The sequence below is a fragment of the Xiphophorus hellerii genome, chromosome 15 (assembly GCF_003331165.1).
Source record: "Xiphophorus hellerii strain 12219 chromosome 15, Xiphophorus_hellerii-4.1, whole genome shotgun sequence".
In the NCBI taxonomy this organism is placed as follows: Eukaryota; Metazoa; Chordata; class Actinopteri; order Cyprinodontiformes; family Poeciliidae; genus Xiphophorus; species Xiphophorus hellerii.
Window position 1 is genome coordinate 1,153,650 of NC_045686.1, and position 135,303 is coordinate 1,288,952.

General features: G+C 37.0%; 5 protein-coding genes and 1 long non-coding RNA gene across 12 annotated transcripts; 5 read left to right on the top strand and 1 right to left on the bottom strand.

The window, feature by feature from the left end:
* Window positions 1–20,738: 20,738 nt before the first annotated feature.
* Window positions 20,739–92,946, top strand: map3k5 (mitogen-activated protein kinase kinase kinase 5). 2 transcript variants are annotated; one of them, XM_032585073.1, is made up of 30 exons: window positions 20,740–21,674; window positions 39,730–39,869; window positions 42,290–42,313; window positions 48,076–48,269; window positions 49,800–49,968; window positions 51,888–51,994; window positions 58,028–58,198; window positions 60,175–60,287; window positions 61,547–61,706; window positions 62,936–63,089; window positions 63,183–63,290; window positions 64,866–64,918; window positions 66,172–66,267; window positions 69,020–69,101; window positions 71,240–71,373; window positions 73,727–73,854; window positions 73,981–74,117; window positions 75,670–75,775; window positions 78,565–78,722; window positions 80,705–80,882; window positions 82,516–82,533; window positions 83,722–83,899; window positions 84,844–85,012; window positions 85,083–85,268; window positions 87,180–87,285; window positions 88,552–88,795; window positions 88,884–88,996; window positions 89,972–90,093; window positions 90,178–90,254; window positions 91,859–92,946. In XM_032585073.1, exons 1-30 carry the CDS (start codon window positions 21,251–21,253, stop codon window positions 91,917–91,919), a joined length of 4,110 nt encoding a protein of 1,369 aa, XP_032440964.1. In that variant the 5' UTR covers window positions 20,740–21,250; the 3' UTR covers window positions 91,920–92,946. The 2 variants fall into 2 exon arrangements, with proteins under 2 accessions (XP_032440965.1, XP_032440964.1); XM_032585074.1 differs by lacking the exon at window positions 42,290–42,313 and having other exon boundaries at window positions 20,739–21,674.
* Window positions 92,947–93,925: 979 nt separating this feature from the next.
* Window positions 93,926–103,871, top strand: lrp11 (low density lipoprotein receptor-related protein 11). The gene is made up of 9 exons (XM_032585029.1): window positions 93,926–94,757; window positions 97,778–97,935; window positions 99,629–99,770; window positions 99,853–99,978; window positions 100,944–101,141; window positions 102,334–102,501; window positions 102,580–102,636; window positions 102,957–103,049; window positions 103,130–103,871. The coding sequence occupies exons 1-9, from the start codon at window positions 94,142–94,144 to the stop codon at window positions 103,282–103,284; spliced, it is 1,713 nt and encodes a 570-aa protein (XP_032440920.1). The 5' UTR covers window positions 93,926–94,141; the 3' UTR covers window positions 103,285–103,871.
* Window positions 103,872–104,440: 569 nt separating this feature from the next.
* On the bottom strand, window positions 104,441–113,489 carry pcmt (protein-L-isoaspartate (D-aspartate) O-methyltransferase). 3 transcript variants are annotated; one of them, XM_032585033.1, is made up of 8 exons: window positions 113,170–113,489; window positions 110,190–110,294; window positions 110,073–110,104; window positions 109,037–109,141; window positions 108,753–108,873; window positions 107,453–107,538; window positions 105,847–105,972; window positions 104,441–105,332 (listed from the first exon to the last, which is right to left on the bottom strand). In XM_032585033.1, the coding sequence occupies exons 1-8, from the start codon at window positions 113,348–113,350 to the stop codon at window positions 105,327–105,329; spliced, it is 762 nt and encodes a 253-aa protein (XP_032440924.1). In that variant the 5' UTR covers window positions 113,351–113,489; the 3' UTR covers window positions 104,441–105,326. The 3 variants fall into 3 exon arrangements, with proteins under 3 accessions (XP_032440924.1, XP_032440923.1, XP_032440922.1); XM_032585032.1 differs by having other exon boundaries at window positions 105,746–105,972; XM_032585031.1 differs by having other exon boundaries at window positions 105,803–105,972; window positions 113,170–113,488.
* LOC116733985 (uncharacterized) lies at window positions 107,478–111,000 on the top strand. Its single transcript, XR_004342150.1, has 2 exons — window positions 107,478–107,591; window positions 110,821–111,000. It is a non-coding gene; the product is annotated as an uncharacterized LOC116733985 (long non-coding RNA).
* Window positions 113,490–113,507: 18 nt separating the features above from the next.
* Window positions 113,508–117,536, top strand: nup43 (nucleoporin 43). Its single transcript, XM_032585030.1, has 8 exons — window positions 113,508–113,810; window positions 114,073–114,195; window positions 114,297–114,374; window positions 114,547–114,709; window positions 115,580–115,715; window positions 115,795–115,946; window positions 116,335–116,451; window positions 117,182–117,536. Exons 1-8 carry the CDS (start codon window positions 113,697–113,699, stop codon window positions 117,409–117,411), a joined length of 1,113 nt encoding a protein of 370 aa, XP_032440921.1. The 5' UTR covers window positions 113,508–113,696; the 3' UTR covers window positions 117,412–117,536.
* A 3,001-nt stretch (window positions 117,537–120,537) lies between these two features.
* Window positions 120,538–131,577, top strand: lats1 (large tumor suppressor kinase 1). 4 transcript variants are annotated; one of them, XM_032585499.1, is made up of 8 exons: window positions 120,538–120,746; window positions 121,285–121,755; window positions 122,156–122,270; window positions 123,436–124,730; window positions 127,067–127,649; window positions 129,153–129,335; window positions 130,698–130,804; window positions 130,880–131,577. In XM_032585499.1, exons 2-8 carry the CDS (start codon window positions 121,396–121,398, stop codon window positions 131,366–131,368), a joined length of 3,132 nt encoding a protein of 1,043 aa, XP_032441390.1. In that variant the 5' UTR covers window positions 120,538–120,746; window positions 121,285–121,395; the 3' UTR covers window positions 131,369–131,577. The 4 variants fall into 4 exon arrangements, with proteins under 4 accessions (XP_032441390.1, XP_032441391.1, XP_032441392.1 ...); XM_032585500.1 differs by having other exon boundaries at window positions 121,288–121,755; XM_032585501.1 differs by having other exon boundaries at window positions 120,538–120,718.
* Window positions 131,578–135,303: the final 3,726 nt, after the last annotated feature.

Consider the following 135,303-nt stretch of genomic DNA (forward strand, 5'->3'; position numbering starts at 1 on the left):
TTGTGTGGTTTGCTTTCTAATTGTGCTGTGTTTTTGTTTTTGACTTCAGTTGAACTTATTAGTGGTTCTGAGAGCTTCTTTCTTTCTGTCCAAACAATAATCCAGCAGAGTTTATGAATAAACAGTCTGTACCAACACAGTAGTTTAATTGTTGGGCTCTCAATTTGAATCCTACAGACAAAACAGGCATTTTCTTTCCATGTATATATATGTTTAATATGTATGTAATAAACATGACAATAAAAACTATTTATTACTACTTTTTAGGCAATTCTAGGGCTATGACTGCTCTTGAAAAACACAATGAAACTAATATGTATATATATATATTTTATACATTAATTACATTGATAGTTAATCATGTATATTTAAAAAAATATTTAAAAATCTGTAATGGAGAAGGCTTTAATATTGACTTGATGGAATGTTTAAATTAATATTTTTTTGCTGTACTTATCTTTCAGCTTAACTTCTGATTTGGTTTAAATACTTTGTGTATTAAGGTTTTTTCTTATGTCTTTTCAGATGTTTTTAAGTTGTTGAAGGAGCTGATTTGAATTTTGTGCTTAATTTAATCTTGTTTGTGTCTTAAGACATACCTTTATGTCTTTTTAGGAATGTTTGTAACGGATTATTGTAGTAATGTCTGACGCAGAATCCAAATAAACAATTAAAGAAAGTAATTGGAATTTATTGTAACAACAAAATAAAAAGTTATCACGGTAAATGATAAACAATACGATAAATGCCTACCCGTACTTCCTACATATTATTTGCTGAAAAGCCTCTTCAATAAAAAAAAAAATCTCCTAGTGAAAAGATTAATTTTCAAACAATTTTTTCCACAAATATTTGTCAGATGATGAAATGTTAAAAAAGTCTGAATCTTTCTGCATCAACAATCCAGAGATTCCCAGTAAAATGCTACGAGTCTTCTTTGCACGCAGAGCTCAAAGTAGACAAATTGAAACCATAAGTGGGGTAAAGAGAATGCTTGAAAACAAAACAAGCTAATAAAGAGTATCTCTAATAAAGAGATGGTAATATCTACCATCCTTTTATTTTGCTAGATTTCGAAACATATCAAACTAAATGGAAAAAATGTGCATCTGATTAAACGTTAATATCTGAGAAGAGCTCCAGACTTCCTGCACTATTGTGTCGCCGCTCACAGAGGGATCTTTTTCTGATTTTCGAGGAAAAAACAGCAGTTATTACTAGGATAGGGGAAGTATTCCAGCACAAATCCCACTAAATCCTGATGTCAGAAGTTTTATTATTAAAACTGGCTCCACTCTTTGCAGTTCTCAGAGTCTCAAAGCATGAGAGGAAAAGATGGGACAGGTTGGAGTTTTTCATAAACGACTAAGAATGAAACGACCTATATAAGAATGGACATTTTAACTCAGTGAAATGGTTGGTTTCTTACAGATTTTAATGTTTTTGCTTCTGTATGAAACAACGAAATGGAAAAAGAAGGTACCTCGTTGACTCTTAAGACAATCCTACAAAGTGTGACCTCAAGATTGCAAAATATAAAGCAGCAAGAATTCAAGTGATTTATCATCTTTGCTCTAGAAAATCATTGTATATTCTTTAGTGCTCTGGGGATATTTTTTATTAGCACCAAAAAAAATCTAAATATAGATTTTAAAAATATTTTTTTTGCTTCCATTAATTAGTGTATGCTGATTGTGTTCTAGCTTTGCACCACGGTTGCCTGGCAACCAACAGGCTTCTCATTTGGGACCAACATGAGTTGACTAAACACAAACCCATAAAAAAGTTGGGCTCCCAATGCAGGCCTAAGCTTTTCTTTAAAATCAAATGAAATGGTTTAGAGAGGCATTTTTTTAACCAATAGTTGTTCTGTATGAAACCTATATTATAATGAGGCATCATGCTGTATGTTGCTGTTCAGCTGAAGTCATGTCTATAAAGTCTTTCTTGCTGGACTGGTTTACTTCAGATTTAAGAACTGTGGGATTTTTTTAAACTTTATTTTCTGATCTACAAATCAGTACAAAGACGCCTCTGTTCTCCAACAAGGACTTTAACTAGCTTCTCCAGACATGAAGCTCGACATCAGGCAGACTATTATTGACGTTCGCACTCCAGTCCAGTAGGTGGCAGTAAATGAACCTTGAGTTGGTTTTCCATCCGCCAATAAAATTCTCCAAAGAGTCCTACATCAGGTCTGTAAGGTAATTTGCGGGAAACAACGGAGAAATCAGCATCTTTCACAACCAGAGGAAGAATGAGGGGCGCAAAGTCTCATTGGAGGTGAGAGTGATCACTGTGTAGGAAGCATTTTGCACGTACAAAACTGGTAAGTAATGACTTAAATAACACCGACTTGTAAAAATCTCCCTTCAGGAAAATGCCTAAAAATAAACATTGGCATAAAAAGGTGCTTAAATGTAAATATCGCGATATACCTGCTGCCATAGAGCTAACATTGTGATTTACACACACAAACTCAAACATAACTACCTTCACTTATTGATCAATAAGTGTGAGTGTAACAAAAATTGGATGTTTACAACCAGTTACCTTGAACACATGGTAGCTGCCGTCGATCACGGTTTCATTCAACCGGACATGACGTCACCTGCAGGCCTTAATGCAGTTCTTGCTTTATTACAGATTCTGTTTGAGTTTTGAAATGTAAAAAAATGCTTTCCACCTCTAAGCATTCTGGGTAACGGCTGTTCGGATTGTATGTTTCCCCATTGACAACGTTTACTTGAGTATTTCAGCAATGATGAACTCGCAATGTTTTCGGAAGTTCAGTTCCTCCAGCTAAGGGGCGTGTACTTCGGGACAAATCGCGATCGCTGATTGGTCAGTTGATCCTAGAATGATTGACATGCGGCGTCACGTGATTCATTGACTTGACAGAAATGTTTGAAATGTATGTAAACTTCTGAATTTAAAGAAAGTTACCAAAAAATATCTTTAAAAAATATTTTCTCTAAGTTTTCTCACATTTAGCAAATAGAATAAATATTGGTTAATCTAACTAATCTAAAACAACAGTTTGGTCGGATTTATACGATGAAGTAATAAGAAATACTAAGAAAGAATAAAGAAAATGCAAAACAAAATTATGAGAATAAAGTAATAATATAAAGTCATAATATTATGACAAAGTTGCAGTATTATGACTTCATTATTATTATTACGACTATTCATGGTTGTAAACAGTTTTTAAGAAATTATATGGTGTTTATTTTCTGAAAATGGCAGAAGTTTGTGGCAAAGTTCATTGAGTGTTTGACAAGGGTTAGATACCGCGACTCGCAGTCACAGATCAACTTTTCATCAGTTAGAGAGGAGCAAGGCAAGTTTAAGCAGTCTCACTAAAATCTTTTTCAGAAAAAAGAAGATGTTAGGTCTTCAAAGTCTAAGATACGCAAAGTTTCTTGTTCCTCCTTTGGTTAAATAAGAAATAAACAGACAGGAAACGGAAAAATCAATGTAGTTTGAAGCAAAAGGATCAAAAGTATTTCGGTCTTAGAGAAAAGCAGATTGGACTACAGTTGATAAAGTGTGTGTGTGTGTGTGTGTGTGTGTGTGTGGGTGTGTGTGTGTGTGTGTGTGTGTTGTCAGTGTCTGCTTTACTTTGTACAGTAGTTGTGTTTTTTTGGAAGCCTAATGTTTCCTGACATCCCACAGTTAAAGTATCATAGAGGCAGAGTGATTGCCTCTGGCTAGCAGGAAAGAGACTGCCTGGGGCCTTTCGCTTTGGGCAAGAGTGTGTGACTGTGTGTGTTGTGAGCCCGTGTGTGTTTAAGTGTGGTGCAAACGGCCTTTCAACTTGCAATATTCTCTGTGTCATCAGCTTAAGCGGCTAAACAGAGTGTTCAGGAGAGGAAGGAGGAAAGGAAAGGAACGGAGACAGATAGAGGAAGAAAAGCTCTCACGCGGCATTACCGCCTGGCTCTGCGCCGAACTCCCTTTAATGAAGGAGGAAATGAAGACGGAGGACGAGGGATGAAGAAAAAGGAGGAGGAAAATTCTTTTTTATCTCTTCTTGCTTCCGTCTCACACTCTGAGCATATGTATGCCCACAAAGCATGGCGCAATCTCCATTAGAGAAAGAGCTGTAATTTCAGAACTCTTTTGTCGTCGCCGCTTTAAAAAAGTCGGGCAGATTGGTAATAGTTGCTGTTAAATTATTCAAGTGTTTGAGCCTTAGAAGTTTGGAAAAACTGCAGCTTTTTTCTTCTTCGTTTTTTTAAGATTAGGATTAATGATGAGCACCTCCAAGCATAGTACGTCCTCACTCTAGGCCTGAGCTTCAAGTTTTTACTTTTACTCATGAGCATTGCCTGTTTTATTCACATTTTGCACATTTTTGGTTTTCCATTTGTGTCTGATCTGCTTCTAAAAACAACCCAAGTGTTAAAGAAATCACCCAGATTGTTTTTTGTTCTTGGTGTCTGGAAAATTAGCAGTTTCAAAACCCTGCACATTCAATGCGCCGTTGCCTAGCAACCCCAGTCAAGTCCAGCCTGACACCTAGCAACCCAAGTGGAAGTCCAGCACATTTGGTCAGCTGATTTTTCACTTCAGGCTGCTGAAAAAGACAAGTGTTTTGTTGTTGACTAACCATCAAGAAACCAGAAAAAACTCACAACACCGGCCAGGAATGATCCTTTTTGCATAGATCTATTGATTTATACCTCAGTTTTATTGTTCAGAAATGACAAAAAACAAAAGAACAAAGCCAGTTCTATATCAAATCCTCATGAGTCACATTCAAAGTGTCTTAAAGTCACTATTATTAATGATAAGCCTCACGGCGTTAATGTGGACATGAAGGATAATCTTGAAAAAGCCCTACTTTCATTTTAGTCTTTAAAAAACTCAACTTGTACTTGCTTTTTGGTGTCTGGTGCTTCTAAAAACAACCCAAGAGATTAAATGAATCACCCAACCACATTTTGGCAACAAGTTAATGGTTTTTGTTGTCTTGAAAACAAGCCACTTGAAAAGCTTCCTAGTTGGTAAGTCACTCATCGGGCAGTGCTGTTACCTAGCAACCCCAGCACGTCACCTAGCAACCTACGCTGAGTTGCAACACCTTTTGTGTTTTGTTGTTGACTTACAAGCCAGAAACCACTTCCTGCATTCTTGTTGGTTGTGCAGGAGGCTCCATGTCTGCTTTTCATAGATGTACGGTTGAATAATTGTGCATCTGTTTGCAGCCATTTTTATGTGCAAGTATAAATGGCCAGCAGTAGCTTATTTGGATTTAAAGTGACAGAGACCCTAAAGCAACTCGTTCTCTAAGAATGATTTGTGTAAAAAAGTTAAACAGACCTTTCCTAACTTGTTGAAGGAAACATAGTACCAACTGGAGAGATTCTCACAATGCATTTACTGTACTGATAAATAATTTGCTTATGTAGATAAAAGCTACCAATGTGGCTGACTGATACACAAAGCAATACCTTGGAGATATAACATTAGGACCAAAGTGCAGGAGGTTTTGACCTGTAGGTTCTAGCTTACAGGAAGGAGTGAGGAAGGAAGGGAGGGTCACTGTACAGTAGTTTATAATGGTGTCTAGTGTGAGTCCACGCAACAGATGAAGTCATTTCACACTTGTCTATGAATGAAATGAGAACCTGACGATAACATCTCCCTCCGCGCCCGCTCTATGCCAGCCGGGCTTTTGATCTTCCCGAGCGGCGCTGAAATGATCTTCTGTCCGAGTTTTTTAAAGCAAATCAGTGCCGGACAATTCTCTCCCTCTGCTCCCATTTTGCCGTCTTGTACCGAAAAGCTGTCAAGCCGAGAGTTCAAAGCGGAGGTCCGTGATGAGATGAGAAGCCACTTGGGAGGAATCACATTAGCGCCTGGCTTTCCCATGTGCCGGCGTGTAAAACATCAGAAAGAGGAGGAAATAATTTCATGACTTGACGACGGCCTTATATTGTTGAGGAGCCAGCAACGCTGCTCCTGCAGACTGTAAATTCCTGTGGCACAGATCTGCATCCAGCTCAGCTAGCATTTCATTCTGTGTGGTGCAGCAGGAAACAAATACAAAACGCGCCAAGCATTCAAGTAATCCTTGTACAGAAAGTGACATATCAAAGCTTTCAGGAAACCTGAATCCACTTATTTTCTAAACCAATCAGCTGGCTGCAGATTCTTCATGAAATACACTGCAAAAACATAAAATCTTACCAAGTATTTTTGTGTAATTTCTACTGAAAATATCTTAGTACACTTGAAATAAGACCAAACTAACTTACAAGTACCTTTCCAGCAAAATATAGGAGTTTCTTTTAAATCTATAATTCCTTAATATTGATTATAAACAATACAGCCTTGACATTTTAATGTGAAATATTTTGTCAAGATGACAAACTGAGAAAATTAGTTACTTTCCTGAATAATTTAAACATTTTAAAACAAGAAGAAGCCCACCATATGCAAAGGAGTCAAAGCTCAAGTTTATTTATTTATTTTTAACCTTTTCATACACAAATGATAACAAACTTAAGGCTAAAAAATAGAAAACAAGACAAAACTAATACAGAAATAGATACACAATATTTAAATTCCTGTCAACCACAGTGTTGGCTAGAAAAGTGTAGATGTCATACACAGATACACAGATCAAAAAATCAAAAGAGCAGAATCTTCCCTGTAATTCCAGCTGCATATACAAGAAAATAAACAGTCATGATTAAACCTTATTGTATCTGTTTAGCAAATTATTTTAATGCATTTTTTACCTAAAGAGTGAAATATGCAGTTTTAACTATTATTCAATTATTCAGTACCTGAATCCCTTTAACTGTGTAACAATTGGTTTTAATATTTGTCCTGAACTTGAATTTTTTAAACAAATCCTTCTTTCTTAATTCAGTTTGTGTTTTGTAGTTTATTGAATGTTATAAATTACAAATAAAATGACAATAATACGATAAATAATAAATGTAGTATAAACTTATTGAAATTCACCCCATCCTCCAATTATAACCTCATCATATTTATAGGTGTTGTAGAGACATACCTTTATTTTACTCTCTGATTCTTGATTAATGCAATAGATTCAATTAAGTACTTGCACTATTCCCATAAGTAAAAGTATATAGTGTTATTCACAACAATAAGTTTGTTTCTTTGTGTCCAAACCACTTCTGTTTACACTTTGAAATTAGTTTATTATAACATTTCTACATAGTTAATGTTGTTCTGAGCTCTACTAAGTTCTACATTCTTAAAGTTTGCAGTGTAAAAAAATAGTTTATGTCAACTTGTAAAGTGAAAAAATACTAATTAAAGACATTTTTTGGTATCTTTCTCACACACACACACACACACACACACGCACACACAAATCCAGTGTTCACGTGGAGGGAAGCAACATGCAGGGAGGGAGAGGTGAGCCATGAATCATGACTATTATCATTAGGTTAAGCACCAACCAACCCCAAAGGCAGAGGAAGCCTCTGTGGAGAATCGACACTCTAAATGAGCCTGATTATTATTATTGTCCTCCAAATGAGAGTGATTAGTATTGATGTCTAAATGAGCACTGAGGTTATTATTGCCATGATTATCAGTATTATTATTATTATTGTGGCGGCGTTATGAGCAGCCCTGCTCATTTTTGCTTCATTCACTTTTAATTCCACATGCTGCCTTTTTAACTGACAGCAGCACGGCGGCGCAGCTGTGACGTCCGTGCACACACACACACACACACACACACACACACACACACAAACGATTATTCATTCACACTAATCTTATCAAACATTAAGACAGCAGTTGTAAATGCGAATTCATATCCAGATGTGTGTGCATAACGGTGTCAAAACCCAAACCAACCCTGACAGGCTAACATGTATAAATGTAAATTCTGCAGATTTCTGCAGTCACCTGGAGGAAAGCCCTGATGAACCAGATGGCGGCAATTCCCTCAAACAAATAAATAAATAATCTTCACATCTGGATAGATTCTGAATGCTAACACATATGCTAACAGAATAAGCATGACGTGACGTCACGCTCTCCAGAACTCCGCCATGACGGACGTAAAAAAACCCAATGGTTCCTGCAAAACTAGGCTAAAAACATCTGTAGCCTAATATCTCTTGTGTTTAGTTGATTTCACTTTAAAAACGCTCACAGGATGTAAACCAAACATGGCGTTTTATTGTGTAACTTTTAATAAGGAAAAATATGGCGGCGATGGATAGCAGCTGTTAATCATGATGACGGTCAGCCCTCAACGTAACCGCGGATTTGCAGCGAGCACTTTTTAAAGGGTAAGAGACTAATGTTCATCTACTTTATCAGTAATTATGATTAGAAAGATATCAAATATTGCATTATGGAGAATGTACGTGTCTAACCGTTATGTAGCCTAGCATGTATGGAAACAGCTGGTTAGCATCTGGTCTTCAGTAGTTTCCAGTGCTGCTCGGGCTTAAGGGGGAAATGCTGTTTCTACTGGTCTGCGTGGATATTCAAAGCCGGTCATTTGATCAACATGCCAGGAGGGAGGAGGTGCGGGGCGGTTTCTAAGCTAGCTGCTTCCAACTTTTGTAAATCTGTGAGCCCCAACCAGGTGTGTTACGTTCACAGACAAACTAGCTTGACTCCAACAAGTAGAAGCCATGAATAAACTGGCAAAAGCGACTATGGAAACAATACTCCCGTCTCTCACTTCCTACATCCGTCATGGCGCCTCAATGATTTAGTGACGTAGTTGAATAAGATCAATACCGAAAGCTACTGGTGTCAAACTCGAGGCCCTGGGGCCAAATCTGATCCGCTGTAGCTTTTTATGTGGGCCACATAAATGGAAGCTTCAAGATAACAGTTGTGTGATTAAATATTGTTTTATCAATCAAATCACAGCAGTTTTTATCTGTATAATGCCAAATTACTTATTTTACTTAATTCCTGTAGTTTTTTGCGATTCTTTTAAATTTACGCAAAATCAACAGATCTTTGCGCTAATGCATAATTGTGAGTTTATTGCAAATTTTCTGCAAAATTGGTCAGACTCACGGGCTTACGTGATGCTAACTATCACCTGAAGGCGTCAGTATTTCTTTCTACTACAATTATCCCTCAACCTCACTTGATTTAAAGGTTTGTGTATGGGATTAATATGGCGAGTAACAAAAAGTAACATTTAATGCCATTCGTAAATGCAAATCTCTTGCAAAATATTTCTAAATTAGCACCACTAAATCTTTTATTTTTTTCTGCAAAAACAAACAAACAATTGCAAAATCCAGGAGGAACTGATTAATGTGAAAAGAAGTTCAGTATTATTTATTTCAACAAGTACTTCTCGAATGCAGAAACAGCTATCTATTAATATTTTAAAAATTTAATCGGATTTATTAATGTATTCTGGCGTAACCGACCTTTGATAACATTTATGATCTTGGTATGGCCCAAAATGAAAATGAGCTCGACACTCCTGCTGTAAACAATTGAATATCTCTGTTACCGTCTGATTTAAACATTTAATATTGTTGAAATGTGAATATTTCCTCTGTTATTTGTTGTTAAACTGTGAGTCAGAGCTCACAGCTGGGTTAGGATTAAAATTCAATCTGTGCAAGTCCCCCAGAACTCTGTGAATTTGAGTGGTTGTTGTGTGCATCAGGACAGCTGTCAGATCACCTCACTGATTGGTCAATGTGACAGGCATCAAAAAGCGCCGTGGGAGGCGAAGGGAGGAGGCGGGCTGCCTGGCTGTCAGTCACTTTCCTTCTCTACTAGGAAAGCATCACCTGGGCACGCGCACACACACACACACACACAGATTTATATAATCCATAAATCTCCATGCTTACAACCCCAAACACACAAATGCACATTCCCATAAACAGCTTGCATTACTCTGCATGCATGCAGTCTGATTCCAGCTGTTTCCCTTGATCACACACTTGCGCAATTTGACATTTCAGAAATAATTTTGCTTAATGGAAACACGCAGATTTAAAAAACAAATTCTCATTTTTCCAGGTTTTGTTTGTAGAATGAGGTGGGGTTTTTTGCCCGTATTGTAATTGGTTTATTTTGCGAAACTGCATCACACAAGCCACATGATCAACAATCGGAAATTTCCACTGGCGCAAACCACGAAGAAGACGACAGGAAGTCGGATCATGGCGTGAAATTATCGTGTGAACAAACATATTCACGTGATTTTAATTACGTTTTTTTATTTAATGGAAACAAAGCAATGGTGAAATTATGTTTTTTGACATAAGTGGAATATCGACAAAGTTTTGAATGGAAACACAGCTTCTGTAGCGTATATAATTTGCATATGCTGGAACACAAAATCTTACCAAGTATTTTTATCTAGTTTCTCGTGGAAATATCTTAGTACATTTGAAACAAGACAAAACCAACTTACAAGTAACTTTTCAGCAAGATATAGGAACTTGTTTTAATAAATAATTCCTTAATATTGATGACAAAGAACAAGTTACACAGACAGATTATTTCACTTATTACATGACACTTTCTCCATTTTGTAAATCAAATAATCTGCCAATGGGACTTATACTTATCAATATTAAGGAATTATTTACTTAGAACAAACTCCTAAATCTTGCTCAATCTTGTAAGTTTTGTCATATTTCAAGTGCACTAAAAAATTTGCAGTAGAAACTAGACAAAAATACTTGGTAAGATTTAGTTTTTTTGCAGTGTAGTGTATCATTCAACCAAACACACGAACACACACTCAGTCGTCAGTCTTAACACAGACAGGCATTCACTTTGACAGAGTAATTATGACGTCCTGCTCTGAAGGGGCCGTCGGCTGAAAGGTGAGAGTTATCGATCGCACACAGGAGGAAATTTATCAATGTCCAGCCGCTCGGCTCTGACAGGAACCCGATCCACTTAGAGCTCGATGTTCAAACTGTTCAGGTCTGCTCCGAAAACACATTTTAATGCAGGAGCATCCAGCTGGGGGAAGAAAACTCACAGAAAGGTCACAAAGGTCACACTGTAGCAGTACACTAGACGTTCCTTCTATAAAGCTGCTTCTTCTTCTTCTTCTTCTTTTAAAGTGAGTTTATGTTGTTACTGAATCGACTCGAATTGACTCTTGGGCTGCATGTTGGCTGCTGTTTCAAACTAAAGACATGTGTTCTGGTTGTAGTGCATTCCAGCTATTATTACTGTTTGGGTTTTTTTTGTTCAAAAGGAAATTGTCATGTTTTTGATGTTTCTCTTTGCGTCTGATTATTCAATGAAAGAATCTTCATCTGAAAAATACAACTTTATTTTTTAAAGGGACAGTATTGCGTATTTTCTAGGTACATAGTGCCATTTTAATTTAATGTCTCTCTCTTTAAAAAACTCCTGCTAATTCCGAAGCTTCGCCTTCATCACAACAGCTCTCCTCTATTAACCCTTTCACAATGTTTTTACCAGCATTGCACTGAGAAGTTACACCAGGTGTTTGCTAATTGCAGCTAGCAGCTTAGGACCAAAGTGCACCAGCAGCTTATTTAAGGCTGTTTTTTTTTAAGATGCAATTACACAGATAATTCAGTTCCTTTTTTACATAAGAAAATAAACATTTTATTGTCTTGTATGTGAATGCTTCATCATTTGCAGCAAAGGATGCATCTGCTGTGGAAAAAACAACCTAATCAACCTTTCTGGTTGATTAATAAAAGTTTTTTTTAATCTTTAATGCAAAATGTATGAATGTTTTTAACAGTTTTAGTTTAATTACTGCTGTAACTGTGTTGTTCTTCCAATAAATTACTTTTTTTTAGTCATTATCTTCTTGTTAATGATTAATCGATTATTAAATTAACTGACGATTCATTCAATAATCAATTAATCGCGATGAATCCAATTAATTGTTCCACTCTTTGGCATCTTTCATGTCAGACGTTGGACTGTTGAAAACTTTTACAAACCCAGCTTTGTTTTGTTAAATCATCCAGTTCTGTTAATATCTTGATTTACAACAATTTCTAAAAATTATTTTAGATATTCAAACTACTCAAAAAAAAATACAATATAAAAAATAGATATTTGACGTAGAAGCCTTCCTCGTTATAAAGCAACAACAGAAAAGCACCAAGATGCGCTGTTTATTTCCTCGAAACCATTTTCTGGGTCATTAAATCATTTCTCCCTTCATTTATTGTAGTTTAGTCAATAATTCTGTCAGACTCTGATTGTCATGAGAATGGCCTGTTGACTGAATGTGGAAAAAAAAGGGGTGAAAAATACATCCATTAGGGACATGCATGCCAACGCCGTGGGAAAACAAATGGCGAGTGTTGCGTTTGTCGGGGTGTGTTTGTGCGTGTGTCATTCGTCCGTCCAGTCATCGAGCACCTGTGGACATCCTCCTGCTGCCGGAGGTGAGGTCCACACCTCTATTTTTTACTCAGACAATGAGTGGAATCATTTCTCCTCCTGCAGACCTCTCCATCATTATTGACACGGAGTTATTGATCAAAACCTCGGCCGGTAAATTACAACCTATTAGTCAAACTTTTTCCCTCAGATTTTCAGAGCGTAGCAGGAAGACGGAGCGAGATTACGGATAAGTTTGACAGTCCGTAAAAGGGTTTACAGAGTGAACTCTTTGTTTCTTTTTACCTGAGATTTATTATTAGGATGCAGATTAAGCCGCAGACAGAAACAAACACTGCTGGTCTGTTCCTCAAGGTGCTTTTGATGGTGAATCAACATTAGTTTAAGGAAGCCGAGGTTCCAGGTGAAATCCGTAACACAGAAGTTAGAGAGCAACCCAGCCACACTTAATTTTTTTTCCACTCTCGTTTTTTTGATGTTTTGCCAGAGGCCTATTCTACTAAAGAGAAGTAATTTGGCTTATCTTATCCCAGAGACCTAGCAGCTGCTTTTTATTCTTTTTTTTGTGAGGTCTTTTTTCTCATTTAGTCCAACAAAGATTGTCCTCATAGATTGACCTTCTCTGTGCCTGCGGGCCGTTGCCCTCATGCCAGTAACTAGATAACACACTCTATCAGAGATTTGAGAAAATCATTGGGAAAGCAGTGGGGCTGATAGTGGCATCAATCCTAACCTGACACCAGGCTGGGTCAACCATTTATCTCTCTACACCGCCTCTGGTCACAACAGCGGCCATCTTGCTCTGCTACATCCTTCTTTAATAACCTTGGCCATGTCTCTTTGCAGACTGAGAGGATAAGGCGGCGTGGCGCTCGTTCGCCGCTGTTTTGTTTGCATTTCGCCCGTGAAAAATCACATTTGAGCACATTTACGGCGTGCAGCTCAAATTGAAAAGAGCAAAAGCACTCAGAGGACCAAAGCTCGCAAACTCGTTAGCATAGGATTTAATGGTGGCTTCACCGTCATTAATTCCCCACGGTGGTTGACTTAAATGCTTCTATATTGGTGGAGTGAGATCTTCCCAGAGGCCTCCTGGTGCTGAGATCATTGTTTTTCACTTACTAACAATGAACTTATGATCGGAGCGCCGCGAGGCTCTTAAAAAATGCCCCACAGGATCATTACAGACCCGGTGTGTATCTGTGGGATTGTGTGTGTTTGATGCCAATGAGGCCGGCGGAGCAGCAGTGTGTCCGAGGCTCATCTCGGTGCTCTGCAGCGCAGTCAGGATGAGTGGGGAGGTTAAATGGGGCGTCATCAATCTCAATGAAGTGCAATTATTTTCTCACTTATTAATCATTGCCGGCTAATAGCTGGTGGCAAAGCTGGGTCCGCCATTTGTCAAACTTAGCAGATTTCTGTAATTTTGTTTCCCCATTTCCACTCTAATGTTTGTGTAGACTTTGGCAGATATCTATGGAGGGCTGCAATAAGTCTGTGCCTCCAAGTATCTATCGCCTACCTGCACTGCAGAACTAACTGAACTTCTCGCCGTTTCTCTCTGTGAGTGATTCCCTCCATTTCAAACACGAGTGGCTATTTTATGGTCTGTGGCAGAGCAGAATGGGAAGCTTTATTTGGAGAGTGCACCATATAAAAGCCTTTAGATGCTTAACTTTTGTTAGTCCATACATTACTTCATCGTGCAAGTTGTTGGTTTCTACTTCTGCATAAAGAAACTAACACTGGCACACTGCGCAACGGTAATGTCCCAGATGACATTACTAGAAAGGTCATCTGGTGCATTTTTAGAATAAGGTCATGATTAAGAAGTAACGCTTCGTTTTAATTGGCATCAGCTCAAACTGACTTCGAAACACTGAAGCGCATACTGAAAAAAAAACCAAAACTGGAAGTCTGCAGTTTGATTTCTCCTGTAAAATATCAAACTAATTTAGAATACAGTTGAGCTGCATGATATATTGAATCCCAGTCGTCTTGAAAAATCTGTACAATATCACAATTGCAGAGTAATGCTTAAATACAGTATTTTGCCGAATGCTACAGCAGCGTCAGGGATGTCAAACTGATTTTCATTTTGGGCCGTATCAAAAATCTGAATGTTCTTAAACAGCCGGTTGTGCCAGAATACATTGATAAAACCAATTAAATTGTTAAAATATTAATAACCAGCTGTTCCTCCAGGATTCTGTGATTGTTTTTGTGTTGTTGTTTTTTTGCATTCAAAATTACAGATTTGGTGGTGCCAGTTTATAAATGTTTGTAAGAAATTTTTACAATATTTGGATGATGTTAAATGTGAATTTTTATTACTCACTGTAATTACCGACTATAACTTGACATCCATTAAGGCTAAGGCAGCAGTCACTTAAACTCAATGGTTTTGACCAATTTTGAGAAAATCTGCAGTAAAATCTGAAAGAAATTTGGAGATTTGCTGATTTTGTGTGAATTTAGAAGATTTGTGAAAAACTGGAGGGACTTATTGATGTAATTTGGAGTTTAAAGGGCCACATAAAAAGTTACAGCGGGCCAGATGTGGCCCCCAGGCCTTGTGTTTGACACATGTGCTATAGCTCAACTCTCATGCATCTCCACCCTGCATATTAATAATATATTTGGATGGAAGCTAATTTCCCTAATGCTCTCTCACCTCTGAATATGTTTAGACACTAAACTTACAACAATAGGAACTTTATGTAATTTAAGATAAAGATAAGTTTTCAGCCACAGTATGACTCCTAAAAGGGATCTGTTATACAAAATTCCCATTTTCCATGTTTTTGTACCTCCAACTGCTTCTAAAAATAGTGCTTAAAAAAGTCACTGGCCATTTTTTGGCAGCAAGTAAATGTCTTTTAGTATCTGCGAAATAAACTGTTTTAAAAACTTCTCAAATAAGCAGGCACTGCCTCGTTACCTAGCAACCTGAGTGAAGCTCAGCCCTGTTTCCTAGCAACTTGAGCTGAGGTCATGCTAGGTAAAGTGTTCTGTACAATGGATGCTGTAAAAGATAAGTGTTTTGTTGTTGACTTACCATCCAGAAACCACTTTCTGCTTTCTTGTTGGTTGTGCAGGAGGCTCCACTTCTGCTTTTCAAAGATGTACAGTTCTATAACTGTACTTCTGTTTGCAGCAATTTTAATGAGCGAATGTAAACGTTGAGTTGTGTGAGGCCAGCAGCTGCTTATTTGGATTTAAAGTGACAAGACGCCCTAAACCAACTCATTTTTAAAGGAGCTCCAAATAGGAAGAACTGAGCAGACTAAAATCTCATTATCTAAGAATTATTTTGCACATAACAAATCCATAAACATGTTTTGTATGGCCCTTAGACTCATCTTAATCTGTTCAAGGAAACATAATAGTTCACGTACATCTTGTAGCGTCTTAATAGCTCTTTCTGAATAATCCCTCTGAGCAAAGTTGTGTTTTAAAAATAAAATAACACAAATTTGGAGCCTCTTAATGCATCTGTCCAAGCTAAATACAAACATTGACTGGGCACATTGAAAAAGTCATGAAAACAAAGATCCATAAAGGTATTTAGTTGTAGTATTACTGAAAAACGTATACCTAATTGATCAAAATTGCCCTGTAAAATTTTTTTTGTCAAGTTAGATTGTACTCTCCATGGTAATAGAAGAAGTTACATTTAACCATTACCATAAAAATGCAAAACTGACAGACAAAACCAGAGTGTCTTGTTAGACAGCCATCACCATGTCTTCTGCTTGTATCTTTACGTCCTAGAGGACTTTTGTCCTGCCATTTTCCACGACTCTGTCATCCATCCTAAGTTGACTTTTGGAGTTTCTCTGGACTCTGAATGTTCCTGTGCACCAGAAGTCTCAAACTTTGGTCTTTGGTGTTTCTGTTTCAGCAAATCCGAATCAAATAATTAATTAGCACTCTGCATAGTCAGGAGGTAATTGAACCATTTGATTCAGGAGTTCTGGACCAGAGACAAATCTAAAAGTTGCTGAATATTGAAGACAGAAGGAGACCTGTTCATCTGGAAATAAACAAATTACTAACAAATTTAACAACAAAGTCAAATTATACGTACAAATTATTAAAGGATAAATATGATTAAGTGAAAATTTGTCTCACCCTAGTGTTCACTTTGGTTAGAGATGAACTATTCTCTGTTTCAATGTCAGCTATTGAACTGGCCTTCTTTATTTTATATTTAATTCATGTCTAATCTAAAGAGAAATAATTTTTTACCAAATACTATTTTACTCTTAGAAGTTGTTTTATTGGACGATTGCTTTATTTCTACTTGAATGGTGCTTACTCTACCCATATCCACAAACCTTCCTCCAAGAATTATGAATAAAAACATGATTATCATCTTACTACACAAACACATCATTCTTAATTTATAATGTTACTTTAAAGTTGAGAACTTTGGGGCAAACAACCTGCCTTCAACCTCTCTGCAGTGTCCAAAACAAGACATATCCAGCAGGCAAACATTTATGTTTGCTTTCTTTTATCTGTAACTCTGTATTCAAGGTTAGTGTTCTTTTACTTTTAAATGAAATGCTACAACTCATCTACTGACAGCTTTTGCTGTAATTATATTTTATTGTGTACATTAACTTATATTTGGATGTACTTTAAGCTGCTTTTATTAGACATTATTGACAAAAAAACGCATGTTCATCTTATTAATTGCTCATTTTTAACTTCATTGTAAATGTAGATGGTGTTGTGAAGGATTTGCAGAATTTGCACTCATGTTAATAAATAAAAAATGATTTATTTTAGGAAATAACGAACCCATGTGGTGGCGTGTATTTTCGCACTGCTGAAGTCGGCTAAATGAAAATTCAACAATGGTCACTGTGGGACACCTAGTGGCAAAACAACGGAACAACACCCAGATAGACTGTTTTGTTTTTAATTGTCTTAAAATGTTTATTGGAGAAAGTAGTTCTTAGGACACACAGCTGATATATTTGCACATACATGTTGCCATTAAGTAAACCTTTTATTAATTAATGCTGTGTGCTTTTCGGTGTTTTTGTTGCTGTTGGTCGTTGAGGTTTCTCTGTTTTTGGGGGTTTTTCTCTTTCTGCAGGTGTAGGAGGAGGCTTCTAGTGGGGTTTCTTGTTTTCTCCCTCTTTTCCTTTTAACCCTTTGCCCTGCTTTTCTTACTTTCTTTGTAAGGCCTCCTCTTGATGTCAGTCATGAGGTTTTCACTCCAGTGAACAAGCTCTTCCATTTCTCGCAATACCATGACTTGTCACTCTTACCAAAGTTGTCATCATCTTCAAACTGTTGTGTACAACTTTGTACATTTTTTTTTTTAGCATTAAAGGTTTTGGTTTTTGCCAGTAGGTGGAAATAGTGTTGCTGTCGATTTTGTGAAACAAAACCAGGCAGACATTTTGTTGAAACTCGTTCAAACTTGTGGACATAAACATGCAGTGTATTTTCCATTTGTTATTTTTGCCTTTTCATTAAAGCTGTTTTCAAATTATTTCATTTAAAAAGGAAACAAGGCTTTCTAAACTGTGATAGAGTAGGGCCATGCTAAGAAAATAAAATTACAAGAATAAAGTCATAATATTATAACTTTATACCCATGCAACGGTATTAAAAGTAATTACCCACCTTTTTAAACCATGTATCAACTGTGATTAATCACATTATGTTTTGATTCCACCCTTAACCCTGATTACAGTCTGACCTGTAGAAATGAGATTATTTATAAACTGACAACACAGAGTAAGACAAAATATCTCAAAACATAGTAACCATAACTACACAAGAAGCAAATACTGCAAAAACACAAAGTCTTACCAAGTAATTTTGGATAGTTTTAAATAAGACAAAACTAACTTATAAGTAACTTTTCAGCAACTTTTTCAAGTTTTCAGCAACAAAGCTTGTTTTAAGTAAATAATTCCATAATATTGATGAAAAAGTTCTTCCATAGTTTCATTGGCAGATTTTTTTCACTTTTTCATACCGTGTGTTTTGGATAGATTATTTCCCCATAATAAATTAAATTATCAATTGAAAATAGGGGTGCACCGATTGCAGTTTTCTGATTACCAAAAACTGCAATCGGTAATCGGACCTGCCAATCGGATCGGCAGGCTAAGCTTTCCAAAAGCCTGACCTGCCGATTCGGATTTATTTATTTTTTGTGCCTGAAATGTTGCTCAATGTAGTAACAAAGTTGCTGAATTAGCAACAGTACAGCGGCTATTAATTGTAAACATGCAGACCTGACCTGGTGGGCCGGTCTATCCGTCAAACCTTTCTCACGGGAGAGCAGAGGACACTGGTGGAATTTTAGACCTTTGCTGAGGTAGATGAGATCGGTGGATAAGTTCGGCTTCACATGTAAAACTCAGCCAATCGCAAATCTCTGAAAATGAAGGAAATCGACACCAATAAATCGGCTGGCCAATAAATTGAACCCCTAATTGAAAACAGCTTTTATGTAGCTGCTCAGATTATTTTTGTCGTTGAAACGTTTACGTGTAACCCAAAAAAGCAAAAACAGAAGGAAATTGTATGGGAACAAATAATTGTTTATTTCCCTTTCATTATATCCATCTGCAATAAATATTCGTCCATAAAAATCACGGTTTGTGTTTATGGTTCTTCCTTTTTCTCATTTGAAGCAACATTGATTTCTTTGTTTTGTGCTGTAATGTTTCTCAGTAAAAGTTGCCCTGGATGCTTGCAGACGTTTCCCTGCTTTCATCCAGCTGATCATCAAGTTCTGCAGGAACCAGATCCAGTTTAAATCCGTTGCTCTGAAACGGAAGAATCCAAAACATGCGGAACAGATTTTACGTGAGAAGTATTTTCAAACTTCCCTCAAGCCTCAAATGCTACAAGGCTTTGTGAACCTTTGCCAACACAGTGCAGAACATCTGCACCTTGTAGGACTGCCGCTTCCTTGAACAGATTAGGATAGGATTTTCCACAAAATCATTCTTCAATAATGAGATTTTAGTGTGGTCAGGTCAAAAGGACCTCAAGCTCAAAGTGAGGTCCTTTTGAGCTTGTTTTAGGAGTTGTTGTAGGGCTCTGTCACTTTAAATCCAAGTAACACGCTGCTGGCCACGCCCCCCAAACTTCAACATTTACACACGTGACAATGGCTGAAAACAGATACGCAATTACAAAACGGTACATTTTGAAAAAGATTAGCAGAGCCTGCTGCACAACCAACAAGAATGCAGCAAGTGGTTTCTGAATAAGTAAACAACAAAACACATGTCTTTTCCAGCAGCCATTGTACAGCGCATACAGCGGTAAAACAAGCTGAACAAAGTGCTGGAGCTCTGCTTGGGTTGATAGGTAAAAGGGCTAAATGGCTTATTATCCAGACACCAAAAAACATTAATTTATTGCCAAATAACAGCTGAAAGGGTTTTAAGTTGTTTATAGAGGGAGTAGAAACCCACATGGAAGTATAAAAACATGCAAAATGTGATTTATTTTGCATAATAGGTCACATTTAAGGTAGCATCACCAGATATCTTGCAACTAATCTGGTGGTACTTCTTATTAGAGGACATGCAGATATCCACAGATCAATGAGATTATCAACATATGACAACAACAAATTTGAACATCTCTGTTCACAGATTTGATTAAAAAAACACTACATCAACAAAATGTGATAAGGCTCAAGAGGTAGGGATTTTTTTATAGGGTGCTGTATATTTTTGATGAAGTTTTGTAAAAATATAGACACTTTCAGGGGCTGCAGTGGTGCCGCTAGTAGCACTGGCACTTTGTAGCAAAAATTCCTGGGTTTAAAACTGTGCATGTGTGTTTACTCCCACAGTCCATAAACATAACTGCTATTTAGTCTCTATAAATTGTGCTTGTTTTTTTGTTGTTGATTGTTGTTTTAACTTCCTGTAATATTTACTTTTGACCACCAGAGGTCCGCCTTTCACAGGAAAAGCTTAGAGATAGCGCCAAGCAGTATCTGTTTGAATCAATTACATCATTCCCAAATACTAATCCCAAGCAAAGTGAGGTCCTAAATTTGTTTAGCCGAATTTATAACCCCGTTGTTGCTCTGGTTGCATATCAATGGAAGCTATTTCTTCATATGTTTTATAACATTGGTTTAGCATTAAAGATGATCTACGTGGTGTCATCTTCTCTCTTTCTGAAAAGAAAAGAAACTTGGTGCGTATCAGATAAACTTAGGGAAACAGTTTCTTATTTCGATTAATCGATCTGAGGACTAGCGTCACTATTTACTCTGCTGCTCCTGTCCTGGAGTGCACAATGTTTTGCCTCCACCCAGTTACTCCAAGCTGGCCCAGTCGTCTCTCCGCCCAGTCGGCGGGGCTGTGCGGGGAGATAAGAGTTCAGGGTGTGCCTGCCTGCTCTTGAAGTCGGCCTCTCTCCGTCTGCGCGGCGCAGTTTCTCTTTTGAAAGATGACGAGCCGCTGCGCAGAAGCGAAGCCGCGCTGCGCCTAACGTCCACTCAGAGTGACATTTGTAATTCCTGTGGGCGTTGCTGCTGCCGCTGCACTGGCACACAGGGCATTGTTGCTCAACTTTGAGAAGTACAGTGGGTGGATTTCTTTTCTCGAGCTGAGACGGAATGTGCAGATTCCGCGACTGTTCCTCGCCTGTTTTTCCAGCGGAACATCGTCGTGACTCCGGTCAATCTACAGCGGCTAACAGCGTCACCAGCGACAAGCATGCAGCATGACGTGGAGTTGCACTTGTGCTTCTAACAGGCTGTTTACCTGCGTGGAGACGGGGCAAGGTTCCACGTCGTGTCCGTGCAGGAGCTTCATGAGCTGCGGCCGTGGGTAACGCTAGCTCTCCATGGAGGACCGCTGGACCGGCAAACAACACTTTAAGTGACACTTGAAAGATGATGAACCAAGACCAAGAAGGGATTTCCTTCCCGGTGCCGTCCCTCGGTGCTGGTCCCGACAGGGAGGCTGTCAGCGGGGAACATTCCAGCAGCAACAGCGGTGGAGGTGGTGGAGGAATTCCAGCAGCCGGGACTTTCTGGCAGGATCCGCTGGTTGGAGGCAGCGGACACAGCCCGACCTCCGGGGACAGTCCGGTGGAAACCGGAGGCTTGCTGTCTGCCGGCAAGTCGTGCAAAAGCAGGCCGGTGACGGTGGCTTATGTGGTGAACGGCGAGGCGAGCCAGCAGAATAACGCGGAAAGCATGGCTCTCCAGTGTCTGAAGGACGCCTGCGACAGGGTGGGCAGCAAGCTGGACACGGTGAACTTCAGTAAACTGGACTTTGGGGAGACCACCGTTCTGGACCGCTTTTACAACGCAGGTGAGTCAAATGAAACCCAATTATTCTACAGCCTGTCCCTTTAAAACTCCCCTAACTTCCTCCAACAAGTATCAGATACACTCCCAAAACAAACTCTTAAAGTCTAACGAGTATTAAATAGTGAGTGTAAGGATTATATCACGATGGGAAAACAACTCGCATACATTCTGCGGGTGGAAATGATGTAAATTTAGCAAAAACAAACAAATCAAAATATGATTTCTTGGAATATAAATTCTTATAACCATGAACTATATTTAATCCCTTTGAGTCCTATTTGCCTGAAAATTAGTAATTATTTTAAATCAACCAGTTGCTAACAAGTCCTGGAAAACAAAATGATATTCTGTGTATGTTTACATTATGAGATTGCAACCTGCACCATAACATTTAAGGTGACGGAGCAGTCAGTACTGTAATCACCAGACAATTGATAGTAACATACCTACTAAAACATAGTGAAATAAATTGGTTAAATTCAAACCAATTGGATTTATGCTACTTTGACTCGTCTTTCCATGTTAAAACAAACAACATTTCTAATCATGTTGTAATAAAGCTTTAAACATTGATGAAATAATAAACTTTTAAATTGTTTTCTACTGAGGAGGTAGGGAAACCTTTTCCCAAATAATGTAACTTAGCATACAAGCTAGTCTAATTTTTAGCATTAGCGCAGTTGCTAAACTAAGTAAAGCTGGTTGGAAACTCAAAATCTTACTCCAACTCAACTGTTTCAACCTCAAGTGTTGAAAACTACATGGAAAAACTAACATTGATGATTCAAATTTAAATCCTTTTAACCGCTAGTATTCGGAATCCATTTTTACAGTGTACTCATTCCAAATTAGTGTAAAACCTTTAATCAAGCCTCTAAAATGATTTTTGTCACATTCATCTCTGCCCTCCATTAATGTGACTAAATTCCAGTGACTGTGGATCCATAAGGAGATTTAATCCCCCTCTGAAGAGTGATTGCACCATGAGGGACACGAGGAATTTCTGGTTTTGATCTCAACTTTTCTAATTATTCAAAAGTGACGTAATGCATCAGCGCTCTTCTTAGAAATGGTTTTTGCATAAGGAAGCATTACTCCGCTCTCCTGGAACCCAACTTGGATCCCTGCATGTCAGGACTTGATGCTGCAACATGCAGCCATAGTTTCTTCCATGTTGAACTGAGTGAAACTCAAAACATCGATTTGGGTTTTTATATTTTGCACCGCAAGTGTCAGGGTTACATTTCCTCTTTCCCTCCTTTTAGCCATGATGTTGCTTTGCTCTGCCGTTACCGCTATCTGTGCAGCTATTGGTCTTCTGTATGTAGCATTACAAACCTCTTATATTGAAGCCGGTATCTTGGGTGAACTGAAAATCGCTTGTGGCTCTCGTTGACTGGAACACAGCAACCAGTGTTTGCATTTTTCACATTTCTGTGTCAGGACTCCTTCTGCAGACACAACAAAGATTAAAAAACAAAGAATGTTTGATTGTGACAGCTTCTTCAATCCACTCAAATTGTTTGTTCTTACAAAAAAAAACTACAGAAATATTCAGGAGCAACCTTGTGTGAATCAAAAAATATGCATTCCTTTTCTCTTTGTTAGAGTAACAAAAAATGTAAGCAATTTCTTCTGGTTGGTTTTTACCTGAATGGTATTTTATGGCATTTCTGGAAGCTATAACTTAATGTTATCTTACCATAAGACAGTTGTTGTTGTTTTTAACTTGTATGTAACAAAAAGAAATGAAAATGGCACTAGTGTGATGTATACAGTCAAAGGCAGGGTAACGGAGAGTTCAATTAGGTCATTTCTAAGAAATGTTGGGACACGAGCTGGAAATGTTACTGTTTCAGCCAGTAGTTTAAAGACTTTATCTCAAAACTGCGAGAAGAAGAAGTGGAAGAAAATAATCTGCATGTAGAAAAAACAATAAGTTGGAACTGGAAGTTTAGCATTTATGAGAGATAAATGAAGGACTTCTTCTCAGAGAACCATCAGTGTGAAAGATAAAGAAAACAGGTCTCATTAGAGAGGACACAAATTCATTCACTGCTTTACAATTTATATAATTTTACCAAGACATTTCGGGGTGATCATTAGTGATTCAATGTTAATGTGCGATTGAAAAGTTTTATGTTTTGAATGTGGTTTACATTCTGTTTGTCTAAATTCGACATTAGTAGACCTGTCAGGAGAACAAATTTTTCTGTATGATAAATTGTCCCAGACGTTATTGGAATAAATTATAATATTGTTGTTTTGAGGACATTAACAAGTAATATGATGGTAATAATGACATAATAATGCAAGACCACATTCTCAAAGAGAAATAAACTTTGAATTCCAATTAATTTAACACTGGAATTGGAAATAAATATAAAAAATAAATAAACAAAACAACAAATAAAATGAATTGTGAAGTCTCTGCAAACAAAATTGTTCGTCAAAAAGAGGCTAGTTGAGACTAAAGCACCAGACTGCAGACGTTTGTCATCCAGTTGTTGCCAGAAAGAGAAAAAGGATAATTTGTGCAAATGATTAATTAATTGATTAATCGATTTATTACTCATTAAACAGGCGTACAGGTTATCACTGTTACCTCTGAACAAGACGACTGTGATTTTTAAAGTCTTTTCTCTTTACCGTTTTTGTGTATTTCTCTCTGGGTACTCCAGCCTGCTCCCACCATCCAAAAACACGTCAGATTATCTACCTGCTTGTTTGTTCTGTGTCTTTGTGTTGCTCTGTGATGGACAGCTCATGAAATGCACGATTTTCTTCTAAGAGAGTTCAGTGAAATGAGAGGTTTTGCTTCCGTTTCATGTAACAGACCTGTTGCTTCTTGTACTGTTATTTGCAAAAACATAATAAGTTCCCGCTCTCATGTTTTGTCTCCCTTCTGGGAACTACAGTGGGACATTCTCACGACAGAAAACAATGAGGGCAGTGCTGTTTTCCCAGAAAAATCCTGCTGTGCTCAAACACACTTCTTCATCCTCTTTCTGCTGGTACAAGAGAGTTCAGAGGATAACAAAGAAACAAAAGAAGTTTAGAGGCAGAGCTCAGCAGATTGAACCAGAATGATTATGTGTAGTGTGTCTGTGAATGGCCTCCTCACATGATGCCGTCCAACAAGAGTTTATTTGACGGAAAGATGCCAGAGTTTTGTTGCAGGAGCTCCAGGCTTCAAAAAAGAAAAAAACAAACAAACAAAAAAACAGACTAGCAATAATCACAAAATATTAAAATCTGACCAGTTCTGGTCAAATCACCTACAACCCAACAGATGAACAGTCAGCATTCAGTTTGCTTTAAATGTAATAGTTGTATTACTGTAGGGCTGCCACTAATTTAATTATCGATTAATCTATCAGTTATTCTGACGATTAATCGATTGATCGGACAAAAATGACCACATTTAGCATATTTTTTATTAAAAAACTCAAGCCTGACTGATAATAGTTACATTATGGTAATGCTGCAACTAATGATTTTAATTGAGTAATGTATTGAATATTCTGGCGATTGGACAAAAATTGCCACATTTTGCGTGCTTTTGAACAACTTAAACCTTTTTTATGTTAGAAATGCATTAAAAGGTGCAAATAAACACGTCGGTTTCTTTTTAGATAAGAAAATAAACATTTTGTTGCCTAAAATGTAATAATACAGCATGCCTTTTGCATATGGTTGATCATTTGTAGCAAAGGATGCATCTACAGCTAAAAAGTACTTCTAACATCGACATGGACGGGAAAAGCTCTGCCCTTTCTGCTTGACTTTGTATCAGTATGGTGTTGATTAAGCTTTGGATTCAATCTTAAATAAAGATTATTGCTCTTTCAGTAAATTAGCTTTTTTTTTGAGTCTGTACTCCAGTTAACGATTAATCGATTACTAAATTAGTTGACGATTATTTCAATAATCGATTAATCGTGATTAATCATTTCAGTCTTATTCCATATCCTGTCTAATCTCCAGCTTTCCTGTTAGCTGTTGTTCCTGTTAGTATTGTGTTTCCTTTATTTGCAGTTGTGAGTCTCTAAGGTGTGGTTGAGTTGGGAGCACCCGGAGTACCTTTATTTGTATTTACTGTGACCTTTGGAAGTGGAGGATTTAATTTGCATGTTTGCTGGTGTGTGTGCTGTGAAAACGACGGCGTTAGTTTGGTATGCTTGTCTGCTTTTCCTTCATTTGGGTCTCCTTGGGCTCTCGCTGTGTTTTTAATTAATCCCCCTGTGAAAGTGAAAAGCTGCTGAGGCGGCAGCACTGCAGGAATTAGAAAGCAAAATGGTCAGAATATTAGAAAAGATATTTCTTCAAAGTGTAATTACTATCAGTCTCATTGCTATCTGAAATAAGTTTAATCAGAACTTGAAAATAACATAAAAAATTAACATTGAGGCCAAAGATTTAAGAAAACAGCCTCCTTAGAGATCAGAAGTATGTTGCTTCACTTCATCTCTTTTTCTTTTCTTAAGCTGATTTGAGTTATTCTCCCGAAGACAGGACAAACACACCCGCATTACACCACCTACTTTATCAGGAATGCTTTGGTTTATCACTCTTATTGATCATTGGAGAACAGACTGGATAATGATTACATTAATCATTTACAGGAATTATAGGAACTTGGAGAGATTTCACAGTTGTTACTGTAAGACAAACTCAAGAAACCAAATAATTTGACCTTGAATAGTCAGCAGGCTGAGAACACTGTAACTCATTGACCATCAATCTGGGCCAGTTTACGTCTTTGCTAAATTACCAAAAAGCAATAAAAAAAAATTTAAAGCTCAAATTATGAGTCCCTTTTTCAAATCTCAATTATGTGCAATATTGTTCAAGTTTGGCAGAAATTAGATATTTGTTAAAGTTGTGATTTTGATGAAAAATATTACGTGATTCTGGATATTAAAGAATATGCATCATTAATAAATTGGCTACAGATCGGGGTCAGGCAGCAGCTTGTAGTTTGGTGCTTTAATTTTGATTTGAATCGAATCAGATCAAGCTTAGGAACAGATGCTATTTTCTGCTGAGTACATTCACTGGTCAGCTGTCGATGTACTCGGTGAACCAGCTGATTCACTGGTCAGCTGGTTTCCAAGCTGACCAGTGAATCTTTAACACCCTTTAACGTTATAGCACAGAAGTTAAAAATTAAAGGTGAACAAGTTAGGAATGCACTATAAGCCAAACAAAACATATTCACCACATTTCTTTTGCTTAAAATCACTCTTGGATGATGAGATTTTATTATGATCAGTTCTGCCTATTTTGAGCAAACAGATGCGCAATTATACAACATCTTTGAAAAGCAGAAGTGGAGTCTCCTGCACAACCAGCAAGAATGCTGTGGAAGTGGTTTCTACCAACAACAAAACACTTGTTTTTTCCAGCAGCCATTGTATAGCAGATACAGCGGTAAAACCAGCTGACCAAACATGCTGGAGCTCAGTTTTGGGTTGCTAGGTAATTGTGTAATGCTCATTGAATGTGACCTAGCAACCTAAGGACATTAACTTATTACCAAAATGGGATTCTTTTTTAAGAGCTTTGACTGTTTTTAGAAGCAGTTGAGACCCAAATGGAAACACAAAACTAGCAAAATGTGAATTTTGCAAAATAGGTCCCCTTTAATCTCTCAGTGGGTGAGATCCTCGGTTGGCATTATTTCATGTCGGTAGACCACTCTTGTTGTGGGCTTACCTTGGGACTCTCCAGCAGCAGTCTGTGCACTCAGCTTCCAGACAGTGCTGCTCTGAAATCCCTTCAGCTAGCCCTCTGCTAAGTTGCTTATCCTCCCTTCTACTTGTTCGGTTTGCTTGGCTGCATTTCAGGGTTTAGAGCGGAAAGGGTCAGTAAGAATTAGCCCAGGAGCCGCTCACCGGCATCTGGGGAAATCTGCATCCATCTCAGCGGGACAGGCTGGCTGCAGGCAGGAACACCTGTGAATTTTATTCATGCTGGTTCTCAACAGGAACGGTGGTGCAGAGTCCAAATCAGAAGCTTATATTTTTGAATAGTTTTGGCTTAATTACTGCTCTGAATATGTTGTTCTTTCATCTGATTACCTTTTTTGAGTCTGCATACACTATATAACGATTAATTGTTTTACTAAGTTAGTTGACGATCATTTCAATAACCGATTAATTGTGATTAATCATTTCAGCCCTACTTCCTGAGCTTACTTTAGTATAGTCGGGTCTCAAGGTAGCATTCTTCATTTGTTATAAACATTCCCTCTTTTTTTTTTTTAAAGACTCCTAAGGAAAAAGAAAAATGACTGGTTGGTGAAGTGGTGCATTAAAACTCTCTGGACTTAGGAGGTGGGCTGTCGGCTTCTTTAGAAAAAAACAAGTGGCGAGTGAACAAGAACTGACTCATATCAAGTTTAGTATCTTGTTAGGGCTCACCCTTGTTTTGAATACCTCTAAGATCTGTAAGATTTCTCTTGTTGCACGATGTATTTGTGATTTGTTTTGGAGACCACGGTGAGGTACATCTACAGAGTAAAAGCTGTTTGCTTTTCACAGCCTCAACAACTGTCACTGCATTGTCATTTTCTAGCCTGAAAGATGTTAAGCTGCACGCAGCAGGTCCACAAAGACACAGAAATGTCCTATTGTAACTGTGTTCAGGCTCCAGTAGAGGTGTGTTGGCACATTTGTGTTTCTTTCTCACACAATGTGCAGCTTTTGTCTTCTTTGTTTGTGTGCTGGGTCACAGAAAGAGGTGACAAAAAAGAAAAATATGCTAAAAAGAGAAAAGGAGTTTTCATTTAAACCATATGTTTAATGTTTGTTAAATTCTATTATTCAAAAGTGACCACAGAGTCTGAATTATATAAGAATAGCATGTCAGTAAGATGCTATTCTGTCTTTCAGCTGCACAATTACACATTTATTTCTTTTGTCTACTTTATATTAGATTACTTACCAGGAATGTGCCACATACCATTTCTAAATCAGAATAAATTGTTAACTGGAACCACAATAGTCCTTAGTGTTAAATGCAAATGTGTTCTTGATTTATGCTTCTGCTCTGATTAGTTTGTGCAAGTTTAACATTTTGACCTTACTGAATTATGTCTCTTTATTGTTTTAAACTTGTAAAATAGTTTTTTTATTATTGAGAAAATTCTCACATGATTGAAATGACCCAGAAGAATCTCAGTGGCAGCTGTGATAATAGTCTGAATTCTTTAAATTCCTGGATAGGTGGAATAGCCGTTGGCTTTTTCTGCTGCTGCCAAAAGTGGAAAAACTGGCAGCAGCAGAAACGTCTGTTACACTTTTACAGTTTTTCTGATACACAATTGAAACATCTTGAATATAAGTATATATCCAGTTACTTTCATTTGAAACTCTAAAGATCTAAAAAAGTGGATTTTTTTTTCTAGTAAAAGTCTAAGGTGCTAAAGGGTTTTTATATCAAAATATGGATGTATCGGGCGTGCCGTGGTGGCGTAGGGGTTAGCGCGACCCGCATTTGGAGGTCTCAAGTCCTCGACGCGGCCGTCACGGGTTCGACTCCCGGACCCGACGACGTTTACCGCATGTCTTCCCCCCTCTCCTTCCCCCTTTCCTGTCAGCCTGCTTCATGAAAAAGGGACACTAGAGCCCACAAAATGACCCCCTGGAGGGGTTAAAAAATATATATATATATGGATGTATCGCAGGTGATATTGTTGTTGCAATTTTAAAAAAATATATTGCCTAATATATATCGCTGCCTAAAATTGTCTTGAATGTTATTGATGAAGCAAGGAAGGTCCAATACAATCACAATACTGATGTAAACCACGTTTCTCTGAGCTTCACATAAATTTTAACGTCAATTTAATATCATGTTTTGCCTTTTTTAGGCAAACATTTGATCCAAAAAGACTATAAAATGACACAACTAGGGTTGTTGTAATCTATTATTTTAGTAATCGAGTATTCTTTCAATTATTCTTAGTCGATTAATTGACTAAGTTCTACCATAACAGCAGTATTAATACTGGATATCAACACCCGCACAAACTTTTATATTTTTGCATCCCTACATTTACTTTTCTGTAGTTTAGAAACTTAACCTGTATCATCAGTAGCTCACTTTTTAAGTTAACCTAGACAAAAATTATACACATCAGAATTTATATTCAATTTAATAATAGAGGCAGGCTCACAGACATTTGTAAAAAGGGTTAGGTACTTCAGTTCTTAGTTTATGTATTTATTTTCAGTCAAGATGAACCCTCACATTCCCCATTCATTCATAGCTTTTATGTCTATGTGAACGACTGGATTTGGTTCCTTCGTCTCTCACACAGAAACGCATCTACCAGCTCTGTACCGCTGCTATGTGCTCCTCCACCCATTTGTTGAGACTGGGGTGATATGAAATTTATTTACTGGTTTGTCCGTAAAGCTACACTTACGTTGAGCATAAACTACAGCGCAGCCGCCCGCAGGGTTCAGTCTATCCCCTCACCTTTATGAATACACCCGCCGCGCTCTTCACTGCCACCAGGCAGCAACTCCGGGAGAGGAGAGGCTGCCGTACTCAATTTAAGGATGCTTATTGGTCCCCCAAGAAATGATAGAAACCCGACGTTATCATCAATCCGCCCGGGCTTGAAAATTGGATGTTACGCTGCTAACACTTAGCTTTCATCAACAACTCGTAGGGCGGCAGTGAGAGTGTAGCGCAACACAATCACCCAACCTGAGTATGGTACGCTAAGTAATTAAACATAATTTAACGACGCTTCGAGGCAGATAATTTCCCTCGAGGAATTTTAATAATCGAGGTACTCGAATCATTCGAGGAATCGTTACAACCCTAGACAAAACACATGAAGAAAACCCGCATCTGCATCTGCAGCAGCTGAGTCAGTGAAGTAGCTAACTATGCTAGTGCAGGTTATTTGCGGCCATTTCTTCAAGTCGCCATCCCTCCCCTCATTAGCTGTAGGTTGCGGTAAAACAATATTGCCACATGTAAGATGTGATAGCTGGAGTTCCCACATATTTTATAGCCTAAAGCCTCTGTTGAAAGCCGGTTAGCGAGTTGCTAACATGTAAACAAATGGCGGTTCCGGTTAGCGGCGGAAATCGCGCCTATAAATCACGCAAAGCCTCCTGGGGGATAGGAATAAGGTGGATAAAATTCCTCATTTTGCTTTTCATAGAACAGTTTTTTAAAATGGCTCTACTTTATTTTCTTCAAGAACTTCCACTGTGTGATTTCTTGAGTTTGTTGTTAGATCTCTCTTTTTTTTATATCTAGGTGGATTTCTGTTTTCTTTCCATTTTCAAGAAAAGTCGAGGACAAGAGTCAGATTTTTGTACTTCTGTACATTTTCCAATTTATCTCACAAATGGAGGTTAGTTCAGTTTTGAGTGCAAGCAAAGTTCAAGTTGCAGCAAATAAACACTGCTTAGAAAAAGTCAAAAAGGTCATGAAGCTAAAGTTTCGTGTTTGAATAAAACATTGGCAGAAGTGCTGAACCGAATGATCATTTACCTTTTTAACTGCAACTGTGATTTATTTATTTTATATATTTTAACTTACCAATCATCCAATTTTTTTTCTGTATTTGTGTTTTTATTTTTCTATTTTTGTATCCTTCCTTGTTTTCTTTTATGCTTTTAGTCCTCTGCCAAGTTGAAATAATTCAATTGATCAATGAAGATAATAAAATTGAATAGAACGTAATAAATTTAATTTATAAAGTTATTACCTACACTTGCAAGTCAGTGTGACTATAATATTATCTGTCTATTGCATTATCATTCTCACAAAATGCTTAATTTATTTCACAAAACATATAAAAGTCCTGGATACAAACTGTATCCATAACATACATGATATATGCTGTTATATCATGTATGACAAAAAAAATAATATATTGCACATATTGTTAAATCAAGTAAAAATAAAAAGTATGATGTGTTAAAACTACTAAAAGTATTTTTTGTTCCATCCAAAGTTGCATTAAAAGTCCAATAAAAGTGTCATTAATGGACTTTTAATGCAGCTTTGCTTTAAAAGTGCCATTATTTACCAAATGACACTTCATGATAACATTCATGAAGACTCCTTCATGTTTATAACGGATGTTGTCATGTTATGTCTTATGCACCCTTTCAAATAAAGTGCTCCTGTACGTTTTTACTCCTTGCTGTCTGCAACTGTTCCCAGTCCAAATTGCAAAAGCTTTTTTAGTCGAAGTAACCGAGACGCACTGAAACAATATTTATTACACGCTGCCACAAACGTGAATTCAGATTCCCTGAAAAGCAGGCAGGACGTGAATGAAGTAGGGATGTCAAAGCGTCTTGAACAGCAGCGCATGTTTTTCCTTTGCTGTTTGTCAGGAATGGATGAATTCACATTCTGTTCCCTGCCATTTCCCCCTGGGGGCCGAGGCATGGTACCGCTGTTTGTTGCCTCTCCACTCCTGGAGGTTTTACAAAGTGGAGCAGAGGTGAAAGGGAGCCAGGCTGGACTCACTTCCTGCAACATATTTTATCCTATTTTCTGGGTCAGTTTTTTTCCAACACACTTGTATCTAAAAATAAAGATTGCATTTAGCTCTCTGCAGGGCAGGACACTGAAACTACAGAACAGTAGTCGTCTTGAATTCCCCCACACAGTCCTGAGGGAAAAGGGATTAATTTGCCTAGACTGGAAGATCTATGAGAGCTATTTTTTTCTTTTTATGCTTTGGTTTAACTTTTTTTATGGTTTCTTTGTATAAAACATTGATTTAAAGCTCAGTGTAGACCTGGAGAAAATGTCCTCCCAACATTTTCACATAAAGCCTGCACAGTTTTCAAACAAAGCTTTCCTGATGACGAATTGGCAAACGTAAAAAGATCAATAAAAATTCCAATCCACGTGAGTTATGGTGACGCAACCGGCCTGAAACACTCTTTTGTTTCTAAAATGAACAATTAACAAAGCAAGTAAAAACTTAACACAATTAAGTTCCAAAGAAGAAGAAAAAAATCAAATAAATGTCCGTATTGCTGGATAAAAGAAGGAGCTTAAAGTTGGTTTCCTTCCAGAAAGGAAACCATCGGGTGCATAGCGTTCCTAATCTGCGCCAAATTTCCAGGAACAGCAGGCACAGGAAAAATTTGGTTGGAGTATTTCTGCATGTTTCCGCAGGTTAAAGAGATTTCACCACAGCTGTTACCAAAACACCTGCTGGATTTGAACTGCAAACACATGCTTTATAGTCAATGTTTTGCATAAAAATATACAAAAGTGGTTTTCTTTCACTCTGATTAACAACTAAGGGCATCAAACAAGAGATGAAATCCAGTATTTTTCCTGCAAAAACACCAAATCATACCAAGTATTTTTAATCTCTTTTTTAGGGCAAATATCTTGAAATGAGTCAAAACTAACTCACAAGTATCTCTTCAGCAAGATATAGAAGCTTGTTTTAAGTAAATAATTCCTTAATATTGATGAAAAAGTTCCATTGGCAGATAAATTGACTTCTAACACATCAATTTCCCCATGTTATAAGTTAATTTATCTGCGAATACAACAAGTACTTTATCAATAAAAAGAAATTATTTACTTAAAGCAAGCCTCTATATCTTGCTGATAAGTTACTTTTATATTAGTTTTGTCTTAATTCAAGTTTATTAAGCTATTTGTACTAGATAAGAAATACTTGGTAAGATTTGGTGTTCTTGCTGTGAAACTCTCCCACTTTTATAATTGGATAAGTAAAAACGATCACATTATCTTGCAGAATTTCTGCTGTATTTGCTGTTCCTGGAAGTTTTGCAGCGATCTTGAAGGTTAGGCTCTCGAAGGTTTCCTTTTTGGGTAAGAGAAACTTCCCTTCGGTGGGAAAGGATGTGAGGTGGAGCACGGGGACGTTTCTTCGTCACCATCTTTCTTCTTCTCTGTGTGGGAAAAACTCTCTCCGCTAATACAAACCTCGCTTCGCTCCCTCTCCATTAGCGATGAGGGAGAAATCACACACTGACGGCTTCACTCACTTCATTTACAGCAGTTTCCGTACTCCGTCTCCATGGTTACGACATCTTATGTAATTGATTGTAACAAGGACTTTATTTACCTATTGTACCTCGAGTCAAGCCCAGGTTTCCCCGGTTAAAAAAAAAAAGCAGGCCTACACACCTGAGTAAAATGTAAACACTGTAGAGTCTAATGTAATTGCAAGAGCTTTTAGCATCATGTATTGACATTTTGATAAACATAAAAGGTTGTTAGGGTGCGATAGGGGCACATAGCAACACATGAAATGGTTTGTAACTCCATCTCTTAGCAAATCCAGCATGTTTTATAAAAAATCACAGCATCTGCTACTCTGAATATTTTTCTTTTTCTTAAAATATTTCGCCAGCCACCAATTGTGCAAGTTAAAACGATGAGAGGCCTCAACTATGTGAGACAAAATGAGAAAGTAGACGACGCTGCAGGTCTGTGAGAGCCAGAAATGTTGCTCCCACCAAAGTTTCCAAATAAATTCTTAAATAATCAGACAATGTGATTTTTCTGGATATGTTTTCTCATTTTGTGTCTCATAGTTGAGTTCTCCCTATGACGTTAATTACAGGCCTCTCATCTTTATAAGTGGGACAACTTGCACAATTGGTGGCTGACTAAAAACTTTTGTTCCCCCACTGTATATCTATTTTAAATTCTGTTTTTACATTTGTTATATTAACACCAAAGCATTTTTCCAGTCTGTGAATCTGTTTACTGGCAAAGGGAGTAAAATGATTCTGATTGTGAACTACATGCACAGTTTAAGCAAATCCTACAAACGTTTTGAAATTGTTTGTTTGGGAAAGGCAAATTTTATTGTTTCATCTTGTAGGTTCGGCTTTCTAAATTTCAAAATTCAGCCGAGTTGCAGTGATTGGTCAGAAAGGAAGAAAATACTGAAAACATTAAGGTGATTGGCTAGAGTTTCGCAATAAGCAGCAAATCAATTAATCACAAAATTAAAATAGTTTTTCTCTTTTCTCTCTCATCCTACCAAAAACTGGATGGTAAAAATCTTGAATCTGGTTCTTTGGTCTCAACTTTTTTCGAAGGAAAGTTTCGTTTGCAGAGAGTTCATAATTAATTTTTGTGTGTTTATTCTAGATATTTAAAATGTCTTCTAGCTTCGGTGTTAAATGTTCGTTAGAATTTAAAGTTTATTGATAGATGTGTTCTTGCGTTATTATACAGTTATCATTATTTTACTTAAAAATGGTCTCAAAACAACAATATTATTGATTATCAATTCATCATCCAGCAAAATGTGTTATTGTGACAGGCCCAGTGATTGGTCAGATTTGGGAAAATTACTTGTCTAGGGAAAATGTGCAAATAATGCAACATTTCAACTTCCTACAGTGACTGATGCATCAGGCAGTTTCACAAAATATCAGATTTTATTGCTTTAAGAAAGTTTGAGCTTCTTCATAAACACCAGTCTGTGTTTGTCATTAATGCGTCTGGATAAAAATGAATCGCAGGAGGTGACCAAGCAGATATTCAATCAGTTTCCAGCTTGGTGTTGTGTGACCAGAATATGAATCACCAGCTCTGAATCTGATTTCAAATCCCTCCTTCTGTCCCAGAAAGGAATGTAATCCTCCTTTCAGGGGAAAAGAGTGAGTCACTTCTGGGTGAAAAGGTTAAGTAGCCCAGAGACTTCCTCACTAGTGCCTGGAAACTTTGTAAACGATGAAAATGTAGCTCAGCCAGAAAGTGAAATACTTCTTAATTTTCAACAATTAAGTCTATTTTTATAGCTGTGTTCAGCTGATAAGCATTAAAATTGTCAATATTACCAATTGGATTAATATTCTCACACCCCCTTTGGTCGTAACCTCAAATCAAAGCAAACTATTCGTAAAAAAAAACATTAAGGACTTTTACAGTATCTCCAGTAAATAACCGTAACAACTCCCATTAGTGGCATATTTAGCTTTTAGGCAGATTTAGCTTTTCAACAGCTGCATTTTATTAATAAATATGTACAATCTCTCTTTCCTTGAGGGACTAATAAAGCTCATTAAATTGTTTAGAAACTAGTTGGCAGAAACCTACAGGTGTGAAAATCCATTTTGAAGAGATTAAAGTCTTTTTTTATGAGGCTTAAAGCAGAACCTTTTTATTTTAATCTGTGTCCAACATATGCAGATTTAATCATTTTTGCTGATCTTTTGGGAAAAATTTTTGTTCTCAGATCTGTTTTTTTTAAATAAAAATTTTAAAATTGATTCATCGCCCTGGTAACAGGAGATGGTATTTTAATACACTCCTAAATATGTAGCTGTAAGGTAAAAGGTTGAGAATTTTACTCCAATGCTCGATTATGATCTAATTTATGCTTTAAGTTTTCTGCTGCAGAATTTAGGTCGTCAGCGGTTCAGCAGAAAGCTTTGAACGGTGACGATGAACTTTTCACCACGACATGCAAATTCAAACAGGAAGCAGGTTCTCGTTTTGGCCTCTGATGATCAGTTCCTCATCATCAGCCTCATCTTTCTCCCCAGCTCTACAAAAAACGGCCTCCATTTCCATTTTCATTAGCAGCTAAGTGGGCAGAGGACTGGATAGAAAGGACTTTTAAGGTCTGCGGTTCAGTGCAGTGATGTGTGATATCAAGAGGCTTGCGTTTTCTCTGAGTGATCAGATCTGCATATCAGGACGCCCATTCGCTGATTAAAACCAAGGTAGCTTCGACCTTAATCCTCTCTGGGAACAATTAATGATTAACATCTTCTTTTGGCTCAAAGCAATCACAATCAGAACTGGACTGGAGAGAGGATTTCATCAGAAATGCTCAAAGGTGAAACAGTTTCCCCCCATATCTTCCTCAAAACCTCGATAATCCTGAACAAACACGTAAAAAAAGGTCGTTTATCTTCACCCATAAGCCGCCTTATGCAGACAAGATGCGACTGAATGCCAACAAGCAGCACAGGTTGTCTACTGAATAAAAGATAAGCTTGTCTCACTTCTCCGCTGGCAGCTAACCCCATCAATATTGTATCTGAAGGGGAGTATTGCAAACAAGCTATTGAGACAGAAACGATGCAATAAACTGCTTTATTTTCACTCAGAAAACAAAATGCAGCATAAACTGAGGGAGGAAACTCAGCAGGAAAATGTTTCCTGTTGAGACAGAAGGAATACAAACGATGAAAATCTTAAATTTCTCAGCCAGAACTACAACAAATGTGATGCAATAACGCTGCTAATGCATTTTTAATAAGGAGAAAATCAATGGAAAAACACAAACTGACATCATGACTCTTAAACACACATTTTTGACTCTTGTATCATTTGTAACTTTCGAACATCTGTTTAAAAAGATGCTATACAAATAAGTTATTTACAATGACACAATTCTAACAGGGTGCATTTGTTGTATCGTTTATTATTTATTGTAATACATTTCAATTTATTGTTGTCTCAATAAAATCCAATTGGCGATGTTGGAAAATCTTTAAAACTGTCTGCATTGTTGAGCTGAATCATGTGTAAATCCTCCAAAACAAGTTCTATCATGTCTGTTTTTCAATCAAAAATAACTGCTGCTAATTGGTTTTACACCAGTTACCAGTTAAGACCAAGATTAAGCTAAATCAGACCCACTGCCAGGAACCTGAACGACTGCAGTTTTTAATGATTTTAAAGAAAAATAATTGAGAGGCACCTCAAACATAAGCCATGTGATTTTCTTTCCCCACCGTCAACTGATCTGTATTCAGCTTTTCACCATTTATAAGAGAATATTCTTGATTTCAAGGAGAAGAACTGAAGATTTCTCACAGAGTGACTGATTTGGTTGCACAGCCTCTAATTATTCCTGGAGAGCAGCCGTGATTGCTCAGCAGAGCTGAACGCATGCCAGTAAAACATCAGAACCACCAACATAATGTTGACAGAAGGCTGCATAAGGCCTTCAGCAGTTACTAACGGGTCACATGTCCTCCTCTCAGCTGATGCTGGAGTCAAAAACAGACAAGCAATGTGGCATATTTTGGTAATTTCCAATCACTGTTGTGTCTCTCTGCAGGAATTGTTGAAGGTTTTTCTTGGGAATAGAAAAATGAAGAGATTAAATGTAGAAAAGGCAAAAGACAGAGAGAGAAATGGATTTATTTTAGACTGCTCTGGAGACTATTAACTCCTTCAGCCTTCACCTAGAAGCCAGTGATACTAGATGGTACTTGATTATTTTGACGATTAATCGGATAAAAAAATGGGCACATTCTACATATTTGTCATTTAGCAACTTAAGCCTTTTTTGCACAATATTAGAAATGCATAGAAAGATGCAAATAATTCAGTTCATTAACAAGAAAATAAACATTTTATTTCCTAAAATGCAATTAAATAACATTCCTTTAGTAATTATTTGTAGCAAAGATGCATCTGCAGCTAATCTATTGATTTGTTTTTGGATTAGTAATTGAATAGCAAAGAGTGCTTATAGTAACAAAAGGCCCTAAATCAGCTTTTTCTGAAAGGAGCTCAAAACTGAAATCTAATTATCTAATAATGTAATAAACATGTTTTGTATAGGCCATAAATCTAACCTAACCTGTTAAGCTGTTTACATTAAACAGCTTAATTATAATCATAAAAAGTTGCATCCATCCATGTTGATTCTCTAAAACTATGGAAAAAATGGCAAAAGCGCTAGAAATCACTAAACATTTTTCATCTGAAGGAATTTTGACCTTCATATTTTAGGTTTTTTATGCTTTGTTTTTTTTATGAACACTTTTCAGTATTTATTTTAGACAAACTCAATATTTTCAGTATTACTATTAGCTGGTAGCTTGTCAAGTAGCGTTGTGGCTACTTTCTACGCAGACGTGTAGATGTCAGTCATACTAGGCCGTAGCGCCTGCAGCTGTACGGCTGTACACGCAGTGCGTACCTTGAAATTTTAAGTTTAAAACAAAATAGTGTTGGGGTTGCTTTATGAGCTTTTGTTGGGATTTCTCGAACTGAAGAGCTGATGAGTCGCCCGGTTGGCCGACCGTGACATCTGCTGCACTCTTCCTGAGCGTCAAGCTAAAACTGCGGGTTAAACAGTTAAATCTAGTTGAAACATTACCAAAAGAGTAGAAATGAAGCAAACATTGTTGCTTCATCTTCTCCTTCTCTGGATGTCTCAGACATAGGAATAGATCTGCTGTTTTTGTGGGCCATGCGCGTTATGTGCAAGTAGCCTATATTTGTGTGGTTTAGGTTTGTGCAGGCACATGATGCGCGTTGCAGATGTGGTTGTGTTCGTGTGCAGTGACGATGTTGCGCCTACCCTCCGATAATATCCTGCAGGCGCTCCTGATACTATGTGTCTGCTTTTCAGAAATTATGGAAGCCATTTTGATAACAGAAAACATTGACAGACACCTGGTGTGTCCTAGAGTTGTGAAAAGCTAACTTTACATTTCCATTGAACTGACAAGGCAGTCTGGCTGTTTGGCTCTTTTTCTACACAGTTACAGGTTGTAGTCTGACTTAAATTGACCTGAAGTGGGTCTGCTCTGAAAATATGAGCTGAATTTTTGCCGGAAGGAGCTGGAGAGTTGGAAACTGGCTCCTTTGACTTTGCAGGAGTGTAACCTTGTGAGTTTAGTGACATCATCCACCTCTCTGCTTTATGGATGCATCTAATGACCACCAGCATGCCTGTTTTACAAGTTAGTAGGCATTTAACCTCTAATATGTGCACATGTTTAATTAAAGAAGAGAGTCAAACTGTTCTTTGTGTTTTTATTTACGACCTCATTAACTCCATGTTCCTAATCTGATGCTTTTTCCAAAGGAGACTGCTTTGCTGACAATGGATCTTTGGTTTTTTTCCCCCAGAGTGAGAACTCTCCATCCTTTTACCAGAATCCTGTTGGTGACACGTGGCAATAATTAGGGAAATCTCACTGCACTATATGCATTTATAGACCAAACTGATCAACATTGGTATTACAGTCGATTAGAAAATTGCATCGACTCCTAACATTACACTTGCACCTGTTTTTCATCATTAGACATAGCTGTTGTGGAGATGACGGATGCTTTCCGCCAGCCCTCGCTCTTCTACCATCTGGGAGTCAGAGAGAGCTTCAGCATGGCCAACAACATCATCCTGTACTGCGACACTAACGCCGAGTCTCTCCAGTCTCTGCAGGTAAGCCGGCCTGTCTGCAACGCCCCACCGCCGATTAAAAACTATGTGCAGGTCGAGGCTGGAGGTTGATAACGATGTATTTTGGTGCATGTGGCATAGATACGATGAAAAACGTCACAGATCACTCGTTATTTCACTTTTTTATTTATGGTAGGGTTGAAACTAACAATTATTTTTGTATTCTGGTGATTAATCAGATTTTTAAATAATTGGTAAATTCTGCAAATTCTTAATTCAAGCCTTTTTTATGCAATATTAGAAATACATTAAAAGATGCAAATACACAAATAATTAAATTCCTTTTTTAAATATGAAAATAAACACTTCATTGCCTAAAATGCAATAACGTGTCTGTAGCAAACGATGCATTTGCAGCTAAAAAATTAAAGTTCTGCTTGACTTGGCAGCAAAACATTGTTGGGCTGGTCTGTTGATCAATTTTTGGATTAACCAGTTAATAATCAGATAGGAAATATGATTATTAGGACATTTTTAACAGCATTTGAAACAGGTGAAGCTAAACAATGCAACATATTTACAGTCAATTTGTTTTTTAAATTTTAAACACAAAAAGTACATATTTTTAACTGTTTTGCCTTAATTACTGCTCTGTCAAATATAATTTTTTTGAATATGTCGAGTCAAAGATTAATTAATTCATAATGATGATTTATCCAATTAATCATTTCAGGCGTAGCCAAACTGCGATTCTAGACATGCTAAATAGAAAGTACAGTTGATTAGCAATATTACACACGTTATCAAAAAAGATGTCCCGACACAATAAAGTGTTTTTTACAATCTCAGCTCCATTAAGTCTGTTTTTTATGCGTTCCTCTCAGCTCAAATGCAAACTGCTTCCTGATGGAGGATTTCATCTCATCTGATGAGAGTTGCTGCTTCACACCATGAAATCTAGATTTTCCTCTGATCTCAGTTCTTTAAATAATGAAACGTTGTTAAGATAAATTTCCTTGGAGCAAAAGGTCTTTAAGTAGGTATAAATATTAGCATGTTTATTTCTGGTGAAACATTTTTAAAATAAAAGAGTTTTATACCAGTTTTCTGTGGATGGGATTTAAAAAATCACCCGACTTGAGTGAAACATCTTTTATTAAGTTTGTGACACATTCTGAATAAACATTCTGATAAAATTATGAGAATAAAATCACAGTATTACAACTTTATTCTCATAATATTATGATTTAATTTTTGAAATATCATTACTTTTTTCTCACATTATGATGACTTTATTCTTATTAGTTAGACTTTATTGTTGTAATATTACAACTTTATTCTCATATTCTTTTGACTTCATTCTTGTACAAGTTTATTCTCATATTTTTTTGTACATATATGGTTTTAAAGTGAAATAATTACACTTTCATTTCGCTGATCAGCCACTAATCTCACCCACGTATTAATATGTTAAATTTTCTGCAGCTTCTGCTGTGATTTTTATTATTTTCATTTAACCTGGACAGGTTCCGACCTGAAGTTTATATTCAGAGAGAATCTGGTCATTTGCATTAAGTTACAACTTTTTCCTCACATTTCGTCACATTAGAACCACAAACTTCAATAGTTCTTGTTGCAACCAACAAAAAGAAGCAAATAATTGTGAAAACGGAGGAAAATTATTCACATTTTTGTATTTCTGTTCATAATAACCTCCCGGAAAAACAGTGCTAGCTTCATTAACCTTCCAGCTATAAACAAACAACCAAAACTTCGATGAAATAGTTTAGCTCTAAGTGTATTTTTGTGGCCTAGTCAAAGTCCAAACCTAATTCCAACTGAAAATCTGTGTTAAGACCCAAAAACTGCTCAGCACAGATGCTGTCTTTTTTTTTTTGCTCGTATTTCAGGAGACGATTTGGCAGTTTGACTGAGATTAAGTTATTTCTGCACATGTTTGATCCAGAAGACTTAAATATCTCTTTTGTTTTTTGGTTTGAATAGAATAAAAGTGAAAAAAGGTGAGCCACTCTGGTGTATTTTTGAATCTCTGATTAGTTGTGTTTTTAGCAGCGCAAACATGATGATAAAATTAGTTGTTTTCAAACATTACTTGCACTTGTTAACACAAGAGATGATACATTTGTGCCAAAATTATCTTTGTACATGAAGATGGCACAATGCTGATATTTAATGTTGAAAATTACTGGAAAAATAATTCAGAATAGTAATTTTTCCAAAGGGAAAACTCATATGCATGCTACAGGGATCCGTTTTAACATTTCATACTAGAGAACGGTTTAGTTCAGCATTTAATTTAGCATATGGGGCCGTTATTTGTTTTATTTTTAAACTAACAGCTTTGATTGGTTTAACCCAGCAGGTGTGATGGCAATAAATTTTCCCTGGGAGAAAATGTTCCTGTCCAGCCTCTAAACATATTTTCTTTGCTCTTATTTCAGGAGATAATTTGCCAGAAGAACACTGTAAGTGCACAAAGCTTTTTTCCCCTCCGTCTCCTTCGTTTTTTACACATTACTCACCCGTTTCTCACACATCACACACATTGTGTCGTGTAAAGAACATGCTGGTTTATGAACGGAGCATCGAAAGCCTTATGCTTCTGTTCTCGGCGTTATAAAGGTTTGCACTCATGCAGCAAACTGTGGTTGAGGAGCTGTGATAATTGTTTGGTTAAATATTAAAAAAAAGTCTCTTCTTTCACTTTCAAGATGCGCCTTCCCCACATGACAGCTGCTTCGTGTGATTCACCACACATGCTGCATGAAACAGCTCAGGCACTTTGAGAATTTGGTTTGCAAAAAACACCAGCAGCATTCAAATACGGTGGTTCTTTAAAACTGAGGAAATCCTGTTTTTTACTGGCAGATTGGACTGTAACCTCTGCACAAAAATCTCATTTGTATACAGATTCTGATGCAGATATATCTAATTCTTAACTTGTACTACTGTTTGCAAAAACTAATGCAACAGATAAAGCTTCCTACTTTTCCACAGTAACACACTTTGCCTGATAAATGTTGGCTGATGTGAGATATAAAGGCTTAGGTTTTCAGTGGACAGAGTTGACCCTGCGCTGCATGAGACGCTCTGTTCTCCGACTCCTGTAGAGTGAAAAGTGCTGATTATCACAGAATCAGAGTGTGAACTCATACATGTCACTCGTATGCACCCACTGTGATTTGTTCTCCATACTTCCTGTAAGATGCCGGTCTCTGAACTCCAGCAGCCCCCTCTTATCTCATCCTGCATGCTCATAAAAACACAGTTAAAATGCAATACTGTAATAGCAAACATCGATGCTTTCACTGCAGAAAAACTAAATGATACCAAGTGTTGTTGGTGTAGTTTCTAGTGCAGATACCTTGGTACACTTGAAATAAGACAAAACTAACTTATAAGTAACTTACAAGTTACTTATAAAAATATCTTGTTATAAATTAATCTACCAGTGGGATATTAATGAATTATTTATTTAAAACAAGCTCCTATTTCTGACTGAAACGTTACTTGTAAGTTAGTTTTGTCTTATTTTAAGTGGACTAAGATATTTGCACCAGAAACTAGACCAAAATATTTGGTCAAATTTAGTTTTTGCAGTGTTATTTTTACATTTTTTTTATGCACACTCATCACATATAACATCAACACTGACACAAGTGTTTAATAACTTTAAATTGTATTTTTGTTACATTTTTCTCGAGAATAAAAACATTTTTTATTCCTTTTATACCTTTATTAGAAAGGTGATCCGTCCTTGTCTGAGTGCAACCAGCCACAAAACACAGCTGTATAATTTTACAGTGATTTATTTTCAAGATGTTTTTTTATTTTCAAACTCATTCTTAAGACGTTTTCACACCTGATAGTCCAGTTCACTCAGTTCGATGGAGGACCAAAATCGCAAAATTTGTTACATTTTCACACTACACTGTCAGATCCAAACTAACTGTAAAACCTATGTATTTAATATAAATGGGATCAATCTGAAATGTCAGTATAAATGCTGAAATCACACAAAAAACATTGTTTTTGATATTCTCTGAGTGCACAAAATATTCTGTAGATGATGTTTCACTGGATTTATATCTAAAACATGAGTCACAAACTGTTTGAAATGTGATATTTTTAACTGCCTGCCATCATAATTAAAACCCATAATTCAAACATTTTAATTATGTTTGAAATTTTGTGGATCCATTTACAGCGATTTCCAACAGCTTTATTTCCAAGTACACTCACTGTGTTTTTACAAACTACCAAAGATTTAATGAGAATAAATAATAAATATAAAGAATAAACAAGGGCTTCATTGAGTTAACAAGATGTTAACTCAATGAAACATCCTTAAATAGTCATAAAATATCTTCAATGCATGTATCTAAAATTAATGAATTCATTGGAAAATATGTAAGTTGATCTTAACTATGTTAAATTGCGTTGATAGAACAATTAAATTGTATATATTTTATGTAGTTTATTTTTCTTGAGGGACAAATGAACCATTGCTAGCTAGCTTGGTAACGTTTATCCATCTATCATTGGTAGATCCATAAAAAAGTCTTAAAGGTGGCCTATTGAACAGGTTAGAATAAGTTTATGCGCAATACAAAACAGTCTCATTCCTTTCAGAATGAACTTTTTTAGTGCCTTTTATCACTTTAAATCCTAATAAGCTGCTGCTGGCCAGGTCCCCTAACTCAACGTTTAGACTCACATGTGAAAATAACTCCAGAGATGCACAATTATACAACTGTACATCTTTGAAAAGCAGAAGTAGAGCTTCCTGCACAACTAACAAAAATGCAGCAAGTTGTTTCTAGATTGGAAGTCAACAATAAAACACTTGTCTTTTCCAGCAGCCATTGTACAGCGCATACAGCGATAAAACCAGCTGACCAAACATGCTGGAGCTCAGCTTGGGTTGCTAGGTAACATAGGTATATTCCCTTTTGGTGAAAGCTGCAGAAGCACTGGTTAACAACAGAATCTGTTATGTTTAATTACGCTGCAACAGCAGGTTTCAACCTGGCTGTTCAGGATGAGCTGCTAATGTGGCGAGCTAACAAATAGAACAACTCCTCGTCAGTCCCAGGCCTCACATTCCCCTGGAGCCAAAGTCTGTTTCACCTCGGTAAACCTTTACCTGTAAACGACTTGTTCAAGTTCCCGTCAGACGAGCTGCAGCTGTTCTGAAACATTCAGGAGCTCCTGGAAACAAACCTGCCATTTGATTCCTGTGACGGCATGAATCATACACAGACAGTAAAGCTAAATATAGCAGCAGTGTTTTGCAGCACACTTTAGTTAAAAGAACCAGGGGTCAGGGTGTTGTTTTTTTCCCCCCAGAGTTGATGTCATTATCCTCTGTTGCACAGGAGGAAGTTGTTATCAGTTGATAGATTTCATCGCTGCACCATGCCGTCTTTCACTTCCTTTTCAGTGGCAGTGAAGGCATCAGCTGTGGCATCGGTGCTTCTGCAAGGCTGAAAACATGATAGATTGTTAGTCAGGAAGCAGCTGCGCTTCAGCTTCTGATGCTCATCTAACAGGTTTCTTTTTTCTTTTTGAAAACATTGCAAGGATTTCTTTTTGTGCTTCAGCTGTGTGCACACACCACCCGTTTCCTCTTTCTTTAATTAACAGCAAAAAGGCCACCAGAGCTTTATCATTACAGTCAAACCACATATGTCTAAAAATGAGATGTAAATAAATAGCCCTATTGGTGCTGCAGCAGAAATAAGACATAAAGCAAAATAAAAGCCAACGATGGAGGAAAATGATGGTGTATGCAAAGGTTTGCACCAGGTCAGCAGATCAGCATTAAATTTCACTTTAATTTGTTCAGTGCACTGGAGGAAAATGCTAAATTCATCTAAGTGCATACCTGTCAGTGTTTGTAGAATAAGAAATCAGCTTTTAATGGCGTAGTTATTGCTGTTCTCCTACAGTAATGTTTTGTGAAGTAAAAAAGCTTTAAGCAGAGGAAGCAGCTTAAACTTCCTCTGAAACTCTGCTTCCCATCTATTTACAGTAAAAAGGTATCCAGTTTATTCTCTATAAAGTTAGTTTGATGGGAATTCTGCAATAAAATTTGTTATTTGTTCATAAATGAATGAAACAAAATATTGTAACTGAAGTTTAGAACATTTCCAGATTTCAGAGCAGAGAAGGAATATTAAGCGCAAAAGAGCAGCTTTTTGATGCACATGTAGCCAAAACTCAGTCATTATTATCATGTATGGGTATTGATTTAGCATAGGTTATGACAAAGCAAAACTAGCAAGTATTCTGAACAGAAAACAGATTGGTTCTTTAATAGAAAACTCTTTCTAACCAGAATATGTTGATTAGTATTAGCCAGACATAAAATGATGGAGTGGGCGCTTTTACTTTTCTCACTCAGCTAAAACAAGGTGGTTTCCAACCAGAAAATATTTACTTTTACTCCATTTGTTACTTTTTGTGTGCCGTTTGTCAGTACAACATGTCTGCTGATGTGTGCAGATTTCTTGATTAAATAAAACTGGTTTCTCCAAATGTTGCTAACACATGTTTACAAACGTTGATTAACTGTAAGAGGGATAAATTTCTCTGTTTCTCAATTTATGTGAGATTAGTTAATTTCCTATACAAGTTGCTTTTGTGTAGCATTAAAATAAAAGTTACTTTTCTATCAGAAAATTACCTCAACATAGATATAATAAGCTTAAGATTGTAACATTTTGATAGCTACATTACTGTAGTGCAGCTAAATTCCTGTAAATGGCCCACAGACTGATGGTTATGCCATAAAATATAACATATGAAATATTTGGTGAGACAGCTACTGGGAGAAATGGGAGTGCAACAATGTGTCACAAATTCTGTCCAACTGAAGGCTGCAAATCAGAGGTTCAGTGATTTGAACAATTTAAAGTGGACATTTTTTGTTCAGGTGTTCATGGATCTATTATCAGTTATCTATTGATGGATAACTGTGGTCACAAACGGCTTTAAATACCAAGAATCACTGTAATTTGTTTGTTTTCTTTTGGAATTTTTGTCGAGCCATTTTTCAAGAAAAAGTAGTGAAAAACTGAGCTTGGCAAAAAGTGCCTTCAAAGCCTCAGTTAGGGTACCGGTTTGTAGGATCTCCAAATTTTTGCTCCTCAGTGGATAAATTTGCTGCCAGTACTTTTTTCCTGGATGACCTCTGTCTTATACTGGGTTTAGCGTCTTTTTGTCTCATAAATTCATCACTTTTTCCAAATATCATGTAATATATTTAAATCATTTAAATGACTATAAGTATTGTAAGATACAGGCCCAAACATGAATGAAAAGGAAAAGTTGTAATGACGATTAGATATTTACTTTAATAGACATAATTAGCCTAACTGCCATAAAAAAGTCCAAGCAAGGTTTCACATAATATGCATTTAACATTAATATTTAAATGTGTAAATTTCTTTGAAGAAAGAGAATATTTTGTGACTGAAACTAAGGATCCATTCACACCAGTCCTGTTTAGTCCACTTTAATCCAACTCTATAGTTTGTTTGTCTTGAAAACCTTTGGGGAGATGTGAATACGCAAACTCTGGTATTGACCAAAAAAAACAAACTCTGGTCCGCCTACAAACTTGCAACTTGTTTCAGTTGATTTCAGTGAAATCTGCTGCGGTTAGAAGGTATATGTGAACGCCAAGCAGACCGGAGACCGCTCCGAAAGCAGGAAGTGAACTATAGCGCAGGGTTTTCTGGGTAAATACAACCAAAACAAAGGCGCCTCTAGCGCTAGCAGGACAAAACGACTCATTGTCTTTTACCAAAGACCAAAGAGAAAACCTACAACTGCTTAAATCTGACATCACCCCATTTTTGTTTACATTTTGTAAAGAAAATTTGCGCTCGGTGTCTTCTTCTGAGGTTTTCATGTCATTCCTTTAGTAGTTCTTAATGTAGCGCCCCCACAGGTGAGGAGGGAACAGGTTTTTCAGAGGGTTTGGATCATTAAATGCAGTGCAGTGTGAAAGAGAACCGGACCAGCTGAAAATGAAACAAAAGTTGCGATTTTGGTCCCCAGTTGTACCAAATCTACCAGACTGTCAGATGTAAAAACACGGAAATGAAAAACAGCACGTCTCAACTGTTTCTAATCTGAAGTGAGACGTAAATAAATAGACGATTACACTGCTTTACTGGTTATTCCAGCAACGTTTAATGTTTGTGTTTTCCGTCCACAGACATGTTCGGCCAACTACACCTTCATCCCGTACATGGTCACACCTCACAACAAAGTGTACTGCTGCGAGAGCAGCCTCATGAAGGGCCTGACGGAGCTGATGCAGCCCAGCTTCGAGATGCTGCTGGGGCCCATCTGCATGCCGCTGCTGGACCGCTTCATTCAGCTGCTCAAAGTGTCACAGGCCAACTCTCAGTGAGTGCTTTCCTGCAGTGTGTGTGTCATCAGCTACCATCCTTTAGCTGTGAATCTTTCATTTTGGTCATGTTGCAAAGATTTTGTAGCCTAATAAAAAGTGTTTTGCCACTACAGCTCATAAGAAGGGATGTTGAATGAACAAACATCCTGTTTTTGGCTCTTCTGCAGAGGAAGAACTCTGTTTACTGCTCATTTTTACTGACACAACGAAGGATCTAAGCAGAAATGGCAAAGCTGTAAAATGCACCAATTGCGTGTTGAACATTTAGATGGAAATGCCTTCCTATTCCAGGAAAAATTTATGATTGTAGATGCAGACCATTTTAAAGTTTGGATTAGGCTTGTCTCAAATGCTATGAAGTCGTAATATAAATCATTTTAATGTGTGCTATGTCTCTGTAATTTGTCAGTACTTTGCTGAATCAGATTTTTGACATGAGGTTACCAGTTTTAGACATCATATCTCAAGTTGGATCAATCAGATCAATGTTGAGTTTATGCCACAGATTCCTAGTAAAAATGAATTTAGGTCTTTAACTGGCCCATTCTAATGTTTAATTAAAACCAGGTGTGTCCACCTACATGCATGAGTGCTGGTGTTCTTCATTTTTGAGATCTACTCCTAATATTTATCTGTATCTAAAAAGCTGAAGGAATACCAATACTTTTGCTGTCAGTTAAATTTATCATGTTTTTCTCCTGCCAACTTTAATAGATTTACCTTAGGAGGAGGATGGCCATACATTTATTAACTTTCTGCCCAGTTTGAGGAAACCTTGCGATTGTTTGAGTAAAAGGAAGTTAAAGTTCTCTACTGATGTGAACTTCCACTGAAGGTTATATAGCATAGTTATAGCTAAAAAAAAAGGGATTTTTGAAATTGAAAATGTTTCACCATTCCTTTTAGTAAATTTAAGTGTTTAAAAATATGTAGTTTTTGTCTTTTAAATGGGACCTATTATTCAAAATTCATGTTTTTATGGTTCTAAAAAAGCCAAAGCACTTAAAAATAAAAACCACCCAGGTATTTTTAGTAATAAGTAAATGTAAATGTACTTAGTAAATGTTTTTATGTGTTTCGAAAACGACCCAATTGTTAAGTCATAATCCACCAGCACTGCGCGTTACCTAGCAACCTCAGCAGAGCCCAGCCCGTTACCTAGCAACCTCAGCAGAGCCAAGCCCGTCACCCAGCAACCCCAGCAGAATTCCAGCACAGTTTAGGAGGGAGTTTATATGTATTTAAAGTGACAGAGACTCTAGAACAGCTCGTTGTGAAAGGAATTCAAAACCAGACTAAAATCTCATTATCTAAAAATGATTTTGTAAAAAATGTGAAGACTTATCATAAGCTTTCACAGGTCACTTTGGCTTTAATAAATGAAATTATATATTTTTTTATTTACTCATATTATCTCAGTCTGATATAAAAAATGTGTATCAAGGTTGGAAATATATTTTAAAAAAGCCAAAACAACATAAATCTGATTGGTTTTTCTAACTAAATGTATCGTTTTTGTCCTGCAGCCAGTATTTCAGAGAGACCATTCTGAACGAGATCCGTAAAGCTCGGGAACTTTACACCGGCTTGGAGCTGTCAGCCGAACTGAGCCGAATTCAGCAGAGGCTGGACAACGTGGAGTGTCTTTCAGTGGACGTGGTCATCAACCTGCTGCTGACATACAGGGACATCCAGGTGAGCACTGAGCTTTGAAAAACGACACAGGAGCATGTTGTTCTGAGCAGCAAGTAGCAAAAAGGACAAGATATTTGCCTCCTACCTCAGGACAGACACCGCACTAAGTTAGAAAATGTTTAATGCTCTGTGTCAGACTTGTCTCCATGTTGTATTGTTGCCATGTTTACCCATAACTCTGTGACAGTCGAGCTGTTCTTGACTAAAACATTCAGTGACTGGATGGCAGCAGTCAAAAATGTCTCCAAGTGTTAAAACTCGAGTTCTTAACTAAAAAAAAAATAGTGAAACGTATTTTGTCTGGCACAGTGTATGAACAAGTAAAATGTTTATTTGCTGCACCTGTTGAGGTTTTAGAAACTCTCTCCAGACAAGTTAGTTGTTTTTCAGGTACACAATGAAAAATAAGCACCAGGAATTTAGTGAAAGTCAGATTCAGTTTTATACAAAACAAATGATGAGTCAATAAGATACCAGATAAAGTTGTTTATGACAGATTATATGTTAAATACAATCCATGACATAACTGGTGCGCGTCCCAATTAAATACTCCACTGAAACACTTCATTATTTATAGACGGTTCCCACAAGACCGGGCCAGAAGTAAGTTATCCCGGAAATCCGCCATCTTGGTAGGCAAACGTTAAACAGCGCTACAAAGGAGCAGCAATTAGCAAGACTTAAATTAATTTCTTTAACTGTTTTCTGCTCTTTAGTAGAAACAGTTCAGTATCTAGAAATAGCTCTTATGAAAATAATTGAGTCAGTTGTATTTTTGTTGTTGGTAAATGTCTGAATGTTTGTTTGCAATTTAATTGTTTCAGCTCGATTAATTGATTATTGAAATGATCATAATCGAAGTATAGTAATAAATTAATTTACTGGAGTATACCGACTCAAAAAAAGTGTATTTCCTGAAAGAACAACATACTCAGAACAGTAATTAATCCAAAACTGTACCAAAATATGCACATTTTGTATTTAAATTTAAAAATAAACTTTCATCTGTTCTACTCAGAACTCCTTATGTGGCCTCGTTCTGTCTTCACCTGGTTTAAATAATAAAATAACAATCTCATATTAAGTAACTTTTATCTATCAAATTATTAATCAGTTATTCCAAAAAAAATCAATATACATGATATTGATTTATCCTTTGCTACCAATGCTACAAAGATTTTTATTTTCTTATTTAAAAAATGATTTTAATTATTTGTGTTTTTAATGCATTTCTAGTATTGTATAAAAAATACTCAAGTGGTTAAATACATTATTGGTAGAGTCAGTTACTAAAGCAATCATTAGCTGCAGCCCCATTTAGCAGAAAATCGACAACAAAAACCTCAAAGATGATCTTAACGTCCCATTTAAGAGGAAAGTAAACTCAGACGTACCGTCTGAACTTGGATGTTTGGTAGAGGTCACCTCAGCCGTTTTCATCCCTTCAGAGAATCGTTTCTCCTCAAACACAAGTCGTCCCAAACCACCTGCAGAGAGCTTGTGGCGCATCTTTTGTACCGCTCATTTTAAAACTTCCATCCCTCCCCATCTTTCATCTCTGCTTTGTGGTGCATTCATTGTCCACATCCTGCTGCTCACCAAAAGCATCGCACAGCCTCATGAATCTTTCATTAGGACAACAAGCATACAGGATGTCGTGAATTATTCAGCAGGTAGTGGCTGTAGTGAATATGTAGGCAAATATAAGGAACAAAAATATGATGAAGAGCCCACTCAATTACCGGCATGCGTTCGCTGCTCTAGAGTGTCTGAATGAATAAGGTGGCATGAGAAGATTAATATCTTGCTGAAATCAGAGTTTCTCAGGAGCTTGTTCTGTTCCCACAATCTTTATGTCAACAATGTGAAGGATAAGGTTGCAGCAGAAACTGAACTGCATTTTTTTATTTACCTTCCAGGATTATGAGTCCATTGTGAAGCTGGTTGAAACTCTCGAGAAGCTGCCAACCTTTGACCCCATGGCTCATCCACACGTGAAGTTTCACTATGCCTTTGCACTGAACCGGTAAGACAGAAAACATGCAAGTAGCTCTCATGCTTTACAGCCTGCTGATCTATCAAACCTGTAGGCTTTAATTATTAAATATTACAGACAGGAAACTATTTACCACATGAAAACCTTTTTAGAAGAAAGCATTTTGGTTTATTTTGTACGATGACCTCGGAGGGACATTGCAATTAAAAAAATAAAAATTAAAAAATTAAAAGTAAGGGTAAACTCAGAAAGTTTTTGAGCAATCTAAGACATTTTCAGGTTGTTTTTTTTTAGCAAATTTCAGACTTAAGAAACTGAAATTTTCAAGTTTTTTTCTAGAAAAAAACATTATCATGTTTTTCTAGAAATTATATGAGATTAACCTCAAACTTTCTGAGGTTTTCCTAGCAAATTTTAACTAAAAGTTTCGCTTTTTAAATTTTTTTTATCTAGAAAAATTTTGAGATTAATCTCAAAATTTCTGATTTTTTTTTCTGTCAAATTTTCAACTCCTCAAGATCAGTAATTTTGTTCTAGAAAATTTCTGAAGTAAAGTTCAAACTTTCTTGTGGTTTTAGTAGAAATTTACTGCTCCTTTTTTTCTTTTTTGTAGTTTTTTATATGTGAATGTATTAGACAGAGCATTGACACTTAAATCTGACTTCAATCATTTGTTTCTAAATGTTGCCAAATAGTCAGTCCAGAAATGAACTTTCCAATTAATAAACGACATTATTTGGCTTGCTTTGTTGTTTTTTTTTAAAGATGTCATAACTTCAACTTGAAGATTGTTTACAAATTACCTGTTCTGCACCCAGAATGCATTGCTGCAGGACTACCCTGTAGTTCTATCTTGATCCATACATGAACTCTATTGGGAGATTTTTATAATTTATATTTTTTTATGTCTATGTCGGGCTGTTTTAAACTATTTTTGCTTAAATTTATCAGTATACTGAAGTTCACATATGTAGGTTTTAAGTGGCTGTTTATTATTTTCCAAACAGAAAATCCTCAATATGTTGCAGATGTACCACACAGTTGGGTTTTGGCTGCTTCTTTCACACCAGCTGCTTTTCTTGTAAAACCTCCCTGCAGTTTTTATGGTGCATCTGCCTCATTCAGCAAATAAAGGATGATGGTCATTAATCTGGCAGCAGTTGTTAGCACCGAATGTGAGCGACTTTTCAGTTTATATTTGCAACCTGGACCATTTCTATTTGGTTACACAGTCAAATAGAATAAATGCTAGACAGAAAATCTATTGTCCAGCTTGAGCAGAATGTGGTGCAGATATTTTGTTCCAGTTCGCCTCACAAAAGCTGGGATGAGTCACTATACCTGCAGTTAAAGTAAAGGAGATGTGTGGTCTGATTTATTTTTGCTGAGAGAAAAAATATGCAGCAGAGAAACTGTGTTTCAGTTGCATGCAGTAAAGAAGTCGAATGTCTTATGTAAGTAGAAAATATGGGAATACATTTATAAAAGTTGCATTTTAAGGTTTCTGACACAAAAGCCCAAAATTTAAAAATAGCTGTGCAGAAAAGCAAGAGCAATAAAACAATAATAGGTGATGCTTTCTTTGTTGCAGATGTTAAATGCCTGCTTTTTGTATCAATGACTAGTGAAATCTGTCAAGAAAATCTGGAAATTTAACACAATGTAAGTGAAATTATTAAATCACGATGTGAGATGTGCAAACCAGACGCTTTCAGCAGCGAACGCTGAAGTCTTTTCTGAATTTGTAGCACAATTTCGAAAAATTGCTACATATTTTGTAACAAAACAAAAAAAATTGTAATAAATTTTTTAAAGATTAAATTAGAAATTCTGTTTAAAAAAAAATCAGAATGAATAAAAAAAAAAGTCGAAAAGGTATATTCACAGTAAAGTAAAAATCAACAGTCGGACCCGCAACAGGCAAGCCGCTAAATGTGCCGATGCGTAAAACCAGACTTAACAGCTAAAGATTTTTTCACTTTCAGTATTTTGCCATTTCTTTTAACATGCTATATTCACTTTCTTAATATTTTGATTTAAATCACAACAAAATTATATTTTTTTCTCAAATCAAATTCCAACCTTATTGTTTTAATTTAATTTTGTGACAGGAGAAGAAAACTTTCCAATTATTTTTCCGCCTAGTGATTAAAACTCCTCCTGTTAGAAACAGATCTTTAGATATAAAACACACCAGTAGCTGTCAAATTAAGTGCAAAATAGACACACTGGTACATTATAAAGCATGAGGAGAACCTGGAATGAAATTGTGTGGTAAGGCAACACCAGAAATAAATATTAAAAATGATTTTATCCTGGCCTGATTTGAATCAGTGGGTCGTTAAAAAGCCTTAGCAAAATCTCTAGCAGATAACTCCATTTAAATCAGATCTGATGACAAAAACATGAACTTAGCTGTTCTTCTTAAAGATTTCTGTAGCTTCCTAATTATTTCTAATTTACTAAAGTTTAATGTGAAGTGCAGTCAGGCTGTTTGACAGAATGAGGATGCAACTGACCTCCGCTGTACAACAGAGATGCCACTCCATAATGCCTGAGAGCTTTAATTACAATGACATCGTGTAGAAACCCAGATGACGATCTTTTTGGCTTTAGGTATTCAGAAAGCTTTTACATTCCTCTGGTGGAAGGTTAATGCATGATTTATGATGCCAAAAACTGTACAGCTATGTACACAGCTAAAACCAGATGTTTACATACCACAGCTAAAAATACACAAAACTTTCCTCACTGTCTGAGATTAAAGCAGACTAAACCTTCCTCGTCTGCGGTCATATTAGAACATTTTTATTTTCTCAGTACCAGGACAATGAGGGCGAGAATATTTTTGAAAGTATTTTCAATGCTTGCTTTCTTAAATGTCATTCTTCCTGCTTTCTTGTGTGAGATCTTGTAAAAACTGAGATATTGGACCTCCACACGTTGGTCTTTAAAGCCATAATATGATTTTAAATCCTTCATTTTCACATTTTAATCATTCAGTTGTGCTCTTTTTAAAGATTCCTCACATAAATTCAGAAATGCACCAATGAGAGCCTCAGTAGGGTCTTAATGCTGCCAATCATCCTCATGTATGTGTCAGATCAGATCTGATGACAAAAACATGAACTTAGCTGTTCTTCTTAAAGATTCCTGTAGCTTTCTAATTATTTCTAATTTACTAAAGTTTAATGTGAAGTGCAGTCAGGCTGTTTGACAGAATGAGGATGCTTTCTCTCTACTATGCTACAGCTAAGGATAAACAGTTTTCCTTAATGGTAAGTGTTTTCTCCACCATTAATACATTTAGCAGCGCATACACGAGTGTGATTGACAGCACTAAGACCCTCCTCCTCGCTCTGATTGGTTGTTTTTGACCGTTTGGATTTCTGTAGATGGAAAAAGCAGCACTGTGAGAAGCTTGATTAATTTTTTATTTTTCAGATTATTTGTCTCTGATAGGTTTTTTTTCCATATTTGTTAAAACTATCATTTATAAAAGTTACATATTGCACCAAAATCCAATGCAAATGTATGGGGGAAAGAAATCCCTTTAAAATCCTCTCATGTTTCTGGCACTTAGCAAATAGAAATAATTTTTATAATCTCAACTGACCTAAAACTGGAAAAATTGCATCTGATGTCATGTTAGAAAATATACTATTATATTTTAATTCAGTGTGTATAAACTTCAGGTTTAGGCTCTGTCCAGTTAAAAACATTTCATTGCTTTGTTATGTAATTTGGTTAAATAAAACTGCTCTATTTAAAGCAAAACTAACTGAATTCTTTCGCTGAAGTGTTATATAATTGCCTTTACTTTGGTTATTTCACTGTGTTCTGACTCAGCACGGTGCGGCCCACTCAAAGCCCTTAAATTAACAATATGTGGCCTAAATAAAAGCCGAGTGATTGATTTGAAACTGTTGCTATGCTTCCCTAATGAATCTGTGGGGTTTTTAGCGGCTTCTGTCTCGGTTATGTGGGTGTTGAACAATGAGCCAGTTGCTCAGGTTAGCGCCTGACAGGAGCAGGAAGAGAATGCCCTCTATGCAAATACGCATCAATAGTGTGGAGAGGAGAAAGGCAGGAAACGGAGAACAGGACGAGGAAAGTGCAGGTCTGTGTGGACCGTCGTCATGGCGATAGCCGTCAGGCCTCGTGCGGTATTTAACCTTCACACCCTGGAGAACTCAAATCTTTTTTGTTAATTTTCAAAGCGTGTCCAGAATAAGTCTTCTTAATCCAAACTAAAAGATTTATTGAATGGGGAAAAACGTTGGTAGGAAACAACGTAAAGTTACATCCATTTCCTTCAAAGTATTTGAAATAAAAATAAAAACAAAAATGAGTTTTTACTTGCGTTTTGCTGTCATTCCAGCTGCTTTTTTGGGGGGTAAACCTCTACGTAGGGGCGAGTATTTATCGTATCATGATAAATTTCTTATGATAAGAATTCTGATTTATTATTTTCTCATTAATTTCCAATTAATGATGTTTAAGACATCATTAATAATTAAGACCGTCCAAAACTGTCTGAACTGTTGGGATTGTTAGTTTTACTGTTTTCTTTCTACTGTTTGTTCAAAAAGACAATCAATACATATCAATAACTTTGAAAATATGATTAAATTCAGGTATTATGTGTCACTCAGAGCCATGCGCTTACCTAAAAATAATAAATAGTTCTTATTGTCACTTTTACTGTTTTTATATTAGCACCACAAAATATCGTGATAAAAATTTAAGTCCATATCGCCTAACTTTTCTAGTTTTACACATTTGGAGACTAACATTTTTACAAGCTCAGACAGACTGGATGAGAAGCATATGTGAAACTTAAATTTCAAGTTCTCCATCTGAACTTTGACTAGACCATACTAATGGATGCATATGGTTTGATCAAAGCTACTCCGTTGTAGCTCTGATCATAAAACAGAAGAAATCTATTTTAGGTTGGTATCTTACATAAAATCTTCATAAAATAACTGCAGCTGTAGTTTGACAAATAAGGAGAAGTTCAGTATATATGACTTTATTTGGAAGAGAAATTATTATTTATTGTGTACAGAACTGTGCAAAAGTCTCAACTATTGCCACATTTCTTTGTATTTTGTTTCCAAGCAACCAAACTTTCTGCTGAGGTGGTTTTGTTTATAACTTATTTAGATTACCTGAAAATCTTTCTCTAGACTCTAAAAGCTGCTTTACTTCAAAGTTGCACCCAACAATTATTTGAGTTATTGATTAATCTCTTGGTTATTCTGACGATTAATCGTTTAATCTGATTTTAAAAACTCACATTCTGAAGATTTTTCAATTAAGCATTTATTAGAAATACATTAGAAAATCCAAAAATAAACATTTTATTTACTTGCATGCAATAACATGGCATTAGTTTAGTGAATTTGAACCTTGTGAAGCTAAATCTGAACAACTTAAAGAGTTTTGGGTAAAACATATTTACAGTCAAATGTTTTTGTTGATCTTTACTCCAAAATGTATAAAAATCTTTTAACAGTTTTGGCCTTAATTATTGATCTGAGTATGTTGTTCTTTCAGCAATTTAGATTTTTTGTGGGTCTGTACTCCAGTTAACGATTAATCGATCAATCACTACTAATATGATTAATCGTTTCAGTCCAATTTTACCTAATTTGTGGCAGAAATGGAACAAAACCTAAGTTTTGAGAAGCTACTTTTTTCTCATTTCAAGTTTGTTTGTAGGAGACATCATGAAGACAGTTTAAAGAGAAGAAAAATAAACTTATCAGAACATAATTACCCTCCTTGTCCCGTAATGCAGCTCATTGAATGAATGTCCCCAGATTAAGAATGTTGTAATGACACTTCAACATTAAGACAATCTATTTACAAGAGATATTCCCAATTTTCAACCAACATGTCTGGATCTGTGCTCCAAGCCAATTAATTGGCTTCTTTGTTATTCCCAAATGTCTCACACAAGTTGGAAAGTGTGTGAAATTAGATTTCTGTATGACTCGTTGTTTTTGGTTTCTGCTTTTTGTGTGTTTTGACACTCATGTGCGTGTGTGACTGCAGGAGGAACCTGCCTGGTGACAGGCAGAAAGCGCTGGACATCATGCTGCCCCTGGTGGAAGGGGAGGAGCAGGTAGCGTCGGACATCTACTGCATGGTGGGACGGATCTATAAGGACATGTTCCTGGAGTCTCACTTCACCGACACTCAGAGCAGAGACAAAGGCACCCTGTGGTGAGAAAATCTGCCGGGATGTCTGCGTTTATCTGTGTATCGGTTACATTTCTGCTCATTTGCCTCTTCCAGACACTGAGTCACCAATAGATATTGTTAAAATAAGCTTTTTGAGGGACAAGATGCATAATAGCTGTGGTGACTCACTGTGGTTCATCATGGCAAGATGCTTTAATCCAACATTTCCAATTAGCAGGAAAGCAAAACTATTTGTCGGTTATAAGATTTATGGTTTTTATTTTCTGCAAATTGCATCTCATTACAGCAACAGGATGCAAAACATCCTTTTACATTAATCAGTTTGTCACACTTTGCTGCAAATATGCACAAAAATGTGAGTAGGAACAGAAAGGGTGTCAGTCATGTTAGGATATTAAATTTTAATGGCATATAAAAGGAGAGAAATGTTTAAAGTTTCATCAAATTTGAATACCACATTGGATACAATAAATTTATATTAGTTTTACTGCATTGCAAAAAAAATTATAAGTTTTGCTTATGTTTTAGGGAAAGCCAAAGATTCATTATTTTAAAAAAGGAAAAAAAAGAAGGAACATGGGGAAAAATATTTTTAAAAAAAGGAAAACAGGAAGAGTGGGAAAATTAAAAAAGCTAAATGGGAAAAAGGAGAAAAATTTGAAAGAAAAAGTAGAAGAAAAACAAAAAAGAGAGAAAAGTGAAATTATGAAACCTTCCAACTTTAAAGTTTTTCAAGTTTTATTGCAACGAAGTTGTTAATCCTGCAGAGCATCTAATGTCAGTTCAAACAGGAAATCTGAATATTAAAATTACCGTTTTTCCCGACTATAGAGCGCACCATACTATAAGCCGCACCCAAAAAGTAAAAAAAAAACAAAACTGAAAACATACTAAGCTGCTGGTATCTCCGCCGCTCTCGGTTTTCCACAAGGACGCAGCGGAGTGCTGGGTCCTTTATAAATCTGCTATTAAGGACGCAGCCCTGCGTCTCCAACGCCGAACCTTGGTTTTTGTTCACCCCCAGTTTACGTGCAGCGGCTCTATTTCCCTCCTGTACTGCCAGATCGATACTCCTCAACTTAAAAGCTGCGTCATATGAGTTTGAAAACATTCCTCCGTCGTGCCTGCTGCTAGCATGTGCTTGTTCTAAATGAAAATTAGCGCTTTCTTCTTTGATTTCCAATTTTGACTTCCAGTGACTCACTTCCTGCAAAAGAGCCCCCTGGTGGTTGAAGAAAAATCCACAGAAAAACCTTGGGGGAAAAGTAGCGGCTTATAGTCTGAAAAATACGGTAAATGGAAAAAAAACAGGAATAATGGGTGAAGATTTTGCATAATTTTCCCTTTTTTAACTATTCATAGTAGTTTATTGAAGTGTTAATAACACTTCAACGCAACACAGTTATATTCCTGCATTCTCATAAACCTTATTATGGGGGGGGGGGGGGGTATTTTAATTTAAGCTGCATCATAATAACAAAAAACAATCCTCAACAGCATGAATTCAGATGTGATTGTAAACAGTTTCTTTCCTTTGGAGAACAGCCGAACACTCGGAACCAGTCAGAGCAAACCGAAACTTGCCCAACAACACAAGCCGTCTGATTATCGTCTAACAGAAAATGGCAATTAAGACCTCATATATTTGTTCACTGAACATGCAGCAGAGATAATCAACCTCCCATCTGGCTGGCATTTTCAGTTTCCATCTATAAAAAAAAAAGCTTGTATGGGGCTCTAATAAGTTTTGCACATCATTCTGCAGCAGAGCAGATTGTCATTAAATGAATGAAATCTCTCGTTATTTGGAAGCACTCATGATTGCTGGTTGGCAGTTTGTGGCCCCAGCTCAATAAGTCTAATTGTTTTTTTCCTCCATCCTCAACTATCTCTGAAAGCCCTGTGAATTTTTTATGATGCCTCCAAGAGGCCTGGGCTTTGGGATGACGCATTTCTTGGAGGAACAGCATTTATTGGACTTTTTGTTCTGCTCTCAGGTTTAAAAAGGGGTTTGAGTCTGAGCCAACACTACACTCTGGGATCAACTATGCGGTTCTCCTGCTGGCAGCTGGACACCAGTTTGACTCTTCGTTTGAACTCCGAAAAGTCGGTAAGTAGACCTGTCAATTAACTTGTGGCTGATTAAAATTATATCTGCCTTTGTGCAGGAAATTCTTCATTACATTAAAACATTTTTATATACTCACATCAATCTTCTACGTATTTTAAAGTGAAAAATTGTTTTTATTAGGTAAATTTTTTAAGTGCCTGTCATAAATGGTGCTTTAGCTTTGATTGTTTCCTCAGTAACAATATAAATGTTGATGGCTCCCTGTCTGTCAGGGTGTGTACTCATTATGTGTTCAATAAAGACTAATGAGCCCAGGAAGGCTTGTTTGTCACCGAACTGGGTTTTCCTGGTTGACTGGAAGTCTGTACACCTCCTTAAGAAGATTGCTCCTTTATTCATTTCATTTATTATTACAGCTCATTTGTTGAATGTTTTTTTTTTAGCGTTTAAAGTCTTTTACTTCTAAACATTTTCAGCTTTAAGGAGCCTTACATAACACACGTTTCTCCATTTACCTGGTAATGATGGGAAAATTTAAATCTCTTGGGGAAAAATGCATTGTTATGAGTAAGATATACTTTTTCCATCATTTTTAAGGAATTATTTACTTAAAATTAGCTATTATACTGCAAAAACACTCAATCTTATCAAGTATTTTTGGTCTAGTTTCTAGTGAAAATATCTTGTTACACTTGAAATTAGACAAATGAACTTAAAAGTAACATTTCAACAAGATACAGGAGCTTGTTTTAAGTAAATAATTCCTTAATATTAATGAAATAGTAATAGTTTCATTGATTGATAAATAAACTTATAACATGGGGAAATGTCTTGGTACAAGTTAAATAATTTGCCAGTGGAACTTTTCTTCTTCTTCATCAATATTAAGGAATTATTTACTTAAAACAAGCTCCTATATCTTGTTGAAATGTTACTTTTAATTTCATTTGTTTAATTTCAAGTGTAATAAGTTATTTGGACTAAAAACTAGACCAAAAATACTTGGTAAGATTTTGTGTTTTTGCAGTGTTGAAGCTTTTAGTGACTGAAACCTTCAGTCTATCTGCAGCTAAATCCTTTATGAGCAACGAAAAGAGCAAAAAATGATCAACTTTCCTTAACAGTTCTCTGAAACTAAACATGCAAACCTGAAATCCAAACTATATAACATCCAAGCAGAGCATTGAAGTACCTTGGTGTTTGTTTAAGTTTGGTCTGACTTGTCCGCAGCCTAAGAAGTCAATGTTTCCTTTTTTGGATGAAATGCTCATGTGTGATGACTGGATTCTGCTTTCCAGGAGTTAAACTGAGCAGCCTGCTGGGGAAGAAGGGCAGCCTGGACAAGCTGCAGAGTTACTGGGATGTGGGCTTCTTCCTGGGCGCCAGCATACTGGCCTGCGACAACACCAGGGTCATCCAGGCCTCCGAGAAGCTCTTCAAGCTCAAGGCTCCCATCTGGTGCGAACATGGACAAGCCTTTCTCAGATCAACATGCAAAAAAAAAAGCACATTTTGGTCCAACTCCTTCACCAACTGCTCCCAGTGTCGTTTTGATCTGGAGTGTGCTCGACTTTCCCTTGAAGGCGCAGCAGCCATATGTGGCCATTGTGAAAACATTTGGTACATTTTGCATTAAGAGGAGAAAAGATCACAGGAGAATGTGTTTGCTCCTTTAGTTTTTGCAGGGATGTGAAAGAAAAGCCTCAGGAAAAAATGTATCGGTTAAATTAGCATCTCTGTGTCTCTAAAATGTTTCTATTTGTTAGTCTGGTTAGTTTTATTGACCTTTTCATCAAAATAGGGATAAAATTGTCCCATATTGTGTCGATTTGAAGGAGAATATGAGACTTTCGTCAACCTTGAGTTGAATTTTTTTCAGCTAACAGCTCTTTGGAGGAAAACCTTGCCAGATCTAGAAAACTTTTTTTTATTCTTTTGGTATTTTTCCTCAATTATTTTAAGTTCAGTTACTAAATCGTTTCTTTGTAAGTCAACAAAAGTCTCTAAAAATCCAATTTACAGCTGCCTCTCTGCTTTTCATCTTTGATTTTAAACCCTTAACTCTTCCTTACAAATATATTCAGCTATAAGTAGTGAAAACTATTTATAGTAGTAGTATTTGCTAGGTAGCTTTATATTTTTATAACTATTATAAATGTAGTATTACATTTTACAGTTATAAAAATGTAATACTACCTATATGTAGTGAGTACTATAAGTAGTATTCACAACATATTTATAGTATTCACTAATATATGTAGTAGTACATTAACAGATATAAAAGTGCCTGATAAGTAGAATTTATTTCGACTCTCATTTTCTCTGTGCCGTTTCCTAGCAACCCCACTGGAGCCCAGCCCCATCACCTAGCAACCCAGTCAGAGTTTGGGTTTGGATTTAAAGTGACGGACGCCCTAAAATGGCTCATTCTGAAAGAAGCTTAAAATAGGCAGAAGTGACCAGACTAAAATCAAGAATAATAAGAATAATTTTGCGTGAAAAATGTAACTTTTTAGACTTGTTGTAACTTGTTCAAGGAAGTACAATAGGTTTTTTTTTTTTTAGATGTTACTCAAGACTTTTGCACAGTTTCTTAATCCCATTGTGTTTTTTGTCTTGCTGTGTGGGGAAAAACCCTCCTGTTTTGTTTAAATGGTTTTTCACTGGGTTTGTTTGGTTGTGTTCAGGTATTTGCGCTCTCTAGTGGAAACCATCTTGATCTACCAGCACTTTAAGAAGCCCGGCAGCGAGCCGCCGGCACCCAAACAGGAGCTGGTAGACTTCTGGATGGACTTCTTAGTGGAATCGACCAAAAAAGACGTCTCCTCTGTTCGATTTCCTGTGAGTAACAAATTCAGTTCTGCCCCACAAAAGAAGAACACTACAGCATTGAACTCATTCATAAAAAATGGAATAATAAATTTTTCCCTCAAGGTGTTGATACTGGAGCCGACAAAAGTGTACCAGCCTTCGTATTTGTCCATAAACAAAGATGTGGAAGATAACACCGTGTCCATCTGGCACGTTGCTCCAGACGATAAGGTGTGTATCCAACTACTCTATCGTTCACATAAATGTAACTTTTTCCAGTAGTTCTTTATGTTCTTGACATTTTTCAAACAAAAGGATTTGTATTGAAGGATACATGATAATGTCATCATGGCATTACTTATAGTTACTGCTTGATTCTCTTTAATTTCACATTATCTGAGACAACAAAAAGAAAGTGATGTTAAAGGGCGCACAGTAATAAAGCTTTCCAGTTGTGTTTCTTCGATTTTGAGTTGTTGCTTTAATATTTATTCTCATTATTATTTATTATTGGGAACTTAAACAATCAATTTTAATTTCCCACTGAGTGTTTTTTGGTTCGTTTGGGGAGCGATTGAAATCTGATGCAGACCAAACAGCAAACTCTGGTCCACCTAAACACTGAGGTTTTGGTTCTGTTCAAGTGAACACCAGTTTGGTTCGAATTCATATGTGAACATCAAGTGAACCAAAGTATATGGACTATAGTGCAGGGCATTGTGGGTAAATCCAACCAAAACAACCGTGCAAGTCGAACGCTAGCGGGAGAAACGGCTTGTGGTCTTTTAACAACAACAAAAGAGAAATTCTACAACCGCTAGCATCTGACGCCATTTTGGTTTAGATTTTACAAAAACGAAGTTGCGCTCAGTGTCTTCTTCAGAGGTTTTCGTGTCAGTTTTTCAAAGAGTGTGAAAGCGAACCGCACCAACCTAAAATATAACAATGTTGCAACTTTGGTGAGTTTATCTAACCGAGTCTACTGGAGATTCAAAAACACATAAAAAAACTTTGTAAAGTAAAAAATAAGTCAGTGCAATGAGTTTAACACCAAGAGGGATATGCTGTTGTTTATTTGTACTTGTAAGAATCATAAAGCTGCATTTTGACCTGGTTAATTTTTCTCATAAAAGAGATGCAATAATCCAAATCTAACTTGGAGGTTCCAAAAGCATGAATGCATGTTTCCAAATCTCACCTAGAAAGAAGAGCGGAAAGCTTGGAAAGATCCCTGAGACAAGAGGAGGATGATTTTCAAACCTAAAAGCAGCATCTATTTCTTAGAAGGTTATGGTTTACTTGTGCAGGATGTTGGGAATGTGGCTTCTTGTTCAAAATTGTTTTAAGAAAAGAAACTACAGTATATTGGCCACATTATCTGAATATTTATTCCAAGTTCAATCCAGAACGTTTTAAGTATTAGTTCTTAAATTTCACTCCAGCTAGAAAGCAAAATACGATTAAAAAATGTTTTTGTACAAACTGTTGACAGGCTGAAGAGCAGCAAGTATGTTGACAACATAAAGATCTAATCAACATAGACAAAATGAAATAGTTGTAAAATGATGTTATTCATAAAATGCATTTAACTCCAAATTAAGAAAATACAAGTGTATAAAAATACTTTAAGATAATAATGTTCCTGAAGCTTGAGCAGTCTCAATTTGAATTTTATTACTTTTAAATCGTCCCCTCAGACTAATATTCCTGTAATGATTTAATTTCCCACCAGCAGGAAAAACATTCATGTACCACTGCAGCAAAACAGTAATTATACTGTTTTGATGTATTATTATTTTCTCACAGAACAAGGGGATACACGAGTGGAACTTCGTTGCCACATCTGTTCGAGGCGTCAGGTAAGTGTTTGCTGCCGTAATTTGAAATTTCTGTTTTAGAATCAGTCGCGTCAGACCAAGGCTGTGTCACCTGTCACGATTTTTTTATGCTCTGCAGTCTTTTCAAAACAGATCAAAGGCTCTACAATAAGTTCTTAACAGAGACCTTGTTGCGTCAACGTCTGCATGACGCCTCAAAAGTTGCAGTGACAGCTTGTGTTTGTGTGTCAAAGTAAATTTGAATGTAGAAGTATTCAATACAAGATGATTAATTTTAGCATAATGCTAAAAATCTGGGATTTCATGGTCAGTTCTGTAGGATTCTCTAAAATCAGAGGTTGCTTAATTATGGTTATGGACAAGAAGAACAGCATGCTCTGAATTATTGACAGTATTTACATTATGAAACCTGGATGGGAATTAATGTTTCCATGAGTTTGCCTATCAATCAGTCGACTCTTGGGAGCCTCTGCTTCCCTCTCAGCTCTACAGGGACGCTCTTGTCCCAAAATGCTGAGCAGCTTCTGCAGAAAAGGAAGCTAGTTTTTCTGCATCGTGTGGAGATTTTTGATGCATATTTTGGTTCCCAGGATTTGTTTCTGTTCAAACTTCTAAATTTCTTTAAACTGAAATCTACGAGCATTGGTTATAATGTTTTACTATATGTATAAATCTACTGCTAACGAATGCGAGGCGGCTCTAGATATTTGATGCATTAACTCTTGAAAACTTCCAGCTTGCATGTTTTCATGAAAACATGGCGATCACGTCTGCAGACTCCATCAGAGTCTCCGATCTAGCTTAGACTGTTTTTATAATGGCTTGCTTTGCACCTATTTTCCGCAGCCCTCAGAGGAGTTCAGTGTCAGATCGCAGAGAAGTGGAGGGCCGTCCTCACATGTTGCTAGGGAACGACTCCTTCTCCGTGCCCACTCTGCCTGCAGACAGCAGCAGGACACAAAAATGGCTCTGCAGGCTACAATACAACCACACATGCAGACACTGGCTCAGCATATCCGGCCTTGGCTCGCTTAGAAACAATCATCTCATGGGACAAAACTTTGAGCTGATTTGGAGCATTTGTGCAAAAACAAGCAGCATCCTGCAGCACATGTCTGAGCAGTGCTTGGGTTTATTTAATTTAACAGATGTGCACATTTTGAATCCTGATATTTAACAACCAAGAGTGCCAACTAGCTAATCTTCATTTGATATGAGTCACATCTCTGTGCATGTGATTAGGTTTCAACTAACTCTGGTTTGTTCCTCCTCAGCATCTCCAAGTTTGATGAACGCAGTGCCTTTCTCTACGTCCTGCATAATGCAGAGGACTTCCAGATCTATTTCTGCACAGAGATGCACTGTAAAAGGTTGGTCTGCCTCTTCGGCTCCTCCGCTGCGTCAGACAGGCTTGCAGTCATTACTTGGCTTAATGCAGCTGCCAGAAAACACAATAATGCTTCCCTAAACATGATTACAGCTTGGCAGGGCCGTACTATTAGTTTTGAAGTACAGTACTGTTGTCAGCATTATTAAATGCAGTTCTGTGAATCAAAAGAACTTTGTAAGAGTTGTTTTTTTTGCAGAATTATTAAAAGAGAGAATCCAAAGCTTGGACTTTGTGACAAAAAATGTGAAAATATTGAAGTTTATCATTTTAAAAATTTACTTCTTCAATTTGTGTTTTTGTATTTAAATTAAGACTTTACTTCTGTGAAACAAAATAATAAATATAATTTTCTGGATTCCTGAAAAATGTTAGATAACTATTTAAAGTTAGCTAAAAATGTGTCTCAGTGCATGTGAGCTGTTGCACAATATATTTCTAATTTTGGCAGTATTCCGGGGATGAAATACCGAAATTATAGAAACCCATTTAACATGGGATTTAAATTACATATCCTGGTCAAAAATAACAGAGATTTTTTTTACATTAAGGCCAATTTAATGCCATCCAGATTAATGGTTGACTAAGCGGTTTCTTTTTCAGAGGTTCACATTCAAAGACGACCAATTCTGTCTCATCAGGATTTAAAAGCAACAATTTTAGCATAATTCAGGTTTTTATGCTTTCCAGACATGCCTGTAATCTACCTAACTGATATAATTCATGAGAATTTATGGATAGATGTAGCTGAATTTCATCAGCGTAAGAGAAGAACGTTATCCCATGTTGTCTGATTATTTTAGCAATTGGAGGCATATAGTAAAGAGAATTGGACCGAGTAGAGAACCCTGTGGTACTCCACAAGTAACCCTGCAGTGTAAAGAAGATTTATTTTTAACATGAATGTGCTGCAAGCCAATCAGTGAGATTTATTTGTGCTTGATGCTGTTTTTTCTGGTTTTATACACGCTCCATTCCTGCATTAAGATGTGGTCTCAACATTTCTAAATTGTTTAGGGTTTTTCACCTTCGTTTCACTCCTGACCACCAGGTATCCTGGTGGGAAATATGTCTCAACCATCTTCTTTAATTTCCACACTGTCATGTTCTCCGTTATCAAATATTAGTGATGGACTACACGGTATATTTTGCAGAGGCACGGGTCCAGAAATGACAAATTCAGTCTCCTCAGAATTTAAAAGCTTTGGGTCATTCAGGTTTTTATGTTTTCCAGACGTGGTATATTTCATCAAGATTTCTGGATAAATATAGCTGCATATCATCAGCATTGCAGTGGAAATTTATCCCATGTTGTCTGGTTATTTTAGGAATTGGAATCATAAATTAAAGAGAATTGGGCTGAGTAGAGAACCTTGTGGTACTTTACCTTTAATTTGAGTGGTAAAGTACTGATTGCAATCAGTAATATATTTCACACATTCTCCACTCCTGCTTTAACCAATGTTAAAAATTTCTACCTTTTAACCGTTTGTTAAATCTCTCTGAATGTCATCTGTAGTTTATACGATATTCATCTAAATATTTTAGGGTTTTTTTCATTCCTGTCAGCTCTGTATCCTGGTGGGAAATATGTCTCTCTCCTATCAACCATCTTCTTTAATTTCCACACCGTCATGTTCCCCGCCAGCTGCTCTTTGAAGCAGTGCGTTCCAACTTGTGACTCTCACATCTGAGGCTTCCTGTGCCATTATCTGGAGTGTGAGAGTAAGTGACTCATGCCTGCTGCTGCTATTATGCTGCTCCTGGTTTCTCCGGAGTGACAGCGAGAAAAGAAAGGTAAAAACAGGGGAAATAAAAGGTAGGAGGAAGCCAACAACAGCGCGTCGACGTAGAGCGCTTGTTTTTCTGCGCATTTACAGTAATGCAGGCATGTGTGCACATAAATATTAAAAAAACGCGTGCCACCAAACACCTGCTGGCATGCTGTGCATGACAGCATGATGATTCGATGTGTTAACTCGCAGCTTGTGTGCAGTGCAACCGGCAAAGGTTGCTGTATGCATGCGGTGGGAAGTGTGCAAGTAAACAAACTGTAACCCCTTCAGGGACACATCAGCAGCAGTATAACACCCTCTAACATTCAACATTTGGGAAATCTGTTCCAGCATTTGTGGAAGGACCTTTTTAAACTATTTAAAATATCACCTTATGCCTTTTTCTACAGACGTTTTGGTGTTTATGTTTTTTCGAGGTGTCTGCGAATATTTAAAAGTTTTAAACTAACCCTTATTTCCTGAAAGGTTTCACCGACGACACATTTTTAAAAACCGACTAACGGTACCGAAACTCTGTGATACAAATTCCAACAGTTTCTAGAAAGGGAAACGTTGCACTTTTCAGCCAATATCGGGTTATTACGGTAATTTCACTCTCACGGTTGCAGGAAGCATGTTTTACTTCAGTTTAATCTGATGAAACACTCTTTTAATAGACGGTAAATTGTAAATAGCTGCTAGATGTTGAAAGTTCCAGTTGTTATGGAGAAATGGGCAAAAATATTTACTCACAAGACATTTAAAGAACTTTGTACAGTTAGAATAATCAAAAAATATCCAGGTAGAGATTTGAAACTTAGGCTTTAAAGGGTTATTAATGTGTCTAAAATAAAAAAAATAAAAAAAAATAAGTTGGCCTTACATATGTTTAGGTTACAGATTCCTTTAAGTTTATGTTAATATTCAGCATTTCTTGATGACTCGACTTGTTTTCGGCAGGTTCTGCGATCTGGTCAACAGTATAACAGAAGAAGCCTTTAAATGCCCTGAAGAAGGAGATTGTGATACTGATGCCTTAGAGGTGAGATGGTTACCAATTTTAAAGCTCTCTATGGTCTTTAGATTGTATTTTTTTATATTTCACGTCACAGGTTGTTTTTATTATATTGTAACAAGTCATTCACCTTTTCAGTTTTTGTTTTTACTCCCTGTGAATCTCTTTACTTTTCACCACAAACCGTTAAGACAGAAGAAATGTGGTAAAATTGTCTTTGTTTTTGCTACATCCTGTTTTGCTTCAAAAGTACTTTTAAAATGTCACAGGAAGTGTGATAGTTTTATTCAAAGCAGCAAGAAAGTCTTTGTATTTCATAGGGAAAATTCTTATTCCCCTTCACTCAAAGCAAATACACCTCGGTTTAAAGCTTAGATTATTTCTCCAGTTTTTGGGGTTTTTTTGCTCATTAGAGTTTCAGAGTTATGTTCTAATTGAAATCTCTTCCTTTTACATGATAAAAACTGAATTGGAGCACATCTGCGAACAGTTAGAGACCTGCTGCGATTAGGCCTGGATTTCTGCTCCTGCTGTTTGTGTGTTTTAGCACCTGCTGCTAACTTTCACCTGTCTCTGCAGCCGAGGCGATGGAAAAGAAAAGCTCATTACTGCAAAAAATAAAATAAAAAGAAACACACACTGCTCCGCCTGCTTCCACTCAGCGTGGAACACGTTTCTGAGAGGTTTCTCTCCAACTTTCTGCATGTTTTGATTCCTGAATAAAAAAACAAATCGGTATTCAAGAAAAAAACTTTATATAATGAGCTTCGATATTGAGGTTTAAGTGTTGCTTAAAAAAGAGACTTGTTCTAAGTTATTTTGGATTTCTTTCATACATATGCAAAAGTTTTTTTTGTTTTTGTTTTTTTTACTAATGAACTATAAAATTAAAATGAGTGTACCAAGAAAGTACGATGCATTAAATTATTATTAAAAACCTTTGCAAGGGTTGTTGCAGTACATGTCTAGGATAGACAGATTTTTCTAAGATGGCATAAAAATAAATTAAAGTGTAATTATATATTTACGCCCTTTAAAAATAATTGTATGAAAAAAGGTTGTTTGGAGGATATATGTGCCAAAAAAGCAGATATATCGGCAGAATACTGAAAAATTGTACTCAAGTAAAAGTAGCTGTACAAGTCAAAAAATGACTTCAGTAAGAGTGAAAAACAATTTGGTAAAAGACGACTCAAGTACTGAGTAACTGATCAAATGATCAGTCATTTAATATTTAAAAATTACATAGTCGAGCAAACCAAAATATAAAGTTATGTCCAAATGTTGGTATTTTACAGAGCAAAGTGAAAATAATTTATATAAATAATTAAATTACTAAATAAAATAAGGCAAAAGAAACAGTTTTTCCAAATCAATTTCTTCCATTATAAAACAGAAACATCTGTGTGTCTGAATGAAGAACAGATTTTGGCTTGTTCCTCATTCAGTGAAGTTACTCAGTGGGTCAAGGAGCCAGAAATTTATCTCAAGTAAGAGAAGCAACGCTTCATAATAAAGTTACTCAAGTAAAAGTACAGTGTAGTAAAAATACTCCTGAAACTACAATTTTACAAAACGTTACTCAAATAAATGTCGTTAGTTACTAACTAACTTTGGTTTTTGGATTCATATTTCATGAACTGAGCAGACTCAGATGTTTTAAGTTGACCTGTAATCAAATGGACAATCCTCAAAATACTCCTTCAAGCATCAATGTAACTTCCTACATGCTCAACAAACAGACCAGCAGCAAGAAATTGCTAAATTAAATTGGTCTTTGTCTCCAAAGTATCTTACCTATAATATATTTCACTATGTTGCCTTTTTTAAAGGTTTCTTCTTGTATTTCCTTGTACAGGTTAGGATCGGATCGGTCTGTGGTCTATACAAAACATGTTGATTACATTTCTTTGCACAAAATCATTCTTAAATAATGACATTTAAGTCTGTTGTGCCTATTTGAGCTCCTTTCAGAATTAGTTGTTTTAGGTCCCCTTAAATCCAAATAAGCTGCTCCTGGCCCCGCCCCCAATACACTCTCACATGAAAATGGCTGCAAACTGAAGCGTAATTCTTTTATATAGTATGTATAAAACATGTGATCTCACTTGTTGTTGAGTGTCAGTTTTATTCCTCTTGGGGTGTTTTTCTGTTTGGTTCTGCAGTACGACTACGAGTACGGCGAACACGGAGACAGGGTGATCCTGGGAAAAGGCACGTTCGGCGTCGTCTACGCAGGCCGGGACCTCAGCAACCAGGTCCGGATCGCCATCAAGGAAATCCCAGAGAGAGACAGCAGGTCAGATGGTCACGCAATGTTTAGAAATCAGTCAAATTAGGAGATTTAGGTATCCTCCTATAAATGGAAAACAACAGTAATTTAGATTTCTGAGCGTTTAAAACAATTTAAACGCTCAGATTGGATTGAACCGCATCAAACGCTGCTTGTAGCTTTTTAAAGCACTTTTTACTGTATTGGCAGCACAATATAAGATGTCCTCAGCATAAAAATGAAAATTACTGTTAGTGTAGATTATAAAAAGAAGGGGACCTAGGATAGAACCTTGTGGAACACCATTTTATACTTGAAGACTAAGTGTGTTTCCATTTACCATAAAATTACACAAATTGGATTTACATACAAAAAAACAAATTGCTTAATGGAAACATTTCCATTTCAAATTTTATTTTTACGCTATGATGAGGTGGTTTTTCAGCCGAATCGAAATCAGCGTATTTTGCAAAGCCGCCATGGAAACACTCTATTTTTAGAAAATCGGATGTTACTACTGCCGGAAACAATGAAGAAGACGACAGGAAGTGGTTGGAGAAGGACGTTTTTGAAAAACTCATCACATGAACAAACTTATTCACATGTGATTTTAATTGTGTTTCTTATTTAATGGAAATACTGCAGAGTTTCCCACAGTGTATCATAAGCCTGGCGGGCATTGTTCATTTATTTTAGTTTTTCTTTCAATTATTCCCTTTTTTAAGACTCTATAGTTGGTGTTTAGGTATTAATGTTCCAGTCTTCCAATAATGCATTACTATCAAGTGATATTTTAAAATTTCCTGTCAACTTTAAACATTTTTTAACTCAAAAACATGACTTGCTGGCTGGATGACAGCCCTAGCGCACCAAGCCCAGGGTTTAGCAAGTTTCCTGTACTGGAATTGTGAACTTGGGTTTTTTTTTGGTATTAGTGGACAAGTTTTGTGCACATTTGTCCCTCATGGTGCCTCAAATGATTTAAGTGACGTACAGTAGTTGCAAAGCGTCAGTATGTAAAAATATTTTGCATGCCGCTTTTACTCCATCAAGGGGTCGGATGTTACCAAACGCCTCAGCTGTAAGAGCTTAATTCCGGTCAGCGTTTCTGTTGAGTGCAGATCACATGTCAGTGGTGTCACTTCAGGCTTTCAGCAACTTGTTTTTGTCTGAGTGAAGAGCTGGGAAAGCAAATTTTTCCCACCTCTCCTCTGCCTTTTATTCCCGTCTCTGTCTCCTCGGTGAATGCTCGTCTCCTCGCGGTTCCACTTACTCATCTCCGGCCACAAGAATCGTCCCCCAGACGAGACGATCCCGGTGCCACACTTTGCTCCACTAATCACACCAGAAAGTCAGCAGGCTGCTCGGCGGCAGAGAACTCCGTGTGAATAATTTACAGCGGGACAGGAATCTCTAGACGGACAGAGAGGGTGATTCATGTTGGAGGCTGAGTGTGAGGAGAAATAGCTGGCAGGCATTTCTTCAACCTACAGGGATCTTTTGTTCTGCTCAGATTTCTGGAGTCGCTCTGCAGCTCAGACTCGGTTTTCTGAGGTTTTGGTGTCTGGATCTACCTTTTCTACTTCTGTCACCTGAAAGAAAATGTGCACTGAGAGGACATGGCTGCAGAATGTACTTCCTGTGCAGAACAAAAGGCAACAGCAGCCAATATTATATCTAACTGAAAGCCAAAATGCATGAGCTTCAGGGAAAACCAGTTTTTCTCTAAATGTTCATCTCTCTAAATTTTCTATTCTATATTATTTATCAATATCTAAAAATATATAATTATATTAATTTAAATGCTTACATTTTTATCTACATCTTATTTTTTTAATTTTATTTATGTAATTACAGAAATTTTCCTTATTTGTGTTTATATATATATATAAACACAAATATGAAAAATGTGTGACTGAAAAACAAACCAAAAGTTCAGTTTCATAAGTTTTTTTTACTGAAAGTAACTGACTTGGAAAAATTTTCTTTTATCTGATTTTATTTTTATTAGTTATTGTCATTTTCATCCTTAAAATACCAAAATATCCACTTAACGTTAGGTTTAGTTCCGTCTGATTATGTAAATATTAAATGATAATTTGATCTTTTTCTCAGTACTTTTTACCAAATACTTTTTTACTCTTGAGTAATTTCTTGGATGGTTACTTTTTAATTTTACTTGAGTAAAAATATGTAACTATTGCTACTCTAATTTGAAAACAATTTTTGGCTACTCTACCTACTTCTGGAATTATGTCATTTTGTCCTTCCAGTCTTGGAAAAGTCAACACATTTTTCCATTTTCGCCAATCGTGTATTGTCCTTTACTTTGCAAATGTGATGCATTTTGTGCGAATTCTAAAATTTATAAACAATACAGGTATTCTCAGCCGCTGCATGAGGAAATTGCTCTGCACAAACACCTAAAGCACAAGAACATCGTCCAGTACCTGGGCTCCATCAGTGAGAACGGCTTCATCAAAATCTTCATGGAGCAGGTGCCTGGAGGTGAGAACAAAACGTTTATATTTGATAACATTTAGAAATGCAAACTCTGAATGTTCTGACGGATCAATCCTCTGCTGCTGATTTTGGGTCAGAGTGAACGTTGATCCTTGTTTTATTTGTGCTCAGGGAGCCTGTCTGCGCTGCTGAGGTCTAAGTGGGGCCCTCTGAAAAACAATGAGCCCACCATCGGTTTTTACACCCGGCAGATCCTGGAGGGGCTCAAATATCTGCACGACAACCTGATAGCTCACAGAGACATTAAGGTGGCTGCTGCCGTCATACACACACACATGTTTGCGCAGCTATCTTTGTGGGGACTTTCCATTGACTTCCATTCATTTCTACAGCCTAAACCTTACCCTTACCTTTACCCTAACCCTAACCAAAACTCAATTCACACCTTAGTCCTAAATCTGACCCCTGACCCAAAAATAGCGTTTCCCCTTGTGGGGACCAGGCTTCAGTCCCCACAAAGAGCAGTGGGTCCCCACAACGTAGTATGTGTCAGGAAAATGGTCCCCACAACGTAGTAGAAACAAACGCATGCCCACACACACACACACACGCACACACACACACACACACACACGGCTCAAACCGGACATCCAACCATCCATCCATTTTCTGTTCACCCTTGTCCCTAATGGGGTCGGGAGGTGCTGGTGCCCATCTCCAGCTACGTTCCGGGCGAGAGGCGGGGTCACCCTGGACAGGTCGCCAGTCTGTCACATCAAACCGGACATATTATACAAAATTAATATTTTTTTGTACTTCCACTTTGGTATCTACTGTTTCTAAAAACAGTCAAAGTGCTTTAAAAAACACTCAGCAGTTTTTTGGGGGGAAATAAGTTGATGTTTTTTATTGTCTGGAAAACTAGTCGTTTTCAAAAACCTCCATATTGTTAAGCCACATTCCGTTGGCGCTGCGCCGTTGCCTGGCAACCCCAACCCGTCGCTTAGCAACCCAAGTAAGTTTAGTCAGCTGGTTTTATTACTTGTTGTTGACATTCTATGATAATACCACTTGCTGCATTCCTGTTGGTTAGCTGTGACTGGAAATCCTTATTTTAAAATACGTTTCTGATATTTAGAATATGTTTGATATAAAACAATTATTTTATTATTGAAAATTTTGTGGTAAAGAGATATTTCAGAAAATACATTTATATATTTTTAATATATTTCTAATCACTAAATGTAAATAAATCTTTAATTAAATAGGCATTTTAAGCAACTTGAGAGAAATTATTTTCAGAAAATGACTAAAACTCATGAGAAAATTTGTTTTTTTCAACGTAATTTTTCCCCTCAGTAAAAAAACATTTGTTCTTTTGCAGAGATTTTACTTCAATTTATCCACATTACATTATTCTATGGTTAGAACTTGTGTTTATGTGTTTATTCTATATTCCTTTTTTTCTTGTTGGTCTTCAGAAGTTGCTGTTTTCTAGACTGTTTACTAAAAATAGTAAAAATTCAACTTTAAAACCCAGAAAAAGACTGAAATAAATATATGTTTATTACAATAAATTATTTTTAATTCAGTCTCTAATATAAGAACATGTGCTTGCCAAGGAAAAAATACCACTTAGCCACTCTTCAAAATGGGGAAGACAAGAGAACATGCCATTCAAGAAAGGCAAGAGAATATGTGTACATTTAAATATATTTGTTTCTTTTAAATTGTTTGTCTTATTAACAAAGGAATATAAAACGAGGAATACATTTTTATTTGTTAGCAATTTGCAAGCATTTATTTTGACTGATATTTTAAATATTATATTCTATTGTTTTGTTTTTCTTTTTTCCGCAGGGTGATAATGTCCTCATCAACACCTACAGCGGCGTCCTGAAGATATCAGATTTTGGCACATCTAAAAGATTGGCTGGAATCAACCCCTGCACTGAAACCTTCACAGGTACTGACTCATTTCTTTCTCTCTGTTTTTACAGAGAGACACTTGTAAAATGTAGATTCCTGCCAAAACAGAAAAAACAGAACCAGCCGCTCTGCACTGCAAAAACACAAAATCCTACCAAGTGTTTTTGTTTTGTTTCTACAGTAGTACAGAACTAATAATTTAAAAGAAAATACAGGTGAGTACCTAAAAATTGTACTCAAGTAATAGTGAAAAGTAGTTGTCCAAGAAATTACTCGAGTAAAATTTTAAAAGTATTTGGTATTAAGGTAACTCGAGTAACTGATCAATATTTAAAATTTTTAACTTGCAGCATCAGATAGACAAAAATATAAAGATAAGTGGACAGTTTGATATTTAAGAGACCAAAATGAAAATATTTAATACATATAACATGATTAATACAACAAACATATACTGTACATATACTGTATATATATTGAAATCAGTTTCTTTCAATATGAAATTTCTGAAACTTTAAAAAACTGTAGCTATTCATCTAGTGAATTTTTGGTTGAACAACCTTGTTCTTTCGGGGAAGTTGAGAAATTTTAGTCAAGAAAAAGTAGCGATAGTTATGGAAGAAAATTATGGCCAAAGAAAATAAAAATAGTGAAAAGCTGAAAAGTTAGCTCATAAGCAGAGTTCAGTAGTAACTAGTTACATTTACTCAATTGGATTTACCTGAGTAACATTTAGGAGTATTTTTACTGCACTTATGCTTTTTACTTTTACTTGAGTAATTTTATTATGAAGGATCTAAGGAAGAGGATTAGTGCCACTGGAAAAAAAAAATGTATTGTGATTTTTTAAATTATTTTTTTCTTTTTTGTTGGTAAGAATTCTGACTTTAATCTTCTGTGATCAAAAGTCAGAATCATTTTTTGTTTAGTTTTTTTTCCCGTGGCACTTATGTTCTTCCGTAGATAATTCATAATAAAGTTACTGAAGTACAAGTAAGAAATACAGCATAGTAAATACTCCGAAAAGTAAATTTTTTTCCCAAAAAGTTGGTTACTACCCAATTCTGAAAATAAGTCATTTTTAAGCAACATGTAGGATTTTGTTTATTCTTGTTAATTCCTTAATGTTGATTTAATTAAAGGACTAGTACCACTATTTTACTTAACACATGAACGTGAAATAATCTGCCAGTTAAACTAGTACTTTTTTTGTCAATATTTATTGATTACTCCGTTAAAATAGACTCATATCTTGCTGAAAATTGAAACTTGAATTATATTTGCACGAAAAGCTAGATCAAAAATACTTGGTGAGATGTTGTGTCCCTTTCTAAAGAGTTAATCTCATGTTCCTCAGCTGAACTGCCAGCGATGTCCTTAAAAATAGCCACCTGTTACTATTTGGAGACTCTGGGCTTCAGCCTGTGGTCAGATCAAGCAGGATCGTGTCAACACAAAAGCAGCCAAGTGTGGCTCAGTTTGACCTCATAAATTAGACCATCTGGAGCAGACCGGGACTCACCCTGAAAGGTGGGGCTCTTTTTAAGAAACTGGGCTTCTCCTTGATGTAGCAGCCCACGCCTTCTATAAATGCGTCAGTGGCTGTTTTTAGCTGAATGCACAGACTGCTTAATGCAGCAAATAAGCACCTAGCAGGTTATTAATAGAACAAAGGAGTTCTTTCAGCTGAGATGAGAAAATCTTTCTTTAGAGTCGGGATTAGAGACTCTTAGCTGTTACTTCACACAAGGCTCTGAATGGAGACTTTCAGGAACCGTGTCATCACTTCAGAGCTGAGTTAATTTGTGATTATCTCTAATAGAAGTTATTTTTGGTGTTTACATCAGTTCTTTCACAGAGTGATGACGTTTCTTTACCTGATGCGCTGTTAGTTTATTGTTTGTGGCCTTTTGCAGACCAGGAAGTAATACTTTGCTTTGAAAAAGTACTCACATCCCTTAAACTTTTTCATTTTGCAAAAACAAACCTCAATGACTGCAACTAACAATCATTTTAGCAACCGTTAATCGATTATTCTGCCGATTAATCGGATAAGAAATTACACGTTCTGCAGATTTTTTATTTAACCATATAAACCTTTTTACATAAAATATTAGAAATACATTAAAGGAGGCAAATAAACGATTCAATTCCTTTTTTAATCGGTGAAGTAAAATTTTATTGCATAAAAAGCTTATCGACTGTTAAGAATATAAACTTTACACATTTACATCCATGCTCTTATTTTGAAGGGGGTGAAGACTGTAGTCCCTTTTCCTCTCTTTACATTTTCTACCTCCCTCTCTTTTTATTTTCCCAATAACTTTATTTTAAACAAGGAACATGCAGGTACAAAATATATTACAAGCAATGGAGAAAAAGATGTAAAACCTGTAACTTATAATGTCCATATAATTATAATCGAAGTTAGCGCTTTAACGTTAGTTTCTGCTAAATATCGTGTTGTTGTCATGCCTTAGTGGAACTTAAGTTTATGATTAGTTCTTTAGGGTTAGTGCAACTAACTTGTTAGTTTACTAGGTTATTTAAACAGTTTGAACTGGATTTTGTGTTAGGATTATTAAGATAAAGGGAAACCAAATCCAAATGCATGCCTCACTTTTCAGAGTTTTATTTGTAAAAGTTCACCTTCTACTTCAATTTTTGTTGCATCATCACTTAAAATCCCAATGAAATACTTAGACGTTTATTGTTGTGGTGTAAAAAAGTTCCAGGGATTTGACTATTTCGTAAGCTGCTTATTTATTCAGTCTGTACAGTAAAACGGAGCAAAACTTTATCATCTGTGTGGTATTTCTTCTTCAGGCACATTGCAGTATATGGCCCCTGAAATTATAGACAAAGGCCCGAGAGGATACGGCAAACCGGCAGACATCTGGTCGTTGGGCTGCACCATCATAGAGATGGCAACTGGAAAACCGCCGTTTTATGAACTTGGAGAACCACAAGCTGCCATGTTCAAGGTGAGAAACGTTAGCAGCTGAAATAGTTTGTAGTGATTGTAGTATAAACAACTGGGACCACACTGAAGTACTGCAGGTCAGTATTTTCTACATTTTTGTAGGATTTTTATCTGAAGTGGAATCAGATTTTGCTCAAAAATCCCCTAAAGCAAAATGAAATCATCCCATGTTGTGCATCTGGGAGCGGTTGAAGTTTGTGAAACCTGCTTTAACTGTCGAGTCTTTGCTTTCAAAAAAATTTTTCAACTTTAAGTGAGACCTGGAATGTAGACGAACCGGTAAATTGAGAGGTTTGCATTCAACAAGACACTTAAAGGTGACCTATTCTGCTTCCTTGAACAAGTTTGGATAGGTTTATGGTCTATACAAAGCATATTCATAAAATCTTTTACACAAAATCATTCTTAGATAGTCAGATTTTAGACTGGTTAGTTCTGCTTTTTTGAGATTATTTCAGAATGAGCTGTTCTAGGGCTCTGTCACTTTAAATCTAAACAAGCTGCTGCTGGCCACGCCCCCTAACTCAACGTTTACACTCATATGTGAAAATGGCTGCAGACAGATGTGCAATTATGCAACCTCACATCTTTGAAGTGCAGCAGTGGAGCCTCCTGCACAATCAAAAAAGCAGCAAGTGGTTTCTCTATATGGTAAATCAACAACAAAACACCTGTCTTTTCCAGCAGCCATTGTACGGCGCCTGCAACAATAAAACCAGCTGACCAAACGTGCCGGAGCTCAATATGGGTTGCTAGGTAACGGCACAGTTCCCGTCAAATGGAACTTAAAAATCAGGAGATTTTTGAAACATCTTATTTGCTGACACATAATCATCTTGTAGAACATCAAGTAGTTCACATCATTGTATGCAATCCTTTTCATAATCCACTTTGTTGCCTTTGGCTAACGTTACATTGGCACCTTCCTGTTGTCATCATAATAGCTTTAATGCATCGGCTCCTGGAACCAGTTTGCCCTGTCTGTTGATCTGTAAAATAACTGCACTGAAAGTGAAATACAAGCTCCCAGACTAAAAGCTGCTATTTTCACACTTCAGAAAATCACACTCAGTGTTACCTGAGAAGGTGCAGCATAAACTGACGTAAAGCCAGACGATAATTACCAGATCTCAATCGGTCTTTAAATGCAGAAAGGAGCCTATCAATCAAAGAAAAATGTGTTATTTAAGTCTGAAAGTTAAGAAGAAAAGCTAAATCAGATATTCACTTTCATTTGATCAATATGGGAATGTACAGCCATTCAGAAGGAGAGATATTTTGGTGTAAATGTGTGCATCAAACCCAGAACAAATACAAATAACCTTGCGAAGATGCTGGTTGAAAAGTGTAACAAATAATAAGTGAATCAGCTATTTTGCACTTGCATTGTGTTACCACCTGTGGGCTGCAACACGATCAAGCCCAAATGTTTGTTTGAACACAAACAGACGTGTGGCCTCCAGGGAGGAGCAAGCTGCAGAGCCTTTTTCTTTCTTTGTTTTTTATTTATTCTGAGAGTTTAAATAGCGTATCTGCTGTGGATGGAAAGTTAAAGCTCACCAAAGCAGCGAATTGTTTTTCCTAACCACGTGTATCCCATTAAGGACAATGGAGGGGACTTGTTGGATGTCTGGAAATCATTATGGTGCTCATGTAAAAGCTCCCAACTGGGGAATTTTCCATATGATGGGATTTAATTGAAGAACAGTGAATCTATAAAGAAGGCATAATGTGTACCTATTGTACCTTTTTAAATCATTGGGCCCATTTTAAAGACTGAAGTCACAACCTCATGTTATTTTTTCTCTCATCTTCATCTAAGCCTGAATCAACAAACTTAAGGCTTAATGAAAGGAATAGTTTTTGTAGTACTGACTTTGTTTTCCTCTGAAAGTTTCTCTGTTACTAACTCCCAAAGGGTGGCATGGTTAATTTCTTAACCATACACCATACCAGATTAGATTTCCTGACCTTCTTTTGCAGGTTGGTATGTTCAAGATCCATCCAGAAATCCCAGATACGATGTCACCAGAGGCCAAAGCGTTCATCCTGCGCTGCTTTGAGCCCGACCCAGATCGGCGCTCCACTGCCGTTGACCTGCTGACCGACGAGTTCCTCACCGTCACCAGCCGCAGGAAGAAGAGCAGGACGAGCCTCGCAGGTTTATACGATTCGCCAAGTTCTGGCTAGCTAAAGACTTAGCCTTAAATATGGAGCTTTAGGGTGTTTAAACACCTGATAGTCCGGTAGACTCAGTTCAATTAGGGAACAAACTTGTAACATTTGTTACATATTCAGCTGCTGCGGTGCACTTTCACACTGCACTTCATCAAATGATTCAAACATTAACACACCTGTTCTCCTCCTCACCTGTGGGGGCGCTGCATCAACAACTACTGAAGGAAACGACACAAAAACATCTGAAGACGACATGAATACAATGTCCTTTTTCACAAAATATAAACAAAAATGGAGTGGCATCAGGTTTTAGTAGGATTCTTTTTTGTCTTTGGTTAAAAAAACCACAAGCCATTTCTCACGCTAGTGCTAGAGGAATATGTTTGCCTTGGTTGTATTTACCCAGAATTCCCTGTGCTGTAGACCACTTCCTGCTTTGAAGTGGTATCCGGTCAGCTTACATTCACGTTTGCATTCGAACTGCACCAGAGTTGACTTCAACCAAACCAAGACTGAGGTTTTTAGTCAAAGTTTCCGCTTTTTTGGTCACATCTCACCAAACAAACCAAACTTTCTAAACAGACAAACTGGAGTTTGATTAAAGCGGACCAAACAGGACTGGTGCGAGTGGTGCATTCACACCAGCCCTGTTTGGAGTTTGACTTAAGTGGACTAGTTTGTTTGCTTAGAAAGTCTGGTTCGTTTGGGGAGTGAAGTGAACTCTGCTGCGGTTCGAATGCATATGGGAATGCAAGCGGATTGGATACTGTTCCAAAAGCAGGAAGTAACTATATTGCAGGGAATTCTGGGTAAATACAACCAAACCAAACACATATGTCTAGCGCTAGCAGGAGAAATAGCTTGTTGTCTTTTGCCAATGACAAAAGAAAAATCCTACAGCTGTTAAAATATGACGCCATTAAGGTTTTATTTATATTTTCTGAAGAAGGAAGTCACACTCAGTATCTTCTTCACAGGTTTTTGTGTCATTTCCTTCAGTAGTTCTTGCTGCAGCGCCACCACAGGCAACAGAGGGAACAAGTTTTTCAGAGGGTTTGGTTTGTTTGACACAGAGCAATGTAAAAGCAATCTGCAGCAGCTGAAAATGTAACAAATGTTTCTATTTTGTTCCCAAATCTACCAGTGTAAAAACACCATTATAGGGAGGCTTAGATGTAAAGATTAAGAGAAGGCTTTCAAAAACCATTGCCTAGTAGAAAATGTGTCTTAAAAACTAGAATTGAACCAAATAGAACAATTTTATGCAACTTCAACCTGCAGATGCAGAAAGAAATTCTGCATTAAGCCCAAAGATGGACCACAGATCAAGTTTATGACAATTGCTCCTCTTGTAGATAACTACAGTACTTCTCAAGCAACTGTTTTTCAGATTTGTAGCCACATCCTTCCTCCCTTGTATTTCATGTGAATTTAAGCTCAGTCTAAAATCTCTGGAGGTTTGCATCCAGTGCAGTCATGTGCCTCGTCTCCAGTGCAGAAGATTAGGAAACAGCTTTAAAGCTGCACTGTGAGCTGCGTGTTTGGAAATATTTAATCCTGTCCTGTTTTCTTCTAATGAAACAGCTAACACTAAAATTTCTGCTTCCTCCCTGCAGCTCCTTCATCTGGATCAGGTGAGACACATTTACCACTAAATGTTCTACTTTTAACTGGATTTCAGTTGCATGGAACATCTGCTTAGTCTAAACCAGCGTCTTAACCACAGTTTACATTTCTGTTCCTTCCACTCTCTTCGACTCCCCCACTTTCCAAGAACCTGAAATAGGCTTTAGGCGACTTTTTCCACATTCAAGTGTTTATAAGATGCTTGTAAAGTGAAATCATTTGCTGTAATTTGCTTCAAGATGTGTGAAGATACAACCAGTCTTCATAAACGCGAAGCAAAGTCACAATAGATGTCTGTCTGCTTATCCTTCCTCAATAAATTTATTCTCTTCCCTGCAAAAAGAGAAAATCTTACCAAGTATTAAACTGACTTACAAGAAACTTTTTATAGGTTATAGGAGCTTTATTTAAGTCAATAAGTCCTTATCTGAAAAAGTATTTGTTTTATTGGCAGATTATTTCACTTATAACATGAAATGTTTCCCATTTTATAAATGAGATAATCTGCCCATGAACTATAATATTTCCATCAATATGAAGGAATTATTCACTTAAAATAAGCTCCTATATCTTGCTGAAAAGTTACTTTTAAGTTAGTTTTGTCTTATTTTAAGTGTACTTATATATTTGCACCAGAAACTTAGCTAGGGGTGTCCAAACTTTTTGTTACATGGACCAAAATCATCAACTCAAAACTACCTGTGGGACGAATTTTTCTTCTTTTCAAACTAAAACACTAAAAGTTTTATTGAGAATAAACCGTTCCGGCTCAACAATAAACAAAGCATAAAATATTTTAAACAAAGAAAATGGTCAGATGTTTTTTTGTAGGAAATGAATTTGACCCTAAACTTCAAAAACATTTAGCATGTTTTCTTTATTGAAAGAACGGCAACCACTACACTAATTTATTTGGACTTATTTGATTTAGGTCACTCTTTATTTGATTGAATTTGAAAAAAAACATTTTTTTTAAAGTTTCCATCTTCATCATCTACCTGCACTGATGAGACAAATTTGTACATCTGAACTAGACCAAAAATACTTAATATAAAAATTTTTTGCAGCGTTCAAGGCATTTCTTATACAGAATAACAGGTGTTTCCTTAAACTTAATCAGATATTTTTGATTATAGTTCAGAATATTTGTTGTGTGTAAGTTTTGGGAGTGTATTAACCTTCGTTTCGTCCTTCAGAGTACCTGCGCAGCATCTCCCTGCCGGTGCCGGTGGTGGTGGAGGACACCAGCAGCAGCAGCGAGTACGGCTCCGTCTCTCCCGACAACGACCTCAACACGAACCCGTTCAGCTTCAAGCCCAGCGTCAAGTGCTACAGCGAGAGAGACATCAAGGGGCAGAGGCCGCTTTTCCTCAGGTAGAGTAACTAGAACTGGTCAACGGGGTCGGAGCGGCTCATTTCTCCTTTGAAAAGAAATGACCTCTTATGCAGCTTTTAACCTCATGAGGTTAAAGGTTTGTAATGGCTCAAATGTAAACAGTTTTAACATAAACACTGCAAAAACACAAAATCTTTCCAAGTATTTTTAGTCTAGTTTCCAGCACAAATATTTCAGCAATCCTGAAATGAGACAAAACTAACTTACTAACCTCCTTAATATTGATGAGAAACTGGTACTTCAACTGGCAGATTAATTAATTTATCAGAAAACATTTTTCCCTTGATATAAATGAAATAATCTGCCAATGGAACTAGTGCTTTTTATCAATATTAAGAAGATTTTTGACATGAAACAAGCTCATGTTTTTTGCTGAAAAGTTACTTGTAAGTTTTTTGTTGTTTTTTTTAAGTGGACTAAAATATTTGCACTTGAAACTAGACCTAAAATACATGAAAAGATTTTCTGTTTTTGCAGTGTATGTCCTAAAATAGATTTTTATGAAGCTTTTCATTCAAACTTGATGCAGTCATTACTTTAATATTGATTTCAAAAGTATTAGTAAAGTGGCACATTATTTAAATAAGTTAAATAATCTGCCATAATGGTTTTATTTGCATATAAACACAGAGAGATGTCAGTCACGGATTGTCAGAGTTGTGTGCAGTCTGTGTAAATGTCAGACTGCACACAACCCGTCCGCTGACGGGCAGGGCCGTAAAACGGGGGGGCCAGTGGTTCCTGCGCCTATGGAGTTCAGTTGCACATTCAAACTTCCCCAAACGAACCGGAGTTTGATTAAAGCAGATGAAACACCAATTGTTAAGTGTGACAGTCACTTCTTATGTTTTAGAGAGGTATGTGGAGCACCTGTCTAATGAAATTATGATCTTAAAACTACATTTTCAAACGTTATTCTCAGCATTCCAGTGGAAAACTTCGAGGACCACAGCGCACCTCCGTCTCCTGATGAGAAAGACACCGGGTTCTTCATGCTCCGGAAGGACAGCGAGAGGCGGGCCACCCTGAACCGCATCCTGACCGAGGACCAGGACAAGGTCGTAGGAAACCTGATGGAGGCTCTCACGCAGGTGGGTGGTGGACGAAAACCTCAGGAAGTAAATATCAGCATCTGATTTAATGACTCAAATTGACTTTCAGGGCTCTGAGGAAATGAAGCTGAAGGCTCAGCACATCTCCACCCTCGTCGTGAGTTTGGCCGACTTTGTCCGTGTGGCTGACAGGAAAATCATCGCCACCACCTTGTCGCAGCTCAAGCTGGAGCTGGACTTTGACAGCACCGCCATCAGCCAGCTGCAGGTCGTGCTGTTCAGCTTCCAGGATGCTGTGAGTCTGCACAACGCGGCACAGCGCACAAAACATAACGTATATTTCATCTCAGACTTTCCACCCAAACTAAAACAACTCAAACACTTAATTTCTGGGCTGAAATGATTAATTGAATTAATTGGATTAATCGTGATTAATCGATTATTGAAATAATCATCAACTGGATTATACAGACTCAATAAAAAAGCTTTTTAGTGAATAAACAACATATTCAAGAGCAGTAATTAAGGCCAAACTGTGCAAAACATATATATACCATTTGCATTTAAAATGAAAATGATTCATCGAATCAATCATAATTACTCGATTATTAATATTTTATTATAAAAAATAATAAAAATTCTTTATTATTATTTTGAAATAAAAATAAATAAAATAATTTGAACTAGGTGAAGCTAAAACTGCCATGTAAGAATGATTGTTAATCTTGAAAATGTATTTATTTGTTTGCACAGTAATGGCTTTTTTAATTGATTACTACATTGTTTGACGATTATTTCAAAAATTGATGAATCACAATTAATCTTTTCAATCCTATTATGCACTACTTGTTTTTGTTTACTTTTGCAACATGATCCAAAGAATAAAACACATTGAAGTTAGTGGTTGTAAAATGTAATTTCTATTTATAAGGCCTAAAAACCAGTTTTTTCTGAACCCCAGTCATGTGATTTCCTGCCTATTATCCATCCCCCTTCGCCTTTCTGTCAACCTCTGAACACTTTGGTGTGAATGTTTCATGCCTTCTACATCTGCTGCATTCAGCAGCAAGCTTGCCTCTTTACTCTCCTCCAATTCTGCACAGATTTCAGAAAGAATCCTAAAACTCTTCAGTGAAAAAGAGGATCTGCCAGCAGTAATTGAGCCTTCTGCAAATAGGCTCATCTGCTCTCATCTGCTCTCTCCCCTTTAGAAATGTAGATGAAACGACACATGAGCAAATTGTTGTTTTCATATTAGTGAGCGGCATTGCATAACCTAAAGCAAAAAGTGGAGCTCTGACGCCTCCTGCTGGTCGCCAAGTTTGGATGAAAATATTTAAAAAAATCTATTTTAGAAGATATACACTGCAAAAACACAAAATCTTTCCAAGTATTTTTGGTCCAGTTTTTAGTGCAGATATATCTTAGTACATTTGAAATAATTAGCTACTTGCTAAAAAGTTACTTTTCAGCAAGAAATATGAGTTTTAAGTCAATAAATTCCTTAATATTGATGAGAAAGTACTAGGAATAATGGAAGATTATTTCATTTATAATATGAAAATATCTTGTTATATGTGAAATTGATATTAATGAATTATTGACATAAAACAATCTTGTAAGTTAATTTTGCCTTAATATAGGTGTACTAACATATTTGCATTAGAAACAAGACCAAAAGATATTATTTTGTGATTTTGCAGTGTTTCATAAACTTAAAGATGGTATACACTGCAAAAACACAAAATCTTACCAAGTATTTCTGGTCTAGTTTCTACTGCAAATATCCTAGTAGATTTAAAATAAGACTAGACTAACTTAAAAGTAAGTTTTCAGCAAAATATAGAAGCTTGTTTTAAGTCAGTAATGTGAAAAAGTTATAGTTCCATTGGTACCGTCACCTAGCAACGCCAGCCAAGCCAAGCCCGTCACCTAGCAACCCAGTTCTAGTTCCACTGGCAGATTATTTCATTTATAACAAGACATTGTTCCCATGTTATAAGTGTAATAATATACCAGTAGAATTAGAACTTTTTCATCAATATTAAAGAATTATTGACTTAAAATTAGCTCCGAAATCTAATTAAAAGTTACTTGTAAGTTAAATGTGCAAAGACATTTGCACCAGAAACTAGACCAGAAATATTAGGTAAGATTTTGAGTTTTTTGCAGTGTGTTCTGAATATGCAAATCTCGACATTTCCAGGTGAACAAAGTGCTGCGAAACCACAACATCAAGCCTCATTGGATGTTCGCTCTGGACAACATCATCCGGAAAGCCGTGCAGACCGCCATCACCATCCTGGTGCCAGGTAGCGTCCGCGGCGTCTCGAGCAGAGCCCCTCTAATCGAGTTAGAGCCAGCCTGCTGCTGGCCACATCCTACCGATGGATATGTGAGCTGTTTGGTCCCAGAGCTCAGCTTTGAGCACAAATAAGAAAAGAGGAGGCTAAAATGCTTTATATTCAGGGAATATATGGAGAAAGACACTCAGATTTCAAATAAATATTTAGCTTTTTTTTTTTTTATCTGATTAACAATTTGCTAAAACATTACAGAGTGATATATAAGCAATTAAATTGATCTAAGAAAACTATATCTGCTTTGGCTTTTCCTTTTCTGCTTGCACTGCAAAAACACAAAATCTTACCAAGTAATTTTATAGTGCAAATATCTTAGTTCACTTTAAATAAGACAAAACTAACTTACGAGTAACTTTTTAACATAACAGAAACATGTTTTAGGGTTAATCCAATTAATTTTGATTAATTAATTATGGAAATAATTGTCAACTAATTTGGTATCTGATTAATTATTAACTGGGGTTACAGATTCCAGCAGTAATTAAGCCAAAACTGTATAAAAAATATACACATTTTGCATTTAAGATAAAACACTTTTGTCTGTAAATATGTTTTAGTTAAAACTACCCAAACTGCAAAGTTTTAGCTTCACTTGGTTCAGATTAAGCAATAACATTTTTATTTTCTTAAATTAAAAAGGAGTTTAATTATTTATTTGCATCTTTTAGTGTAATTTTCATATAGAAAAAGGTTTTAGGTGGTCAAATGAAAATCTATGCAATATGCCAATTTTTATTTGATTAATTGTCAGAATAATTGATTAATTGATTATTTATTTAGTTGTATTACAGGACTAAAGATGCTGGAACTGAAACTGTTATTTTCTTTACAAATTAATTAATGATTTTTACAAACTTGAAGAACTTGTTTGCAAAACATCCAATTTCTGAAAATAAATATGCTGTAATTAGATTTTTTTTTTTTTTTAAACTAGAACTTCTGTCAGCCTTATGAAGGAAGGCTGACAGGAAATGGAAATAAAGTTTTCCATTTCATTTTACAAATAAAAATCTGAAAAGTGTGGGTTGCATTTTGTGTTCAGCTCCATTTCTTCTGTTTCCTCTAAATGAAATCCAGTGCAAGGCGGTCTATATACTTGAAGTTTTTATCTCTACGTCTGAATTCCAGCTTAACAAACCCAGAGCAACCAGAAAAGCAGCAGCGTTTCCGTCTCGTTGCTTGTTTAATTAACAGGAGGTTCTGTCTTGCTTTCAGAGCTGAGGCCTCACTTCAGCCTGGCCTCAGAAAGCGACGCGGCTGACCAGGACGATTTCGACGACGACGCGGAGCCCGTCAAAAACTCTACCCACCAGAGCCGCGCACCCGCCGTCGTCGCCCCGGACGACACGGTGGCGACGTCCGGCGTGAGCACGCTCAGTTCCACCGTCTCCCACGAGTCCCACAATGCGCAGCGATCCGTGAACATGGAGCTGGGCCGCATGAAGCTGGAGACCAACAGGTAGACACCGATAACTCCTGCATGACTGTTCTGGTCGTTTTCGTCGTCTCCTAAAATAAATCTCCTGTGTGTTTCTGGTTGACTGCAGGCTGCTAGAAGAGCTGCTGCAAAAGGAGAGAGAGTATCAGGCCATCCTGCAACAAGTGCTGGAGGAGAGAGAGCAGGAGATCCGATTGCTGAGGATTCGCTCTGAGCCTGCAGGTCTGCGCTTTAATGAAACCAACACAATCTGGCTGTGGTTCAATGTGCAAAAGATGTGGAGACAGTATAAAAAGCGTGATCATACACATCCATACACACAAAGATGGCACTTTTTTTATCACCTTCTGGAGGCGCAAATTGGAGGATTTCAGACTACATCACATATTTCCTGACTTTCTATTGAACTTAATCAATTGGCTTCCTTCAAACTAACATGTTGCAGATTTTGCACACAGGTTTAAAGGTTTATGCATAAGTTTATACAAAATTTAAAGACACGTGTTTTGTTGTACTTCCTCCATTTGGGTCTCAACTGCTTCTAAAAACAGTCCAAGCGCTAAAAAGGTTTTCAGCAATAAGTTAAAAGTTTTTTGGTGTCTGGAAAATGAGCCGTTTCAAAAACCTTCCGAATGTAACGTCACAAATCAGTAGGAGCTGCCCTGTTACCTAGCAACCCCAGCCGAGCTCTGCCCATCACCTAGCAACCCAAGCGAAGTTTTAACACATTTGATCAGCTAGGTTTACCGCTGTATGTGCTGTACAATGGCTGCTGGAAAAAGACAATCATTTTGTTGTTGATTTACAATCCAGAAACCACTTGCTGCATTCTTGTTGGTTGTGCAGGAGGCTCCACTTCTGCTTATCAAAGATGTACAGCTGTATAATTGCACACTTGTTTACAGCCATTTTCACATGCAAGTATAAATGTTGATTTGGGGGCGTGGCCAGCAGCAGCTTATTTGGATTAAAGTGACAGAGGACCTAAAGCAGCTCATTCTGAGAAGAGCTCAAAACTAAAATCTCATTATATTTTGTGGAAAAGATGCAATGAATATGTTTTGTTTCGCCCATAAACCTATCCAAACCTGTCCAAGGAAGCAGAACAGGTCACCTTTTGAAGCTTTATCATTTAGTTTTGGAAACATCTTCTTGGGTACTTTTTTTAAAATAAATGCAAAATTTGCTCTGCTCTAGAACCCCCCACTGTGTCAGAAAGCTTACAGGATTGGAGAGGTGAAGCTGCAGAGAGACATGAAGACCCCGAGCTGACCGGCTGGCTGAGGCTTTCCGGAGCTGACCAGGACGCTATAGACAGAGTAAAGACATTCTACTTTTTATTTCATCGCTATAGGAACAGGTGGTTGTTAAATTAATATTTATTTTTTTGTCTTTTTCTTTAGATACTGAACGAGGAGTATACTTTAAATGACATCCTTCATTATGTGACCAGAGACGATTTGAAGAGTTTAAGACTGAGGTAGTTAAACATTCACTCTTTACTGTAACTAAAGCTCAGTTTCACTTCTGTGTTCAGTCACAGAAATACAAGCAGACGATTAAATCTGTTCTGTACAGGAAAACAGAAGTGAAGCTGCAGCAGCTGCCTGTTGCATCATTGTGCATTGTGGGGTTTTACTATGTTGGCACAGAAAAACTTTACACTTTCTTCTCTTCTCTTTGGGACCAGATGTTCAATAGCTTATTGTCTTTATTTGCAAATATAAAGGGGAAAGCTTTGAAATTGTGTTTTCTGTGAATTATGAATGAGGAAGATCAGCAGACCTGGGACCTGATTTGTCTTTCTCTGCAGTGAAAATATTCATACTGCTCAAACTTTACTGCTTTTTGTCATGTTACAACCACAAACTTCAACATTTTAACACTTAAGGGAGAAGTGAAAGGAAAAGGAAACATGCTTCTCTTATCAACAGACTCTCCTGGCTAAGCTGAAGAAAAACAATCCTACAGCATGATGCTGCCTTCACCAGCTTCACCGTGTTTTACTGCAATGGTTGTTGTGAACACTGTTGGTTTTCAACCACAGATCATTTTGCACTTGACTTAGTTTTAAAAAAGAGGCTTAATACCCTACTTTTTAGATATTAATGTCTAAATTATTTCTAAATCCTTTATATTCCACTTTAAAATCTTGCTTTATTTTGTTATAAATACATATAAGTTTGTGGTTGTAAAAGGACAAAATGGGGAAAAGTTTATAGAGGTATGAATAATTTTGTAAAGCGATATTTGGCGCTACCTAATGGCCTTGCTAAAGAATACACTTAAACGTTTTAGCCTATAAATATTCTTCTATTTAGCCGTTTTATTATTTGCCCATCAGTGTTGATATTTGCTTCAAAGTATTGAGGATTAGGTTGCAAGTAGCAGCTTTGCATGTTTCTTTTGTTGTGTATTTTTTGAGTTTGTTTGTCTTACTGTTTCTTTTCTATCTTATCTGGGAACATTTTCATCTGTGATGCACAAACACAAAAATCTTTGTTTTGTTTTGTTTTTTTTTATCCAGTCCATAATTTTTTTTCTGATTCTTATTCAGGTTTTTGCACTGATTAAATTTATCTTGTCTTGTTTGGTCATAATAATTAGCAGTAAGCAATTTAAAGAGTGTAACAGGTAAACCTTTTATGGATGCAAACTCCACTAAAAACCACCTGTTTAGGATTGTATTTGAAACGTAATCGATTACAAATTTATTGATGGAACTTGACTTAATGTCGTGTTTTGATTATTGATTCTATGCTGCTTTGTGTTTCTGTGTTTGATATGATGTAAAGCTCTTTGAAATGCCTTGCTGCTGAAATGTGCTACACAAATAAAATTTGATTAGATTTTTTTTTATTTAACACCATGTCCTGTTACTTTTTCCTATTAATTTTCTATTGACTCAGCATTTTAAATTGGACTGCGAGTTGTACGTGTTTTAATACTTCTTGAATCTCAAATGTACAATAATCAATTAAAGTAGTTAAAAAAGCATTATCATAAGGGATTGTTACTAAATTCAGTGCATTAGCTGCGATATCCTTCGAGCTTACAGCTTTTTCTCTTCTTGCTTCTCAACAGAGGTGGAGTTTTGTGTAAACTATGGAAGGCCATAACAGACTTCAGGCAGAAACCAGCCTGACGCCTTTTCTACCAGAAGCCAACCTCGATGTTACCTCAGTATTTATAGGAACAACCAGACGTTTAGGAGGAGAAAACCTGCCTTTATTGGACAGCTTTCCAACCACACAAGAACCTTCTGGAGAATTTTTCTAATTTTCAAACCAAGATTCTGGATTTTAGATTTTTAAAACTATTTAAAAAAAAAAAAAGTGCCACTTGTTTTGATAGGACTGTTGGGTAGAAAAAGCTGTTTTTGTTACAGATCCACAATGACAAAATTATTGAAATGTTAGGCTTGTTTTTAGCTAAACACTTTCTCCAAACTTGTTACGTTTACAGAAGTGAAGATTGACCGCTTTTTAAAACGCCTGAGACACAAAATACTACATCCAACATCATCTATACTAATATTTTACCACAAAATCTTATCACTACTTTATTTAAATAAATTTTATTTAATTAAACTGTGGAACATGACAGTGCATGCTCCTTGGTTTTAGTTTTAGTTTTTATTTAAATATTTTCTTCACATTTCCTTTCAAGGGGCAAATTTACAGTTTTATTGCTAAATATATTCTTCTTGTAAATAATGTGTTATACTTCATCTGTGAATGACTTTTATGTACTTTGTAGAAGATATTCCTAAAGATAGCTAAGCCTCCATGTGAATTGGACCAAGCCTACATTATGAAGACAATGGGGAAAATGACGTGTATATTATTATATTTTCTAGTCTCAGCTGTCATAGGAAATAGCACTCAGTTGGTAATTAATTAATATAACATGATCTGATCATTGGCTTTTGTTGTTGTACACTGGCACAGTTGTGTTCATATCCTGCTTGTAATCCTTGAATCTGATGTATTTTGTGGTGAAAATGATGAAATGAAAACAGATTTCTCTTTTATGGATCTTTTTTAACTATTTTCTCTGAAATGGCGGAAATAATCATGAACAGTTTGTCAGTTTCATTTTATATTCAAGATGATTCAAGATTTTTGTGTCATTGTTAAAATAAAAATGTTTATGTTGAAGCTGTGAAAAAAGTGTGAAATGTTGTATTTTCATTTCCCTGCTTTCGCAGGCGATCGTACACTGATGTAAAATTTACATGTTTGCAACTAAAAGCACCAGAAAAGTAACTACAAAATAGTGAATTGTTAGAGACTGCAAAGGTATTAACTGTACCACAGCGTGAGAACTATGGCCAGTTATAGGCTTGAGAATAATTTCTCAACTTAAATTAGCAATTCTAATAGATCTGTAAAAATTAAAAATGTATATATTTTTAAGTAACACACCAATATTATTACCAGAGGGGGAAATGTACACTTATATCAAGGGCCAAAAATGGCACAATTCAGTCAGTAAATAAGGTCATATTTATTGTTTCAATTATTATATTTAATCATTTGTGTACTATTTAATTTATTACATTTAAACGTTACATTACTTAAATGTAATAATTTAAGTGAAACAAAATATGTAAATGGTATAAATAAAGACACCAACCACTACTTAAATATTTGGATGTTTTTTAAACGTCCAACTAAGTTATTAAATCCTATGTAATCATTTTAATCCTGCGGCACATTTAAATTACGTCACATTTGCTACAGGTAAGGTTAATGGACTGTAGTTAAACTGTTGTGCAGGTTGACCAATCAAATGTTAGTGAGCCATTTTGACAGTTTTAGGTATCAAAATACGGACTAAATAAATACTGAAATAATTTAAAGATTTAAATGTGCAACTGAAGTTTTAATGAGCATTTACAACTGTAATTTATATATTAAATAATTGCATTATACATTTCCATATGGACATATTTTAGCTTAAATTAGTTTGATCCAGTTTTACATAAGCTATCGAAGACTAAAATATTAATTTAACTATTTATTTATTTAGATCGCGTCACTTTTGGTTCACTATACACTACAACTGAGCTTCAACAGGTGAATTGCTGGTCGCCATATTTGTTTATCAATTATCAGTGTATGACGTCAGCGTTCTGCTCTCGCGACCGACCCTCCCTCACCATGACAACGGCAGATGACTTTTAGCATCGTCGGGAGACAGCCGTTACCTCCGCCGCCGCTGATTTAGAGGCGTTTTTCCAATAAAGTCGTGTTTTAAATCGGCCCGTCTGGTTCATTTTTCATGTCGGAAGGTCGCTGGAGCTGATAGAGCCCCTCAGGAGCGGGAGGCCAGCCGGAGGCCAGCCGGAGGCGGAGAGAGACGATGTTTCACCGAGTGAACAACAACAACAACAACATGGCTCTGCTCCAGCGTCCCCGGCTGCTGCTCCCCTGTGTTTTCCTGCTGCTCTTCGCCGGCCGGGTCCAAGCCCGCTCCTCTCAGATATCAGATCTGAAATCTAAAATCTCGGGGGTGGAGGAGCTGCTGGAGGAATTCCGGAAGCAGCTCCAGCAGGACCAGGCATACAGAGCGGCCGACGTGAGTGACTCCTGCGCAGGCGACTTCAGCGCCGCGGAGCAGCGCATCATCCGGACAAAGGCCTCCATCGAGCAGGGAGCCACCTTCCTGCTGGCCCCGGACAGGGTGTACACCTGGAGGGACTGCTTACACGCCTGCTGCTCGCAGCCTCACTGCACGGTGGCGGTGGTCCAGGAGGACCTGCGGCGACCCGCGGACGGCCTCAGCTGTTACCTGTTCAACTGCACCTACAGGAATAAAAACATCTGCTCCTTCGCTCCGCAGGAAGGCTTCACCACCTACAGCCGGACTCCGAACGGCACGCTGGGGCACCTGCCTGGAACCACCGGCGGAACCACCGGCGGAACCACCGGCGGAACCACCGGGAGGCCCCGGCAAGCTGGCGAGGATGACACCCCAGGTGGGAGCTTTCTTTATAAAACCTCGTCATTCTTTGGGATTATAATGCTAATAACAAAACATCATTGTTAAAGGTTAGCTTACAGGTGGTTCAATTATATTTTTAAAAGTACTTTATTTATCCCAAAAGGAAATTAAATATAGCTGACTATCAGGGCTGTTAACATTCAAATATTGTTAAAGTTGGGTAGTAAATAGTTACATTTACTTGAGTAACTTTTTTTTTTTTAAATGTACTTTTAGGAATATTTTTACTACGCTGTTTTTACTCTGGAGTAAAACTTCTGGGTTCTCCACTGAATGAAAAACAAACATGTTTTCACAAAAAAATATCAACATACACATTTTTTGTTAGTTTTATAAGTTTTATATTGAAAGAAACTGATTTGGGGGAAAAAAATCTTTGGCCTGATTTTGTTATTTATATGAATAATTTTGGATTTTGAAATAATAATCTGAAATAATTTGATCAATTACTCAATACCTTTTACCATAAACTTTATTACTCTTACTTTAGTCATTTCTTTTTGCCTGGTTTTGTTATATTTTGCTACTTACATGAATTATTATAATTTTTGTCCTTAAAATTTCCACTTAACTTTATATTTTGATCTGTCTGATGATGTAATTTTAAATATTAAATGATTGATAATTTGATCAGTTACTCAATACAAAATATTTTATTGCTCTTGAGTAATTTCTTGGACGGCTACTTTTTACTTGAGTAAAAATATGTGGAAGTAGTGCTACTCTTACTTGAGTAACATTTTTGTGTACTCTGCCCACCTCTGAGTATTGCTAATCCACCTCTTTTGCTTTTGCCGCTCGCTTTTTATTTGTGTCTGGTAAAGATTTAAAGATGTTGGAGTCTGGGAAGTGATGTTTTCCCATTCTGATTGTTGGAATTAATATTTCCAGCTCCCTCCTTCTCTACACCTGAGGTCGTAGTTCAGTTTTGGTTTTGTTTTCTGCAGCTTATCCCAAAGTTTTGCATAATAGCAAAAGCAAAAAATGCTGTACAACATCCAAAAAAATAATGGAAAAAAAAGTCACTTTTATTTAGAAAAAGGTTGTTTCTTAAAAAAGTTTACTTTCTATTTTGTCTTCAACTATGGTAAAATAAATTATAGATTGAGGCTGTACTATGGTGTGAATATTTTTTTCAAAGCTTTGTAGTTTCTATTTTATTCAGCCGATTAAATTAGTGGTAAAGTTTCTGGTCAACTTAAAATTAAGCTGTAAAGATGCAATTAGGAAGTGAAAAGATATTACATTTTTATGAAAATTACACCAAAGTTGTTTTTTGTATGTTCTCTGGTTCATGTTAGTTACTAGAAAATAGAAACATTTTATTAACCATTTTCTGCAAACAATGCTGTCTGTTTACTGGATTTTGTTTTTTATTTCCTCAAAGGGAAATCAGGTTATTAGACACTGATAGTATTTTTAGCAACTGAGGAAGCATTACCAACTGTTTGCATATTAAATGTTTTATTTTGTCAATGTAACGCATGGCAGCAGAATGTTGACCTTTTCACTGTAAACTTGGTTTAAATTTACTATTAATAATAAGAATATGATTTATTCTACAGTAAAGTCTCTTTCTATCAGCCATGCATCTCAGCACATTGCAACTAAACATTATCAGCTGGTATTTCACTGATAAGGTGCCACGGTTGGATTAATGATTGTCCACTTGTTGTCTGAGATCAGGATGCTGAGAGCAGGACCAGATGTGTAGATTTAGCTGAAAGTGGTGGAGAGGGTGCTGTTTATTGTCCATAATAGACAGAACCTTCTTCAGTGTCCTCCTCTCCACCACAGTTTCCAGGGACTCCAGCCTTAGTCCCAGTACAGAGCCAGCTTTCCTGATGATTTTGTCCAGTCTATTAGAGTCGCTGGCTCTGATGCTGCTTCCCCAACACACAGCAGCAAAGAAGATGGCGCCGGCAACAACACTGTGATAAAAGGTCTCCAACATCTTGCTGCACACATTGAAGGATCTCAGCTTCCTTAAAAAATAGAGTCTGCTCATCCCCTTCCTGCACACAGCGTCAGTGTTAGATGCCCAGTCCAGTCTGTTGCCGATTACAACTCCCAGGTATTTGTAATCCTCCACCTCCTCCACCACTTCCCCTTTGGTCTTCAGTGGCCGTGAAGGTATCTTCTTCCTTCTGAAGTCAATCACCATCTCTCTGGTCTTACTAATGTTGAGCCTCAGGTGATTCTGCTCAGACCACTCCACAAAGCCGTCCACCAGTGTCCTGTACTCCCCCTCCCCTCCATCCCCTATACACCCGACAACCGCTGAGTCATCAGAAAACGTCTGTAGGTGACATGACTCAGAGTTGTACTGGAAATCAGTGGTGTACAGTGGTGTAATATAGTTGAAATGTAATTTTTTTCTTTAAAAACTATTTACTTGTGGCTTTTCTTTGTTTGATTAAAAGTAGGGCTGCACCGATTTATCGGCACCAATTTCTTTAATTCTGAGTGATTGGTGATTGGCCAATACTTAAATGTGAAGCTGATCTTTTGCACCGATCTTATCGACCTCAGCAAACGTCTAAAAATCAGCCGCTGTCCTCTTCTGCTCTCCCATGAGAGAAGTTTGACTGACAGACCGGCCCACCGGGTCATGTCTGCACGGTTGCAATTAACAATAGTCGCTCCACTGTTTCCAATTCAGCGACTTTATTGCGACTTTTAATGACATTTCAGACTAAAAAAATTGGTATCAGCCAAAATCGGAATCAGGTCAGGTTTTTAAAGAGCCAGAAAACTGCAATCGGTGCACCCATGATTAAAAGTCTAAACTTCTAATATTCTACTCCATAATTTTAGCTTCAAAGCTTAATATCGTAGTATGGTGGCATTAAGTTATGCAGCAAAAGGTGAACAAAAACAGGAGTGTTATTAATACGCTTTATGAAAAGGAACCAAGGTCAATGTTTAGTCAAACTTAATAACCTAAATCAGACACGTAAACATCACAGGACTAACCTCAGGTCAAATTCACAGAAATGGACGAGCCTCCTCGCAGCGATGCAGGCCAGGACGTGGTGATCCAGCTGCCCACCGACTGGGCCGTCCTGGACGGCAGGGACAGCGTGGACGACCACAGAATCACCCACTACGAGTGGACTCTTGTTAAAGGAGACACAGCCGTCAACATGAAGGTCTGTTTTCACATTTTATCTGTCACTAAATTCAGCAAAACGGATACAAAAACGTCAAGCAAGGATGCAAAGGTTAAACACTGCAAAAACACAAAATCTGACCAAATATTTCTGGTCGAGCTTCTGGTACAAATATCTTAAAAAGTTGTTTTTTTTTTCAGGAAGATATAGGAGCTTGTTTTAAGTTAATAATTTGCTCATATTTATGAAAAAGTTAAAGTTTTGTAGGCAGATAATTTCACTTTTAGCAAGGCATTCTTCACACATAATTGAAAAAATTATTTCACGTACGTTTTCATCAATATTAATGAATTTTTAATTTAAAACCAGCTCCTCTATCTTGCTGAAAAGTTACTTTCAAGTTAGTATTTGCACAAGAAACTAGACAAAAAAAATACTTGGTAATGTTCAGTGTTTTTATGGTGTTCATTATAATAACTGCAAAAAGAGTTCTATGTGAAGATATATCTTTAAAAACATTTGTACTTCCACAAAAATACAGTTTTAATCTTGATGAACCAGGTGAACCACGGAGCTCCTTCTCTTGATCTGTGCTCAGTCAGATGATGCAAATATTTGCTCTTTCACTGAATGATCAGGTTGTTGTTGTGACAGACACGAGGCAATAAAAATCATGGATGCTCGGTTTACAGTAAACCGGTTCACTTGATTGCACAGCTCCATATTTCCATGCTGTATCAACAGAGATTAGATGTGGTTATGCATTCACATCGCCCAGAGAAAAGCGGAAACATGAGCCGGTTTCAGTGACCAGAACCTTAGAGATCGTTTCCTGTTGTCCTTTTATTTCTTTACCTTTAACAGAAAAGACATGAGAAAACATTACAGCAAATTTCTATTTTTCTTTATATCCTTTGTTTTTTTATTCTTTATCTGCTCCACTAACTGGTTATTTAAATTTTCAATATAAGAATTTGATGTCTGAACTAGAACTGGTTTCAAAATAAAGTCTGACATTTTCATACCAGATCTGATTGCTAATTTTAATCCATTTTTCTTTTTGCTCACTTTCTTTTCTAAACAAAGATATTACAAATGACAGAAAATGTTTTCAAAAAGTGGCTTTTATTTAGGCATCCCTTTTGTGAGTTATACGAATATTAGGGTCGGGCTACGAGAATTTTTGTTCAGTTATGAGAATTTACTCATGGTATTAGCAGAAAAATGAAACAATTTTAACCAGAAAACAGTTGTTTTAAAAAGAAAAAAATGTTTTAATGAGAAAAAGGTTAATTATCAGGATTTGACTTGAGCAACTCGTTTCAACGTCCTGCAACTGACAATAATTTGATGCAAATGTGTCAAAAGATCAACTATTATTTGTAAAACTTAAACGGTGTAATGAATAACGTCACAAGATGCCCAACATTCCTCATTAATTTTTGTGTGTGTGTGTCTGAGTTCTCATTAAATTACGACTTTATTCTGGTAATTAAAAAGAAAGATCTTCCCCCGGCCCTGATATTCCATTGTAGAGTTCACGTAAATTTATAGAAGCTTTAAAACACACTTGTCAAACAAGATGGCCGTCTCAGCGTGATGACATCACTCTGAACTAAAAAAAAATCCCAATTTTCAGCAAATTAAATATTCAAAACCCAAAAGTTGAATTAATCAATAAAATCCCTCGTCTGAAACTTTGCATTCTTTATTTTGGTTGTGCACACTGAAGGCGACCCACCCAGGGCTGCTGAAGGTCAGCGGTCTCCAAGAGGGCGTCTACTCGTTCCAGATGACCGTTACCGACTCGGCGGGGCAGAAGAGCTCCGACAACGTCTCTGTCACCGTGCTGGCACCAAAACACCAGGCGGAAGGTGAAAGGCTCACCAAACATTTCTCCACTTTTGGTTCTGACTGTTGGGGAGGTCGAGTACTTAATCATGTTTGTGTTCACAGTTTGCACTGGTGACTGCTCCAACTACCAGTTCAAGTGTGATGATGGCTGCTGCATCGACATCTCCTACGCCTGTGATGGGAGGCAACACTGTCCCGACCGCTCTGACGAAGACTTCTGCACAAATTGTACAGATTTTCGTCCTTTACATTAGAGATGCAAACAATTAATCGATTTATGATGAATAGTCAGTTAATGTTGTATAAAATTAAAATTAGTTTCAATCAATTAACTTATAACATCTGCTTAGACCTTCTTTTAGTGTTGTAATTTAGCCTCCATCCAGCAGAGGGCCACACTGAAGCTAATATAGGATTAAAGATGGTGGAGCAATATTAGAACAGGAAAGAGAAACCGTCCAGTTTGGAGTGCGGTTCTGTTTGAAATATAAACGCTCCACAAACTCAACTTTTACCTTAATGGTGCTCATTAAACCGAGCTGCGACTGAGTGAGTCATTGGGGCCGATTTAAAAAAAGGAGCAAATTTCTGCCAAAAAAACGGAAAATAAATTTTAGAAAATAAAGAAATTTCTGAGCTCCAAAAGTCGAAAATTTTCAGATTTGACTAAACTTTTCTAGAAAAAAACTCTGAAATTTCAGTTCGAAAGTCAAAATTGAAATTTTGTGATTAATCTCAAATTGTCAGAAATGTTAAACTTTTCAAACTTTTAGTCTTTTCAAAATTCAAAAGCCAAAAATGTTTCAACTTTTGAAATTTCCATGTTTTTTCTAGAAAATTTATGAAATTCACCTACCTAATTAACCTTCCGAGTTTTTTGGTGGAAATTTACCCCTATTTTTATCTACATTGGCCCTAATACGCCGTCGCAGTGTGGGATGTAAAATGCACTTTATGCGATTTTGTTTTGAAATATAATCACTCGAAATCTCCTTAAATTCCTTAAACTCTCAATTGAAGAGAAAGCGCAGGTTTTTAAGAACATGGCCACTTATCAATTAATCCTTAGATCAATCTTATCCTAACTTTATATCAACTCATGAATCAATAACTTCCATCCCTGCTTTGAATAAAAATGATTTAGAAAGCTTTATCTAACACCCAGAACCTGATCCCTGTGGGTTTTTTATTAGTTGATGGTGGTCGGAAGTCGGTGACCCACCCGGTGAATCCCCCCAGCCCTCAGAGGCCCGCAGCCCGGACCGAGCAGGCTGACAGTGCCGCCATGCTTCCAGAGGCATCCAGGAAAACAGTCGTATCAGCGGTAGATGGGAGCAGCGCTGTTCCTGCTCTGAGCCTCACTGAGCAGCAGGGCGCGTCTGCTAACCAAGGTAGGAAGAAGGTTTATAATCGAGTTAAAGGACATCCATGTGATGAGTCTACTCCGGTTATTTGTTTGCTAAACAGTAGGATGCACTCCTTAGTGCTTTATCTTTTGTGTGTGGACATGAGAGCAGATGGAGCCTACAGGCGACCGCTGAGCCAACAAACCACTCAGCATTCCCTGGGAAAGCAGCTCTTAGCCTGCATCCCTTCTTAGTGCCAGAACAAAGCTCCCCTGTCTCTGATGCCATCTGATCCCTGAATTAGACCGAGACCGGCCAAAAGGCCGCCTGCACCACTGCTGTTTTAACACACTCTGCGTATTATATGCCTGAAGTGTGTTCTCTACAGAATGAAGCTAAAGACGAGGAGAACATATATTTTGGTCTGATGATGGTTAAACGTGTCATAATCACTTTGTTCACTGCAAAAAATAAAATCTCACCAAGTATTTATGGTCTAGTTTCTAATGAAAATACCTTGGTACACTTGAAATAAGACAAAACTAACTTCCAGATAACTTTTAAACAAGGAAAAGGAACATTTTTTCAGTAATAATTTCTTAATATTTATAAAAAAGTACCTCTTATTAGTGAAATAATCTGCCAAAATAAAATGTGTTGTTCCACTGACAGATTATTTCAGTTATACCTAGAACTTTTTCATCAATATTAAGAAATTATTTACTGAAAAGATGTTAATATTTCTCGCTTAAAAGTTACTTGTAAGTTAGTTTTGTCGTATTTCAAGTGTACTAATATATTTGCACCAGAAACTAGACCAAGAATACTTGTTTTAAATAAAAAAATAAAGATTATTATTGAAAGGAAGTCATTTAGAAAAGAAAAATTAGCAAAATGGCAGTTTCTAGATGCACAAACCTGGTCGGGGTTTATTCCAAAGGCCAGCTGGGATTTCTGTGAAAGCTGGTTCTTCGAAGTCTAGATTCAGGGACTGAATACATAAACTAAAAGGAAATACATAAAAAACGGAAACAGTTTATACTTATCCTTCTTTGTAATAATTTTGCATTACTTGGTGCTGTTCTATCACATAAAATCCCAGTAAAATCGTGTGAATTTGTGGTTTTAACATGACAAAATGTTAATACGTTTCAAGGAAATTAATACTTTTGCAGTATTTTGCAAGGTGATGTAAAACAATATTTGAAACGTACGTCGTGTGCGTCTGTTTCTGCAGATCCGTGCGCTGCAGATCCGGTCGTTGGTCCCTGTAAAGGCACCTTCCCTCGGTGGTACTACGACCAAAAGGCCCGAGAATGCAAACACTTCCTGTACGGTGGTTGCCAGGGTAACCACAACAACTTCCTTCAGGAGTCAGACTGTGTCAGCGAATGTTTACAGAAAAGTAAGAAGATGCATCATTTGATTTTTACTCATTTCTTTTAATCGCAAGAATCATTTTCACACTAATGTCGTCTTTTAGGCTCGGCCGTCAGCCCAACCAGTGCAGCTGCCCCCGTCACAAAGCCGACTGAAAAAGGTAAAAATATATGTTCACTCGCGATTATTTACTCTGACAATTCATTGATTAATCCGATAAAAATGGCTGATTCTTCAGATTTTTCATTTAACCATTTAAGCCTTTTTAAATGCAATATTAAAGGTACATTAAAAGATGCAAGTAAACAAATAATTCAGTTCTTTTTTAAATAAAAATATAAATATTTGATTACCTAAAATACATTTCTTTAGTAAATTTATACCAGGTGAAGCTAAAACGTATTTACAAAGAAATATGTTTGATTAATCAATTCAACTCTAGTTTACTGGCTAAAGTCTTGTCTGTATTAATTGTTTAAGATGCGCCTAAAGTTTCCAAAACCCAAGCAGAGAGTAGCGACATAATCTCCAAACCGTTTCCAGTTAGAGGAGGACAGCCAGGCCCGGAGTCAGGTGAGTCCGGTTATCTCTGCTCATATTTGAACTAGAATTTCTCTGCTCTACAGGTGAAGTTCTAGTTTTCTGTCCTTCAGGTGCAATTCTTCCTCTGGCGCTCGGCATCCTCATCACTGCGCTGCTGCTGCTCATGATCGGCTGTCGTCTGAGACTCGTTCGTCACAAGCTAAAGAAAGCGCGACCTCTCACCACCGAGGAGTCAGACTACCTCATCAACGGCATGTATCTGTAGCCTAGGAAGCTGTTAGCGCTTCGTCTCAGATTTAAACAACTACACTCTCTGCTGCCCTTACAAAAATCTAATTATAAATCAGTAAAGATGTATTGTTTGCTGTTTAAAGTCCCCGTGATTAAACCGAACGACATATCAGACATTGTTCAGCTTTTCCTCCTGCAAGTCTGGCACAAAACGCCATTTCTGCCACTAGGTGTCACTAATGTGCCATGTTTGTGCTGCACCTGTTAACACAGCTAGCTTGAATGAAAGACGAGTATTTTGAGTGCCTGGTAACCATGGTTACCATCCGTAAATCCTGTTCGAGTGCGAATCGGTTAAGCCATATCATGTCCTGCGGATCTTCCTGTCGTTACAGCATGTTTTTCTTTTGGTGATAAGTCATTATGAACATATTTGATTTTATTTAATGTTTTAAATAAATTAAATAAAATAAAAGTACCCCAAGGAAAGGAATTTTACAATATTGTGGTTATTTGTATTAATTTGTCTTTTCTTGCTGGGAAATTTATTTACACAGGCATGTGTAAATAAAATACTAAAACGTTAATATATCTGTAAACAAAAAATATATTTCACAAACACAGATATAAATGAACATTTGAATGTTACATAAATATTAAGAATTTTGCAGAATTCTAAGTAAACTTTGAGATTTCTGAAAACCAATTTATTTAAGGTTCTGCACATTTTTTGCAAAATCCTACAAACATTTGTCAAACGACTTTTTGAAATAACTTTTTAGAGAAATATCTACTTTACAAATGAGTAATTTCTAAAGAACCAGCATTTTATCTCAATTTTTAGGATTTAAAATAAAGATAACATAAGAGGACAGATATCTTTTTTGAAAAGCAGATTGATTCCAGTATATTAAGAAAAACATATAACGACTTATTTTAGTGTAATACTGCACTGGGACAAAATGGTTGAAAATGTACTTTTATTATTGATATACATGTGTTCAAAAATGCTAACTAGCACCTTTTAATTTTTAGCAAAAGTCATTAAGACTGGTTTAGAGAGATTTTGTTATGTTTGTAAAATTGTGCAAGTTGGAACAATGAAATGTTACAAAATTAACTCTGTAAAACCTGCAGTTTGTTCCTACCTGCATTAACTGGGGAAAAACACAAAACAACGAACTGCAAGAAAAACATAAACATCTCTTTATTTTTATATCCCATTCCAGATATTGTGAAAGCCAAATATAATCAACCACTTCAACCCCTCTAAATAAAATGTGCTTTTTTTGTGTATTATTCTTTTTTTTCTCCAAGAAAACAGACATTTGCTTTATATTGTTGAAGTTTATTTTGGCAAAGCAGTGACTCTCCCAGTTAGTGACCGAACACGTCGGAATTGGAGACCAGCGGCAGCAAACGACACGTCACCTGGTGGGAAGCGCAGCCCTGTACCTGCATGCGTTTTGGTGAGTTAGGTGCTGTTTCTGAAGTTTATCCAGAGAGCTGAGTGTTTCATACGTGACCCAACGGTTCTGCACATCAGTCACGGTGTTGTTCGTGTTTTCTAATACTGCTGGAAGGGGTTTGAGGGGAAAACAAGCTTATATTCTAGCAGAAAAATCTACAGTTAGATGAGCCACACACACACACACACGCTGTAGCTAGGTGAATTATCTAAAAGTCTCCGGTGTTTTTGTTCTGCTTTCCTCGTACATTCAGCTTAGACCCTGCTGAAATGTAATGCAAAAACACCCGACTGCAATAAAAAAACCAAAAAAACCCCAGCAGTTAAAATTAAATTAACCAAAAGATGGAGGCCTGGAAAAAAAAAGAAACAAAAAGCCCATCTTGAATATTTCTGCATGGAGCTTCAAGCAGTCTTTTCCTTGCAGCCCTTTAAGAGCTGTCAGTGTTATTTCTCCAGTCCCTCTTTTGTCTTGAACAAAAAAAAAATAAAAATAAAGCATGTTTTATAATGCTTGAAACAAAATATCAAGGCTTGCTGATGCCATCCGAGTTTTCCCCAGGTTTCAAACTTAAAGGTGGATTATGGCTCGTCTTCTTATTCAGAGTTCATCCCTGTGAAAGACAGACCGTGAACGTTAGAGCAGGAACATGAGAGGAAACACCAACCTGTCATGCAAACCGTGAAGAACCGCATGCAGGACGATCAGATTAAGTGTCAAACAGCAGCCGGTCTGAGGCCACATCCCACAGAGAAGATGATTAAACCGGCTTTTATTGGGTAGTAGGCAACCAAATCAACTAACTAATCATGCTTTAAGCACCTCTAGCACCATAACATTTTGGTTCCAAACAGGAAAAAAAAAAAAAAAAAGATAAAACCAGATTAGTGGGTGAAAAAAGTGTTAAACAAAAAAAGGGGAAACGTGCAGCTAGTTGGCATGGTATGGAAGAAGCAAATAATGTCATCAAGCAGCAAAATGCAGCCTCTTGTGCTCCATTGCCTGCTCCAAGCCACACCATTTCACCTTTGCCACTGTGAGAAGGAGAGAGAGGGAGGAGGGGGAGAAGGAAGTCACTTCCACCTGGACCACTGCTTGTCTCTGTCTGTTAAAGGCACATAAATCACCCCCATCAAGGGCTTCATCTTGGTGCTGCCGTCCTCCATCTTGTCGTATTGCTCCAGCATCTGGTTGCCTCCGGCCGGGCCGACTGGGAGAATCAGACGCCCGCCGGGTTTCAACTGGTCCAAAAGCTGAAGAGGCAGGTGAGAAGAGCGTCAGTGTGGTTATTCTTAAAAAAAAATAATAATGAAAAAGCAGTAACAAGGCATTCTGAAAGTTCAAATCTGCTTTGGTTCGTCCGTTTTGAGACTGTATACGACTAAGTCAGCCAATCAGATTTGAATCCCAGTTCTGAGTCACTGAGAGTGAAACTAAATTATTTAGTGTCTACATCTTTAAAACAGCAGATTGTGCCAAAAAGGAACATTCCCAACCAGAAGTCAAAGAAACTTGAGTAAAAAATTAAACAAAGACAGTCTAAAATCTAGGGCTGTAGCGATACACTAATCTCACGATACAATACGATACACGATATTCTGCTCACAATGCGATATATATCATCATATTCAGCAAACAATACGATTCCATACACTTTTAAGATTTTCTGAAAGAATTTAGGGGACAGAGTGATTTTGGTGACATTTTGTGACTGTTTAATAGACTTGGATTAATTGAACTGATGGTGTAAAATGGGTGTAAAAGGTGTTTTTGTTAAACACTTTGTTTAAATGTTAATTCTGTGGCTTTGTGTATTTGGTTATGCAGAAAATGAACCTTTTTTGTCTTATTCTCTTACACTAGATAATGTAATTTATCTACTTCATTTCATTATTTAATTAATTGTAACTTATTTCATTACATGTCATTGTTAATGTACACTGGATAAAAAATATGTGATAGCTGTCATTTAATTCATGTGGATTTGACATAAAACTCAAAGTAGGATTTAAAGTATTGATACTCGCAGATGAAAAATCAATAAATATTGTAGGATCGATAAAATTATGCAGCCCTACTAAAATTCAACCTAAAGGTGTCCTTTATGTTACATGTTCGGTCTACGGGCGATACAAAAAAGCGTTACATTTTTTTGCACAAAGTCATTCTGAGATGATGAGATTTTAGCCAGTTCTGTCTTTTTTGAGCTCCTTTCAATATGAGCCGTTTTAAAGTCTCTGTCACTTTAAATCCAAATAAGCTGCTGTTGGCCAAGCCGCCAAATCAACGTTTCCACCCACAAGTGAAAATAACTGCAAAAAGATGGCAGCATTGAGCGAGCTGACATCACTCTGAACTGAGTGCATTGGTGAAAAGTTTTTTTGATATTTTCAAAAACTTAAATTTTCAAAAACTAAAAATTCATTAATCGGTAAAATCGACTTATCACCCAGCTTTAGTATATATATATATATATATATATATATATATACATATATATATATATATTTCTTATTGAAACATTTTCTTTATACTGCTGGAGTTTATTGTGGTAAAGCAGTGAATCTACCAAAAAAAACAAACGAGCATGTCATCAAAATTAGATAAACAGGATAAAATCTCTACTTTAAAACAGCAACTCTGCTTTTTGTTTCTTTTTTAGACGGTTTTCATTTGTTTAAACTAAAGTGAGAGCCTGACGTTCAGCAGGATGAAGGAGCCAGAATGACTCACAGCTTGGGGGACGGTGGCAGCTGCTGCACCAACATGGATGGCGTCATACGGCGCCTCCTCTGTGTGACCCATCCTCCCGTCGCCCACTGGAAGAAACGCAGCAGGAAATCAGGCTACCAGACTCACCACAACACCGACAGTCAGTCGCTGACAACACCACATGTTTTATCTTTAATCATCTAACACTTGTAAATCATAAACTGGACAAACAATGTGACTTATTCTTAAAATAATGGTGGAAACATTCAACACAGACAATTAGGGCTGAAAAGATTAATCAAATTAATCGTGATAAATCGATTATTGAAATAATCAGCAGCTAAATTAGTAATCAATTAATTGTTAAATTGAGTATACTTAATAAAAAAGGGGCTATTTAATCACCAAAAACAACATTAGGGGATATTTTGCATTTAAGATAAAAATAAAAAACAATCCTGTCTGTAAATACATCCAGAGAGGATGTTTTCATATTATAACAGGATGTGGCATTTTTAGCTTCATGTGGTTCAAATTGACAAAAAAAATCTCTTATTAATCACCTTTTGTTTTATAATTATTAATCTGTTAATCCAGACATCAGCCGTACACTGCACTGATGTCATAAAAGGCTGAGCTTTTCAAATATTGATGTTAGAAGTATTTTTTAAGATTACTATAAATAAAGTAATGGAATATTACAGTACATTTTTATTTTCTTATTTAAAAGAGGAATAAAATTGATTTTCTGCATCTTTTCTAGCAGTGCAAAAAAGGCTTGAGTGGTTCGTAGGGATTCTGCAGAATGGGCCAGTTTTTTCCGATCATCACAATAAATCGATTAATCGATTACTATAATAATTGTTAGCTTCAACAGAGAATGCAGAAGAAAGAAATACATTCTTTATCTCAACTACAACTATAATCGCTCCAGTTTTCATTCCGTTTTATCAAAATTAATTTTAAAATCAAAATTTTATAAATCAGTGTTAAGCAAGTTTATCAAACAATTAATAATGTTTATTTTTAACTCATTGTATTGTGGTATACATCATATTTTTTATTTCTATACATGCCACTTGCTGGTATAGCTGAAATCTGATTTGTTTAAGCACTTGAAACCCAAAGGACCCGGCTGCAGCTGCACTTTCACCCTCCTGCAGAGATGGTGAAAGTACTCACTGCTGAATTATTTAGAGCTGCAGACTCTGTGTTGAGCAAATCCATCCTGCATCGGTGAAGAGCAAGAGCAGCAGAAACGATTCGAGCTGCAACATGACGAAATGAATCCAGAACGTATCTGTCGTCCACCATGTCTCACCTATTAGCTTGACTCGGCCTGATGTAATCAAGTTGGGGTCGTCTTTCTTCACGTTGTTTATAGAATCGTCTACCAGCTCTTTGATGTGATCGATTCCTATAACTTTACCTTTAGGGCCTACCTGGGGAGCACAGAACAGGTTCAGTTCAAACAGGAATCACAAACCACTAAAACCATTTCACACCATTCTACTGTGATTGGTTGGGTTACAAAGCTGCGTGCTAAAAATCACGAAGCTACCGGAGAGAAATTGCTTGTGTTTACCCGTCCTGTGTGTGGCTCACCATTCGTGCAAAGCAAACGGACAGGATTCCACTGCCGGAGCCGACGTCCAGAGCTTTGGCTCCCTCATGCAGCTGATCGTGTAGGAGCTCTAGTGCATAGGCATGCTGGGAGAACGAAGCGTCCAGAAAAACAAAACAGAAACAGACAGGGGAGTGGTGAGCTTCAACACTAGACTGACACTAGTTTTCAGCAATATTTAAAAAGCCTGACCGGCCGATACCGTTTTTTTCTTTTGTCTGACAAGCTGATAAATGTAGCAGAAGAAAAGGGGGACATTAGAGATGCAAATCTTTCAGTGTCTAGAAACTCGATTCCTTCAATTCGATACCAATTTTTCTACACCACTTTTACTACACTAGACTCTAGTGATTATGTTTGAAGAGGAAAAGACAGTTTAGGCAAATAAAACATTTATTTCAAATACTATCAGTTTATATTTAAATGAAAATGGAGTTTGTGCATAAAATTATCTAACTTAAATGACCAGAATCAAGTTAACTTAGCTGCCTGGCTTCTTCTTAAATAAAACAATAATAATAATTCGAGATACAACTCTAGAAAAAATTAAGAGACCACTTAAAATGATCAGTTTCTCTGACTTTACTTTTTATATGTGTATATTTGAGTAAAATGAACATTGTTCTTTTATTCTATGAACTACTGACAACATGTCTCTGGAATTCAAAGCAAAAACTTCGTATTTATTAGCAGAAAATGAGAAATGGTCAAAATAACAAAAAAATATGCAGTTATTTCAGACCTCAAATGATGCAAAGAAAACAAGTTTATATTCATTTAGAAACAATAATACTAATGTTTTAACTCGGGAAGAGTTCAGGAACCAATATTTGGTGGAATAACCAGCAGGTTTGCAATGAGGTTCAGTGCAGTGGACTCTTAGTTTCACCCAAAATAAACACAATGTACCGACACAAGAAACGTTTCTAGCCTTTTCTGTTTCTATTAGATCATGTGATCTAATAGACGTGTTCAAAGTTGTGGATCAGAGAGTGTGGAAACATCCAGAGCTCGTACCATGTGTGGGGCGCTGATGGTAGCTTGGTAGCCTTCGGATTGAGAGAGAAGCACAGGTTCTGTTAGTTCATCCCTCAGAAACAAGAGTGGACAAAATGATGGCAGGAGAGGACGCACCTATTGACTGCGGCGAGTCCATGTACGGGTTACACCTGGAGTAATGTGCTCTGTCCGTGGACAGCATGACTTCATACACCTTGTCAGATTTAATAATGCCATTTTCTGAGGAAGAGAGAGAGTTTGTGTCCCTGAATTTATCACGATAAACGATATTAATTTGGTTTTCAGACCATTTTCAACTAATATAACGAAAATGGAAGAATAATGATGCAACAACACAAATGTCTTCCAGCTCCCAACTTTCATTGGAGCTGGAAGACATTTCAAATATCCAAAATTAATAAACAAAATAACAAATGAAATGAATTATGAAGTCTCTGTAAATGTAATTTTCTTTAAAAAAAAAGAAAAGAAAAAGAGAGAGACGAAAACACCAGACCGAAGACTTTAGTCATTCAGTTTTTGGTAGAAAAAGAAAAATGATAAATCATGCAAATTGATTAACGTGATTAATTGATTTATTACTTATTGCAATAGACAAATCTGACACAAACTATCAGAATAGTTAAAGATCTCTATAAGTAACACATGGGTAGCAAATCTCCCTGAATAGATTTCTACAAATGACTCTAGAAATATGTTTGTTTTTTCCCTTCATGTTATAATCCTTCATCACTGGTTCCTGCAGCATCTTGTGCCAGCAGCAGGGAAAGCCAACTGCAGCCAGTTTCTCCTTACTCGCTCTCCTCACCCTCACAGCTACGCGCCACTTCAGGACACAACAACCACAATCTGCACAAGCTGCTACATGGACACCTACGACAAACTGCTCAAACCTAAATTGCAAATAAAGCCACACTTCAAGCTGTTTTTGGCTCATTCTCCATTTCTCTTTATTTATTTAAATCTGCTTCTTTTGTTTGTTTTTTGTTTCCAGAACATCGTGAATTCAACACTGATCTACAGCTATACGTTCAGTTTAGGAGCCGTGTATTACATTCGCTGTGGTAAACCGGCTCAATAAAATGACTCCAGTTTGAAAACAACCTTTACAGAGAAAGTAAATTAGTATGCGCTCTACGTGTGACCTGTTTTAAAGCACATTATGCTAATGCTAATTCAGGGTTAAATTTCCCCCATTTGTGCCTAAATAGGTCAGTGTACGACAGAAACGAGCACAAATACCAAGAAAGTCAAAATAAATAGTCATCTTGATTCAATTACTGGGTTTTTATAAAAGTCAAATCCGGCAGACGCTGCTTTTTGTTTACAACTACAGAAAATGCAAACCAAACTTCTATTTACTGTAAGCACAGCCAATTAAAAAACATCTACATCTCTATCATTTCTATCCCTTCAAAACCCGCAGCTAATGGCAAACAGCTTGAAGTGCAACAATATCCTGGAGAGAGTGGAATATAAATAGACCTGGTGAGATATTAAATAGTGAAAGTAGACTTGCAAACCAAAGTCGGAAGATATCCTGATGTCATTTACTATACGAGTGTGAAAAACATGTCAGGGAAAAGTTTTCTACCGACTTTATTACTGATGACAGCAGACTTGATCACAGTGGACTTAGAACTGCATCAGTCCCAGTTTTATTATAGCTGGAAAAGTAATAAAAGCCACAGGAGCTTGAACAATTTCTTTCTTTCAGATAAAGCTTATTTTCAGTCCAGTTCTTTTACATTAACTTTTTTTAAGCCACTTAACATAGCACTAAAAAATTACTATTTCTTTTGCTCTATGCAGCATGGAGTTGCAGAAAATTGTCCATCCCACATTTGTTGTGACACAGCTGGCTGAAATAAGGTCATCATACTTTCGCTTGCTTAGAAAAACTAAATGGTAACCTGGAAATTTATTTTCTGTCACCAAACTTATGGGGAATAGTGTAAAAAAAAAAAGCAAAGCAAAAGCTGAAGTTTTCTTCCTATTTTTATTTACAGGAGGGCAAGTAGAATTTTTTAAACAACTAACTAATGTTTTCAACGATATGTACAAAAAAAATAAATACAAAAATTGATCTGAAACATGGGCACATACATGTTTACCCAACATAACCTCAGAAATTATAAATAATTTATATCTTTATTTCAGGATTTAATTTAAAAAGAATCAAGCTGGTTCTTGTTGGGGGTTTTTTAAAATCAAAACAAAACATGTTTTATTTGTTTTTAAAAGTAAATATATAAAGTATAAAGTAAATATAACATGTTTGGCTGAATAACAGAAATATTTTAAGTCAATCGCAGTCATAGATTTTAACCAAAATAAAGACAGAACATTGACAATATCTCTTGCAACTTAAATTCTGTAAAAAAAAATGCATATAGTAATTTATGGTTTATTTTTGATTGTGAAATTAATTAAATAGAGTCAAATGTATGTCTATGCTACAGTCTGGGCGTTAAGACATAAAATTGTGGCGGAAAATTATTGATAAGATCAAGAAAAAGTATTCTACATTTATAAAAACAAACAAAAAAAAAGCTAAGCTAAGTAGTGATGAGTGACTCGGTGCCTTTGCATAGTGCTAACCAATTATCTGCCGCAAATTTGAAAGAAAACTGCATTTCCCTTTCTTAAATCGTGCATTAGAAACTCGCGTGACATTTACAGCTGTCACTGTCATTCACATGGATGTGCAGTCAAAGATTCAGACATCAATGAGGGTGGGCAGGGCTGCACAATCCCAAATGACGCACATACGGCTAACGGGCTAAGCTAACGTTTCCCCGAGACTTTAGCTGTGTAAGATCACACTGCACAAAATGAAGGGAATATTTAACATTTTTGGTTTGTTTTCTTGTCCTGCAAAGACATGGGCGCGAATCTGTTCCACACGTGAACGTGGTTTGCGGAAAAGGGGTGGGGAGAGGGGTAACGGTAGGTCAACAAACAGCTTAGCAACCAGCTAGCTTAGCTACGCTGATCCCCGTGCTAACTCCAAGCCTCCGAAGTGCACCGATTTACGGCGACCAGTCGGTAACAAGGTGACGGCGCTGCCGCTCTCACATGCATTCGGACTTACTGCGGAGATTGTTAACGAGCTCTGCGTGGCTGGCTCCTCCTGATTTCCACGCCATTATCAAGCAGACTTTGCGGAGTAAGTAGACAGCAGCTGTCAGTGCCGCGCCTGCGCCAACGGTTTTGCCAATGAAGCTGACAACCTCCAAAGGAGACGGCGGAGCGGCGGATACGTCACCGGACATCCAAATGAGTTTTAGCGCCTTTTCAGAGACACGTCCGAACAGAAAACGGCGTCATTTCTGTTAACGGTTGATTTATTTGAATGTGCATCAAAAGCAGTGTTGGCTGAGAGGCATTAAAGCCACATTGCTCTGTCACAGTGAGATTTGCCGCAGTCACACAACGGTTTACCACTAGGTGGCGTAAAGCTTCATGGACGCATGGGGGGAAAAAGCTTAGTTTTACGTTTGAACCTCCTGCGCCACCGTAGCTGCGTACAAAACAGCGGGCGCTTACGTAAAGCTAAGCTAACTTCAGTAATTAGAATAATAAAAAGATATTTTTAAGTATTAGAAACTGTGTGTTTCAATGGAAAGTGCTAAATACGTGTCTCAGAAAATCAGCAAGACGAGATGGCGTCCAGTCTCGTATTCGTCTTTGCAGCAGCCCGATATATTTGCGACTGGATCTTGGGACAACGAGGTTAGCAGCCGTTTTAATAAAGTCAAATTCAACATTAACCATGTTTGTTCTTTGTTACTTATTCATATTTGCATTTTGTATCGATCAAAGTATCGTGTACTTTGTTTGCTGCAAAGTTGCTAGATGTATATTCATACATCTTTGTAATTTCTGATACTGTATGAAAACTTTTCTCTATCTTATAACAATATTACAGTACTAAACATTGCTTGGAATATTGTTTTAGTCCTAATTTGTGTTTTGGTTTGTTTATTTTTGACAGGAGAACAAGGTTTCTGTTTGGTCTATTGGGAATCTAGGCAGTTCTGGTCTGGAAGATGGATTTGAAGGAGACCCGCAGCTCATCTGTGAACATAAGCACGACGGGGATGTTCTTGACCTCCAGGTTAGACAACTGCAAGAAACATGTTGTGATCTTTAAATTGGAGGATTTACGGATTACTTTCCAGTGAAAAGTTACTTCATTTAACTTCAACTTTCTTCTAGTTTTTGGACCAAGAGAGAATCGTCACAGTATCGTCTACAGGAGCAGTCGCCATCTTCCGCCAGGATCAAAACAGTCAGGTGCAGTCAGATATGCTCACATTTTCAGCAGTGAAACATAATTTGTTGTGTACGTTCTCCAAAGGCTGGACTGTCTCGAGACACACAAGGTGTATTTATGAGAACAGCATGTTGGATGAACCCTTGCAACGAAGTTGTAGCATCTTTAATATTCATTTTTTTACATTTGCAGACAATGTCCATTTGTAAGCATTGGGCTAGAGCCCACCGTTACCCGTCTGACAACGCTCCCAGCACTGGAGTCGCCTGCAACAGTCCTGAAATTGTAACGGTCGGTGAGGACGGGAGGATTATTGTGTTCAGAGCTGACCAGGAAGGAGTGGTTCGTGTCATTGGTGAGAACATTAAACTCCTACATAGGACTGAGCATTATCGTTCAAAAATATAATCTCAGATCTTTTTCATACTAGATCCAATAAAAAAAAAAGATTTTTTTAAATTCTTTCTAAAAAAGAAATTATAAATGACAGAAAATGTTTTCAAAAAGTGTCTTTCACTTCCATCGTCCCTTCTGTTGGTTATATGACAGAGTTTTAGGGCCAGACTATGAGGAGTTTTGTTTAATTATGAGAATAAAGGCAGAAAAAATATGCGATTTCGCTAGAAAATACGTCTTAAAATTACGAGAAAAAAAGTTGTATTAATGAGGACAAAAGCTTTCTTCTAAGGATCTGACGTAAAAGTCGTTGCTCGATCATTTTAAAGTCCTGATACTCATAATAATTTGATGCTGATGCGTTAAAGGATAAAGTCTTTCCTTATTTGTGAAGCCAATTCATTATTATAACTTCACAAAATGCTGAGCATCCCTCATTAAAATGTTTTGCTTTGGAGTTCTGATAAAATTACTACTTTATTCTCCTAATATTGTGACTTTATTCGTGTATAATAAAAAACTCTTAGCCTGGCCCTAATATTCTGTGATAGAGTTGACTTAAATTCAAAATCCAAATGAATAAAAGCTGTAAAACATGCTTGTCAAGCAAGATGGCCGCCATCGACTTCACTCTGAACTATGGAAACCGAGGGAGGGAATTGGTGGAGAAAAAAAGATCCGAATTTTCCAAAAAATAAAAAATGTAATGAACCGATTAAAATCGATTTATCACCCAGCTCCACTTTCAGTCCCAATGGCCTTTTCTTTTGAAACCCAGCGATGAGTTAGGAGGAAGCTGCTAATTATTCTGTTGCTCAACCTGTGTTAGAGAACGCAGACAGCAGCACGCTTCATGCTGTGACTTACCTGAGGACAACAGAGGTTTTGACGGTGAACTCCATCGGCCAGCTGAAGCTGTGGGATTTGAGGCAGCAGAGCAACTCGCCATCACAGATTCTATCTTTGTAAGAGAGTTTACGGACTAACTATTTTTTATTCTACTTTATTTGCTTCTGATTAGACATTGTTCTTTTCCTCAACCAGGTCGAGAGATCGAGTGCCTCTATACTGTGTTGACAGACATCCAAACCAGCAGCACATCGTGGCGACAGGAGGCCAGGATGGAATGCTCTGCGTCTGGGATGTGAGACAAGGAAACATGCCCTTCTCTCTCATGGAGGCACACTCAGCTGAAAGTAGGATTCTTTTTCACATTATTTAAAAATTTCAAGCACTTGGCATTAAGCTTATTAGGCATTAAGTTTGGCTTATTAGATTAAAATTACTTCCAATTGATTACCTTATAACGGGCGCTTAGATCTTCGTAATTTGGCTGCTAACACAAAATAATGTTAAAATTTAATGATGTTTATTTTTTTTATTCAGCATAATGAACAATTATGGTATGGAAAGATGGTTGAGTCTCTTGATTTAATAAAAAGGTCAAGTTTTTAAGAAAATGCCCACTTATCAGTTAATTGTTAGAGTATAGATAGAATCAATCAACTTAACACATTACTGATGACTTGCATCCCTTCTTGGCATATGTTGCTGATGTTTTCTGTCTTTGTGTTTTGCGAGCAGTGTGGGAGGTTCACTTCCACCCTACAAACCCCGATCACCTGTTCACGTGTTCAGAGGATGGATCACTGCTGCACTGGGAGACTTCCTCCCCGTCCGAAATGCCCTCCTTTTTACAAGGTGAGTGTCTTTTAGGATTGTTATATACGGGGCCAGGAATTAGGGCGTATTCTGTGCTTTTATTTATATGTAGTGAAAATATATGATCACCTGTGTATCCATGTTGGCAATTAATATTGCACAAAAACCTAGAGATAAAAGTGGCTGTTAACCAGAATTTGAAGATTATCAGTGTTGGTGCTGCAGCTAGCAATTATTTGGTATTCTATTTATTGCTCTGATGATAAATTGGCTAATCAGATTTTACACATTCTGCAGATATTTAATCAATCCACTTAAGCTTATCTCATCCAATATTAAAAACAAAACAAAAACAGATGATTAATTGATTACTAAATTATTTGGCGATTATTTCAACAATCAATTCATTACGATTAATCGTTTCAGCTCTATTGCAACAAGAAGGACAGGATTTTTCACAAAAAACAAAGCAGGGAACCTTTTCATATTAATTAATATATTATTTTATAATGTCTTCTCTTTGAAATATAGTAAACAGAAATCAGAATTGACTCTTGGGTGTTTGAGCTTTTCTAAACACTGTATATTCTTACAACACATTCACTTTCTTAAAGAATGTTTACACATGTAAAAATAGAGATGCTATTTGACTGTTGAGTTTATCAGACAATATTTTACACTGGCTTATATCTGTACTGCAACATCAGCAGTAATCTAGGTCACATTTAAAATTCTTACAGTAAAATGTTGTATTTCTGTTTATCACCAGGCGGCAGGAACAGCAGCATGACGTCCCGCAGCGCCATGGCGCCCGCCGGAGGTAACCAGTCCATCATCAGCGCCTGGCTCCATGGAGACTCCAGTAAATCCCGGCTGGAGACGACGCACATGCTGCCCAGCCAGACGCTGTCTGTGAACAGCTTGGACGTGCTCGGCCAGTGTCTGGTCTGTGGGACTGACGGGGAGGCAATTTTTGTAAACAGACAGGTCCCAGTTTAACAGAGCTGTTTGTGTGTGCAAAAAAAAAACATGTTTTCCTCAGTTCAGGCACAGCAGAGCCTGGAGTTCATTTATTGTCTCTCTGTTATTGTATTTTCATAATAAAAGTTGCCAAAACACTGGAAGAGACCCTTTTCTTAATTAGTGTGCATGGCAAATTCACATTTACAGTGATTGATTATGATAAATGAAGGATTTTTGTACACCATTTCAAAGAGAAATACATTTTGTACAGATACATTTAAAAAATTAGTAAATAAAATTACAAACATTTTGAATTATCATGACTTTTTTCTTATCTTTACATCCATGATTGATTTCCATTAAATCATTACTGTCAGCTTTATTTATTATGTTAGTAAAGATACCAAATACTCCTGTTATTTAAATAATTTGTTTAAACAAGATGCAGGTATAAAGATGGTGATAGGAGGAGATGTGTGTGGAAAAGTTAGAAAAACAAAATCAAGAATCTGGCTAAATTTCTCAAGTTTCACCTTTTAAAACAGCAATTTTTGTTTCTTCTGATTACACAAAAAATTAAGAGCAATTTGTTTATTCTGTTCCTCTGTGATTATGCTGTTTTCATTTAGCTTTACCTTTTCATGTGTTTTCATGTGATCGGTTGATGTAGTTTTGTTTTTCCATCTAGAATGAATCAATTCATGGATTTTTATAATGACATGTTGATTTTGTTTACTTTTATCTACTAAGCATTTAGTTTGTTTCATTCACTTATTTTTAAAAAAAAAAATCTAAATCAATTTTATTTTCATTTTAGAAATGAATATTTTGGTTAATTTGTTTACCTTTTTTTCTAGATTTCATATTTGGATCAATTTATTCTTTGATATTTTTTTATATTCTGCATTTGCCATTTTTTGTTAATCGGATATTAATCGTTTTTATGTGTCAAACTCCAGTCCTAAAGGGTGAATGTCCTGCAGTTTTTAGATGTGCAGGACATCTAAAAGTGTCAAAAGTTGTGTCATTAGAAAGTATTGAATGTCTTCTATTAAATTAAGTATTGTATTTCTGATCACAAGTTTATTTCTATATTTTTCCCTCAGTATTAATTATTATAATTACTTTGTATACTTTAAGAGTTTAGTTGAGTTAGAAGTAATTTAGTTTTTATTCTTTTTATTTGTGGCTTTAAAAGCAGGGCTCTGCACCGCAGGGAGTCAGTCTGTAGTTAGACTCCCTGACAAGTCACACTGAAGGTTCTGCTGTCTGTCTGTTTTTAATCTGCCTTGAACGTCATTTGTACATATTCTGCACATCTCTTCTTTGTTCACCTGAAGAAAAGCATAATAACTTTCACTGAAGTGATCTCTGGCCTTGGCCAGTCATTTTTCTTTGTCCAAGTCATAATAGAACCTCACCACAATACTTTTTTTTTTTTTTTTTTACAGAATATTTGCTATCCACAGATTTTAAGTCAAATTTCTTTTTACTAAATGATCCCCCAACCCAACAGGAACTGCAAGACATAAATATAAAAATTGAAATGTGATTAAATTGTCAGTAAAAGCTGCAGATCTTACCGTTTGCTGGTCGAAGCAGAAACTCTCTCGACTCCAGATCATCAATAAGCCTTTTACAGGTTTGTCTCTTTTTATGCAGGTGGATTTCCAAACTCAATATTTAATCCACCAGAAAAATATTCATCTAGCTTTATTTAGCTTTCAAATTCAATATTTTGAATTTTGATTAGCTTGAAAATTCAAAACTAAATTTGAAATTTTGCATCAAATTTAACTAATTTGAAGCTTAAAAATTAGGTAAATTTGAATTGAAAATTTGAAATATTTAATTTCAAATATGTTAAATTCAATATTTGAAAGTTAGGCAGTAGTTAGCTTAAATTTGGGTGGTAGTTGGGGAGTTAATTATTTAGTTTGCAAACTAAATATTCCTGAATAAATCTTTAATTGTCTCCCAAATAAATATTTATTTTGGAGCTAAATTAACCGCCTTGCCCGCATACATTTAGACAGAGGTGTCAAAAGTGCTCACTTTCTCTACGGAAATAGATGTACAGGTACCAGTATGAAAAAATATTTTACTAAAAGTAGAGGTTGGACTGTTTTATTCCAATAAAAGTACTAAAGTACATATTTTGAAATGTATTTAATTAAATAGGTTTAATCTCTGTCAGCTCCCACTTTCTGAGAGACTGCGACACAATTTGCTGCTGCCAGCCTCGCCAGATGCACCAAACTGGACTCAAGCCCTCGGATATAAATCGGCTGTAATCGAGAAGTGGGGATTCCTGACGGTGACGTTTTTACAACCTTTTAATCCCTGAAACTCAACGCGAGAGATTAAAGATTAAAGCTATCAGATGCTCTGCTGCCCCCTTCTGGTTGAGTAGAGAACTGATGTCTGAGAGTTTGTAGAAACTAGTTACATTTACTTGAGTAATTATTTGAAAAAAATTACCTTTAGGAATATTTTTAGTGCGCAGTACTTTGAGTAATTATATTTTAAAGTATTTAAACTTTTACTTGAGTAAAATGTCTAGCTTTTCTACCCTTTGAATGAAAAGCAAACATGTTTTAACCAAAAATTCACCACTGCAGCGTTTATTAAAGTTTTATGAGTGTTTTTATTGAAAGAAACTGATTTGGAAAAAAATTATTTTGTCTGACTGTTATTTTTTGTTATTTATATGAATTATTGTCATTTTAGTCCTTAAAATATTAAAATTTCCTCTTAACTTTGTATTTGGTCTTAAAAATTAAATGATTGATAATTTGATCAGTTATTCAGTTATTGAGTAGACATTTAACCAAATGCTATTTTACTCTTGAGTCATTTCAATGTTTACTTTTTACCAGAGTAACATTTTTCGGTACCTTACCCACCTCTGGGTGCAAACAGGTACAAAACACTGGAATGAAACGGCTTAATTACCTCCTCCTTGTGTAGATCAGTTCTCCAGAGCCTTAATGACCTAATTATTTTATCAGGTGGTGCAGCAGAGGCGCATCTAAAAGTTGCAGGACTGAGGCCCTCCAGGACTGGAGTTTGACACCTGTGATAAAATGAATCTTATTTATTTATGTTTTATCGAGTAAAACAACAATAACGTTAGCGGAACTTTATTTTGAAAACCGGAAGCACTCTGTGGGGTTTGTGTTTAGCTTTGAAGCTTGTACTTGTCATTCGGATAGAACCAGGAATTTTAACACGACTAGGAACCAGCCAGCGGGGCACAACAAGGACGTCTTGGGTTAGAACAACATCCCTCACACAGAGGAACCACCGGAACCACTGCTGGTTGCTGAAATAGGAACAGGTGGTGAGAAAAGCGGCAGCTACAGACAGCGGTAAGTTGCTTGACGGGAGCTAACTGTTAAAAGTCCCGAGCTAGCAGGCTAACCTGTTGAATAGAGGCTAATGGACGCCTTTTCCACTCACAGGCCGTGCTGTTAGATTTCACACCGAGTTTAACTCATAATTTTAGTCACTGACAGGTGGTTAGTATATTATTTGAACTATTTAGATATTTGTGACAACCATTATTGGCATAAATGTTTTCCGACGCCTGAGAGTTAACGTTAAAGTCGCCCAATATTAGCGTCGGATGCTAACAAAGCTAATAAATTAGAAGGGGTATTAGATCTTTAAAGTAAACTATCTGAAATGAGTTTGGTTAAATTTAAGAAAATTAATATACCTTAAATTGTGCTTTATAGATCCCAACTCAAAACAATAGTTTTTCTTTGTTTTTACAGCGTAATATTTGTGTTCTGGTAAATGTTTATCTGTGTTGATTGCTCCTCTGTCTCATTTTGCCCAACCTGTTTGGTAGCATTACATGCATGCTTGCTTATCTTGCATGCATTTGATTTTGGATGTTTTCAGCAGCAGCATGCAGATGTGAAGTCAGACATCAGATACCCTGCTCTTCATCTCTGCGGTGGACAGGTGGACGTCTTCTTCATCCATTTTCATCGTTCATATAAATGCTTGTACATGAGGAGAGGGGAGAAACCCGAAGGATACAGACAGATGAGACCCAAAACGTTCCCTGCCAGTAATTACAGTGGTAACAGCCAGCAGATGCTGCAGGAAATACGGAACAGCCTGCGCAACCTGACCAAACCCTCCGACCCTCCAAAAGCAGACCCTGTTGGACAAGCAAAGATGCTCCCTGAAGATCCGAGGCAGCAGGGACGCACCAGCACCCCAAAACATTCCTACCACAAAGCGCTACAGGAGATCCGCAAGTCCTTGGTGCCTTTTGAAGTTTCACAGAGTAATGATTCTACCACTTCTGGCCCTGATCTTAACAAGCAGATGTTGCTGGAACCATCAATTGCTGGGTTTGAGGAGGTAAGATATCCCTCACAAATGCATAATCTTATAAAGATTTGTGAGATTTCCATTCTGTACATACCTCTGTAATTGGCGAGAAAGACTTGGTACACTTTGTGTAGAAGGAATTATTTTGGAAATGTCAGGTATGCAATGTGAAGTGACAAGTTTGTACAGTTACCAGTACAAAAGAAGTTTTACATCTGACAATCACCTTGTGGTTTGCACGATATCCAAGTATGTAGAGACTCAAAGTGCATTGTAGGTGTAGTAAAGCAAGTTAAGTTTGCTTAAAGCTTATAATAATGGTTAAACAACCTAGGTCAATATCACTGTAAAAGTAAAAACAGACTCTAAGCATGATTGCTTGTTTGAATTGATTTTCTAAACTAAGTTTTGTTTATTTCTGCTTTCCTAGGGCAACAGCAGCCGTCGCGTTCCTTCAGACTACATGGTGAAGGTGAATTACCAGGATTCAATGAGGGAGCAGATAGCTACTGCTAACACCAACTCTACAGGCCTGAAAGCTCCAGGTATTAGATCAGATCCACTGGGAACAGTGCAGGTTTTCATTTCTTTTTTGCCTTTTGATCCAGTGTTCATATTTGTTTGCAGGATTTAGGACAGCTGCTTAAAAAAAGACAATACAACCGGTCGAAGAGTGTGACTAATACCAAGCTCTTTAGTGCTATGCTTTCACTGACGAGTAAAAAGAAAAAAACTGATGCATTTATTTTGGTATCAATTGGTGTTTTCCATGTTTGAAAAGTTACACATTTCAAAAAATCTAACTTTTAAAATGTATAAACGGGACTATAACATACAAACAGAAAACCTGGATGAAAGCGCAACAAATTGGAACGACATTTTAGGGAGCAATGACTCCCAACTTTTGTGAAGAAGTCTGTTTGGATGTGAAACCTGAAGTGGTGCCGAAATGATTAATCGGATTAATCATGATGAATTTATGATTAATCATTAACTGTAGTGAACAGATTAAAAAAAGACCAATTGCTGAAAAAATTGTCAGAGCAGTAATTAAGCCCAAACTCTATAATAAGTATAAACATTTTGCATTTAAGATTAAAAATATATTCTGTAAATATATTCTACCCAGAGCTCCTCAAGTGGCATTATTGGCTTCACTGCTATCAAATTCAGTTAAAAAAAATTTTTATTAAGCAAATTTTGCAATCCAATAATTAATTGATTAATCAAAGCGTAGTAATCAGATCATCCCTGCACTTTATTAATGTTAAATCAAGCAAGAATGACTGAACTTTTCACATGTTGATGATGAAAGTATGTTTTTAGCTGCAGATGCATCCTCTGCTACAAATCTTTCATTAAAAAATGATAATTCATTTTAGGGTACAATATGTTGGTTTTCTTATTTCAAAAATTTTATCATTTGTTTCCTTCAACGTTTTTGTAATAAACTGAAAAAGGCTCAAGTAGATTAGTAAAAAATCTGTAGACTGTGCCAAATGTCTTATCTGATTGATTAGTTATCAGAACAGTCAATTAATCGCCAAAATAACGGATTAATTGTCAGAATGATTGATAGTTTCAACCCTACAGATGATGTTACCCAGAAAGAGTGGATAAAAATCCAACCAGATTTATGCCACCAGTGTGCTGAAGACTACAGAAAGTGTATAATTTTTATCACAGTAAACGTTTTGTGTTTGTGTGCAGGTCCGTCTCACATGCAGCAGGCTGTGCTGCGGAGGCCAAGTTGGAAAGGATCCAAAGAGTCCCTCGCTCCTCGAATGGGTCCCCTGGTGGTGGACGGCACGATGTACCACCCTGACAGCCCTGGACCGCCTCCAGTTTACCCACAAGGCCACTCTGCTAGCAACCAGAGGGTGAACCCTCCGCTGCCCCCTCAGGTGCGGAGTGTCACACCGCCTCCGAACCGCAATGGCATGCCTCCCACGTCATCCTGGGAAAGCAACCCGTCCACCAAGCGGTACTCTGGGAACCTGGACTATCTTCCCCTGCGGATGTCTCCAGTCCCCCAGGGCGCCTGGCCGGATCTGTATCCAAACCCGGCGCCTCAGAATCAGCGCGCTGCTGCCCATAAATTCACCTTTTCTCCCACCTGGACTCAAAATGACTCCGCTCAGCCGGACTACATGCCGGGAGGCAACCGGCAGCCTCCGCCGCCTTACCCCGTAAACAGCCGCCAGGGTTCCAACGAGCCGCAGCCTGCTTCGTCTCCTTCATACCTAAATGGAGGAAACATCCCTCAGTCCATGCTGGTTCCCAACCGGAACAGCCACAACCTCGACATGTACAACCTGGCTCCTCCTCTGACGTCCAGTCAGCCGCCATCTGCGTCCGTCACCAACGGCAACCAGGACTTGTCGCCGTTGTGGCAGCACAACATCCCGGTTCGCTCCAACTCCTTCAACAATCGACCTGCTCATTCGTCCAGCTCCCAGCCGTCTGCGACCACCGTCACCACCATCACGCAGACGCCCATCCTGCAGCCGGTGAAAAGCATGCGCGTGCTGAAACCCGAGATGCACACCGCCGTCGCTCCAGCGCATCCACAGCGGATACAGCAGGTTGCACCGTCACCTCCTGCGCCTGCATACCCCGACCCGCCACCTGCGGTTTCTCAAGCGCCTGTCGTCATGGAACCCCCCATCTATCAGGGTCCGCCGCCGCCATATCCTAAACACCTCCTCCCTTCGCCCGCCCCTCCGGCGTACGGTGGAGGCAGAGATGAGGCTGCTGACGAGAGCAGCGGCGAGAAGGCTTCGGAAAGCAGCGAAAGCTCGGCCGCAGCCGAAAAGAAGATCACTACGTCGCCTGTCCCGGTCCGCCGCAACAGAGACGAGGAGAGGAGAGGGGAGTCAGGAAGAATCAACCTGTACTCCCCTCAAGCCTTCAAGTTCTTCATGGAGCAGCATGTAGAGAACATCCTGAAGAACCACCAGATGAGGATCCGCAGGAGGAAGCAGCTGGAAAGCGAGATGCAAAGGGTAAGAAGGAAAAAAACACCTCTAAATTAAATTACTTTCTACTTTGAGCTTCTTTTCAAACCTTTTGTGTACTTTTCAGGGTTCGTACGGTTGCTTGAAATCCTTGAAAATGCATTTAGAAAATCATTAGAGTATGGCTGTTAGATATAAATAGTTTTAGCTTCACCTAGTTCAAATTTGTATTGCTTTTTTGGCAATAAAATGTTTTTCTTGTTTAAATAGGAATTTTACTTTATGTGCATTTTAATGCATTTCTAATAGTGTAAAAAAGGCTAAAGTGGTAAAATGAAAAATCTGTATTGTGTGCCATTCTTCTTTTTATCCAGATTTACATGTCTTGGCTGTCTGAAGTTAAGTCAGACTAAACTTTCCTGGTTTTAAGCTCATTATAATTACCAAAATTATTTCTTTTTGCTAAAAGCCAGAAAAAAACCATTTTTTTTATGGATTTGTTTTGTGTGGTTTTTTTTCGGTACATTGAGTCTCTCATTTACTTTGAGCAGGAAGTTATTTTTGTTTGGATTGTTTAGATGGAATTAATAATTATAATACCTAATGACTCAGTGACTTATTGATCTGTGAAATTGCAATAAAGGTTGGCTTATATTTTATATGTTAAAGTTATGAAAATTTGGGATTTAAAAAAATTTAATTAGTGTTTTGTGTTAGAGAGGCATTTCAAAACATAAAATCTGCTATATTTTTAGTTCACCTTGTCCCTACTATGCAGAATACTGCCACAAGACATTAGCAAGTAATATCTTTTAGTTCATGTGTGGTGTTTTTAACTCCAGCACATGGTGGAAAAGTTTGAAAACTTACCTTGAAGAATGCTTGAATTTTCCTGAGAAATTGTACGAACCCTGTCTTTTCTTAGCTGTTCTTTCTCTTTTCTCTCTCTCCCTCCTTTCTGTCATTAACAGCTGATCTGAAAGGTAAACGTATCTTTGTTGTCCTGTATGTACACACATCACTTATTCAGCAAGGTTTGTAATATCTGTGTTTCTACTGGAAGCATGGTGTCTCTTGTGCATGCATGATATCCCACGTCATACTAATCATCAACTGTGATGCCTGAATATTTACATTCTGGGTCACAATGAGTAAAATTCAGGAAAATACAGTTAATTTAAATAATTTCAGCTGTATTTTTAATGTATTTATTGGTTATTTGCACCAGTAAAATGCACCAATCTGGCTTTTTCCCATTTGATACTGATCAACAATGTTTTTTGAGGTTTGACCTTTTTACCCAACCTTTTTATTACTGACGTTTTAAGGACTGTAATCATCCAAAATGAGGACAAAATGTACTGCAGCAAGTTCAACAAAATGTTTTTAGTAAACTCAGAAAAAGTGCATGCTGTTGGTAGATGATGCATTTATTAAACCACTGAAAAAAATCAGATTTTTGAATGTTTGATCTGCAAATCAGGGAAACATTAACTAATTGATTGGTGCATCTCTAGTTTGACGGCTGGGTTATATGGCTTAAAATAAAATTTCCAATATATTCACATCAGATCCGATTTCCGATTTTAGTCGATTGTTTTCTTTTCCCTTTCTGTGAGTTGGACGACAGAGTATTAGTGCCAAGTTACAATAACTTTGAATTTACGAGAATATAGTCGTAACAGTAGCAGCGTAAACATGCAATTTCACCACAAGAAAATCTTAAAATTACAAGAAATGTTGGTTTAATCAGACAAAACTAATAGTCATAAAGATTTAATGTGAGTTCCTCAGTTTCTGTTTTTTTTTTCTCTTTTCTGAAAATAATTTGTTCCTGATGTGTTAAAAGATGAAGTATTTCCTTATTTGTAAAACCAACAAAAAAAAAGTATAACTTCACAAGATGCTCAACATTTATCATTTTATTTTTTGTTTCGGATTTGTTGTAAAATTACTGCATTCTCCTAATATTATGACGTTATTCTAGTAATACTGTTTTATTTTCGCATTATTTTGACTTTTTCTTGTTTTACTGCAACTGTATTATTGTAATATTGTGTGAGTAATTCTCACAATTAAAAAATTGTAGCCTGACCCTAATATTTGTAAAAGTCGTAAAGTTGACCTGAATTTAAAGTGTAAATAAATAGAAGCTGTAAAACAAGATGGCCGCCCTCAGCATGCTGACATCACTCTGAAGTATAAAAACCCCCAATTCCAGATTTTTAAAAAACTTGACAAATTACCCAACTCTGGCTAATACATATATTAATATATTTTAATATACGTCTTATTTTTTTATGCTGTTTTGCGTCTAACAAAATAACACATTCAATGCATTTTTCAGTTCCACTGATTCAGATTTTAACGAGTTTGTTTCTTAGGTGGGTTTGAGCTCAGACGCCCAGAAGCAGATGCGAATGATGCTCTCTCAGAAGGAGTCCAACTACATCCGCCTAAAGCGAGCCAAAATGGAGAAGTCTATGTTCAAACGGATCAAAACACTCGGCATCGGCGCCTTCGGAGAAGTGTCCCTGGCGAGGAAGGAGGACACGGGGGCGCTGTACGCCATGAAGACTCTCCGCAAGAAGGACGTGCTGCTGAGGAACCAGGTGGCTCACGTAAAGGCCGAGCGGGACATCCTGGCTGAAGCAGACAACGAGTGGGTGGTGCGTCTCTACTACTCCTTCCAAGACAAGGACAACTTGTACTTTGTCATGGAGTACATTCCCGGCGGGGACATGATGAGCCTCCTCATCCGGCTCGGCATCTTCAAGGAGGAGCTGGCTCAGTTTTACATCGCGGAGCTCACCTGCGCTTTGGAGAGCGTCCATAAGATGGGCTTCATCCACAGAGACATCAAGCCCGACAACATTCTCATAGACAGAGACGGACACATAAAGCTGACGGACTTCGGGCTCTGCACCGGTTTCAGATGGACACACGACTCAAAGTATTACCAGAGCGGTGGGTAACATTCTTTTTCACCTGATTTTAAATCCATAAAAACCAATATATTAGTCAATATTTATAAAATTAATAGGTGATGGTTGAGAGATATTTGGCGTTATAGTTTCTATTACCCTTTAAAAAAACCTGCACAGTTATTAGAAGTGCAATAACCTGACTTTTCATGTCAGTTTTCCCTGTTTTTTTTATTATTAAACTCAAAACAAACGTATCAAAGTGCATATTTCATGAAGTTTTTTTAACTTATGAGTTTTAATTAAAATGGAGGAAAAGGTCACTAAATTGAAGATCCAGTTTAATTCATGTTTACACCTATAAATAATGCAAAACCTTAAAAAAATTTTTTAAATTTTATAAATGTATACTTGAGGAACAAATGAACTCCATTTTATTTCTGCTTTTAGGTATTAAAATACAAAGAAAATATTAAACCTTTGTAGAAAACGAGATGTTTCTTTTTGTGGGTTGTTGAAATTTGTGTTAAATGAAATAAGAGTTATAAAACTGTATCCTTTCAACATGGTGACAAAAATAGATCTAAAATAATATAATTTGCATTTATAGCGTCGTAATGTAATGGAAAATCTATTTATTTTATTTTAAAAAGTCCTGGTGCGCATTTGTGAGTGTAAACATAGTGTAAAGCACTCTGACTGGACATTAGAATAGAATAGAATAGAATAGAATAGAATAGAATAGAAGTACTTTATTCATCCCAGCAGGGAAATTACTTCGCAGTTACAGCATAGAGACAAGACACAATAACAACCACTGAGTAGTAGTTGTAGATAAAATAAAAATAAAATATAAAATGCTATAAATTGTAAAAATATAAAATGCTGTTAATATAAAAAGCAACTTAGAGCAGTCCTTGCAAAGATTTAAAAGAATGCAGATATGTATCTGTAAATATATGTACAGCAAGTGTGCCACAGTGCAAGAAAAGTTCTTTATAAATTCAGTTCTATTACCATTTATCAGGAAAACATTTTGGTTCTCTGAAGTAGGGCGCAAAATAATAATTTATAATAAGAAGAAAGAAAATAGTCCTGTAAAACGCCTTGGAAAATATTATATATTTATGTTGCATTATATATTTGGATTTCTATCTGTACTGATAAAAACAAAATGGTAACATGAAGCAAGATTTCATCATTACAAAAAGTAAAACTATTTTTACAACTCATTAAAGTCTTTAGGAATTCCTTTTTTTTTTCTTAAAGTATCTTTAGATTCAATATTGCCAACAATCACCATCTGTTTTTCTGTAAGTAAAACAGATTAAAAAAAATTGTCTGAAAATTTCTTCAGTTTGTTGCTTTAGAAATTAAACAGATAATTATCTTTCTTTAAAATACTGCAAAATACGGTTAGCTGACCTGACCTTCTGATTAATTGTATTAAATAAGTACAACACATTTTTCTTGCTCATTTAATTAATACCTGCCAGAAATTCTCTTAATCAATAAAATGACAGCAGGATGTGTGACCTCTCCGTAGGGGATCATGTGAGGCAGGACAGCATGGACTTCAGTAAGGAATGGGAAGATCCAGCCAACTGTCGCTGCGCCAACCGACTGAAGCCCCTGGAGAGGAGAAAGGCCCGGCAGCACCAACGCTGCTTGGCCCACTCGCTGGTGGGAACGCCGAACTACATTGCTCCAGAAGTTCTTCTTCGAACAGGTACTGACTAGAATATTCCACAGCAATTAACGTACAATTAATTGTCGATTAATTGTTTATTAGATTCAAATTTGTTCAAGTCGATAAACTTAAAACGGCCACTTAGACCTTCTTCTAGTGTTGTAGTTTGGCTTCCATCCAGCAGAGGGCGCCGCTGGTAATTCTTAAACCTGAGCCGTTGATTCAGGAACTAAAATGGCAGTGGGACTCCAGAAGGGAAAAGAGAAACGGTCGAAACGGAATCCGTTGTGTGATACAAAATGTACTTTATGCTGTTCGGATTTGAAATATAATCACTCGACGATCTCCTTACGTTTCACCTTCAGCGCTCATTCAGACGAGCTGCGTGAAGGAGCAGCTTGTAACGTCTGCTTAGACCTTTTTAGTGTTGTAGACTGGCTGCCATCTGGCTGGTTGATAAACAAATATGGCGGCGGGAATCCAGAAAGGAAAAGAGAAACGGTAGAAACAGTTTGTTGTGGGATGTAAAATGTACTTTCTGCTGCTCTATTTTGAAAAATAAATATTCGACAAGCTCCTTAAGTTTCATCTTCAGCGCTCATTCAGTCAATCTGCATGACGGATTAGCATCAACTATGTAGTCAAAATGTCTGATGGAGAAGCGGAGGGGACAAAAATTGGAACATGATCGAAAATGCATGACGCCAAGAAGCACGGTTGACTTTTGTAGTAGTTATGTATGCTAATCTGAGTGTTTCACATATTGTATTTCTTTACCATCTTTTATTTTTCCATTCATCAACTAAAGAGGTTCCTGTTTTGCTGTATTTTAACACTATCTAAGTTTAATCAAGTGAGAACATCAATATTTTGCCGCACTTTGTCACAGTAATGTACTATTATCCATCCAGTTTCTGTACGCCCTTGTCCCTTAGAGGGGTTGGCCGGGGTGCTGGTGCCCATCTCCAGCTAACGTTGATGTACTATTAGTATATTGCAAATTTTCCACAATAGTGATCAAAAACATTGCTAATTCCTACCTGCAGGTGGCGGCATTTTACTTCTATCCCACTGCTGCTTCAGCTTTGCTTGTCAAGCTATTGTCCTTTGTCAGTGTGAAGAGTAATAAAAAATCCCACTTACTGTCATACAAAAGCACAAATATCTTTACATGTCTTAGTTAATCTCCACAGAATCAGTGATTTAGTGATTTTGATTGCAAAACAGTCACATAAATAGTCGATGTGAAAAAAAACTGTTGTAACAGTTTAAGTTTTATCAATACATTCTGCCACAACTGGCCTTTGAGAACATTGATTATCTTGATAAGGCCCAAAATGAAAATAAGGTAGACATCCCTGCATTAACCAGTAACTTGCATGTGACTGATATCTGCTGCAGGATACACCCAGCTCTGTGACTGGTGGAGTGTTGGTGTCATCCTGTATGAAATGGTTGTGGGACAACCTCCGTTCCTGGCGAACACGCCCCTGGAGACGCAAACGAAGGTATGCCAGTGCTGCTGCGCAGCGTCCTGCAGCCGCAGGGTTTGTTGTCTCTAATGTCTGTGTTGTTGACATCAGGTGATAACCTGGAAGAGCACGCTGCACATCCCCCCTCAGTGCAAGCTCAGCCCTGAGGCGTCGGACCTCATCGTCAAGCTGTGCCGCAGCCCAGAGGACCGCCTGGGCAAGAACGGCGTCGATGAAATCAAAGCTCACCCTTTCTTCAAGAGCGTCAACTTCTCCAGCGACCTCAGGCAGCAAGCGGCGCCTTACATGCCCACCATCGCTCATCCGACGGACACGTCCAACTTCGACCCAGTGGAGCCAGAAAAGCTGCGCAAGAGCGATGACGAGAGCAACCACAACGACACGCTGAGCGGTTGGTTCCGCAACGGGAAGCACCCCGAACACGCCTTTTACGAGTTCACCTTCCGCCGCTTCTTCGATGACAACGGCCACCCCTACAGCTGCCCCAAGCCCATCGAGTCTGAGGGCAGCGACGAGGACGAGGCGGAGCTGGACGGCGCCGAGCAGGACAAACATGGCCGAGACCTGGTGTATGTATAGTCAGTTGTCATATGCTGCGGAAACACGGGAAAAATGTTTTCTTTTGCATTCCCTCGCATTAAATTTGCAAATACACCTTATATTATTTATCATGGACACAGTCACATTAGCCGTGTTTCCATTACAAATGTGCTCAAACACAATTTTGCAATTACAGCCTTTCCATTTAATAAGAAATGCAATTAAAATCATGTGTGGATAGGTAGGCCTGTCGCGATAAACAATAAATCAATTAATCGTATAATAAATTAAAACTATCGACCTCATTTTAATTATCGGCTTTATCGTCTCTTCCGGCCTTTTTCTCTTTCTGTTGATGACACCGAATGAAAAAAGGCTAAACTCCGGTGCTCTCCACTGACTCCTCCCTTCCTCATTTCCTCAGTGTAAAGCCCAGCGCATCTTATCCTGCAAGATCTTAGAGCTGTCGGCCGATTGTCGGCCCATTTTCAAAACCTGACAGACCAAACATTAGCCGACAGAAATCCTAGGTATAACGGTTCCATCGGGTTCGTTCCTGCCGTGTGGTGTCCAACAATGGGCACAAAATAATGGCTACAAGTTCAGTTAACTAATTTTAAAACCAGGCATTAATCAATGCTTTACTACAATCTACCTGCAATGCATGTGGCTAGTGTCAGCGTAAAGTCCTGACTGAATGAAAATCATTAGAACCTATTTACGTCACGTTAACGAAGAACAGCTGAAAAGTTACCGGGTTTATCAACTGCGGCAGCAATTTAGCTCCAACTCCTCCCCTTGTCATTTCTATATTCTTTGCATGTTGAATAAACATTAATGTTGTTTCCACATATCATCTCCGATGTCCGCTGGACTTCGGGTTGCGCCGTGTCAGCTGTTTGGGATTCCCCTCCGTAATTTCCCCTCAGAAAACACGGAGGAGAATCCGGGCTTTCTGATTGGCTGCCTGTCACATTCAACAGGCTGCGTTAAGATCCCAGTCGGGGAAAACCTCTGATTTAGATCGGAGCGGAAACGACGATCTACCGTAACACACCACACACTACAGGACGATCGGTTATGAAATCGTAAGGGGAAAAATGGGGGCAAAAATCATGTAGTGTGAATTATTGCATCAGGTAGTCTATGAGCCCATCTTCTCTATTTAAATCTAATTATTACTGAAGGGCAACATAATATACAGACTTCATAATCTGCACTCTTTGGGTTGAATGCAGTATTTATTTACACTTTGGCTTTATGTTGTTTAGGTTTTATTCAAGTACATTTTTTGTTAATGGAGACTGAGAATCCATTTTATTTTTGTTTTTGGTTGTTTTGTTTATCAGCTCCAGTGTTAAATATTCTTTTGAAAATAAAGTGTATCTATCTTTGGCAGGAAATCACATGCATTATTACGTCATTTCCATTAAATCAGTGTAAAAAGGTCTTCAAACAATATTATCGTTTATCGCAATAATTTGAGACAGTTAATCGCTCAGCAAAATTTGTTATCAGGCCTATGGATAGGTTTGTTCATGCAATAAATCAAAAAACACGCAGTGACAACATCCCCTATCACTTCCTGCCTTCGTCTTCATTGGTTCCTTCAGTACTAAAATCCGGTTGTTGATCATGTGACTCATCCTATTGAAAAACTTTAGTTTTTTCAAAATTGCCGTGATTCAGCAAATAAATTTTCATATGCTGAGTTGAAATTCAGTTATTCTGCTAATGTTGAAAAAACACAATTTTGTTGTTTTCATTTAATGAGAAACGCATTTGAATTATCACTGCACATTAAAACGGCTCTTTAAGACACAACTAAAACTGTCAGATGACTGTCACCCTGTAAAAATGACTCCAAATAGTTTGCATATATTTTTTTCTTCTTACAGAAACTTTCTGTCATGTTTGTCTTAGTGCGGGTGGAAAACCCAAGTTTGACCTGTTTTGCTCCGTCGTTATGAACATAAGTTTGTGATGCATTTATCCAAACGAAGAACATATAAAACCCTAGATAACTCATAAATGAGATATTAACATAGAATTCCTACATGAAAAAAGACTTATTGTAGGAGAAATACATTCAGTATTCATGACGCCACATAAACTGACTGCATATATTATTACAAGGGAATGCAAAAGAAAATATTTTCCCCATGCCCTCCAGGGGGCGCAGTAGTATACAGCCTCTTAGTATGGTGTTTGTGTGTGAAAGGGGTGGTTGCCAGATAAAGCATTTAAAACCTTGAACATAGGAAAAATATGATCGTAAAACCAGATTTAAACATTAAAATGGAACTGACCTGGAGTCAGTTTATCAATAACTGCTGGCCTTATTCCCTGAGGGTATCACTGAGATCAAGTAAAAATCAAAACTAAACTGTTATTTTTACAATTTTCTCCACAAGAGTACAAATTATCAGTAAATTCTAGTTACTGTGTGCAGCTTATTCACCTAAATCCTGATTACTAGAATCACAAAACCTTAGAAAGATTCACAAAGAAATCAGCTGTTGACGATTTTCAGTTTCATTGACTCGGAACAGGCGACAGACTCTTTCAGATTTATGACTTGGACTGAGACATGCTTCATAATAGCGAGAGAGAGCAAGACTTTCAGCAGATAACAGGAAGGCTAAACGGAGTATTGCTCCGTTTTATTTTTCTAAGCGTTTAACTTGCAGTTAAGACTTTAATCACAAATATTTTTGGTATTTTTTCACATAAATCCCTGCAAAACAGAGCACTATAATTGTATTTAATCTTATTTTCTTATTTTTATTGATGCTCTTATGAAGCCGACAGGAAGTAATGGTAAACGTCACAAACACAACCAAGTTCTTAACATTTGTAAGAATCAGTCAGTTTATCGTCATATTGATTTATTAAAAATATGTTTCCAGATTAATGATAGAATAATTGCCCCGACCTCTGGCACAAAAAGATACAGATCTGTTTTATTAAGGGAAACATACTTTTTAGTAACTTCTAATAGAAATGGTTAAACGGTTTATTATTAAAACGGTAAAATCACCTCTGTTCCTGGTAAAGTGACAAAATATTTTCTCCTGTAACCCTAAAATCAATATCAGAGAATGAGAAATTTGACTTTTGTAAATTATTTTGATGTTTAAAAGTGATTTTTATTTATTTTTTTATGCCAGTGAGGAGTAATTGATGTCATCTTTAGGTCCTCACAGTCTTGTTGCTTAATCCAGATTTTAATTTGTCACAATTTCTCTAAAGAAAAGGGCATTGTAAGCCTGTTTTTGTGCACATAAATAGTAAGTTACTGTTACAGAATCAGATCTGCCTGCATGCAAAACTAATGGCATTATTTAGTAATTCCATTTTTAATGTAAATATTTTTAAGTTTCGACCAGGGTGCCGCTATCTTTGACAACTTATCGCTGCCCCCCAGTAAAGCCTTAATTTATTGACGCTAGTGTAGATGCTGCTCAAGTTTATTTTTTTAAGTCTTAATTTATATTTTAGTTTATTGCAAAGGGGATTGTAGAATTGTGGCTCATATAATTCACAGGGATAATCGCTCTAATTAGTATTCATTGCTGTGCCTTTTTGAGTTATTTTTCACCACATATTAAGACTGGCATTTTAAAATGAGTAGCTGTAGCTGATTGTAATACAGTAGGTTTGTTTTATTTTTCTAATTTATATCTAAAATGTATTTATAAATTAAGTTGTACACCATGGATGTAAATATCTTCTCTTCCCTTTAAGCTGCTTTTTTTCTCCTCTTTTTGGGCAGGCCCTCTTCTGTCAATATGTACTTTATTTTTGGCACTAATTTACAGAACACTTTTAATGTTTTTAACGTTTATTTTAGGTTTCATGCTTACATCTCAACCAAAGCACTAAGTAAGGGTTTATTTTTCCTTCTACTTTTTACCAACTTCAGAAAGTAACATTTATTTTTTTTACACTTAGGCACCTGATTACTGCAATCT

What these genes read in the sequence shown, in the direction of transcription:
- lats1 (XM_032585499.1), top strand. Translation starts at nt 121,396, where the DNA reads ATGAGGAGAGGGGAGAAACCCGAAGGATACAGACAGATGAGACCCAAA. An exon ending in TACAGGCCTGAAAGCTCCAG is followed by an intron (nt 122,271 to 123,435) that starts GTATTAGATCAG and finishes GTTTGTGTGCAG; the next exon opens with GTCCGTCTCACATGCAGCAG. An exon ending in CTCAAAGTATTACCAGAGCG is followed by an intron (nt 127,650 to 129,152) that starts GTGGGTAACATT and finishes ACCTCTCCGTAG; the next exon opens with GGGATCATGTGAGGCAGGAC.
- map3k5 (XM_032585073.1), top strand. Translation starts at nt 21,251, where the DNA reads ATGATGAACCAAGACCAAGAAGGGATTTCCTTCCCGGTGCCGTCCCTC. An exon ending in AGTCTCTCCAGTCTCTGCAG is followed by an intron (nt 39,870 to 42,289) that starts GTAAGCCGGCCT and finishes CTCTTATTTCAG; the next exon opens with GAGATAATTTGCCAGAAGAA. An exon ending in ACCAGGACGCTATAGACAGA is followed by an intron (nt 90,094 to 90,177) that starts GTAAAGACATTC and finishes CTTTTTCTTTAG; the next exon opens with ATACTGAACGAGGAGTATAC.
- pcmt (XM_032585031.1), bottom strand. Translation starts at nt 113,350, where the DNA reads ATGTCCGGTGACGTATCCGCCGCTCCGCCGTCTCCTTTGGAGGTTGTC. An exon ending in GGACTCGCCGCAGTCAATAG is followed by an intron (nt 110,105 to 110,189) that starts GTGCGTCCTCTC and finishes CTCAATCCGAAG; the next exon opens with GCTACCAAGCTACCATCAGC. An exon ending in CTGCCACCGTCCCCCAAGCT is followed by an intron (nt 105,973 to 107,452) that starts GTGAGTCATTCT and finishes CTGCCTCTTCAG; the next exon opens with CTTTTGGACCAGTTGAAACC.
- nup43 (XM_032585030.1), top strand. Translation starts at nt 113,697, where the DNA reads ATGGAAAGTGCTAAATACGTGTCTCAGAAAATCAGCAAGACGAGATGG. An exon ending in CTGGATCTTGGGACAACGAG is followed by an intron (nt 113,811 to 114,072) that starts GTTAGCAGCCGT and finishes TATTTTTGACAG; the next exon opens with GAGAACAAGGTTTCTGTTTG. An exon ending in GGGATGTTCTTGACCTCCAG is followed by an intron (nt 114,196 to 114,296) that starts GTTAGACAACTG and finishes ACTTTCTTCTAG; the next exon opens with TTTTTGGACCAAGAGAGAAT.
- lrp11 (XM_032585029.1), top strand. Translation starts at nt 94,142, where the DNA reads ATGTTTCACCGAGTGAACAACAACAACAACAACATGGCTCTGCTCCAG. An exon ending in TGGCGAGGATGACACCCCAG is followed by an intron (nt 94,758 to 97,777) that starts GTGGGAGCTTTC and finishes TCAAATTCACAG; the next exon opens with AAATGGACGAGCCTCCTCGC. An exon ending in CAGCGAATGTTTACAGAAAA is followed by an intron (nt 102,502 to 102,579) that starts GTAAGAAGATGC and finishes GTCGTCTTTTAG; the next exon opens with GCTCGGCCGTCAGCCCAACC.